Below are 130761 nucleotides of genomic sequence, written 5' to 3' on the forward strand. Positions count from 1 at the left end.
GCTCCATACCGCAAGTAAAGTAACTGTGCAAGGGGATGTTTCTGTCAGGGCTGCTGCAGGTCTCAGGGAGGGCAGGGTGGGGAGCAGGGTGACTGGGAAGGACTGGAGAGCAGTTCTGGGAAAGGTCAGATGCAGCCAGTGCAAGAGGTATCCGACCACTCCTCTGCTGAGCATGTCCTGAGGCTGAACTCCAGCTGAACAGCGCAGCACAGGTTCCAGGATTTTCTTTACTCGCAGCAACTGGACTGTGGATAATCCTCTGTTAATCCCATCCCCACTGGCCTCCTGCACACCCCTCCGTCAGCTGGGACTGCTTTCCTCGCTAGCTGGCTGTGCCCAGGCTATGTCAGCAGACACGGGGTTGCTCACTCAGCTCCTCTCCTGCACTTTGAACCCTCCAGCCCTTCCTCACTGCTAGCCCCAGCCAGTGACCTCCCATATCCACATGTCCCCAGAGTCCCATTAGTCCATGTGCTGAAGCTCTCAGTAGCTGGATGGGAGCCAGGCACAGGTCAGGAGAGGGTTTATGGGCACTGTTGCACACTGCACAACTGGGGACAGAGCCAGCAGTCCCTGTGCCCTGGGTGCTCCCTGCCATTGAGCCCAGGAGGTGGGTCAGTACTCAGGACTCTGTGTGCAGTCCTGCCGGGGCTGCTGGGACCACAGCAAAGCCCAGTTTTATGTGCACCTTTTGCTTATAAGGGGAATTGCAGGAAAAGGAGGAATTTGGCTTTGACAAGCTGCTGTTTGCTCCAGTAAGGTCTGCCTGGGTCGCTCTACCACCATAACATGCCAACACTGAATACTCTCTCTTTTCTCCTTCAGAAAAGCCTAAATGAAATATTTGGTGTTGACAAATATTCCAGAGCAAGGAAAGAAGTGCTGACCTACATGTTCTCCAGGCCCATGCAGGTGAGGACAGCATTGGACATGTCTGGCTGTAGCTGTAGCTTTCTGCTGTGGGTCTGTCTTCAATCCTCGCCCCTTCTGCATTACTGAGCTGGTTGTTCCACACAGGGAGAGTAAACTGGTCCAAAGAAGGAATCAAGAATGAGGATGATATAGGGGTGTGGAACTGGCCATAAGCACAGTCTGGTATCTGCTCTTAGAATCAGGGAAATTCTGGAAAACCTTTGGTCTCCCTCCAGCCCAAGTGGCTTTCTGTGACAGTCACTGCAATGGAGGCTTGTGCTGCTGATACCAGTTGTCATGTTTGGTGCATCTGCAGCTCAGGACACTTATTTGGGTGTTTATCACCATCAAAAAAAGTTTTTGTGAATCATCAGCTGCACTTGCAGCTGGGCATAGCACAGCCTGGTTTTAGGGAACTCTTACCCCACAGGGAGACGGGCACGTTCCGGAAATGGTCTCTCTGCTGTGGCCTGCTTATCACTGCAGGAATGAATCATCTTCCCAACATCACTCATTTGACTGTCACTCTTCTAATTAGCTTATTTGCTTCATTTACTCATTAGCAGTTGCCTGAAGTCCTGCTGTGCTTCAGGGACTTAATGCTTTCTTCCAACTGGGATTGGGGTCTGAAGCCATTTTGTAAATCAGCCCCCTCATCTATGTGCCCAGCTCAGGAGTGCTGCTTTGTAAAGAGGAGGGAGTGTCCTCTGGAACTGGCTGTGTTGTCCCAGAACCCATGGCCTGATTTGGGTTATTATGGTCCCTTCTGTTACATCTTTCTTTTCTGGTGGAAGGTGCACTGGTGATATGCATTCCTTGGAGTCCCTCTCTGGTCCTGCTGACTGGTAGAAGCCTAGGCTTTGCCAGTAGAAGCACGTGGAGCAAACCTGGCTATTGACCAGGATGGATGAGCAAGGAGAATGTAACTTTGTTCTGCAGTGGCACCAAGGAGCAGATGGGCTTTTGGGGACCCACTGACTTGCTGAGATTTTGCTTCTGTGGTCTCCTGAGACTTTGGTTGGAGAAGCGGCGGGTGTGCTCTGATATACTTCACAGTGGCTCTTGTTAAGATTTAGCCCTGTGAATACATGTTAGCTCTGTATGTGAAAGAGATATCAAGGTTTTGGGGGTGAAGTCTTCTGCAGAGTAGATACCTGACAGACAGTTTGGGAAATAAGAAAGAAGCACTTTTAAAGGAAATATTCCATGAGACTTGATTTTGGCAGGAACTAGACTCATTTTGTCATCAGAAGATCAAGGTGCCCATCAGTTCAGGTCCACTCATACGTGGCAAACCTGCTGCCAGGCACACTCCCATAACAGGCAAAACCCTGTTTACAGCTGAGCCTATTGGCCCTGCAGGGCAACCTGAGTCTGGATGGTAAGCAGCATTCCCATCTGCTGGCACTCCCCAGAAGGGTGCTACTCCTGTGTGTGATGGGGTGCTGTCATTATTGGAAGTGGTGCATGAACCAGAAGAAGCAGAAATCAGTCTCAGTCCTGGGATATGCTTATGCAATTTAGTTTGTAAATGGAGTTTCGGGCTTGCCCAAAGCCATCGGCCAGGTGAACGGATGCTGCCCTCCTGTCTTCAGGGCAGCTTTCCAATCCAACCCAGTGTGTGCTGACAGCAGTGGATTCACATGACCTCCAGTCCTTAGGGAAGGACCATGGCACTGTGGTGGTCTCTGTTCTCTGACCACAGTCGTTGTGGGGTGGACTCGCAGCTCCCCAAAATCCCGAGCGGTTCAGATTCCCACCGTTGTTCCTACTGCTAAATGCAGAGGACAGGTAGTTTAAAGCCATGTCAGTACCCCTTGGAAAGGGCAGACAGCTTCCAGGAGGAAAGAGCTTTCCCTGGGAGTAGTATTTTTTGCTGCCTGCCACGAGTATTAGAGCAGATGGAAGAATCAGCCCCATCCTGCTGGATGTCACAGTCCCTCATGGGGTAGAGGACAGATTTGAGTGTTGGCAGCTGTGGAGCACAACCACATGGGGGCCCGGGACGATGTCGAGGGCTGGGCCATCGCTCTGACAGATGGTGTGGCGAGACCGTCTGGTCAGGGCACTGAGGAGTCACCTGTATCCCTGCACATGTCTCAGCTCCCAGTGATAAAGCTGGTGTTTCAGGGACAAGGCTGCAGCTAAATCAGCCAAAGCAACTTGTCCATAGGTTTAACCCCTCGTTGTGCCAAGCTTGTGTCTTCCATCTTCACTGCATGCTGGTGGTCAAAGCATCAGCCTCTTGGAGGAGGAGGGAGATGGGAAGCAACTGGTAATGTGTGTGTCTGGGTGAGCGCCTGGATTGCCATGCCAGGAGCCTTGTAACAGATGAAGGAGCAGCGACATACCATTTTTCAGGGGCTCAGTCACTCGGGGATTCAATCTGTCCGTGAGAGCAAAGCTGCCCCTGGTTGGCTGGGGCTGATTTATTTCCAGGCTTCTGGCAGTTCTCCAGGGATTGCAGCAAACCCTGGGGATTTGAGACCGCTTGTGAGTCAAATTTGTTAATAAGAAAGCATCTGCTTTATGCCAGGCTAGTGTCACTGGGTTGTGTGGTCATGGTGGTGAGGACAGGTATCAGATATGGCTTGGACTGGGCTCCCTGCAGTGTGTCACCCTGCTACAGCGCAAAGGAGTATTTTTGCTATGATACCCAAGCTGATGCCAACGTCAGTGAGTCAAGAGCTGCCAAAAGGGTGTCCAAAATGGTGCTGGACCCTGCAGTGGCCTGGTTTGGCCAGCACATCCATCAAGATGAAGTGCCCCAGACAACAGCAAACAGCACAGGACCTTCAACTTCTTTTCTAACTTGAAACAAGGCAGAGCATAACTTGAAACACTGCTGGGCATAGGGCAGGGATGGACCCTTCCCAGGGGAAGGGAAAATCCCTACAGCAGGGATTTTATCTGGTGCTCTGCTTTCTACCTGCCTGGCATTGTAAAGACCTTCCTCCCTTCTGCCCAGAAGCTTGGCACAAGTGCCTGTAAATCCCCTGAGATTTCATGCTGTCTGTCTGCACAAGGGCACTCATCTTCTCCCGCAGCAGCTTCCAGTGCTTGGCGTCTCTCCCTGCACAACAGAGCCTCGTTCGGTGGGAGCCGAGCTAATTGAGTGGAGACCATACTTTGTGGAGTCCATCAGAAACAATTTAATTCTGGGTTGTGGAAATTGGCAGCCACCACAACTCCTATCCCAGCTCTTGGGTCTCATAATAAGGCCAGGACTGATGCTGCTTTTTTTAACCTGCTCTATTTACTTGCCCGGATCAGTGCGTTGCTGCTCAGCAGGAGCTGGCTGTGCTGCTGGGCTGGAGAGCGGAGGATACAGCTGCCCAAACTGAGGATCCCAGGACAGCTCTGTAATCAGAGCTGGCTACTCCTGTTTTTTTTAAATCACTTGCTCTTATTTTTAAATGGGTTCATTCAATCGCCACTGTGCCGTGACCCCACCACAACCCCCCTGACCTGCACAGCCTCCCTTCCCCGCCTGGGCTCGGCCCCCATTGTTTTCCCAGTCCTGAGAGCTGGTGTTTCACAGATGTAAAAATAAAAGCTGTAACATGTGATAACAGGGATGACACAGGAGAGATTCCTGCTGAAGAGACTTCTGGGCAACACGGTGCTGCTGTCGCCTTGGTGTTGGTTTAGATGGGCAGTCCATCTGCTCTGCTTCCCAGCTGTCATGGTGGGATGGAGCAGCAGGGATCACAGCAGGGCTGTCTCTTCCTTGGTGAATGGAGGAGCCACTTATCCCAGCTCACAGTGCTCTCCAGGTAGGCACTTGGAGAGCCTGCAGCCAGACCCAAAACCAAATTGCCTTGCACAGGAGCCACTCTGCAAGGCTCCTTGTTGGGAAAGCATCCGAGGTGGGCATGGAACAAGCTGGGCTCTCCCCTGGAAGATGGGAGGATGGCTAATGAGCCTCAGGGCCTGAACAGAAGCAGGAGAATGCTTAAACCCATGAGTGATGTGAAAGTTCATGCAGCCCTTGGGCCTGGCAGGGTCAGCTGGCAGCCAGCAGCTCCCTGCAGTGGCTTTGCACCTTTTGTTCTGTGCTCAGTTTCTGCAGCATCCGCCTTGTCCCTGTGCAGCCCAAACTGAGCAGCTGGTGAAGGGCCATCAGCACACAGGATGTCATTAGAAGGACCGCTGGCTGCTGGAGCTCTTGTGATGCAGACCCAGACCCCTCCAGCCTCATGTGGGGTCCTGCCACCATCCGTGCTCACACCCTTCCCTCGTTTCTCCCCCCTTTCAGATGGCTCTCTACTTCTGCACTGGTGTCGTGAAGGACGAGACCCTCTTTCGCCACTACGCCCTGAACGTGCCCTTCTACACCCACTTCACCTCCCCCATCCGCCGCTACGCCGACATCATCGTGCACCGGCTCCTCTCCGCCTCGCTCGGTGGGTGTGCTCGGCCGCTCCTGGGGGTGGCCTGGGCACCTGGGTCCAGGGTGCCATGGCATGGCTCTGTAGCAGGAGGGAGCCTGGGCATGTCATTGTCACTTGTCCCCTCTACAGGTGCCAGCTCCCCCATCAAGATGGACAAAGAGGACATCCAGAGACAGGCAGATCACTGCAATGACCGGAAGATGGCTTCCAAGAGGGTGCAGGAGCTCAGCGGTGACCTCTTCTTCTCCATCTTCGTCAGGGTAAGAGCCAAGACTGTCTTACCTCAAGGCATCTCTGGATTTCCTTCTGAAGGCTCAGCCTAGATGCCGCCAGGTGGGGGGCCGTGGCTACCCACTTGGCCTCAGGAAAGGCAAACAGTGAGGGGACACACTCAGCAACCCCCACTGCCAGATTCCAGGACCTGGAGACACTGGCTTCCCTTGGGGATGGCTGGATGAGGGCTGCTGTGTAGTGACAGCCCTGTCTCTTGACAGGAATGTGGTCCTCTGGAGTCAGAAGCCATGGTGATGGGTGTCCTGAGCAAGGCCTTTGATGTCCTTGTGCTGAAGTTTGGAATCCAGAAGCGTATCTACTGCAATGTAAGTACCTCACCAGTGTGAGACAGTGCCAGCACTACCTCACCAGAGATGGCTGCAGCAGCTGGAGGCAGTGGCTGTCCTGGTGCCCTTTTGTGCCACCCTGCAACCAGCAGAGCTGTGCCCAAGCCAGGCCAGCCAGAGGGGAGAGAGCCTTCATGGGGTTTCCACTCCACCCCTCAGCCTGGGCAGGTATGAGGGACTGGGGGTCTGGATCAGCCCAGGCTCTGAGGACCAGCTTCTCCCTGTGACATGCTGGCTAATCTAGCCTAATCTAGGGAATAAAGCCAGATTCAGGGGAACAGAGATGAGCGTGAATCTGAAGTGAGGGCAGGGAGCGAGGCTTGGTTTTCATTTCATTTAATCAGGTGGTTTATCTGGGGCTGTGACAGCAGTGCTGTGGGCCAGCACCTGTGGTTGGTGACAGCATCCTCTCTTAATAACCTGGTTATATGGCTGGCAATGACATCTTTAAACAGGACATAGAGTGTGATATATGGGCTGATGGTGTATCACAGCAGCCCCTGATTTACGTGCTAGGCTCAGGCTCACAGGCTGCATCTCAGTTGTTAAAGAGCATGCTGGGCAAAGCAGCGTCAGCCCCATCCACAGGCAAAGTGAAGGAGGAGAGCTGAGTAGAGAGATGTTCCCAATATTCTTCCTGCCTGCAGGCGCTGCCCTTGCTGGACTTCCGCTTCCAGAAGGTGGGGAAGAAGCCAGAGCTGACGCTCATGTGGGAACCAGAGGAGCTGGAGGAGGAATCTGTGCACCAGGTAAGACCCCCACAGCATGGGACAGGCTCAACACCATGAAGGTGGCAATGCCCACCTGTGATGTCTGTAAGGACAGGTCTGGGAGGCAGGACTGCCTCACAGGTTGTCAAGTCCTCCTGTCTCTCTGTGTCCCCAGTGAGCCCAACTTCAGTCTTAACCTCCTCTGACATCCAGCCCTGCTCCATCCCATCACTACCCTCACATCTGACCCCTCCACACCCTTCAGTCTCTGCCCTGCCTGCTGTGTACCCTGCCTCCCAATTCAGTTTCCTTCAGGAATTGAATTAACGTGCTGTTTACTTCCTCCTTCCAGATCATCAATTAAGATGTTAAGTAAGATCAGGCCTAAAGCAGCTCCAGTCTAGACCCTTCCCCCCATCCTGGCATTCTTTGCCCCCTCACTGACATGGCCCTTTCTTGGGGTTTCCATCTCTGTGTCAGGGTTGAGCCCCAATTAGGAGAATTTTTTTAAATCGGACTTCCTGAGATGCAGTGTCAAATGTTTTAACAGCGTTTAGAAATCTCTCTTTTGTGTCCCTGTCATCTATTAACTTGGTAACTCAATCAAAGGGAGCAATCGCATTTGTCTGGCTTGATTAAGTGGTGCTTCTTTGCCAGCTTTTGTCTGGCATCGCTCTAAAATCACAGCTGTGTTAACTGCTGTGATCCCTGCCTGCTGCCAGGGTGGGGATGGGAGGGCTGAATCCCAGCCTCTCCCTGCACCACTCTGGGGGCTCTGCACTTGAGCCCCATTGCCATCCAAGCCCAGCACAGCCCATCCTTGCCTACCTAGGGCTCCTGATACAGAGCACAGTGCTTTCCTTCCCTTCCCAGGGATGATGTTGCGGTCAGAGCTGGCCGAGCTCCCCGGCTGCTGCAGGCATTTTTGCAGGCCTCCCTCCCTTTGAAGCTGAGCTTTCCTTTCTCAGCTTGGCTCAGAGAACCTCCCTGGATGTGGCCCGAAGTGGCCTCAGTTCCTGCTTTCCTACAGGAGCAGGGATCACTTACACCCTAGCAGAGAGCTGCATGAAAAATGACGCCCCAGCATGAGCAGGGCCCATTTTGGTTAAGCAAACAGTTGGTAGAGGAAACTCCTTCACGAACCCTCCACACCTCCTAAGAAAACACAAGAACTCTCCTGTGGGAGCAGGCAGATCCCTGAGTTGATAAATCTCCAGCCTTGGGATGAGCCAGTTCCCTGGGAGCTGTGCTGAACCACGTTAGATGTCTCCCAGACATCCCACGGCACCAAACACCGCATCTCTCCACCCGGACCTGGTGCTTGGCCTCTGCTTCCTGCTCTAGCTCAGCTTGGCCAGGCAGTGGGAATGTCAGGGAAGGCCATTAATGGAAAGCTGTGCAGGGGTCTGGACTGGCTGTCCCTGCCACAGAGGGAAGTTATTGCCTCCATCTCTCTGTGATCTCAAGATGACCAGGACCTCAAGTGTGCATCACTCAGGGTCAGAGCATGAAGTGGATCTAAGACTCAGGGGAACTTGATGTGAAATTGTGCTGTTTTGCAGCAGTTCAGCAAAGGAATGAGGCAGGATCGCAAGGGAGAATCCTGATAATCCCCATTTGACTCCCCCAGATTTGGGGGGCTGCCCCTTGACCACCCCCTCCTGCACTGCAGCCAGCTGGGGCAGACAGGGGCTGGTGCTCAGTAGCCAGCAGCTCTCTGGGCAGCCAACTGCAGAAGGATTTCCCTGCAGGTTGCTCCTCGCTGGCCACTTCAGTGCATTTAAATCTCAGTGAGATTTTCCTGCTCTGAATGATTAATTGGGAGCAGCTGGCACTGGATGAGCTGGGAAGGGTTGGACAAGGTTACCCTGGTAGCTCTGTGCCTGCTCCTCCTGCGGGCCAGCCCCAAGCAGATGGCCCCAGCGAGCCCTGCTACAGCACAGGGCTTGGGGAAGCCTCCAGCAAGCAAATCCCCAGGTGCCTGGCCATGGCCCTGGGAAAGCCCTTCCTGGTGTCCCAGCCAGTCCCTGAACTCTGCCTCAAGGACAGACTGGATCAATGCCTTACACTTCTGATCCATACAATCACAGGAAGAGCTAGGTTCGGAGGAGTGAGGAGGTGGCAGCAGCAGTGCCTTTCCTGAACAGGAGGGATTGATTTTCTGGGAGTTTTGTTCCCTTGCATCTCTCTCATCCATTGTACTCCCTTCTGGGTCTCCTCTTGCTGTGGGAGCACAGGCAGGTTTTTCCTTCCTTCTGGGATGCTGATAAAATGCTCAGTGGGATGTGGAAAACACTTCTGACCGCAGCTCCCTTTGGCACTTGGCCAAGCTTCATTAAGGGATGATGTGGCTGGAGGAGGAAGGCATGAGCGGACTTGAGGGGAGGTTGGGACCCACAGCCAAGGGGATAATTGCCTATAATCCTTCCCAGACTGTGCAAAGAACACAAGTGGGGCCTGATCAGGCTGGAATAAGTGAGGATGTTTTGGGGGGCTCATTTAGGTAGGTTTGGGTTCCCTGTCTGGCTTCAGAGCCTGTGGTATTGCCCTTAAAGATGCTGTCTCCAGCCCCAGCCCCAGGAGCACCCTGGACCCCAGCAGAGCTATCTGAATCCATCCTGCTCCATTCTTTGGCTCCCCATGGGTACACTGGTGGAGGCAGCAAAAGCCAGTGTGGCTCTAAGCAAATCTTAGTGTGTTGTCAGTCACCTGAAAACTCTCTTTTCTCTGTCTTTCTCTCCCTGGCTGAAGGTGATCACCATTTTCACGCTGGTGGAGGTGGTGCTGACGGCAGACAGCGGCTCCCTCAAGTACAGTGCCCTGCTCAAGAGACCAAGCTCGGAGAAGTGAGCTCAGAGGAGGCTGCACGTGCTCCCACTCCCGACGCTCCCTCACCTCCCAGACCCTGCACCGGCACCTGCCAGAGGCAGAAGGGACCCATGAGGACTTTGGGGATTGAGTTTTAAAACCAGTGTGGTTTTATTTCTGGTTTGGATTTTAACTCCAGCTGGGAGCAGGGCTCAGAGCTTGAGCCTGTCCCAAGCAGAGCATTTCTACTCTCGGGTATTTTTAGCTTGATGCTTTCTTACTTTTTTTTAAAAAGCAGTGGTGTCCATCCCCAGCTTCAGGTGCCCATGGTGAAGGCCAAGTGGGGATGCATGTCCCCAGAAGCGGAGAGGGGCTGGCTCCACCATCCCGGGTGGGATGTGGTGGGATGCATTGGGATGCAGCTGTGTGGCCATACAGGAGGGTTTCTTGCAGGGTTGTGTGTCATGTAATAAAAGCCGGGTCAGCAGCCCTTTGTGGAGCTTGTGCAGGTTTTATTTTGTGCCCTCCATGTTCCCCCAGCCGGGGAATCCCAGCAGTAACTCATCTCTCTGGAAGCCTGGTGCCTCCCCCTGCCTCTGCTTCCCAGGCATTATGAAATCCAAGTGATCTCACTATCTCTCCCAGCCCCCAGGTATGCATGTCCAGAAGGTGTGAGAGATCAGGAAAGGGGCTCCCAGCTCCCAATCTGGAGGCTAGTCCCTCAGTCTGATCCTTCTCTAGGAGTCTCCATGTATCTACTCAGTCCCTCACACCTTGTCCTCCAGCCTAACCCTTCTTGGAGACCCTGCAGCATCATGTCCTTGCTTCTCCCTGCCAGTCCAGAGAGCATCCAGCACCTTGCAGACAGACCAACCTCTCTGCAATCTCCAGGCACCTCTGCCTGCTCTCTGTCCCCATGTCCACCCTCCACAGTGTGCAGGATGTTTTGGGAGGGCATGGGCTGCTCTGACAGCTCCCATTTTATCACAAGTAGTGGCTGGAAGACAGTCTGACAAGAAGGAATGAATCCATTCTGCCAGGCAGGGAGGGAGCCCTGCATCACTCTTCCTCATCAGTGGTGACAGCTGTGGTCCTGGCATCAACACATCTGCCCTTGGCAGGAACCAGCAGCTGGCCAAATCTGGGATGCCCAGATCAGGCCCTGGGATGGGTCAGGAGTGGGTAGAACACACTTCCCAGGAACGGGTGAGCCCTGAAAGCCATCAGGGACACCTGCAGTCCCCAGGGGTTGTGCTCCCGCAGCGTCTTTCCGGATGGCCTGATGCAATCATGGATGAATGCCAACTGGTACTGGTGACATGGGGCTGTTCCCTGCCTGCAACAGGTACCTTGTTGTGCAGGTGTGCTGGCATGGGCTGCCCCAATGCACCCAGGACCTGACAGGCAGTGTGTGGCTCTGCTGGGAGAGGGGACTGGAGGACAGACACCAAAACCAAGATGTCCATCCCCTACCCCTCAGCCCAGTGTCCCCCTTCTTGGGTTTGTCTCAGGGGGAAAACCAGGCAGATCCAGCCCAGTCCAGCTCAGCCTGTCTGCAATAACAGCCCTTTGCCCTGCACCCTCCCCTGCTGCTCCCCGGGGTCCTGCAGAAAACCATGGAGCTGGGGGCCACGAGGTGCCCAGGTCCCTAGGGATGGGCCTGGAGGTCCTGCCTCGCTGGTGGGGGCAGGGATGACCCCAGGGGGGTTGGGAGCATTGGGAGGGCCCTGGGAGGGCTGGGAGATAGTCCCGGAATGTTATCAGCCCATCGTCTCACAGGACTGGGAAGAGCCATAAAGGGCTGTCCCCTTGCCCTGGACTCAGGCAGCATTCCGGGAGGGACCTGGGGTGGGCAGCATGGAACGACCTCTTACTCCTGGAACTTACCTTCTCCTCTGCTTCCTCGCTCAACTCACCGCTGCAGCCTCTGACAGGGGACGTGTGGGACAGTGGGGTAAGAGCCCTTGGTGGGGGGTGCTGGGGCTGGTGTCACTTCCCTAGGGGTCCCCGGGGACCCTGTCAACTCCCATGGGATACCAGCAAAGGGGAACCCTCACAGCCACCTCAGGGTGGTCTGAGACTCCAACCTTCCCCCCAAAGCAGGCCCTGTCCCTGCTCCCCCCATCCCCACGGCCCTGGTCACTGACTTTGGATCAAGCGACTCCGTAGTCGCAGCCAGCCGGAGTTGCCCGGCCATTACACCCTCACCATGGGGGCTGGTGCTTGGGCACCCCATCCCCTCTGCCAAGAGACACAAGGAGCTTCCCTGCCAAACTCTGCCTCAGTTTTCCTCTCTGCAGGTGGGTTCTGAGCAATACTGGTGTGCCAAAGGCCATGTGGATCCCCAAAGGATTCCTGGTCCTCCCTGGAAGGGGACTTTGAGCAGCTAAATTCACCTCGGTTGGAGATGCCCAAGCTGGACCCCTGGGGTGTGCCCCTGAAGCCCCTCAGGGTGCCCAGTGCCCCTGCACACCCCCAGCTCTGCTCTCACCTCCAGATGCTGAGAAGTCCCCAAGCTACTGGAATAAAGGTGCCAGGAGGAGGCTGGAGTTGGCCCTGGCATTGCAGCCAGCGGCACAGCGGGCCAAAAACATCATCCTCTTCATGGGAGACGGTGAGTGCCCCAGGTCCCTGCCAGGCCCTCAACAGCTAGTGAATGTGACTGATGAGAAAATGGGACTGATGCAGATCTCAGGGCAGTGCCTGGGAAGGGCAGGACTGTCCCTGGTCCCAGCCCATGCCACCCTGTGACTTGGACATGCCCACAGGCATGGGGCTGTCCACCATGTCGGCCGCTCGGATCTACAAGGGGCAGCTGGCTGGTGGCTCAGGCGAGGAGAGCGTGTTGGCCATGGAGACCTTTCCCCACATGGCCCTGGCCAAGGTGAGCAGGGCAGTGCCAGGGGGGACATTCGTGCTGCCCCTGACCAAAACCCAATTGGACCCCTCTTGCTTCCAGACCTACACCATCGACCGTCAGGTGCCCGACAGTGCTGGCACAGGCACCGCCTACCTCTGTGGGGTGAAAGCCAATGCCAAGACTCTGGGGTTGAGTGGGGCAGCCACCTATGGAAAATGCCTCACCACCTTCGGCAATGAGGTGGACTCCATACTGCACCGGGCCAGGCTGGCGGGTATGGGGCAGCAGGCAACCCTATCAAGAGAGCCTGGCATGGCCACCCTGTGCCGTGCAAGGCTGGATGGGCTCCCCGTAAACCCTTGCCCACGCTGCAGGCAAGTCGGTGGGCATTGTGACGACCACGCGGGTGCAGCACGCGTCCCCCGGGGCAGCCTACGCCCACTCGGCCAGCCGGAGCTGGTACGCGGATGCCAACATGCCCAAGGAGGCACTGCGGGACGGCTGCAAGGACATCGCCTACCAGCTGGTGCACAACACAGACATCAATGTGAGCTGGGGAGCGGGTGCGGGAGGGAGGGGGCACCAGGAATGTTGGGAGGGTCTGCTGAGCTCCCGGGCAGGTGATCCTGGGCGGCGGAAGGATGTACATGACCCCCAAGCGCACTCCGGACCCCGAGTACCCACAGGACCCAGACCAGAATGGCACCAGGAAGGATGGCCGGGACTTGATTGCTGAATGGCTGAGTGCCAAGCAGGTAACGTGCCAGGACAGAGGGGATGTGACTCCAGGCGTGGGGCACATGCCATTGGCACTGGCTCTGTTCTTGCTGGAAGGGTGCCCGCTACGTCTGGGACAAGAAAGGCCTGGATGCGGTCGAAGATGACTCCGTGAGCCACCTTATGGGTAGGAGCATCACTGCCTGCACCACTGGCAGTGCTTCCTCCTCCACCCACTTCTCCAGAGGTGCTGACAGGGACACAAAGCAGCCCCAACATGGACCCTCCTCACCTTGTTCCCCCAGGCCTCTTTGAGCCCAAAGACATGAGGTACGAGCTGAACCGCAACACATCCACGGATCCCTCCATCGTGGAGATGACGGAAAAGGCCATCCGTATCCTGCGCAGGAACCCCAATGGCTTCTTCCTCTTTGTGGAAGATGAGTAGCTCCAGGCGGGCAGTGTGGCTGGGACTAGGGTGGGATGTGGGTCCTGGGAGGAGGTGGGCATCCAAGGGGATGAGGGTGATGACTGCGTTCCCTGTGCAGGTGGCAGGATCGACCACGGCCACCACAGCGGGCGGGCCAAGCAGGCGCTGATGGAGGCCGTCATGCTGGACCAGGCGGTGGCACGGGCGGGAGAGCTCACCTCCTCCTCGGACACCTTGACCGTGGTGACAGCGGATCACTCCCACGTCTTCACCTTTGGGGGCAACACACCACGTGGCAACTCCATCTTCGGTGGGTCTTGGGGAGGGGCAGTGAACATCCCTCTTCCCACCTCAGCCTTCTGCTCCCACCTGAGGCTGATCTGGATCAGGTGTGGAGCGAGGTGTGAGGTGACAATGTCTTTCCCTGTGTCAGGGCTGGCCCCCAAGAAAGCCAAGGACAAGCGAGCCTACACCAGCATCCTCTATGGCAATGGTCCTGGCTACAGCATCCGCGACGGGGGCCGTCCAGCTGCCAGCCTCCCCGCTGCAGGTAGGAGTCTGCTGGGAATGGGGTGGAGGCACAGGATGGCTGGGGACAGCATCCCTCTGGCACAACCGCTGGGGACACACAGGGTCCTGGTGCCACCACGAGGCTCAGGAGTCACTTGGGCAGGAATTGCTCTGACACCGGGGTAATGGGAGCTCCCCTCACCCTTGGGAACCCTCAGCCCTATTTCTCCTCTCACCACTGCAGAGGACAAGGACTACAGGCAGCAGGCAGCTGTGCCCCTGGAGACGGAGACTCACAGTGGGGAGGACGTGGTGGTGCTGGCCCAGGGCCCCATGGCCCACCTCTTCCACGGGGTGCAGGAGCAGCACTACATTGCCCATGCCATGGCCTACGCCGCATGCCTCGAGCCCTATGCCACAGAGCCTGGGTGCAGGGCAGCCCGTAGGGCCTCCCACAGCACCCAGTGCTCCTCACAGACCCTGCTCACCCTCCTGACCCTCTCTGTGGCTGCCCTCATGGTGGGGGGCTGAGAGCCCCTGGCTGAGTCCCTCTGAGGGTCTTGGCAGCCAAATCACCACTGTGGCCAGAACCAAGGGATACAATAAAACACTTGTTGTTTGTCTCGGTCCACTGTGCAAAGGTTCATAGTGGTGGTCACCTCCTGAGGTGCTGCCCTGTGCCTCAGTTTTCCCAGCTGGTCATGGCTCCTAGTTCCCCCCTGGGACCAGCACTGAAGGCACTGGGGTGAAGGAGGTAAGGAAATGATGGTGAGGGGAGGTCATGTCCTCCCCAGCTTTGCCAGGCTGGGACACAGTACACAAAGGTTTGTACATTCCTGGAAAGGGGCTGAGCAAGGAGCAGAGTTTTAGTCCACATCCATGGATTTATTACTCAAGAAAGTCTGGGCAGAGAGCAAGGTGCTCAACGCACAAGTGACCCCAGGTGCTGCTGATACTGCTGTTGTCTCAGTTCCAGTGCTCAGTGCTGCCCTTGACACCTGGGGACAGGGCATTCTGCTGTCTGACACTGCAGCTTTGTAGCTGGGGCAGCATTTCCTGACAAGAACTGCACATCCTTTTGTCCCTGCATCTGTCTGCACCCCAAGCCCATCCACGCCCCAGCAGCCACATGCTGGTGTGCCAAGGAGGTACCAGCAGCCCAACCCTGCGGCCTTTGTGCGAGCTACCCAGCAGAACAATTGGCTTTTGGACACGTGCTGAACCTCTTCACACACCCTGTAAGGGCTGGTCCCTGTCCAAAGTCCCTCCCTGGATCTGCTGGAGTTGCAGACACTGCCAGTGGCATCGGGCTGTCGGATCCCACCATGAAGGTCCTGGCAAGCCTCACCCTCTGCCTCTGGGCAAGGCTCAGCACTGCTGTCATCCCAGGTGGGGACAGGGATGGGGAAGGGTGCCCCTGGCTGCAGGTGGTGTCCGGGGAAGCAGATCATCAGCCTGGCTGGCCACTGGGAGACCTTGGGAAGGGAAGCAGGGGTGCTCTGCAAGGGTGAATAGGGTTTAACTTTGCTTTTCTGGAGTCCTTGAGCCAGTTTTTTCCTGGCTTTCTGCTTGTTTCTGGGTTGGAGGCTGGGCTGGGGGAAGCACCTGTATCCTCTATCACCACCCAATTGCCATGAATTTGACCCCATCCCACCTGTCAGATAACTCCCCATCGTGTCTGGTTTTGCTGCCCCCCTCTTTCTCTGCCTCAGAACCCCAGTTCAGGCAGTAGGTGCAAGCCTGCATGGTCTCCTCCCACCCCAAATAGCACCCTGAACCCTTTGGTCCACGTTAGAGAAGGCCCCAGCATGGGGATGCCCAGGGAATGAGTATCCCTGCTGGTGTGCCCCCGGGGAGGCAAGTGCTGGTGAGCTGGGCCTGACAGGTGTTTGCCCTGTCCTAGAGGAGGAGGAGAATCCGTCCTTCTGGAACAAGCAGGCAGCTGCGGCCATCGATGCCTCCTTGAAAATCCAGCCCAGGATAGGCCAAGCCAAAAACCTCATTCTCTTCCTGGGGGATGGTGAGTCCTGTTGGCACCCCTGGCAGGCAGGCTGGTATGGCCAGTGCTCTGCTAAGTGGGGTGTGGGGAGGGCACCTGGTCCAGAGGGTGACCAGGACCCTCTCTCCTCGCCCAGGGTTCGGGATCCCCACCATCACGGCCACTCGCATCATCAAGGGGCAGCAACAGGGGAAGCTGGGCCCTGAGACCCCTCTTGCACTGGATGCTTTCCCCTACGTGGCTCTCTCCAAGGTAAATCCCACCATGCTGGACAGGGGCCAGAGTGATCCCAGGTATGGGGCCATGGTGGTACCCGTGGGGCTCCTGGCAGCACAAGGATGCACGTGTGCAGTGTATGGGGTCCCTGCCCATCCCACACTTGTCCCTGGGTGAGCAATGAGTGCAGCCGGGAGTGCTGGGGGGGCACCCCGCTGTGTGCTTCCACCAACTGCCCCCTGCCCTGACCCCCTCTGTCCTTGGCAGACGTACAACGTGGACCGGCAGGTCCCTGACAGTGCGGGCACAGCCACAGCCTATCTCTGTGGGGTGAAGGGCAACTACCAGACAGTGGGGCTGAGCGCGGCCGCCCGCTACTCGCAGTGCAACACCACCGCGGGCAACGAGGTGATCTCGGTGCTGGAGCGAGCCCGCAAAGCTGGTAACAGGGGCTGCAGGGCTGGAGGGGCCCCACAGGGACAAGGGACATCACACTGGGGGCTTTCACCCATGAGCATCCCATAGCTGGATCATGGGAACCCTGTTACCCTTCATGGGGTCTGATGACTGGGGGGTTGGCAGGGAAGGCGGTGGGCATCGTGACGACGACGCGGGTGCAGCACGCGTCGCCCTCGGGGACCTACGCCCACGTGGTGAACCGTAACTGGTATGCAGACGCCAGCATGCCTGCAGATGCATGGCAGGAGGGATGCAAGGACATCGCCTGGCAGTTGGTCCACAACGTTGATATCAACGTGAGTGCCCACGTGTGGGACGGGGGGAGGAGGGCCAGACGCTCCCCCCCACCCCAGTACAGCCCCATTAACACTGCACCTGTCTCACCCCCTCCAGGTGATCCTGGGAGGTGGTCGGAAATATATGACCCCCGTGGAGACCCCGGACCCTGAGTATCCCAGCAACAGCCAGCAGAATGGGATACGAGAGGATGGGATAAACCTTATTGACATGTGGCTGGAGGCACGGCCGGTGGGTGACACAGCAGGGACCATCCTCTGCCCACTGCCCCTGGCACAGGGCCAGACACCCACTAACCCCCCTGTGGGATTTGCCCACAGGGTGCCCGCTATGTCTGGAACAAGACAGAGATGCTGGCTGCTGCTGCCGACCCCAGTGTGAATTATCTGATGGGTAACAAATGTACTGTGTGCCGGGACTCAACAGGCACCAGGACACATGAAGGCACTGAGGTTGTCTCCAACGTGTCCCCTCCCAGGTCTCTTTGAACCCGGGGACATGAAGTACAGTCTGGTGCGTAACACCACCCTGGACCCCTCGCTCACCGAGATGATGGAGGCAGCTATCACCATCCTGAGCAGGAACCCTGAAGGCTTCTACCTCTTTGTGGAAGATAAGTTGGGGCTGGTGCCGCTGGGGCTGGTGAGAGGGGGGTCCCGTGTCCCAGGGTGGGGGTAAGAGTTGGGGGTGCTGCCCTCAGTCCCAGCCCACCGCGAGTGCCCATCTGCAGGCGGCAGGATCGACCATGGCCACCACGAAGGGGCAGCCCAGAAGGCGCTGACGGAGGCGGTGGAGTTCGACCAGGCCATCGAGCGGGCAGGAGTCCTGACGGACGAGGCACAGACCCTCACCGTTGTCACCGCCGACCACTCGCACGTCTTCTCCTTTGGTGGCTACACCCTGCGTGGCTCCTCCATCTTTGGTGGGGCTCTGCCCTGTGCTGGGCACTGCTGGCTCTGCGGCACCCTGACTGTGGCCAGAGGGGTGATACAGGCTTTCCTTGGCTGATCCTCCTTTGCATCACCCCTCCCCAGGTCTGGCCCCCTCACTATCCACTGATGGGAAGAACTACACATCCATCCTCTATGGGAATGGGCCAGGCTATGCGGGCCCCGACCGGCCCGACGTGGATCATGACACAGCCAGTGAGAGCACAGAGACCATGGCTGGGTGATGGGGTGCGGCTGGGGGCCATCACTGGCCCCCACTCATCCCCTTCTCTACTCTCTGCAGTGCAGTTCGAGTACCTGCAGCAGGCGGCCGTGCCCCTTGACTCAGAGACCCATGGTGGTGAGGATGTGGCCATTCTGGCCAAGGGCCCCATGGCCCACCTCTTCCATGGGGTGCAGGAGCAGACCTACGTGGCCCATGTCATGGCCTACGCCGCCTGCCTCGAGCCCTACACTGACTGCCACCAGCGGGACTCTGCCCCTGGCACCCGTGCCACCACCCTGGCCCTGCTCCTGCCCATCCTCCTCCTGCCCCTCTTCTACTGATTCTGTGTCCCTAGGGCACCCAAATGGGAGCTGCCAGACCTGTGTTCTCTCCCCTCCTCATGGTGTGGCACCTGCAGCTTTCTGAAGCACCTCTGGTCCGGATGCAGCAGCCAAAGGGTCACCAAACCCTGAGCGTGGGGCAGGTCCTACACCACCCGCACAGGGAGTGTTAAATAAACACGGGGTGTGACACTGGTGAGACAAGCATGTTAGCAGTGTGGGGGTGCTGGGGTAACAGGGCTAGGGGTGCTGCCCACTGCTCCCATATACGAGCCATGGCCCCTTGCAACCGCCCGGCATATCCAGTGCTTTATTGACCAGAAACAGCAGCGAAAAATACAGCAGATGTCTGTGTTCCCAGGCAGGCTGGCATTGCCTGGCCCCCAACTCTGCCACTGTGCCTCCCCACTGGCAGGGCTGGTAAGGGGCAGGATGGGGCTGGTGTGGTGGATGCCAGGGAGGGCACCGGGGAGGGGAGACTTTTGGCATGGGGCAACCCCATCGTGACTCTGGATTGCTCTCCCTGCCTTGACGGATGCTGGGCTGGATGTGGTAGGACTCGGTGAAGGGTTTGGGGTGGGTGGACAGAAGATGGGGTACAGGGGTGCCTGGACGTGCCCTCATTCCTCCATGGAGACTGAGGGCCCCCCCAGTGCACAGGGCAGTGAGTAGGAAGGGGATGGGCAGGAGGCAGCTGCCCAACAAGTGTTTCCCCGCTGCCTCCACCCCTATGGCGGGTACTTGTCATTGGGGTGACCCCCTATGACACCTGGGGGTGCCCCTTATGCCTGAAGAGTAGGAAGGGGAGACGGGAAGGTGGGGAGTGGGTACAGAGTGGCACTCAGGCAGGGATGGGGATGGGGGCTACCAGCCTGCCAGAGGGGGATCGGCCTCACCACACTGAGCACTTGTGCACTGGGTTCATGGGAGAGTTCTTGGGGCAGTGGAAAACCCGTCCAAATTCCTCAAACTGCGAGACACTGCCCAGGACCCTGGCAGGAGAGGAGGGCACCTCAGAGCTGGGCACCTCCTGCCCCTGCTGCTGCCATGGGTCCTACTCAGGGCACCTGCTCATCCCAGCACTACCCCATCCCTCCCTCAGGGATATCCACCCAAAGACTGGTGGCACCAGCACCCCAAAGGTTGCCCACCCCATTTTGTATGGCACTGACAGCTGTGGAGAAGGCTGGCACCCACTGTGCCCCTTCCATTTCAGGAGCACCCGGTACCTGTAGTGCTCGGGGGCATGCTTGTCTGTCAGCACCTGCAGGTAGATGGACTGGGATCGCCGCTTGATGCACCAGTTCTGCAGGGGAGAAAGGTTCCAGGGGTGAGCCAGATGGGACACCCCAGGTCCTGGCACCTACTGGGGCACAGTGGCCCTTCTGGCTGCTGGGAGTTTAGGCCAGCGATGCTTCAGTTGTAATTGTTGTTGTAGAGTGTCCCAGGAGCCTGTGTATGTGGTACAGGTGGGTTGAGAGAGTGTGGAGGCGTGTTTGTTGTTATAGGGTCTCCTGGTTTGTGAGCTGCCTGGCTGTAGGGTTCTCCTAGAAGTTTGGAATCACGTGTATTTATTAGTATGGGGCTTCTGGAGATGATGGGGGACACACATGTTTGCTATTGTAGGGTCCCCAGGAGCAACGGGGCAATGTGGGGTGCTCTGTGCAGGGCTATGCCCGGTACCCTGAGACCAGGACCTGCTGATGCAGCTGAGCCTGACTCCTGGCTATTGGAACTGGGTCCCCCAGGGCTGTCTCACCATCCCTTTGGGCCACCCACACAGGGTGACCCTCCTGCCCCAGTACCTGTTACATGTGGGGAGGACAGGGTCTCACCTGGGCAAAGGCGATGAAGAAGAGCTGGTCGTGTGTGTATTTCATGTGGTGCAGGGGGTGCTCAGGCCCGTGCTCCCTCACCCACTTCTGGTAGGCCTGGAGAACAAAGGGTGGCTTCAGCATGGCCTCCTCCAAACCCACCCTGAACCCACCCCTCAGGGCCAGCAACCAGCAAGCAGGATCATGCCCACTCCCTGCTGCAGGGAGCAAGGAGGGGCTGGGGGATCTCCTGCTCACTCAGTGGGAATGGCAAAAGCAGCTGGCCCATGGCTGTGACACCCCAGGGTGGGGGGACACTTACGTAGTAGGCGAGTTTGAGCCCCCCCATGTCAGCAATGTTCTCCCCCAGTGTGTGTTTGCCGTTCACCTGCCAAGAGAAATGACAGGTGAACAGAGATGTCCCCTCAGCCAGGCATCCCCCCATCCCCATCCTGGCACATAGGCTGTTCCTCAGTTGCCCCCACTCAGCACCCTGAGGAATTTCTAAGCTGACCTGTGATGAGTCGCTGGGTCTCAGGGCTGGGCAGGGCAGAGCCAGGCTCTCCTGCAGGCACCCAGCCATGGCAACAGAGAGGCAGGGCCCCCCACGGGGCAGTGTGTGCCCTGGGGGGCATTGCCCAGCAGGTGAGGGGCATCTCACCCGCTGGTTGTAGACAGTGAAGTTGTCATAGAGGTTGACGATACACTGCGCCTTCTTCAGGAACTTGCTGTACGACCGCTCCGTCCACCAGTGCACCAGGTTCCCGTGCCGGTCGTACTGTCCCCCTGCCAAGGCAACCGCCACCTCCAGTAGTCCCGAGGGACCCAGGTGTCCTGCGTGGCTGCCCCCAGCCCACCCACCTCCCACCCTGGCATGGTACAGGGGGGACACTCACCCCAGTCATCGTAGCCATGGGTCAGCTCATGCCCAATGATGGTGCCAATCCCACCATAGTTCAGTGACCTGTTGGGTGGGGAACAGGGGTGAGAAGGTGTAGAGCAAGGTGGTGGCAGGGATGGTGGTGACCCCAGGACACTGGCACCCCATCGCCCACCATGACACTCCTGGCCACCCCCCAGCCCCACACTCACTGCGGGAACTCAGGGTCATAGAGGGTGGGCTGCAGGATGCCAGCAGGGAACACTGGGGACAGAGAGGAACATTGCACTGGGGGTTACCCTGCCCTGTACCCACCCACAGCACCAGCCAGTGCCAGTGCTCTGCCCCCACCCCAGATCCTTGCCACTCCCCCACCCCAGGGGCTGAGCAGGGGGTGGGCAGTGCTCACCCATCTGGTTCTTGTTGGGCAGGTAGTAGGCGTTCAGTGCCTGGGGAGGCAGCAGCCACCTGCAAGGAGAGACAGTGGGGCCAGGCTGCAGGGGCACCAAGGGGCATGGAAAGGCCACCCCTTTGGACAGGAAAGGCCACCCCTTTGCTGGGGAAAAAGGGGGCATTCCTGGCTTGTCCTGTGCCCTTCACCCTGTGGGGTACAACTGGGCGTGGGAACAGGGGGCATTGGTGGGGTCATGCTGTGCCCCCTCATGTTCCTCCCAGGGCAAGGGGGTACCCACGCGGATTTGTCCACCTCCTGCCGGATCTTCTTCACCGAGAGCCTGATGCCAAAGGCGATGCTGTTGAGAATGTTCTTGAAGTAGGTCTTCTCATCCACCTCAAACTGGGGGGCACAGTCATATCAGAGGGGATGCCAGGCCCAAGTCCATGGTTAGCAGGGCTGGGACACCCTCCCACCCCCAGGAGCCTTAGTGAGAGAGAGTGTGGGGTTGTGGCCGTGGGCTGGATATGGCACAAATTCATCCTCATGTCCCATGCTGTGTGCCCACAGGGACAGCTGCTTCTCCATCAGCTCTGTGGGGTCCCTGGGTCATGCTGGCAATCCCAGCCCTTGCTGAGAATGGGGCTGAGCTCAGCGGGTTGTGATGTGGGGAAGAAGACACCATCCCAGACCCCAGGGAGAGTATGGCACTGCCTGTGTGGGGCACCCTGCCAGTGGTGGGCACAATGAGCACCAGGAGGTGGCTTGTTTTAGGGTGGCATCTCCGCAGACCCTGATGTGGGGAACACCTTCCCCCTACACATGCCCCCTCCCCCTTGTGCTCCTGGGCCATTCCTTGCCTCATACTCCTTGTCGATGGCCTCTGGCTTCAGCAGGAAATCAGGGTACCCGATCATCACCATCATGTACCGGAGCTGTAGGCAAAGTGAGTGGTGGGTTCAGGCTCCCACCCCAGGCTGGTGATGGGGGCAAGGACAGTGGTTCATGCTGGTGGCCACTACCTTCGCTCTGGCTGCTCTCCGTGTCTCCTCGTCCATCCAGTCCAGCTCATCCAGGCGGTGGTCCAGGATGTATTTGATGTCCTCCACCAGCTGTTGCACCTGTAATGGATCACCACAGTGCTGGTACAGCATCCTCGCCATCCATTACCCACCACACAGCCCTCAGTGGGGTGCTGGGTGGCAGTGGCACTTTGGCAAGGTGACAGGAGGGTTGTGGTGGCTTCATGCCCATAAGGCAGCATCACCTACCTTGGCTTTGCTGGCAGAGGAGAAGTGCTCCTCAACGAAGAGGGCACCCAGGGCCATGCCGAAGTGCTTGTTGGCCTGGCTCAGGCAGATCTTACCCGGCTCAAGCTGCTTCTCATTGCCCTCCATCTCCTTGGAGAGCTCGTGGATGGCATCGCGGAAGGGGGTGGAGAGGTGCTCGCTCAGCACCACCACGATGCGCCACAGCATGTAGTTGTGAAGGATCCTGGTGACAGGGGGCAAGATCAGCCCTGGGCATGTCCTCAGGCACACAGGGAGGGCAGGAGCATGCGCCAGGATGGGGATACCCCTGCTCAGGGAAACAGGGGGGCCATGGCCTGTGGGGACACAGGAACAGTCTGGCACCATGTCCCTCCCGGATGTGTGATGAGCCTGGTAACCTCTGGTATGGGTGGCTCAGTGGGAGTCCAGACATGACCAGGATGCTGTGGGGCTCAAAAAAGTGCCTTCTCCCAGGAGATTTCTCAGGTTTCCTGTGCTCAGCCCAGCCTTCCCAGGAAGAAGGTGATGGAGGGGGGGGGACCAGCCGCAGACACTCTGTGCCAGGCTGGGAAAGGTGCCAGGGGCACAGGGGGTGCCAACCTCCCTCACCTGCTGGGTGTCACACGGATGAGGTCGGACACCTTGTGCATGTATTCGGTGGCCAGCAGTACCACCTCCTCCTCTTCCGAGAAGTTGTCATGGAAGATGCGGTCCAGCAAGCGCTTCCACTTGAGCTGCCAGGTCAGGCACTGTCAGGGGGGCACGGGGACCCCCGCTCCTTGCCACCCCTTCCCACCCACAAAAGTGCAAGGTGGATTCATCACCCTCAAGTAAACTTAACTAGGGGCAAAAGGGGGGGTGCAGCAAGGGCGTGGAGCAGGGGGACAGGGACAAATGTGGAGCACAGGGGAGATGGGGGAAAGGGGTGACAGGCTGGCACGAGGGGTACTCACCGTAGGGGTGATGCGCTGCAGCTCGCCCAGGGTCACTTTGTGGTACATGCTGCTGACATCCCTCCGCACGTCATCGTACTCAGACACTGTGATCTGCACAGAGTGGGCATGGCTGTCATCATCCCACTGCCCACCCTGAGGGTGACACAGGGATAGGGCGCTGGGATGGGGCACAGCTCTGGGGCAAGAGGGGTTACTGACCCACATCCTTCCTACTCCCTGCCCCAGGAACCCTCTGCTGCCATCCTCAAGGAACTGGGGTACCCAAGGGATGGGCACAGGGGTCCCACAAGGACCAAAGTGGGGTTTCTGAGACCTTGGTATGAAGTCCCCAAGGGCCTAGAGTGGGTTCACAAGGGTGGATGCGGGCTGGAGTGGTTGTCCCAAGGGCTGGAACGGGGAGTTCTCAAGATGTTGGGCTCGGTCCCCGCGGCTCGACCATGGGGTCCTCAAGGGGCTGAGTTCCCCAAGGGCCAGGCATGAAGGTCCCCAGGAGCTGGGAGAGGAGGTCCCCAAGGAGGAATTGTAATGGGGTCCCTTAGGACCAGACATGGAGGGCCCCAAAAATTTGTAACTGGGGTGTCCAAGGGCTGGGCAGGGGTACCCCAAAGCCCTGTGCAGGCATCCCCCTCACGTTGGCAAGGTGCTGCTCCAGCTGCAGGATCTCCTGGGCTTTCTGCTCCACATTCTCAGCCCCCAGGAGGGTGAGCAGTCGCTCCATGAACACTCGGTATGCAGCCAGGATCTGTGCAGAGGGAAGGGATGCTGAGCGCCACCCTGCACTGCTCTGCAGCACCCCAGTCCCTGGCATTGCTGCAGTGGGGTGCCTTCTATCTGACACCTCATGCTGGGTGCTGGTCCCTCTCCTGGTATCCCAGCGGCAACAGTGTGCCCCCCTCACCTTCTCGCTCTCCTCATCCTGCCCTAGGTAGAGGGTCCGTTCAGGAAGAGTCAGCCCATCCTGGTCGATCTGGGGGGGACAGACGGGGGCAGTGGGTGAGCAGAGGAAGGGGGCTGTGCTGAACCAGGCACCCCTCACCTTCCCCTGTATTACAGTGTGCTCCTGGTGCCCCTGGAGTCGCAGGGTGGCAGTGTGGTGGAACAGCCACAGGCATGTTGGTGCCTCAGTTTCCCTCCTGCTAGAGGCTGCTGGAGCTGCACTGGGCAGCATACAATGGGGTGGGAGTGCTGGGTAAGGGGAAGGCCCCTGCTCCTGGGCCTGACTGGCACCCAGGCTGCCCCATAGTCTGCCCTATGATGCCACCACAGTCCACCCCAACTCTGCCCCATGGTATCCCCACACCTGCCCATGGCCAGCCCCAATCCTGTGCTGTGTCCTGCCCCATGAGGAGCCACAGGGATGAGCTGCATGGACACCCTCACTCTCTGAACACAACCTCTGCTATCCTGTAGCCACAGGCACGGCCTCTAACACATACACACACCTGAACACACTTGCATATATGTGTACACATGCACCAGTAACTCATCCCTCACGACATATACCTATGGATACTCACACCCCTATGCATGCATCCGTCTTACTCCCCCTCCGTGCACACGCACACAGACAGGCACAGACCCACCCACACCCTCCCCTTCCCTCTGTCTCAGCCTCCCGTGTCCCACACACACGGATACCCTCAGCCTTTCTCCATCACCTCCCTCATCACCCCCTACCCTCTTTGCTTTCCCACACGGGCGCTGCCACACCTGCAGCCCTCACACACCCCTTGAGCCCCCTCGCACACCTCCTATCACGGTCACACCCATCGCACACCCACCTCCAATCACACTCACTAAACACACAGATTCGCCCCCGACACACACACCGCTCCCCCAAGCCCCGACCCCCAGCCCTGCCTGTCACACCCACCTCCCCCCACTCACTCCCACGCTGTCCCACTGCGCGCACACCGGACCCCGCTCAGCCCGCCCACCCTTTCCCTGTGACACACGCTCCCTCTAGTGTACACACGCTCGGCCCGGAGCCGCCACCGCGCCTCCCTGGCCCCGCACACTCACTCACACTCTCATTCACATTCGCCCCAGCCCCACCATCTCACAGGGAACGGGGCGGCTCGTCCCCACCGCTGTGTCCTCCCAGTGCTCCTGCCAGCACCAACACCACATCCCCGCCATGCTGTCACCACGTACACCCATGTCCCTGTTATGCCCACCCTGTCCCTGTTATGCCCACCCTGTCCCTGCCATGCCCATCTCCGTGCCCACCATGGCACCTCTGCTGCGCCACTGCTGTGCTCCCATCATGCCCACCACTGCACGCCCATGCCCACTGGGGTGCTTGAGGCTTGGCCACCCTGGCAAAGCCCACCTGTGCCCTGGTGGCACCACAGGGCAAAAAGCATGGGTTGGAAGGAGTGGGAAAAGCTGACAAAGCCATGGGCAGATGCCCTGGCACCCTGGCATAGTGCTGTGCTGCCTCTGCCTGGGGCTTGTCCCCAAGTACAGATGGCATCCAGAATGCCAAGGTGAGGGGCTTGGCTGCCAGCACTCTGGAAATCCTGGTGCCCTGCTGGGCTGTCCTCAGCACCCAGCTGAGCGGCACTGCCTCACTCTGGGCATCCCCCTGCCCGTATCCCTAACCCTGTCTGGGACATGCCACCCTCACCCCAGGGCAGCCTGACACAGGGATCCCATGGTGGGGAGACAGGAGAGTCCCCAGGGACAGAGGGAGTCCCCAGCCCAGCCGTATGCTGCAGCTAAGTCCACATGCCCAGTGCCACTGCAACAAAGACAGTGACATCAGGCAGGTGTCACCAGCACTGGTGGGTAGCTGGTGTGGGGGGCAGCCCCAGGGGCAGGGTGCCCTCACCCGGATGACGTAGCGGGAGGTGTTCCTCTCGTCCAGGCTGACAGTGAGGGAGAAGAGCACGGCAGCGCTGTAGACCCCCTGCGTCTTGTAGAGCAGCTCGTTGATGTCCCCGCGGTCCGGAGGGGCGTCCCAGCCACCGCACTCCGCGATGACCTCCAGCATGGGCCGGGGGCCAAGCCTGTCGATCTCAGCCCGGTCCAGGCACGAACGGAAAAACTCCTTGACCTTCCTCTCGGCTGAGGCAGGGGCTCGGCGCCGCACAGGGCGGCTCAGCAGCGCCCGCAGCTTCGCTTCGTTCTGCTCAGCGATGGCCCCGATGGTGCCATACACCAGCTTGTCCTCAGGGATGCCGTGCCGCCGGAGCCAGCCACCACAGGCAAAGGAGTAGAAGTCCTGGCAAGGGTCGATGGTAGCATCCATGTTGGCGCTGAGGAAGCGGGACGCCCGCAGGAAGGCCTTCTTCTCCTGGCACCCCTCCAGACAGTAGCTGTCCTCTTCAGCTGCCAGGTACTTGAGGACCAACATGCACGTCAAGATGACGCAGAGACCCGCAGCAAACACCAGCCCTGAGAGCAAACAGACCTCCCGGCGGCTCCAGCGTGGCAGCCCCCCGCGGCGCTTCTTGGCCCCTGTGCCCAGCTGGAGGGCGAAGCCATTGGGCAGGGTCCCGCTCTGGTACTTGCTCACATACTTCACCTCCTGAAACTCATCATAGTGTGCTGTCAAGGAGTAGGTCTTCTCCATGGCCAGGAATGAGGCTCCCTGCTGGCAGCACGGGTGCAGGGGGCTCAGGGCAGGAGGAGGGCAGGCTCAGACACCCCACAGTTCATGCTGGAGCTGTGCCTGGCACAGGGAGGTGGTGGAAGGTGTCCGGGTGAGTCAGGAAGCTCCTGGAAAAGGCAGAGGAGATGGTTGAGGGGGGGAGTTGGGAGGAGCAAGGGCGGGGGGGTTGCTTCTTGTCGTCATTGCTGTCTGCATCACCATCCCTGCCTGTGTGCCCCACTGATGGTGCTGGGACTGGCCCCAGTGCCAGGAGCTTGGTGACAGCTCTATCCCATGGCTGTCCCCTCTGTCAGCTCCTTTGGTGGCAGGGCAGGGTCCTGCCTCCATGATCCCAGGCAGGTTTCAGCCCCTGGCACAGCTTTATCTCACATACACCTCATGCCCACATAGCACACCAGCAAGAGCATCCACACTGGGTGGATATTCAGGGGGGTCCAGTGAACCCATCCTCAGACAGCACCTTGAGAACCCTTCCTGACCACGGGGTGCACAGGACTGCCAGTCCCTCTGGGTGGGGTACAGATGGGGTAAGCAGCCTGGGGAAGAGGGGCTTTGGGGAGATTTATGAGGGGAGGCATTGGGTTGGAGTGTCATGGGTTGGGTCAGGTTGCGTGGCCCTGTGCTGTGCTGTTGCATTGTGTTGGGTTGGGTGCTGGTGTGCCGTGTTGCATTGTGTTGTGTCAAATCGTGGTGCGGTGCGTGATGTGTGAGCAAAGTTAATTCCAGTCTGTGGAGAGCCCTGGATCCTCTGGACATCTCACAGCACCCCCACAAAAGCACCACCACCATCCACCCAACTGCTCTCCACTGGCTGGTGCCCAATGGGCAGGGGTGTCTATGAGGGGTGACTGGGGAGGAGGGGGTCTGCCCATGGGGAAAGGAGGGTGGGGACACAGATGAGTCGTGAGCGTGATTTCAAAAGGAGACCCTGCGTCTCGCTTGGTGCAGAATGGCATCCGGATTTGCAGGTGGAGGAGGACAGGTTGGGGACAAAGAGCCGCTCGGGAGGTGGTCAGTACCCCCGCGGCGGGGCCGCACCGCGCCCCCCACCCCCGTTCCCTCCGCAACTTGGGCAAAGTTGTGCCCCGGCGCCGCAGACTGGCGGTGCCCGTGCCGGAAAGCTGCCGCCGTCGGAAAGTTAGCGGGGACGGCAGCGAGCACGGCGGGCGCGGGGGCGGGGAGGGGACTGGCCGGGAAGCTCGGAGGATGCTGCTCGGGATGCTGCCCAAGATGCTCGGGGGATGCTCAGGGGTGCCCGGGGGACGCTGCCCAGGATTCACGGGGGATGCTGCCCGCGATGCTCGGAGGACGCTGCCCAGAATGCTCGGGAAGGTGCTTGCCGGGATGGTAGGGAGATGCTCGGAAGGTGCTCGCCGGGATGATGCCAGTGATGCTCGGGGGTCGAGGGCTGCTCGAGGGATGCTCGGGAAGTGCTCCCCGGGATGACGCCCGTGATATTTGGGCGATGCTCGCAGAGTGCTCGCCGGCAGGCTTGGGGTCTGCTCCCTGGGCTGCTCGCGGGGTGCTCACCGAGGTGCTCGGGGGATGCTGAGGGTATGTGCTTCGGTCTGCTGCCCGGGATGTCCGCGGGTGCTCGGGGATCGCTCGCCGTTTGCTCACCGAGACACTTGGGGGATGCTCCCGGGATGCTGGGGGGATGCTGCCCGGAATGCTCGGGGACGCTGTCCGGGATGCTCGAGGGGTTTTGGGGGTGCTCACCGGCTCTCCCGGGGGGTGTCAGGAGGCTGCCGGGGGCTGGCCGGCCCCGCGCTGCCCGTCCGGCTGCGCGCCCCGCGCTTCGCTCCGCGCCCCGCGCCGCGGCTGGCGGAGCGGCGGGGCCGGAGGGAGGCGGCGGGGCGGGGAGGGGGTGGTGTCTCCAGCCCGGCTCTCCCGCAGGCCAGGCTCCATTAACGAGATTATTATGCAAATGGAGCAGCCCTGTGCCACCCGCCAGCCTTACCTCATCCCCGCCGGCGGGGAGGCAGGGCAAGGGGGTCCCTCGGCTCCCCACCCCGCGGGGATGGCACGCCGCTGGCAGTGCCATTCCGCCTGGCATTGCCCGTCCAGGGACCCTGCTGTCACTCCCCGGGCAGCCGGGCACCCTGGAGGGGCACGCGTGGGCACGGCCGACGGCCGGTGTCAGGAGCATCCCGGCGGCTCGGCACCCCCCGCCCTACACCAAGGTGGGGCCCGTCCCATCCTGCCAGGGTGGGTGCAAGGGGACAGGACTGTGGGTGGGCAGGAGACAGAGCCTGAGAGGCTCCAGGTGAGAGGGTGGGCACGGGGGTGGCATGGGGTGGCACAGGGAGGGGGCCCTGCGTTCACACACACGCAAAGGTCCGGGAATATTAAACTGCATTGCAGATAAATCCCCAACATAAATATCGTGAGCTGCTCTGCCACGGGGGGGCCCAGCACGGAGATTTATAGCCCAGCAATTCCCACCGCCCGTGGTGGTCCCCTGCAGCGGCTGCCTACCCTGGCCCCACATGGCTGTCCTGCCTGCCATGCTCAGGGGTGCCCTGCTACCCTCCCCCCACCCCCAGCCAGCACATTCCCGGGTGCTCAGAGGGAGTTTTGAGTCTTCCTGAGTGCTGGGGTGGGACAGCACATACTGGGTGCTGTGCTACACATGGCATGGGGCCCTGGTTGCCATGGGATGGGTGGCTCAGTGATGTGGGATCCAGTGTCTAATCCCTGTGGGCACCATGGGCTGGCCCCAGATACAGCCCTCACTGCCTGGGGCAGCTGAAGCTGCACTCTCCTATGCTGGGGTGCCAGGATGCTGGACATGGCCTGGGTAAGGTGCCTTCTGCTGCAGCAGGCACACAACATCACCTGCACAGGTAGTGGCACACGTGTGCATCACATGTATACTCGCACACATTGACATGCACTTGCACAGACACACATGCTGCACCTCCACACACATACTCACACTCAGGCATTCACTGGCATCCACACATACCCTGGTACACTTACATGCACATTAGTGTGTTGCAGCACAGCTTTCCTGGGGCTCATGCCAAGGCAGAGGGCCTCCATGAATCCTACTAGAGAGACACCTCAGGCTTGGGCATCCCAACCAGCCAAGCACCACCAACCACAGTGGTGTACAAGGGCACCCAGAGTCAGGCTGCTTCACAGGTGGGCAGGGGGAGCCCAATCCTGCTGCTTCATCCTCCCCATGCCTGCACTTACCCAGTGCTGAGACACACTTGGCACCTTGGTTGGACATGATGGATGCACATGGAGGGGGCAGGGGAAGGCCTGGCATTATTAACAGCCCTGGGTAGTGCTCCAACAGGGCTGTAAAAATTAAAGGCGTGTGGATATAAAATAATGGATAAATCTGAGCCGGCCGCAGAGCGCTGCAGCATCCCTCAGGTGTTGGCATCTCAAAAAGCCAGGGCACGGCAGGTGTGTGATGGGCACCTGTGTGTAGATACAGGGCCTCAAGCAGTGCCTGCACCACTTCCATGCCCTGACTTTCCCCCAGAAAGTCCACTGAGTGCCCTGAGAGGATGCACAGGCAGTGCCAACCTGTGGAGCTGGCACTGTGAGGGAATTGGCTGCTGCTGCAGCTGGGATGGAAAAAAAAGAGTTTATACATAAGCAGATGGGACTGGAGGTGCAGGGTACTTGCTCCAGGATGCCCATAAGTGATGCCCAGCCCATGCACCCCCAACAGGCAGGATCCATGTCATGGGGCCAATACACCCAGGGATCACTAGGCAGGTGTGACCCCCGGGGTTCTGCCCACCCCACGGTCCAAGGCTCTGATCCAGAGCAGGGCCCCCGCATCACCGACCTCGCCAGCCTCACTCAGCCCTGCCCATCCCATGGGCCACCCCGCCGGCATCCTCATTTTCCCCAAGATTAGCCGCGGTGCGGGAGCCTCCGCGCATCACCAGCAGGTGACAAATAAGATTTTTCCACTCTCCCGAGCACCCGGCATGGGTCTGTCATTGAAAATGCAAAGCAGCACGGTGCCAACCTCCGCCACCCGCCCTCACCTCTGTCAGCCCCTCAGTGCCGAGCACCCAGACAGACGAACTCCCCCACTATCACTGCTAGACCCCCTGCTGTCTCTCAGCGGTCCTGGGGTGCTGGGCATGGTGCCCTCATGCCCAGTGGGGCAGGTTCCCAGGGGGTTTCTTAGAGAGATGCTAGTTTAGGAGTGTCAGCCTGGGTGGGCAGCGTGGCCTCATGGTGTCCTTGGGGTGCACCCACATGCCTAGTGCTGTGGGTAGGTCAGCAGGGCAGGGGGTGCCTGGGGGTGCCCACCAAGTAGGGTATGTGCACCCCCCCGGGCCTGCCTGCCTCCAGAGATGGTACCAGGCTCTGGGGTAGGTACATGGCAGGATCATTCCAGTGGTAAGGGGTGAGGGATTGTCCCTTATAGGAAACACCTGGCCCAAGACATGATTGTTGGGGTGAGAATCACCCCACAAACCCTACCCCAAAGGATTCCAGCCCCAGCACCCGAGTGGGGAGCACGAGAATGCTCCACCCCACAGCTGGGCACATCCACCCTGCACCCACAACCTGCACCCATGGGCCCAACTCTCCCAAACCCCTCAGTCCCCCCCAAATCCCTCCATTTCCCCCAACTCCAACCCTGACATCCCATTACCCACCATGCCCCCAGCCCAGAGCCAGGCACCCCCCAGCAGTCCCCAGCCCCACTTCCCCCGCCGCTGCTGCGTCTCCCCTCCGCTATTGTCAGAGGGTTGCCTCTGCCTCTGTCTGCAAAATTAATTCGGAGGTGGAGAGGGAGAATTATGTAAAGTGTGGTTATTCTGGAGCGGCGGGGGAAGCGCGGCTGATGGCAAAGTGCCTTTTTGTGTGTTTAATATGCATTTTTTTCCAGCGGTGCATTTTCAGGCGGGTAATTTGCTGTCTTTTCAGACCCCGATCAGTATCATTTCTCCGGCAATGACAGCTTTTATTTGCACTGAAATGAATGCTGCGAAATTTCCAAGAAATAGCCGAGGCCCTGTTGGCTGCCCACCCCCACAGAGCCGGGGCATGGGCCCCCACTGGCGCCTGCCCCCCGCAGCCCCCTGCCCATGGCCCCACTTGGCAGTGATGCCCTGGGGTCCTGGGCATACACACGTGCCAGTTTGCACACCCCATGTTCATGGGTGTGTGAGTTCCCCTGGGCCCCCCCTTCCTTGAGCCCTGTGTGCACATCAGCACATCACAGCTGGGGTGGGTATATAAACCCACACCAACATGTGTGCACATATAGACACCCCTTGTGCGTGTGCACATCCCCCAGCACAGCACACCCCTCCCATGTGCACATGCACACACACAGAGTCTCCTAGTCCATGCATATCGCTGCCTTAACACGCACACACACACGCATACATGTCATCTCTTGTGTGCTGGAGGGTCTCCCCCCCTTTGTATCCTCCCACACCTTGGCACAGCACTCCTGATCCAGAGCACCCAGCCACCAGGATTTGGAGGTCCCCCATTCATCCCCCTCTGCCCCAGCACAGCACAGCCCTTGGGGAAACCGAGGCACAGAAGGGGCAGGCACAGGTGGGTGCTCTCCCCACAGCCTATCACCTCTGGTCGCTGACAGCAATGGGTGGGAGCCTGGAGGAGATGCAGGGGGTATGTGTGGTTGTTTGTCTGCACATCTGTATGTTGGGAGGGAGGAAGAATGCTGTTTGTGTAGGTGTGTGCCGCGTGGGCGTTGCGCGCCGGAGTTGGTTTGCCGGAGCCGCGGTGCCGGCGTGAGATGCTGCCTTTGCAGCAGCCCTGGCGCTGTGTGTGCACACCTGGGTGTGTGCCTGTGTCAGCTCCCGGCCCGTGTCAGCCCCTGGCCCGTGTGACAGTGTGTCTGCAGCAGTGCCATGGGCACACACGTCCATGCGATGCGTGTGGGCATCTCCGGCAGGGACAGCATCCCTGCGTGCGCCCAAGCACACGTGGCCCAGGAGTGATGAATAGAGTTGTGAGGTGCCCATGCAATGGTGCACCCCACAACACTGTGGGAGGCTGCACAGTCCCAGCCTCGGGTCCCACACACGCCCAGCCATGGGTCCCCAGTTGTGGAAGAGCTGGTCCCTGGCACAGCCAAGGTTAACTGGGCTAGAGCCCATCGGCACAGTGCAGGGAAGCTTTAATTTAATGAAGTGTGAGGCTTTTTATGGGCTTTTAATTACGTGGTGATAATTAACATTATAGGCCGCCGGGTCCCACTGGTGCCCGGCTGCCCTGTGCCAGCTCCTGCCTGTTTGTAAATAAATCCCACAGGCCATGCGGTGGCCACCCCAGGGCACCCACCTCCCACAGCAGGGAGCAAAGCCAGCTCCAGCCCCCTGCCCACCCCCCAGGGCACAATCCACTGCAAAATGTGGGGAGTAAGAGTCCACACCATTTTTTCCAAACCAGCAGCACCCAACCACCTGGGTTTTTCCAGCCCTTTGGCTGAACAGAGCTGGCAGACAGCAGTGCCAGGCTTGGTGAGAGCAGGCACAGGCAGCAGTGTCATGCTTGTCACCCCCACTGGAGGCCAGCCTGGTTGGGAACAGTCCCCCCACCCCTGTGTGCCCGGGCTAATAGGAAGTGATCAATCAGGCAGCGCTGGGCACGCTGCCCATGCTCCAGGCACCCAAAGGATTTATGTCCAGTGCCCAGGCAATTTCCTGCCCTCCTCTAATCAATAAAGGGGAGCAGGGGGCAAGGCCAGCTCCCCCTTGCAGGTCATGATTGGTGGGGGAGATTAAAATGCCCCATGAAACAGGGTCCAGAGCAAGGCCAGGAGACCCAGGTGTGCAAGGAAGGACCCTCATCACAAAACGTTTCCCCCCTTCCTGCCAGGACCAGGAGCTCAGCACCCATGGGGGTGGGGGGACTACGGATTAAAGCATGTGGGCGCCCCCTCACCAACAGCATTGGGGGTTTTGAGCAAGATCAGTGGTGTCATACTCTGCGGCCATTAGGGCCAGCACCCCGCTGCTTCCCCCACGCACCCAGCCTCATGCAGGGAACCCAGGCCTCTGGGCTCCCCTCCCCCACCCTTTCCCATTTAATTTTTCCTAATGAAAGGCAGGAGGATGGCGGGGAGCCGGGGCACCAAGGTCGAGGCTGCCTTTAATCAATCCCCGCTGCTGGCTGGGTGCCCGGAGGAGCTGGCGGAGAAGAGGATGGGGGTTGCGGCAGGGGGGAATCACAGGGGGGGTTGCAGGGTGCAACCAAGGGCCTCCCAGCAGCCAACTGGGGCACTCAGTGCTTGGCACCCCCAGGAACCCTGCTATCCCCCACCACCAGTCCATAGAAAAGGCACTGTGAATGCACCATGCTGCCTGGCTGGACACCAGGGCTGTGTCTGGAACCTGCCAGGGCAGCTTTAATCCTCTGCTGGAGACAACCCCAAAAAGCAAACCCTCTTCCTGTACCTATCTCCCACCGTGGGGTACTGACCCCTCTTTGTCCACCAGGGTGGGGACACCAGGACTGGGACACTCAGGCTTAGGCTGCAAAAGGCACTGGGCAAAGGAGGGTGCAGGGAGCAGGGTGACCTAGAGTTGGGTGCTGGTGACGGCACTCACCCCGTGCACCAGCACGGTGGGGCCCAGCCCGCGGGTGAGCAGCTCCAGCTGGTGCAGGTAGAGTGGGTAGAGGCTGGTGTCGGCCGGCGGCCGTGGCAGGTAAAGGAAGCGCACGGCCGGCGCGGGGCTCTGCTCCAGGACCAGTTTGTTGGCTGCACACACGTACTCATCTGACACTTGGGCAGTGTTGGTCGGGAAGTTCACAACCCCTTCCTCTTCTTCCTCCTCCTCCTCTGCTGGTCCCCCTGGGGGTCCCCGGCAGGTTTGCCAGTGCAGGCGGGTGATGGCGTCCCAGGGCACCAGCTGGATCTGGGCCTGGATGCGCAAGTCCTTGAGGAGCTGGCGCAGCTTCTCCTCCTGGGCATGGGGCATAGTACCCGCCTCCACACAGAGGAAGAGGCGCAGGCGGGCGCGGCGCCAGGCCCGTGCCATGTTGAGGACACAGGCCATCTGCAGCAGGAACAGGCTGCAGGTGTCGGCGTAGCGGGCGCTGTCGGGCCGCAGCAGGTTGACTGGCCAGACATGGATGGTGGGCGGGGGGCTGGCAGCCCGCCGCAGCTCCCAGGCCTTGTCCAGACTCTCCAGCTGCCGGGCCAGCAGGACGTTGCGAAGCATCTTCAGGGCATCAGCCACAATGCCCACGTACTCCCGGGCTGAGAGCATCTTGGCAGTGGTGGGTGCCCGCAGCGGGGGGAAGCCCAAGGGAACCTCCTCGCGGGCGCTGCTGAAGGCAGGGTGCCGGGCTAGACCATCCTGTGGTGCCTCATCATCATAGAAGCCCAACACCAGGGTGTTGGGGCGCATTCCACCTGCCAGAAAGACCACGCCAACCCAGATGAGCAGAGGTGGAGGGCTCCACCAGCCAAGCTTGACTTTGGCATTGCTCACCCTGATGATTCCAGACCCCTCAGCATCACACATACAGATGCCTCCAAGACCCAGCTTGGCTTTGGCATAGCCCACCCAGGACCTCGCCAAGTTGGCTTTGGCAGTGCCCACAGTAGGTGCTTCCAAACCCCTTGGCATCTCCCATCCAGGTGTCTTCAAGCCCCTCAACACTGATGCCTCCAAGGCTCAACTTGGCTAGAGTACTGCTCACCCCAGATGCCTCCGAGAGCAAACCTGGCTCTGGCATTGTCTGTCCAGGTGCCTCCAAACCCCTTGGCACTTCTCAGCCCCCAGGGACAGTAGGGTGGACCCTCACCCATGTCCAGCCGAAGTGTCACTCACCAAGGCCAGAGGTGAAGAGGAGTTGCCGGACACCGTGCCGCACCGAGGGCGCAAGGGTGAGGCTGACGAAGGCCTTGACGTTCAGCTTGTCCACCAAGCTCAGCCACGAGTCCTGCTGGGACTGCAGTGGGTCTGAGGGCAGCATGTCTGGGTGGGGAGCAAAGCAAGCATCAGCAAGATGGGTACCCCATACTGGGGCTCACTTCGGTGTCCATCCCCGCTGCAGACCAGTGCCAACCCCTGCGCCCACCCCAGCACCCAGGAGACAGAGAGGGGGAAGTAGCTGCTTAAAGACAGAGATACAAAATTATACACAAATGTGTAAAAAAATACCCAGGCAGCCCCATCCCCCTCCCCGGTTTCAGGCCATTAGTCACCACAGCAACGGTGGGGAGCGGGGGAGCAGAGCCCGTGCATCCACTGGGGTGGGATGGGGACAGCCATGACGTGTGCCAGGGAGCAGGGGTGTGCAAACCAGCACACACCAGAGTGCAAACATGCCTGAAGCACCTGGACACAGAGCAGCAGGGCTGTGCTGAGTGCGTGCCCACGCGTGTGCTGGGTGTGCACAGGCGCTGACAGGGTGGCATGTGCCACGTGTGCACAGCGCTGACACGGGCAGGAGCCCCATGTGCACGTGCAGGGATGAACATTTGAGCGCACGCATGTACAAGCTTGCGGCATGTGTGTTGCAAGTATGTGCGCACAGGAGGCACAGGACAGACCCAAGCCACCAATGTCCGTCATACCAAGCCAAGCCCATGGTGCCACACATGTGCCCAAAATGCTGACACTCCCCTGCTGTGCCCACCCTGCCAAACCGGCAGCTGGGCAGCAGCATCAATCCAAGAACTCTGAGAGCACACTGGCACCAGAGCAAGGGACAGAGTCCACGAGCACTGGGGACAGTGCAGATCCTCACCCAAGTCCTGCAGTTCGACATGTCCCAGAATGTAGAGGCCGCTCTTCTTGAGGTCATTGACGAAGTCGATGAGGCGGGCGCTGCCTCGTGGGTTCTGCACCATCAGCAGCATCTGTGGGCGCCAGAACTTGACGTGGTCCTTCCGGACATCCAGCATCAGTAGGTACTTGCGCACCTGGAAGAGAGAGGGAGGGGAACAGGTGAGGAACACTTCTTTCAACAAACCACCCGTGGGGATGCCAGTCCTGAGGATGAAGCCCAGGATGGAGCTGAGCTGCCACAGGGACACCAACTTTCCACCCCAAAAGGGGACAACAGGAGGACAGGGCTCACCTGATGAAAGATGAGGGCCTGACTGATGTAGCCCCAGGTGCTGCTGGGTGAGAGGTAGTGGAGGGCAAGGAGGAGGAGGAGCAGGAAGCCCAGGCTTGCTGAGGCTGACACAGGGCTGATGAGGAACATCATGACGCAGCAGCCTGCAATGCCCAGCAGGCACGTGTGCCAGGTGAAGTACCGGAAAGTGGGCCTGGAGCAGGGAGGAGGGGAAACCTGCTACATTGCGGTGCCTATGCCAGCTGCAAGGAGGGCACAACAAGGGGAGTTGTGCCAAAGGGACACACCAGCCACCCTCAGTGATCCCACTGTGCCAGCCCAGGGCATGCTGGGCGCCCCATATGCCTGCAGGAGAGGTTATGGAGGGCAGACGGTACCTCCCAGGGCAGTGGGCAGCCCCTTGCTGCCAGCCCCTGGCAAACAGTGGCAATGATGGCCATGGGGCTGGTGCTGCCCTGGCACACTCAGGCAGAGTTAGGCAGCATGTGGCAGTGCTAGCAGCCACGGTGCTGGCTCAGTCTGGTGCGGGGAGGTGGAGGCGGGGAGGCGAGAGGCTGTTATTTTCTCTAATTGCTGTTTTTCCTGAAAGGTAATTAAAATCCTTTTCCGCTGTGCTTGATGGAGACCTCAGTGCAGGGACGGGGGGAGGCACCAGATGTGGGGGGAGCGAGGAGCCTGTTGCTACCCCACCCCAGCAGCTTACCCCAGGCACTGATCCTGCCCCATCCATGCCTGGTCAAGGGAGCAGCTGGGCAGGGTGGATGTAGGCCAAGCCCCATCCTGGTACAGACATCAGCTCTCCCTTGGGAATGGGGTGCTCTGGGGGACCCCGGGGCAGTGCCACCTGGCCCTGCTTGGGCACCACCTCTGTGCACCCAGGGGACTCTACCTACTGTGGAGTCACAGCATCCTTCACTGAGGGCAGTGGGCATCTCACGGGGGAGAGATCAGGCTCCCCCTGGCTACTCTGACAGGACCTCACATCCCAGATTTGGGCAGCCCTGCCAACCCAGCTCCATGCCAGGATACCCCACACCCTGTGCTCCATGCTGGGGCTGCCTGCCACACATATTCCTCCTTCCTGGAAGATCTTTTCTCCTCCCCCCACCCAGGATCCCCCTTCCTCCCTCCCCCTTCTCCCTTAGTTTAATTAGCACTAATGGAAAGTGGGCTCCATCACTGCTTGGCAAACAGCCCGGGGGATGCCGGCCGGGTACAGGCTATAAATTACCTCTGGAAAGCCTAAGGGGAGGGGGTGGGTGGTACCCAGTGGTGCTGGATTTATCTGTACCCACTCAGCAAAGCAATGCCAGGGCATGAGAACTGTGCCAAGCCAGTGCCATGCTGGGACCTGTCCCCTTCTCCCTCCCCAGGGATAGGGGTATCTCTGCCTCCCCTAATGCCCATGAAAGCAGTGCTCAGCATCTCTGCCCACCATCTCATCATAATGCCCAGGCATAGGGAGGCAGGGAAATCAAAACCAGAAGGATGCAGGGATGGGTGCCTCCAAGCATCTCAGTACAGTTTCTCTCCCCTGTGCCAGTGGGTACCTGAAGTTGGGGGCCGATGCCCATTCCAGTGCCAGGCAGGCCAGATTGACAGTGGCATAAACCAGGAGGAAGAAGGTGGTCACGACCCCTGCAATGGTGTTGAGCTTCCCAGAGAAGAGCACCAGCTGCAGAGAGCACAGGGTGAATGTACACCTGAGCCATCCCTGTTTACTTGGGGCATACCCAAGAGGTATGATGGGAAAGTGTACAGGCAGGAATCCCTGACCTTTGCACTGATTTATCCTTCATATAGGGGATATTTCCCACCTCAGGGAGGGAAGGGCACAACCGCAGCGGGACACCTGGGGCAGGGAGCCTGGGGGAGGAATCCCCAGGGGCAGGGGGATGTGCCAGGCTCCACAACACCCAGGCCAGGTGCCAACCCACCAACACCCAGTGAGGACAGGAAGGGAGTGTTGCCAACAAACTCACCTGCACCACCATCCAGGAGAGGATCACCGCCATCACTGGGTTCCCACTGGCAGATGTCTTCTTGGCCAGAGCCAGCGCCCGGCCTGCAGGCAGAGTGGGGAGCTTGGGCTGGGGCACCCCAGTGGGCATCAACAGGCTCAGCCACCAGCCATGAGTCCCATCCCCACCCTGGGTGCTGGGGTGGAGGCAAGTTGCAGGGCACACACAGGTGACCCAAATGGACAGATGCCAACCCACAAAGCATCACCCCCACACCAAAAAGGGAGTTCCCTGACACCAGGGCTGGTCCCCAGCAGGGTCAACCTGCTGGGTGGGCTTCAACAAGTGCCAGCGCACTCCAGGCACTCACCAAAGAGATCATCCCGGGCCAGGGCGTACAGGATGCGGGATGCCCCGATGAGGTTGCTCATGGCTGCAGAGAGGGTGGCAGCGTAGATGCCCACGGTGACCAGGGGAGGGAAGATACTGATGTCATGCAAGAAGCCATAGTCTTTCTGCAGGAGGACCCTGGAGAGAGACACAGACACACCGGCACTGCCTCGGCTCAGGCCAGGATGCCCTGGCACCAGGCACAGCCTGGTACCGATGGCCCTGGTCAGGGGACAGGTGGCCATACCTGTTGCAGGTGGCACACATGAGGAAAGCCAGCAAGTTGTAGACGAGGTAGGTGAAGAGCACAGCGGAGATGGTGCCCCGTGGGATGGAGTAGCTCGGGCGTTTCAGGTCCCCTATGGACAGGAGCAGGCAGCATTAGTGCTAACTCACAGGCACCCCCAATCTCCTCCAGACTCAGCTACCATTCCTGGTGCCACCTAGCCCAGCACCTCCTGTCCATACCCGACATGTTGGAGCCTGCCATGATGCCGGTGCAGCCATTGAACATCACCGCGAAGACGGAGCTGAAGCTCATCATCTGCCCAGTGGTGTAGTCCACCGCATAGTCACCTGCAGGACACACAGGAAGGGGCTGTGACAGGCTGTCCAGGGTGGCACTGCCCCACCATATGCCCTCTCCTCAATTTTCTTATACAAAAACCGCAGGAGAAACCACCCCATGGCACCTGCTACGTGCCCACAAGCTGCCCCCACCCTCCAGCAAGCCGCTGCTGATGTGGCAGTGCCAGTGCCATGGTGGGTATGGCACACAGGGTGCGGGGAGCCTCTCCTCACCCCCCAGGTTTTTTCGCAGGGTGTCGAGGGAGAAGCCAGTGAAGGAGCCATTCTCGATCTCTGAGCCATTGAGGTGGGGCAGGCGGATGGGCACCCTGATGGGCCGCGTGGCAAAGAAGCTGACAAGGACGGTGCCCAGGACAACCGCAACAATGAGGAAGATGAGGAAGGTGGCCTTGGCATAGATGGAGGCACCCACGAGGCACACGAGGAGGCAGAGTGCCAGCAGCACAGTGCCATAGAGCAGCTCGTACCAGTAGCTCTGGGGCAGGACGTGGACACCCGTGCCTGCTTTTTGCCCTAGGGAGAGACAAGTCAGGATCAGTGAGACTCAGAGGGGGCATTACCGAGAGACAAGAGCCACTGGCATTGTGCCAGGCATGATGGGCAACAACTCACTAGCCAGAGGGCTAGGTGAGCCATGCTGGCTATGCTGGGCACAGTGCTTGGCATGCATGGTAAGGGACACCTGCTGTCCCCTGCCACTATACACGGGGGTACTTACCAGGCGGGATCCCAAAGCTGTCTACCACTGCCTCCACCAGCCCCAGCACGTAGAGGGCGCTGCCACACACATTGGCCAGGAAAAACATGATCCCAATGCTGCCCCCGAACTCTGGGCCCAGGGCACGGCTGATCATATCTTGCTTGAGTCAAGGGAAGATGTCAGCAGCCCAAATGACCATCAGGTGCCCCCACCCCTCTCTCACAGGCCAACAGGGTCCCAGCCTCAGTGTGGCACCTCAAGGTCACTGGGTAGTCACCCAGCTTTGGCCCACATGCTCTGCCCCAGCAGCACCCACAGCGAAGGATACAGTAGGCTCCTCCAGCATCCAGCGCCCCGTTGGTGGCGATGGCACACACAGACAGCACCGTCATGCCGATGATGAAATAGGCCACTGCGAACATGGCCAGGGCCTGGTACAACCCAGCATGACCCACCACAAACCCTGTCGCAGACAAGGGAGAGGTCAACGTGTCCCTTAGCTGGGAATGGGCCACCTCCATGACGGAGCCCCTGGGCACAGCCAGCACACAGAGCTCACCCCACTGATGTATGCGGCTGCTCCCATCCCCACACCCACAGCTCCCCTGAGGACATGCCAGCCCTTTCCTTGCCAGGGTGGGGATGTTCCCACCTCCCACCCACAGCAGCACCCACTGGTGTCCCTACCTCAGGGCATCTCAATCCTCCTGCCATGCCAGGCCCAGGCATGCCCAAAACCCCAACAAACAGGGCATAGGCTCTGCTGCCCACCTGGGGGATGCTGGGAACCCTGTGCCTGGATGTCACCCTTGTGTCCCAGTGAAGGGAGTGAGGCACTCCCCACAGGGTTCCCGTTGCTGCCCTGCTCACCCACAGCAGAGCAGGAAGCAGAAGCAGCTCTGGGTGTCCCTGCCAGCCAGGGCACCACTCCCCCGTGGGGGTGTGTGTGTATTCTGTGTTGAGAGGGCACACAGAGCTTCACCAGCCCTGCTGATGGGAGGATCCTGGCTGGCAGTGCTGTGGGCAGGAAGAGGCCACCCGCGGAATGTGGGTGCTGCCCTATCTCAGCCACAAGCCAGGCCACAGACATGCCCGTGGGGAGGCAAGGGGGGGTGATGGGGGCACCAGCACCACAAGGGGCCCTTGGGGTGCCAGGCTGGGTTTGGGGGCACCCAAACCTCTGTGGTCCCCAGAGGGCTGGAGGGTGCTCGAGTGCCAAAAACAAGGGCAGGCAGGGGGGTTGGTGGAAATAAAGGGGTGCCCCAAAAGCAGTGCAGGGGTGAGTAGGAGGGAGTGCTCACCCTGGAGATCTGAGGACCCTCTGAGGTGTGGAGGAAACGGGGAACTGACGGGGGGAAAGTTCCTCTTCCTGGCAGCTTCCCTCCCGCTCCGCCCCATACTTCCCCTCCAACACATCTCTGGGTGGGGGGACCCTGGTGCCCGCTGTTGGGTTGGGGGATCAGAGCCTGTGTGAGGACTCTGAGCAGGGGAGTTGGAAGGGAGCAAGCAATGCCAGGGGAGAGCCGTGCCCCCAGTGTGGGGGCCCCCCAGGCAGGGGAAGGGGCTCAAGGCCCCCCTCCCAGCCCCCTGGGGCTCATGGGCCTCTGGGCATGCAGCCAACTCTCGCCTTGGGCTTTCCGTGGGCGGAAAGTGAAAGAGGAAAAGCTTTTCCCGTTCCTGGACCAGGGCGGACACTGTGTGCCTCGGGCCTCTGCCTGCCCCGGGCCATGCAGGGGCACCCCAGGGCCCCCCAAAACGCTGCCAGTTGCCCCAGTCCATGCCCAACCTGTCCTCCGAGTTCTCCCAGGGGTCACAGTAACAGATCCATAACCCAAACTGGGGGCAGACTGGGAACCAGTCTGTACCCTTTTTACACACAGAGAGGGGTAGCCGGGTGTCTGACAGGGCCCTGCTCTTGGGACATCAGGTGTGATGTGCGAGAGAACTGGGGTGGTGGAGCCTGGCACTGGGGGATGGCCGGGAAGCAGTGGGGTCCCAGCACTGTGAGACAGGTGGCACGAGGGCACTGGAATCCCATTTAGGGAAGGCACTGGAAAGACACAGGAGTTCTACCCCAGGGACACTAGGGGTGCCCACCCCAGTGGACCGGGGTCGCTTACAGGGGTCCCTAACTGGATTCCTGTCCTGCAGGTTCCTGTCCCTCGGTCCCCAGGCCCCAGGCTGGAGGGATCAAGCAGGGACACACAGCACCGGGACCCCAGCCCGGGACAGAACTGAGTGGGCACAGGGAGGGCACTGGGACCCCAGACTGGGGGCACTGGCGTAACCACTGGAGAGGAGCACTGGGACTCCAGAGACGGAGGCTCAGAAGAGGGCACTGGGAGGGCACTGGGGACCCGGACTGCGGGGCTCGGAGCTCCAGATGCGGGGGGTCCGGGCCTGAGGGTAACACACACGAGGCCCGGGCTGGGGGTACCAGGCAGGGCTGATGAGCCTCAGGGGGCCCCGGGCCGCGGCGGGGAGCGGAGGGCGCCCCGGGGGCGGCGGCACTCACCGAGGCGCAGGAAGAGGACGACGCTGAACATGGAGAGCAGCGTGGGCACCACAACGCCCAGGAACGTGGGCAGCTTGCGGGGGGCGGCGGCGGCCCGGCCGCGCTCCCGACCCCGCTCCTCCTCAGCCGAGCCGCCGCAGAGGCGGTACGTGAGCAGCGCGCTCCGCTCTGAGCTCTCCATGGCTCGGCGCGGCTCGGGCCCCGCCAGCCCCGAAAAACGCCCGGTCCCCCTCCCGGTCCCGCTCCCGGTCCCGCCCCGCCGACCCGGTCCCGACCCGCCGGACCCCGCCCTCGCCCCGCCCCCGCACATGGCCCCGCCCCCGTCCCGCAGAACAGGCCACGCCTCCAAACCCGCCCCACCATTGGCCCCGCCCCGCCGGGACAGGCCCCGCCCCCAGTCCAGCCCAACCATCGAGGCCCCGCCCCCTGCCACCTGACCGTGCCCCTTTATTGGCCCCGCCCACAGTCCCCCGCTTTCGTCATGACCCCTGTCCCAAAATACTACCCCATCCTCATCCCCTCCACCGCCCCCCCAGCCCCACCCCGACACCCCCACAGTGATCCCCTCACAGCCTCAGCGTCACCCCATACCCTGAACCCCCACAACCCTCGGCCCTCCCGGGGTCTCCGCACTCTGATACCCGGCCCTGGCATCCCCCTTGCACTCCTGAACTCGCCCCACTCCTCCCGGCATCCCAATTCCCCCCTCTGCATCGCCACACGCCCCCTGCCCCCGACCCCCCAGCGGACGAGACCCCGATACCGACCCTGGCACCCCCATCCCGCCCGCCGCGCCCCGGGCATCCCCGGGAACTCCGGTACAGCCGCCGCCGGTGGCCGCTCCCCCGCCCCGCGGCGCTGCCGGCCGGGCTCTGCTGCCCGCGCCAATTACCGGACAATCGGGGCCCCGGGGGCGCCGACCCCCCCCGCCCGCCGCCGGGGCTGGGATCTGCCCGGGCCCCGGGGTCCCACTGCCACTGCCGCCCGGGGCGGCCGAGCGCCTCGCCAATTAGGTTAATGGGGTTGGCACTGGCACCGGGGCCGGGAGCGGGGGGCACGGTGCGGCCGGGGCCGAACCCCACGCCAGCCTCAAGTACCCGCATGGGCGCCGGCCGCGGTCACCGAGCGGCTGGACCCCCACGTGTCACGGGTGGGGAGGGGGATCCGTGCGGGGACACCGGGGCGGGGCGCGGGTCCGCTGTTCCTTGTGCCGCGGCCATGTGGCCCCCCGCCCGTCTCCGCGTCCCCCGTGGGGCGGAGGCGTAGCGTGCCCCCGCGGCCGAGGTGGGAGCCCAGCGGGGCCGGGGCTTTCATCTGCGGCGGGCCTGTCGCCGTGCCAGCCGCGGGCAGCCCGCGCCTTTGATGTGCCACTGAAGCGGCATTGTCCGAGCCCTGCTGGCACCATCGCGGCCGGGGGGGCCAGGGGGAGCGCGGGCACGGAGGCGCTCCTGCCCCTAATGGGGACGGACACCCCTTGGACTCGAAATGCGGATGGGGACATGGGCACCTCCTGCACCTAATGGGGACAGAGAGCGGGACATAGGTACTCCCTAAGGAGGAAAGAGATAGGGGGACGGTCACCCCCTGTCCCGCAGTGGACATGGGGACACGGGCACCCCTTGCCGCTAACAACGACAGAAAAAAGGACATGGGCACCCTCCAAACGGATGTGGGACCCAGAAACACCAGTCCCCTTTACAGGGACAGAGGTGGGGGCATGGGCATCCCCTACATCCCAAAGAGGTGACAGAGATGCAGCCGCGCCCTGTCCCGCCGCAGGAACTGAAGCTGAGCCCGTGGGCACAGGAAGGCGGCAATGGGAGCAGGACGGTGGCATCCCAAAAGCGTGGGACCAATGACAAGCCGAGCGGCAGGCACGGAGGCATCCTCTCCAACTGGGCTGGTGAGTGTAGCCCCCCCATTCCTGGGGCCAAGGCTGCCCCCAACCCGGGCCCACTGCTTAACAAGGACAGAAAGGACAAGCAAGAAGGACAGCCGGTGCCCCGGCCCCACCTGCCCCCAGCCCCCTCCCCGGGGCACATCCTCCCTCCTGCACCCCAGGCAGGACACGAGAAACTGGGAGAGAAATCGCAGGGGGGTCCCTGGGGACAGCCTGTGCTCAGCACGGGGGTGGCGGTGCTGGGCACGGGATGGCCCGTCCAGCCAGGGCTGGGCTAGCACAGAGAGAGGAGGACCCCCCCGCGGAGTCCCCCCTCCTCCCCTTCCCCCGCCTTGTCCGCCCGACCGCTCCCGGCCCGCTGCCCGCCTTTGAAACCGCCGGCGGGGCTCCCACGCCCAGCCCGGGCCCCCCGCGCCCGCAGCCGCCGGTGCGTTCCCACCCGCCCGGGGCCCGCAGGAGGGAGGGTGGCGCGGCCGGGGCTTGGCGTGAAAATGATCAAGGGCCGCGGGCAGCGCCGGAGCGCAGCGCCCGTCTGATGCTGCCCGCCCGGAGGCCCCGTCGAACAAAGGCGGCATTGAGGCCCCGGCTGCGCCCCCCCCCGCGCCCCCCGCCCCGAGCTGGCATCTTGGCGCGACATTAATGAACTCGCCTGTTTGTGCTCCCCCGGCCCCTCTCTCCTCCCACCGCCCGGGGGGCACCGTATATATCCATCCCTCCTCTCCCGCCTCGGGCATTTCGGGGGCTCCCCCCTCCTGCCCCCCTTTGCCCGCCCGGGGATGGAGCGAGGAGGGAAGAGGACGCGGGGAGCTCTTCTCGGGGTCCGCCTGGTCCCCCCCGTGCTTCTGCTGCTCCTGCTGCTGCTGCAGCTGGTGGGAGGGGTCCCCCTGGGCCAGGGGCTGTATCCCATGCCGGCCAGCATCCTACAAGGTCAGTGGGGCACGGGAACGGGGGCATCTTTGTGGGACGGTTTGGCTGTGGACAGGGCTGCTGTAGGAGCTGGGACCCCTGGGTTCACTCTCAGGAAGGGAGGGAGCACAAGCAGAATGGCCAGGTCCCTGGTGAAGACCCCCAGATCCCAGGACACACCTGTGCTGCCTGGACTGGGTGTCAAGTGCTGCCAGTGGCACTAGGGGACACAGGGGATGCAGGGTGCCCTGTGTCCTCCCTCCTGCCCAGGTACCTTTGCCAACCCCAGGGAACATTCTGCCAGGGCATGGCCAGCAGGAAGGTGATCACAGGTAGGGACACATGGGGGGACGCACATACAGGGCACACACAGGACTGTACACACATGGGGACATGCAGACCCTGGCACACACAGGTGTGCACTCACAGTGCACACACAAGTGTGTACAGAGGTACCTGCACACTGACACATGTGGGCACACCTGCCCAGGCTCACACCCTGCTGTATGCCCACATTTGCACACACATCTGTCCATGGGGTCTCCACAGAGACCTGGGTAAACACCCAAGTGCCCATGTGCCAACCAGCAGAGAAGTGACACTAACGGTTGTCACCTTAGGCAATGTCAACAGGTGACAGGCTGTGCCCAGCCTTACACCCACCACAGAGATATCAGGGCACAGGCACCAGGCGGGCTGGGGGCACCCCGTGGCTGCGGTGGGGGGCAGTGGTGGAGGCTCTGGGAGTCTGAGCACCCTGTGTGTGTCCATCAGCACTGTCGAGCCGTGGGACGCTCGTGCTGGAGGCAGCACTAAGGAGCGCACTGCTGGCACTGGAGCGGGCGCTGTCCGAGCAGCAGCGGCAGCGAGGGGCCTGTGGACTCTGTGCCCCCTGCCTCTTCCCACCTTGCGCCAACATCACTGGCCATTGCCCACGTGAGTCATGACCCCACGGCCCCCACTGCCCCATCCCCAGGAGGCCTTACCCAAACAGAGCCCAGGATCCCCACCCAAACACAGTCCAGGGGTCCTATCCTAACACCATCCTGTGCCCAAAGGACCCTACCAAAACCTGCACCCATGCCTAGAAACCCCTGCCAAATATTTCTTTGGGTCCTTACCAAAGCACCACCTCATCCACTAGAAATCCTAACAAAATTGGACCCCAAGATCCTACTCAAACTGTACCTTCTCCCCTATTGGCTTACCCTACAGGCTTTACCAAAACTGCCCGGATTCCCAAAATATATCCCTAACTGCTAGAGACTCTACCAAAACACCACCTGAAGACCCTACCCAAGCAGTTCCCATCTTCTCTGTATCCTACCCAATCACCTGAAGCCCTATCCAAACCATTGCCTGATCCCTTGTCTCCTTTTCAGAGATCCCCTCAAAAACATATCCCAGTACACAGAAGACCCTACCAAAATGTGCTGACTACACAGCTTATCATGCCCCCTTCCCACCCGCACCAAAGCAGAACTCAGGGTGGCCTGGGCAGAGGTGGGCAGGGAGGACATGATGATGCTCACAGCCCTGCTGTTCTTGCAGCACCAGCTGTGCCCCCAAGCTGCCAGGCCCTGCTGGATGCCCAGGCACTGCCCGAGCTGCCCCAGCGCAACTGGGCACTGAGCCAGGCCTGTGCCCCCTACCAGCACCTGTGCCCACCTGAGGGGGCCCCACACACCTGTGCCCCACTCAGCGCCCGGCTCTGCCAGCACCGCCTCCAGGAGTGCCGTGAGTGGGCACCTGCATCCCCCTGGCTCCTCCCAGAGAGGGAAGACCATACGATAAAAAACGGGGCATTCCCAGGGGAGGTTTGGAGGGGATATGGGACATTGGCAGTGATGTGATACTGGGACGGAGTTGGGGAATGGAGAAAGTGGGGGTACAATAGAACGATGGGGTATCTTTGGTAGGATGGAAGGTTGGGAGGAATGTTGGGATCTGGGATAAGAGGTGGAGATTTGGGGGATGGAGGTATTGGGAAGGATGAGCACTTTTGGGAGAATGGGACATTGAGAGGTAATGGAGAATCTGGGAGGGAGAAGGGGGCAAGCAAAGGTGGCTGAGAGATTGCGGACACTGAGTCACTGGGGGTGCAAGCACTCCTGGGGTGGTACACGGGTGTTTGTTCGGGATGATGGGGGTCTGGAGGCACTGAGAGTAACTGGGGGGAATTGAGGACAGCAGGGATGCACTGGTGCCTTGACAGCCTGTCCCTGCAGAGACGGCAGCCGCGGCCCCGGGTCCTGACGCAGCAGCAGAGGTGGCAACGCCAGGTGAGCAGGGGCGGCCCCGCAGTGCCCACGCCACCCCCCCCCACCACGCCAGCGGGCGCCCCCGGCCCCCGGCTGCCTGCTGGGCCGGGGGGCAGAGGTTAGCGTCGGCAGCTGCCGGGCTGCGGGGTGCCCCCGGCCCTCCGCCCGCTCGCCTCCGTGAGCACGATGAGGCTTGACAGCGCGCCCGACGTGCCTGAGACCCCGCCACCCCCTCCACCTGCCGCGACCATCCCCGGACGCCCCGTGCCCACCTGGCAGAGGGAGTGTCCCAGCAGCAGGGCTGCAGGACCCCCTCTCACCCCGGCTTTGTTTCCCAGGGAGCTGTGGGCACCGTGGGGGTCCACAAGCCAATGCCACGGCCCCCCGCGGACGGATCATGGGCGGCAGCGTGGCCCCGCGGGGCGCCTGGCCCTGGCTGGTGTCGGTGCGGCTGCACGGGGAGCTGATGTGCGGAGGGGTGCTGGTGGGGCGCTCCTGGGTCCTCACCGCGGCACACTGCTTTGGCGGGTACGGCGTGGGGCACAGCAATGCGGAGATGATGTCCCTGCAGAGGGGGGCACGGGCTGGTACCCCAACATCCCTGTAACTAACTGCCCCCCACCCTGCCAGGAATCGTAATGAGCTGGCGTGGACGGTGGTGGTGGGCGACCACGAGCTGGGAAAGCCGGGTGTGGGCGAGAGGGCAGTGCCCATCCGACGCATCCTGCCTCATCCTAAGGTGGGTGGAGGTGGGCACCCCCCTGACCTCCCTGTGCATGCCCGAGGGCCCCCCACTGACACCCCCCCATCTCCTTCCAGTTTAACCCCAAGACGTTTCACGGAGACCTGGCGTTGCTGGAGCTGGCAGTGCCGCTGGCCCCGTCACCCACCGTCAGCCCCGTGTGCCTTCCCAGTGGCCCCACAGAGCCCAGTCCTGGCACTCCCTGCTACATCGCGGGCTGGGGCTCCCTCTATGAAGGTAAAGCCACTCTGACACCCCGTGGGGTGTCCCCCTCTGTGCCCTCTCGTGTGCCAAGTCCCAATGCACCAAGCCAGGGCACAGAGACGTCCAGGCACAGGGGACACTGCAATCGGTGCATTGCCTGGCAGAGGGACCAGTGGCTGATGTGGTGATGGAGGCACAGGTGCCCCTGCTCAGCCAGGAGACATGCCGGGGTGCCCTGGGCAAGGACCTGCTCACCAGTGCAATGTTCTGTGCTGGGTACTTGTCTGGAGGCATCGATTCCTGTCAGGTAACACCTGGGCCTAAGGGACTGCTGTTACACCACCTCAAAAATCCCTTGTGGCACACAGGGCTGCTGAGCACGTGCCACAGCTAGTCAATGTGGTTGGGGTCCCAGCCAAGACCAATGGATGAGCATCTCCCCCACAGGGCGACTCAGGGGGCCCACTGGCATGCCAAGACCCCACTTCACACCACTTTGTCCTCTACGGTATCACCTCGTGGGGTGACGGCTGTGGTGAGCGGGGCAAACCGGGAGTCTACACCCGCGTCACTGCCTTCACGGACTGGCTCAGCCTCCAGATGGACTGTGAGTGCCACTGGCTGCACGGTAGGGGGGACGGAGACACCCAGAGAGGTTTCAGCACCTCATTGCAGCCCCGGTTCTCTCACAGCTGCCCCTGGCAGCCGAGAACCGAGCTGCTTCGACCTGCTGGCACTGGCCCAGCTGCCCCCAGAGCGGCAGAACCCTGAGCGCGCCCGTCTCTGCACCTTCTATGCTGGATCCTGCCGGGCACCTCAGGGCCGGGCCACCTGTGCCCGCCTGGCTGAGGAGACCTGCCGTGCCAGGATAAGACGATGTGGTGAGCTGGGGGACTGTGGCAGGGCTAGGGTATGGGGAGGGACCCCATTTCTGGCAGCAAGAGGTTGGTGTGGTGCCAGGGCCATGTGCCCACAGGGTCCTCTCTGCCCACAGAGCTGCACTCCTATGCCCAGACCCTGGTGGATCTCCTGCGCCAGGCTGGGGACTTCATCCGAAACCAGTTTGATTTCTCCTTCCTCAGCCGCACTCTGCCCCAGCTCCTGGGCAAGATCTATGGGCATTTCTTCCCCTCCCGTGTCCGCAGGGATATCCCAGGTACTCTCCTGTGTTGGACCACCCCACATCCACTTGGGGTCCCATCAGTCTCCCCTGAGCTGATGGCTGGAGCACCAGCAGCCTGCCCTGTCACCCCCATGGGATTCCCCTTCCCTTTGTCTCTCCTGTCCCCTTCTTGTCCCCTCAGAGCTGGCTGTGGCAGGGGGCCACTCAAGGCCCACAGCAGAGGGACCCCAGAAAGTCCCCACCAGGTGAGGCATGGTCGGCATGGGACGAGGGGCTAAAAGGGTTGGGGAGGTGGTCAAGATGACAGTGGGCACTGGCACGGCTTTTGGGGACAGCCTGAACACTGGGGTCCTGTTCCTCCTGCAATGAGGGCACTCTCCCAGAGGTGCCCAGTGGGGTGCACAGGGTGGCACTGCCCTGGGGATGGGTGCTGCTGGACACCAGTCTGAGCTCACCTCATGTGCTTGCAGGTGGGGGGCCAGGCGGCTGCCACCCTTTGCAGACCTCTTTGCGGCAGTGGGACCCCAGTTGCAAGACTGGATGGAGGCACTGAGGGCCATGGAGGGGAGCAGTCCCCCAGTGCCCACAATGGACAGGGAACAGCTCCCCGGGGAGATGCAGCTCTTTCTGCAGGTATGTGGGAAGGGACAGGCTGGGGGAGCCCCTGCCCCTCTGGTGACTGTGACACCAGGGACATCTCATGGGTCTATTGTCCCCTGTGCAGCCATCTCACTTTACCACTACAAAGGGGGCATCTCATCCTCCCCAGTTGAAACCAGCGCTCCCAGTCCAGGCAGTGCAGAGCCATGGGTCTGACCCTGCAGCTCAGGATCTGACCCAACACTGCCACAAACAGTTGCATGTCCCCAGTGCCCCATCTGACACAAGCCCAGCTGTGCCCTGCACTCTGCTGCCGGGCACCTGGCTGTTCTCAGAGGTATCCTGTGGGTACCCCATCACCTTGCCTTCCCTTCAGCAGGGTGAGGATGTGGTGGAGGAGATGGTGGGACAGGGACGAGCCTTCCTCACCCAGCTGCGGGCAGAGTTGGACCTTGGCACTGCCTTGGAAACTATGGAGCCACGACAGGCACCCGGAGAGCTGGCAGGGACCCCCCTGCCAAACCGTGAGCCCTGTGAGCCTGGAGGGTCTGGGGGCAGTGGGAAGTCCACCCTCCGGCCGGCTCTGTGCCCGGACAGTGCCCACTGGCTGTGTCCCTGCGAGGAGTGTCACATCTCTCTCGGTGGCAGGGTCCGCACTGAGGGAGAAACGTGAGCTGGTGTCCACAGAGCTGCCCAGGGTGGAGGAGGAGGAGGAGGAGGAGGCAGGTGCCAGCAAAGGTAAGCTCCCACAAACCCTGCAGGATGCCACGTGCCACCATGGGGACAGTGACAACCCCAGCCTCAGCCTTGCACCCTGGTCCCAGGATTGCTAGTCCCATTTCAGTGGGACAGCCCTTGGTTATATCCCTTTCCACAGGGACTCATGCTCCCATAGTGTCCCCAGAGCAAGGGTGCTCCTCCCTAGGCTGGGCCACAGCATGGCATCCCCACAATTCACCCTGATGTCCCCCTCCATGTTTCTCCTGCCCATTCCCGGGGTTGCAGCCTGCCCCAGCCTCAACGAGTCGGCAGTGCGGGTGGGTGCGGTGCGTGACCTGTACGCCTGGGTGCTGCAGGTGCCCGAGACTGACCTGGCCATGACCTTCCAGGAGGTGAGTGCCTTGTCCAGCCACTCAGAGCCCCCCGCCCTGGCAACCGATAAATGCTGCCCCCCAGCCCATTACTGTCCTGCTCTGCCCCTGGCTCCCCCAGGGGATTCATGGTGCCGTCGTCTCCCTGCAGATCCTCGTGGACCTGGGCTCCAAAAACACCAAGGGACTGTACCGAGCGCAGGTGCGGGCCACTGTAGGGGGCCGGCCCACGGCCTTCACTGGCCTTGTGGGGCTGGAGAGCGACTCGCTGGCCCGCAGCATGCCCGGCCTCGTCGCTCTGGCGCTCGAAGCGCTGAAAACCTAATGGTGCCCCTGGAGCAGCATTCCAGCATGGGGAGAGGGCACTGGGGCAGGTGTCCCTTATGTCCTTCAAACACAGTCCCCTCCCTGCCTCAGGCTCTTCCGCCCTCATCGTGCCCCAGCTTCCCTCTTCCCATCAGCACTTCCTGGCTTTCCCCCAGGGCAATGGTGCCCCAGGCAGTACCCGGAGCACCTCAGCCAGGAATCACAGTCCTCCTCTCTCCTGGGACCACCCACCTTGGCAATCCTCACCCCATCCTCACCCCATTTTTTCCCAAAGGTACCTGAGCTGTTATTTATTTGTACAGAGAAGGTTTATTTTTCAATAAAGAAGGGCTCTATTTTCCAGTAGCCAGTGAGTGTGAAGCAAGCATGCCATGCAGTGCTGATGAGGTGGGTGAGAGTGGAGGGGCTTTCCAGTGGGGCTATGACATCTCATTGCATCTCCCCCTTCCCATGCACCCTGTACCCCGAAGCGATGCCCCCAGCCTTGACTCCTGCTGCATCCAACGTGGAACCGACTCCCCAGACCCTCACCGGGGGTTGGACACCCCTCCTGCCCATGGCAGCACCCATGGCACAGTACTGGTGCTCATCCCTGGTGACACCCCACCAGGGACCCATGTGAAACCTGCCAGTGCAGGGGCCAAGTGTGCCCTGCGCCATTGGTGGGTGGCAGGGTGGTGCCACCCCTGTGCTTGGGCATCAGTGGGTACCAACCCCTCCCACCTGTGGGGACTCTGCCACCCCGAGCAGCATCACTGGGACTGCTGAGCAGCAGGGAAGGGACCGCTCCTCCCCGTGCCCAGCAGTGCCCGTGCTGGGGTGCCCAGGCTCAGGGTGATGAGCTGTCACCCGTGGGGCTGGTGAGTCCAGCTGTGCCTGCCTGTCTCCCCTTCCCTGCACGCTGGGGTGCCGGAAGAGAGGGCTGGGAACGGGTATCCGGTGCCGGTACCCTTCCCCCTCAGCACCTGGCACCATCCATCTCCTAGTCTGTCCGGCAGCCGGACATCCGCTCGGCCAGGCCAGGCGGGGAGGCAGCCAGGGCCTGGCACGGCGCGAGGGCACTGCGGGCACCGCATGGGGAACCTGCCGCAGCAGCTGGCCCTGCTCGGGGCACTGATGCTGTCGGGTGAGCGGGGTCTGGGACATGGGGTGCCCTATTGCTGGGGGATGCCAGGCCCCCTGAATGGGGTCGGTGGGACGGTGGCAGGGTCCAAACAGGGCACAAGGGTCCCCAGAGCTGCTTTTTGGGTATTACCTGGCAGAATCCCCTCATTGTGCGTCCCTTGTGCTTCTTTCCCAAAGCTGTGTCTCAGCCCAGGCCATGTGCTATCTGTTCCCAGTGTCACTGTATCTGTATGTCCCTGTGTATGCCTGTCTGTGTGTACAGTGACACCAAATCTCTGACCACGTGTCCCTGCATACGCTGGGTCCATGTCCATGAGTGCATGTGTGCCTCTGTGTGTGCATCCATCTATGTGCACAATGCCACTGGATCTGTACCCAAGTATCTTGTGTCTGTGTGCCCCTTTGTGTGCCAGGTCTGTATTTCTGTGTCTCTGTGTCCATACCCATGTCCTTGTCCTATGCCCATGTGCGCCCAATGTGCTCTCGCAAGTCTGTCATTCCTGCATGTCCATGTCTGTGCTCCTGTGCAGCACAAACATACAATGTCCTGGGCCGTTCCTGTCTCCTACATTCTTATACCATCCTATGGGGTGGCACTGGGCCCAGTAGCCCCACTAGCCCCCTGGTTTGCCTGACTCCACACCCCCAGGTGGGCTCTGCGTGAACCAGGAGGAAAGGCTCATCCACCACCTCTTTAAGGAGAAGGGCTATGACAAAGAGGTGCGTCCTGTTGTCTCCACTGATGAGGTCGTGGACGTCTACCTGGCCCTCACCCTCTCCAACCTAATCTCACTGGTGAGCCCCAGTGGGCAGTGCCCACCGTGGGGAGCCCCACAGCCATGCCTCACCCCCAGGGCTGGCTGGATGCCACCCCTGAGGCTGCTTCTCTTTCACTCTGCTGCTGAGTGTTGGGGGTCCCGAGCTGTCGGGACACCTTGGCATCTCACTGCCCCACACTGTTGTTGCAGAAAGAAGTGGATGAGACACTCACCACCAGCATATGGCTCGAGCACGTGAGTAGGGACAGGTGTCATGGCATCAGTTGTGCCACCACGGGGTGGCCCAGCATGGTGAGGGGGTGACCTGGGGATCCTCCCCTCCAGGGCTGGACCGATTACCGCCTGCAGTGGAACAAGTCCGACTTTGGGGACATTGGGGTGCTCCGCCTGCCAGCAGACATGCTGTGGCTGCCTGAGATAGTCCTGGAGAACAAGTGAGCTGTGCTTCAGTTTCCCCTCCCAAATCCCCTAAACTGTGCCTGGTGCATGCCCAGGGCTCCCCTGGCCCCTTCCCAGCCCCACCATCACCTTGTCTCTCTGCTGGCACAGCAATGATGGGCTCTTTGAGGTCGCCTACTACTGCAATGTCCTCCTCTACGACACGGGCTATGTCTACTGGCTGCCACCTGCCATCTTCCGCAGCACCTGCCTCATCAACGTCGACTTCTTCCCCTTCGACTGGCAGAACTGCACCCTCAGATTCAGGTGCTGGGCTGCTGGGTCAGGGCAGTAGGGTGGGCATCCCATCCCCCTGTGGTGCCTGCTGCTGCTAGCACCCTCCCCTTGCTGTTGGGGCACAGCAAGGTGGGGTTCTGCAGGTGACCCGGTGGCCTGAGTCCATCATGCTGGAGGTCAGGGTGGGTGGGTGGTGTGTGCCCAGTAGCAGCTGCAACTCCTCACTGCCTGTCTCCTGTGGTCCAGGTCATTGGCATACAGTGCCCTGGAGATCAACATGCACTTGAAGACAGACACTGACCTGGACACAGGCAAGGATTACCCGGTGGAGTGGATCATCATCGACCCCGAAGGCTTCACAGGTAAGGCTTGTGCTCTCTGCTATGTCCTGTGGCAGCGGGACATCCTGTGCAGGGCTGGGTGCCAGTCTGGAGTTGGGGCACTCTGTCACGGAGACACCCATGTATCTGGGGCTTTTGCACCCTGGCACCAACCCACCAGACTTGGAGCTACCCAGACCCTGGACGGGGAGATCAGTGTTGGTGGGGCTGGTGAGAATGGTCATGGCAGGTGTCCCCCATGCCATGTGCTGTCCCATCTGCCCTGGCAGAGAATGGGGAATGGGAAATCATCCACCGCCCAGCCCGCAAGAACATCTACCCTGACATTCCCCCTGACACCAGTGAGCACCAGGACATCACCTTCTACCTCATCATCAAGCGCAAGCCGCTCTTCTATGTCATCAACATCGTCATACCCTGCATCCTCATTGCCTTCATGGTCATCCTTGTCTTCTACCTGCCTGCTGACAGTGAGTGAGCCCTGCGGTATGGGAGTCACAGCCCCGGGGCACCTCCATGTCCCACACCTGCACCATGTCCTGGGACATGGGGATACCCCAATGCTCAGCACAGGGATATCCCAGTTCTGGGATATCCCCATGTAAGACACTGTCATCCCAGCCAGACACCCTAGCAGAGGCACGCTTGGGGACAGGATACCCCATGTGGGACCCTGGTGTACCCCCATAACAGAAAACCCAATATGGGGCACTGTATGGTGGGACACTGGAAGGGCAACCGTGGCACTGGGGATACTGGGAAAGGCACATGGGGCAGGGTTTTCCCTGAGCTCACTTGCTCTCCAGGTGGTGAGAAGATGACCCTGGTGATCTCAGTGCTCCTGGCCCAGTCTGTCTTCCTCCTTCTAATTTCCCAACGCCTGCCTGCCACTTCCCACGCCGTCCCCCTCATTGGCAAGTGAGTCCTGGGCACCACTGGGTGCAGCGGGGACATTGTGGGGTCCCCATGGTGCCAGAGGGCAGCTCTGCCTGTGCCCAGCCCCTGTGGCAATGCCAGCTCCAAGTCCATGCTCCCTACCAGGTATCTGCTTTTTATCATGCTTCTGGTGACAGCTGTGGTGATCATCTGTGTCGTGGTCCTCAACTTCCACTTCCGCACGCCCAGCACCCATGTCATGTCTGACTGGGTCAAAGAGGTGAGCAGGGTGTGCGTGTACTGGTGGGTACAGGGATGACACTGTGCCCCACAGAGGACACGGGACAGCACAGCACATTGCAACAGGGTGTCCCATCTCTGCCACATGTAGTCTGTGGACAGAAAGTGGGGACAAGATGGCATCGCACTGGGGAAGCGTCCAAGGGACCTGACAACCCCTCTTGTATCCCAGGTCTTCCTGGAGAGCCTGCCCCGGCTGCTGGGCATGACACAGCAGGACGAGAGCCCGGCGGGCGCCCCATGCATCCGACGCTGCAGCTCCGCTGGCTACATTGCCAAGGCAGAGGAGTATTTCAGCGTCAAGTCCCGCAGCGAGCTCATGTTCGAGAAGCAGTCGGAGCGGCACGGGCTGGTCAGCCGCGTCACCCCTGCCCGTGAGCCACAGCCCCTCCATGGGGACATGGGGAAGGGTGGTGGAGCAGGGCTCTCCAGCAGTGGCAGCCCTTTGGAGCCCACCTCACTGCCTCCTTGCCCCCAGGTTTGGCGCCGCAGGGCACAGTCACAGGTGATGAGCAGCTCTATGAGCACATAAAACCTGTCATTGACAACGCCAATGACATTGTCAAGCACATGCGGGATGAAAACAGCTACAACGAGGTGGGGCCATGGGCACTGGCAGGGCAGAGGGGGCACCCTGTGCCCGCTGTGCCCCCCACTGCTTGGCTTCTGACTCTTTTCCCAGGAGATTGACAACTGGAATCGTGTGGCCCGGACCCTGGACCGCCTCTGCCTCTTTCTCATCACCCCCACACTGGTGGTTGGCACCCTCTGGATCTTCCTCATGGGCATCTACAACCACCCACCACCGCTGCCCTTTGCTGGAGACCCCTACAACTACCAGGAGGAGAACAAGCGCTTTGTCTAAGGGGTGTGGGGGGGTCCCATGTACTTCTCCCTCACCTGCCTTGGCTTGGGAAAATAAAGCTGGATGTTTCTTGCCATGGGGCACTGAACTGGTGGCTTCTCTCAGTGTCCCCTGCTGGGCATGATGCCCAGCCTGAGTACTGTGTGTGTGCTGGGGAGGGTGATGCCCACCAAGGGAATGGGTGCTGTTGAGTGTCCTGAGCACAGTGAATCTCAGCTGTGGCTGGAAGGGGTGATTTCCAGAGGGGTGTGGTGGTACCAGCCCTGCTACCCCTGTGGGCTGGGCACTGGGGGCAGGATGGGCAGGGGAAGGGATGTATCCCCGCCTAATATAACACTATCCCATGCGGATCCACTGCAGTGAGCGGAGATGCCAACAGTGCCCACATTTCCCCCCCGCCCCCATGATCCCCCAGCCAAACCCACAGTGTTCCCCCCATCACACCCCATCCAGCAGTGCAGAGCTGGAGGTCCAGAGGGCTGTCTCCTTCCCCAGCTCAGCAGTGGGATGCCAGGGCTCTGGTTTCAGGGGCACAGCTGACGTCCCCCCACCGGCAGTGGCCCAGGACAGCTGTCACATCTTCTCTGCTGAGCCAGGAATCTCACCACACCCCCATTCCCTGCAACGTGGCCCCCCTACAAGGGGCCTGGCAGCATTTGAACCTCCAGCGTGGGCATTACTCTCTGGGCGTGGTGGGACTTGCCTGCCCCTTCCTCACCCTATACCCTGTGGGCAGCCACTGCCCTGGTGGTGACAGGAGGTCCTGGCAGCGTGGCACCCGTTTTCCATAACCCATGGGCACCTGGGTTTCTGCTGCAAGGAGATGCATACCTCCATGGGGGACATGGGGAAACTGAGGCACGGAGCTTAATTTGCCCCCAGCCCCAATTCCAACCCCTCTGGCACAAAATCTCAGAGGAGCTTCCCAGTAAACTGGCATCACCCCACCAGCGGGGGGGAGGTGGGTGGTCACCCGTTCCTCCCCAGCCCCCGTGGCTGTTGGGAACAGCTGACGGTAGGAGGGGACAGCTGTCCCATCCCTCCGGGCGCCCGGCCCAGAACAGCGCCGGGCGGGCTGCGGAGCAGAGCCCCAGCCCCTGCGCCCCACGGCACCGCCATGCGCTGCCACGGCCTCCTCCTCTTCCTCTGCGCCCTGGCAGGTAAGGGGTGCCCGCCCCAGGGAGAGGTCTGGGGGGGGAACTGGCCATCCCCTACCTTTGCATTGGGGGGTTTGTCACCCCCGGGAGTACAGTGCTATGCACCTTCCCACCGGGGTGTCCCCGTGCTGGCAACCTGCTGTCCCCATGTCCTGCCCTTGGAGAGGTCCCTGGGGTGAGTGGGGCGGGGGATGTGGGGGGGATGCACCACCCCTGCTGCATGCAGGGCACTGACTCGACTGTCAGGCTCACAGAGCTGAGTGTGCACGCTCACAGTAACAGACCTGGGCATCCCCTCCCCATGCGCACCCCCTGCCTCCCCCTCAACACATCACGCCTCGGGGGCATTGGTGGCCCCACTGTCCCCACCCCGGGGTGTTCCCTTGGCATGTGCCCTCTCCAGGTGTGGGCTGCAGGAACCAGGAAGAGAAGCTGCTCCAAGACCTCATGAGCAACTACAACCGGCAACTGCGCCCGGCCCTGCGAGGGGACGAGATCATCGATGTCTCCCTCAAGCTCACCCTCACCAACCTCATCTCCTTGGTGAGAGAGGTCCCCTGGCACCCACAGTGGGAGAGGATTTGTCCCCACGTGTGGGGCAGCAGATGGGGCACTAAACCCACCTCCCTCCTTCATTCCCTGCCAGAATGAGCGAGAGGAGACCCTCACTACCAACGTCTGGATCGAGATGGTGAGACCCCTCACCTCCAGGCAGGATCAGCCCCTGCCATGTTTGCACCTCAGGGTGGCACCCCATGGAGGGTTGGCACTATAATCTTCACCCCCTTCTGTGGGGGCTGAGTCCATTTTGTGGGCAGCACAGGACAGACAGCTCACGATCTCCCTTGTCTTGGGGAGCACCATGACCCCTCTTCCTTTGCTCTGCTTCCTGCAGCAATGGTCCGATTATCGCCTGCAGTGGGACCCTGAGAAATACGACAACATCCAGCAGCTGCGGGTGCCCTCCACCATGGTCTGGCTGCCTGACATCGTTCTGGAGAACAAGTACGTGACAGGGCAATGGGGACATAACCCCACGCAGGGGTGGCAGCTGCCCCCCAGGCACAATCTGGGCCTGAACCCACCCTTTTCCCCCTCAGTATCGACGGGACGTTTGAAATCACTCTCTACGCCAACGTGCTGGTATCTCCTGATGGCAGCATCTACTGGCTGCCCCCTGCCATCTACCGCAGTGTCTGCGTCATCCACGTCACCTACTTCCCCTTCGACTGGCAGAACTGCACCATGGTCTTCCAGTGAGCATGGGCTCCATGGCAGGTCCTCCTGGGACACAGGGATTAACATGGGATACCCACCTTTGCCCTGGGGCATTGAGCCCAGATAAATGGCAGATAAATGCCACCTACCTGTCCCCTGCTACCTGGCAGTAGGCACCACAGACAAGTTAAGCACCCCAAAGCAGAGCTGGAGATGCAGCATGACCTGGTGCCACACTGGCACCCTTTGCCCATCCAGGCTGTTGCATGCCAGCCTCTGCCACCACTTTGTCCCTCCCCAGGTCCCAGACATACAGTGCAAATGAAATCAACCTGCTGCTGACGGTGGAGGAAGGCCAGACAGTGGAGTGGATCGTCATCGACCCTGAGGCTTTCACAGGTAACACTGCAGCCCCCCCCCCCCAGCATAAGTATGTCCCACCAGGAGGGGTATCCAACTGATCTGCTGCCATGCTGGTGGCTGCCAAAAGCAGGGCTTCAGGGACTATTAGCAGCTCCCACCATTACATGGGCACTTAAGTTATTAGTGGAAGCGGGAGTGTAGGAGAGATTTGTTTTTCTAACCCCCCCCCCCGGCTTGGGGCTCTTGCTGCCTGGCAGCCGCTCCTGGAGAGCACTGCTCCTGCAAGGTTGATTGATGCTAGGAACGTAGCTGTCATGGCCAAACAATGACGTTTTCCATCACATTTTAATTGCATATTGAAGGAACAAAATGCTTTTCGGGCAGCGAGATTTATTTTTTCATTACCGGCCTGAGTTGCGATCTTGACTGGGAAAAAATCTATCGCTCCCATGGAGAGCAGGGGAGAGCAGTGTGCTATCACCCAGTGTCACACTCAGCTTCCCTCCGTGGCACCCTGGAAATGGGGAGATGTGGGCACCCCACCCCCACACCTAAAAGCCCTGGGAGCCTCCAAGGGGCTCAAGGTGCCCCATATGTGCCCAGCTGCCCCATCCAACAGCTTTTTGGGGTATTTTGCATAGGCACCATGGCATATTGCACAGTGCTCATCTCCCTTCCAAGTGGCTCTAGCACTGCGCCCAGCCTCGCTGCCCTGTGGGGCTCATGATAATCACCAGTCCTCCCCTTCCTCCCCTACTTGGACTGAGGGGCTGGCAGCCCCAGTGCCCCCACTGGGGCAGTGGGGCTCATGTGGCACCGTGATGATGCAGAGAATGGTGAATGGGCCATAAAGCACCGCCCTGCTCGGAAGATCATAAACTCAGAGCACTTCACCCCAGATGACACCCAATACCAGCAGGTTGTTTTCTACCTCATCATCCAGCGCAAGCCGCTCTTCTATGTCATCAACATCATTGTGCCCTGTGTCCTCATCTCCGCCATGGGCGTGCTCGTCTACTTTCTGCCCGCCAAAGGTACACACTGGTGCTGTGCCCACTGTAGGCATGGGGATGTGCAAGGGGGTAGCAACACGGCAGGAAGGGCTCCTTGTCCCATCACTGTCATATCTCGCCTGCTCCTGTGATATCTGGGGGGAGACTGTGTGAATTTCCGGGTACCCCTTGATTAAGGCCTCAAGGCAGGACTTGGCCAGTTCAGCTTTGGGGTGGGGGCTTTTTGCCTAAGGAGGGCAATACCCACACCACTGCCTCATGCCAAACTCTGCTTTTCCCTCTGCTTGGCAGCGGGTGGACAGAAATGCACCGTCTCCATCAACGTTCTCCTGGCCCAGACTGTCTTTCTCTTCCTCATTGCCCAGAAGGTGCCTGAGACCTCCCAGGCTGTGCCACTCATTGGGAAGTAAGTGACACGTGGGGACAGGGGTGCCAGGCCTGTTCTCACACTGTGCGAGCAGGGTCTTCAGGTGCTGTGCAGCAGCCAGTGCCCAGGGACAGGACCCTCGCGCAGAAATAACCTTCAGCCCAGGTAGGGCTATCACTTGCTCACATCCCACTGCCAGTCCCCAACTTCCAGCCCAGAAGGACACTGAGAAGGACCTTGCACATCCGTAGCTTGTGACCCAGCAGCCCCACATGAGGCTCTGTGCCCTCTCTCCAGGTACTTGACCTTCCTCATGGTGGTGACAGTGGTGATCGTGGTGAATGCTGTCATTGTCCTCAATGTCTCCCTGAGAACACCCAACACTCACTCCATGTCCCCGAGAGTCCGCCAGGTACCTGCTGTCATCTCTCTACCCTTTACACATGGGGAATGGGATGGGTATTTGGGGATTGAGGCCAGGTCCTTCATGGAGCAGGGTGGCAGGTATGCCTTCATCTGAGTGCAAGTCCTGGCACAAAGATGTCCCCAGTGGATCACAGAGTGCCACTAAACCCCTCCAAGTCACTCCCAACACTGGGGAGCAGCAGGTGTCAACACGCCCAGCGTCCCAGTAGCACAAAGGTACTCCACAGAGATGCTCCAGGCAATGCCATGGGACCCAATGGCACCCACTGGGTGTGAGGGGGTCATATCCCCTCAAGTAACACTGTGTCCAGGTGTTCCTGCACCTTCTGCCTCGCTACCTGGGCATGCCTGTGTCAGAGGAGACACCAGGGCCACCACAAGCTGTCCGGAGATGCAGCTCCCTTGGGCTCATGGTGAAAGCTGATGAGTACATGCTCTGGAAAGCCCGGACCGAGCTGCTCTTCGAGAAGCAGAAGGAGAGGGATGGGCTGATGAAAACTGTGCTGGAGAAAATTGGTGAGTGTCTCCAGGGGGTTGGCATCTTCCCATGAAGCTGGGCAATGTGCCAGGGGGCCGAGTGCTCACTGGTGCCCGCTGTGCTGCCTCTGCTGCTCATAGGACGTGGCCTGGAGAGTGGCAGTCCCCAGGACTTCTGCCAGAGCCTGGAGGAGGCAGGTCCTGAGATCCGGGCATGCGTGGATGCCTGCAACCACATTGCCAATGCCACACGGGAGCAGAACGACTTTGGCAGCGTGAGTCAGGACTGGGGGGAGAGGGACTCACGTGGGGAGCACTGGGGACAGCCCTCACCCTTCTTGTGCCACCGGCAGGAGAGCGAGGAGTGGATCATGGTGGGACAGGTGATCGACCGTGTCTGCTTCTTTATCATGGCCTCTCTCTTCGTGTGTGGCACCGTTGGCATCTTCCTCGTGGCTCACTTCAACCAGGCACCTGCCCTGCCCTTCCCTGGAGACCCCAAGCCATACCAGCCACAGTGATGCCTGCAGGTGCCCAACAGCCCTCTTGCTGCCAGGACTGCTGGAGCCAGGGGCTGGGCACCCCTAAAGTCCCCTGGCTGGCCAAGATCCCTGTGGGCACTGTAGCTCCTGGTGCCAAGCACAGCACAGAGGGAGGGCTGGGAGTGGTGGATCTGCCACACCCCAACAGTGGCAGAGATGGGGAAAAAGGGAACACGGGGTCACCATGCTGTGCTAAATGTAGAAATAAAGCCTGTGACAGTCTTGCAAGCCTCCATGGCATCTTTGCTCCATGCCAAAACCTCTTGGGCAGGCTGGATGTGCCACCTATGTGGGCTGGCCATGCACCTCTAGGTCACACAGTCCTGTGAGACGAGATATGGGGGGCCCAGAGCAGAGACAGGCATCCAACGGGCAGGGCAGTAACACTGGCAGCAAGAGCCACATTTCTCCACTGCAAATTTACAGTTTCAAACCCACAGCAAATGGGGCCCCTGGAATCCTTTGCCATGGCAATGGGGCAGGAATGCCAGCTACAGCCCCCCATTCTGGGGCAACAGCAGACCCAGGGATGGGATTAGGGGCAGCTAACTTCTCCCTCCATTTATGCCCTGGCTGTGGCTCTTGGGACAGATGAAGTGCTGTCCTTGATCCCTAGCAAGCAGCTTGAGGTGAGAAGACCCTGGGCCACCAGGCACTAAAACCTCCTCAGGGATGTGTATCTCTTGGCATCCATCCTGTTACGAGCACCAGCACATAACTTCCTCCCCCACCAGCCTTCCCTGCCCCCTGGGATCATCATCTCTGTCAAGCACAGCCCCTTCCCCCCATCCCAGCAGTGCCGCATCTCCCCCAGACCCCTCAGTGACCTCTGGGGCCCCCTGGCTTTGTCCCTGCTGGCAGGGGAGATGAGAGAGGTCAGCTTGGGAATGGTGACAAGCAGCATCTGCTCCTCTGTGATCCAACTCATGCCACCTGTGCTTGGCTCTGGGATGTGCTGTGTCTCCATCCACCTCATGGTCCCAGTACCAGTTGTCTCTGCTGCTGCTGGGAGAAAACCAGTTGGTTACTGCCTGCCAGAGCTGAGGGCCCTGCAGGCACAGATGGAGGAGGGAGGCAAATACCTAATAGCTGAGACATCACCTCATGGACACCTGCAGACTGGTCATGGCCTAGAACTACCCTGGCTGTGCCAGTCTGCCTGTGCACTTTCCAAGGTGGCTTTTCCTGCCCTATCCCTGCAAGATGTGTAGTGTCCACAGCACCGAGACCAGATGGATCCGGTGCTCCAGGCTGGCACCTTGAAGGAGGTGGGGACGGCACTCACCAGTGTAGGCAGGAGTGCCCAGAGAACCTTGGCTGGGTCCTGCCCTCAGCCTCCCATGGGGGTGCAGCTCTGTGGCCACAACCCAGGTGAGGTGACCAGGTCCTGGGGCACTGTATTCTGAGCCACAGACCTCCTGCTCGAAAGTGATGGCACTGCACAGTACTCCTGTGGCTAAAGGGACACTCTCCTGGCCAAGTGCTCCCAGCCCAGGAGAGCCAGGAGCTGCTGTAAGCTGCCCAAACCAGAGCACCAGGCACGTCTGCAGCCCCTGGGCCCTCTGTCCCTGAGAAGGTGCAGAATTAATGAGCTCTGGTCTGTCTTTGCCTGGCAATTTCCCACTGATTCCCGTGTCCCTGTTGCCTTGCTGCCCATCTCCAGGGCCAAGTACTGTCCTCTGCTTCTCCCTGCTCCACAGAGATGCTGCTTCTTCCAGCAAGTTCAGGCTTCAGTGTGTCCATACAGCACAAGTGGAAACGGATGAGCTCTTCCAGCCTGCCAAGAGCATGTGATCAAAACCACACTCTCCACCACTACCAAGCAGTGGTTTTACCAGCCCTCAGGAGATCTCTGAGGTTTATCACCACACCAGAGATAAGAACAGAGAAACAGCCAGCATGCCCCAGGTCTCGGGCAGCAGATGTGCCTTTTCTGGTGAGGGAATACCTTGCAGGTGCAGGGCGCTGGGGTGAGTTGCAGTGAGAGACAAAAAGCCTCTCCAGCCTGTTATCAGCTTCATGTGCCCACACTCCACCAGGAAGCACTAAGACAAGGCAACAGAATCCTCCAAGCATTCCCCAACTGCTCCCCTCCAAAACTGGGGACTCCTTTTTCTCTGTGGGATGGGAAGAGCCATCAGCCCCCACTTGAGCAGTTGTAGCCAGAGACACCCAGGGCCTGTGAGCCCACCACAGCTCAGCATCCCCTTGGAAAAAAGAGCCCAAGCAGATGCTCTTCTTTGGGCTCCAGGGCCCCAAGGGGTTCAAAGCCCTTCCAGTTTCCCCAAAGGCCTCTTTGCAGGAATCTGAGGAAATTTAAAGGTGTACAAAGTCTTCGGGATAAGGAAAGCAGGGAAGGTCCTGACTCTGCAGATTTGAGGCTCCCGTGGCTAGAGGTTTCCTTCCTGAGTGAGGAGGACCTGAAATCTTTTTCTAGAGCTTGATGGAAGCTCCCTCCCCTCCCAAGCAACCCCATGCTTGTATTTTCACCACTCTTATTAGCAGAACACAGCAGACCACAAACCAAAAGTCCTGCTCAAAAACCAGTTTGGCTCCCCCCCTCCAGGCCATAGGAGGCACCAGACCTGGTGCTTGGCACTGATCGAACACTGCTTTCCTCCTGACCTCTGGAAAAGTTGTAGCCTTAAAGAGGACAAACTTCACGCCCAGCCAGCTCTCTCCCTTCAAGGCTGAGCAACAGGAACCACTGCTGAGTTCCTCCAAATCTCAACCACAGTGGCAGTGGGAGGAGAGGAACAGCCTCCCAGAGAAGGGCTCTTCCACAGCTCACTCACAAAGCGTATTTGAAGGCAAGCACAGCAGGACCGCAGCACTTTCAGATCTAATAGCAAGCCTGCACTCATCAGCACCAGCTTAGACACAGGGCATCAGAGGCGAGAAGTGGGGGAGTACATGAAATATCAGAGGTGGATGTGACACGCAGCTGGGCACAACAACGGCACTAAAGCCCCAAGTGATGCCATCTGCAAGAAGTTAAATGTGCTGTGAATAAAGGAGCCTGCAGCTAGTATTTCAGCCCTGCCTTGCAAGGCTATTTTTGCTTAGATTGCCAAAATGTAATTACAACTAAATCCCCCCTAACAAATACTGGAGAGCAGCAGGGGAGAGTTGTATTTAAAAGGAATCTTAAGTAGCAGCCATAGTAATACCTGATCGCAGCAGGGAAAACAAACTGTGCCTCAAAAAGAGCATTTGGTTGAGAGCTGGTGACAAACAAGTGGCAAGAGCAGGAACAGGACCATGGGGTCTCAAGAAACATGGAGAGGGATGCCACCACAGCTTGGGGAACACAGCCAGATGCCAAGTGCCTGACCACAGGGAGCAGTTAGTCATTGCTGTCAGAGTGCTGAATGTCTCTAGAGACAGCCTAGGACTGACACCCTCAATGCAGAAAACAAAGCCTTCAGAAGACTGAATATTTTAACCTGCTTTCTCTGCCAGTCCTGGCTGTTTTCAGTCTAGACTTCAGTGGTAAGACAAGGAATTTGCAATTGGAGTCGAGGTTGAAGGTCTCTCAGTCTCCAGGGCTGGTAATTGTCCCAGACATAGTCTGATAGTTCTGCAGTCACGACCAAACTGGCCCAAACAGCCCCTTCTCCTGGGGGACTGTGCAGAGCACGTGGGGCAGGAGATGTGCCCCAGCACTGGTTACAGACTCCCCTCCTGGGCCCAATGCAAAGGCTCTATTAAAAATGAAAGGCAATTGTGCGATTCCCCAAGGAAAAGGGGAAAAGGCTGAAGCTGTTAATGAGTACAATTAGTGTTGTAGTCAAGCAGAATCAGAGGAAATAATTAGCTCCTATTGTTTCCGTGGCATCCAAATTGCAGCCATGCTGGCTTTCCAGGCAACAACCCCTCATTCCAGCCTCACCCCAGAGGACAGGGGGTCACTCACAACCCCTGTTCTGGTCACAGCTGTCACGCAGCTATGAGCAGCAGCCTGGGCCATCCCCCTCTTCTGCTACACCCAGTGGGGACCCAGTTTCCCAAGTGCACAGAGACTTGCAAACCCCAGTGCACCCCAGAAATGGGCTTGGCCCAAATTCAGCCTCTCCCTGGATCCAGCACAGGGCAGCACTGCTGGCTCTCCACCACAACAGTCAGAGTCAAGGCAACTGACACCAAACGTCTCTTTGTCTTAGTTTAAGGGAAGCTCAGATTCCTCTTCCCAACAAATAAGGCACTGCTAACCCAGGAGGATGAAGAAGAGCCAAAGACAAAGGAAATATCTCATTTTTTTAAGCAAGATGGTACATCTCTAACCCCTCTGCTCACATATCTCCACAAATACAGCAAAGTTTGGCCACCACTTGCACTTGGGGTGCTCTGCAGCTTCATGCAGGTGGGCAGCTCAGGGGAAGATGCTTCATGGAGCTTGCAGAAGCAGGCCTGTGGATTTGCCTACAGAAATATCACTCCACCAAATTTCAGACAGAGTAAAAAAAAAAAAAAAAAAAAAGAGACTGAAAGAAACAAAGAGACCCAATAATTTATTGGCAGAACTGAAAAGGGGCATTTGAAAACCACAGGGCTGACTCTCAACTGGGATGCTCCGCCCAGCTGCAGAGAGATTTATAATACTGGTATCCCTCAGCAAAAGGCTCCGATGTTGAGGCAGAATCCCAGAGATCCTGCATGCCATGTAGAGAAAGAGAGGAAAGTGCTGCAAGATGCGGCCCCAAGGGCACGCTGCTAATTGAAAGGCTGGCCTCCCGCCCCACTGCTAAAAAAAGTTTGTGTAAGACAAAATCGGCCTCTATTGTCACCGCTGTTGGAGGGCTTGATGGATCCTTCCTCCAGGGAGGAGTGCGAGAGTGGCCCATGAGTCCCTTCAGAGGTCGAGGGCACTGGTAGAGACCCCTCAGTGCTTTCAACATGGAGAGAGGAGCTTAGTGCCAACTCTTGTTCTCACAATGTGATTTTTGTGTTTCGAAAGCTTGAATTATCCCTGGAAAACAGAGAGAAGAAAGAGGTTAAGAGATGTGCATTCCTTCAGATCACAGCACCTCCCCATTCTACCCACCAAAGCTATCAGTGTTGCCATCCCAGTATGTCACTCAAATGCTCATTAAACCTCCTATGCAGATCTGCTTCCTAACTTGAGACTTTTCACACAAGTCAACCTGTCACTCCAGAACACTTGGAACAGCGGGAGATCCTGGTTTATCCCCACTCAATGACAAGAAAGAAGTGTCATCTCATGTGAGCAAAGCATATAATAGAATCTGGCAACCTCCCTGATGGATTCTGTTGTTTAAACAACTTGCAAAGTCTCTTCCTTACCAAACATTTGATTTCAGGGATTCTGCTTGGAGCACAAATATACCGTCAGACCAACCTCTTCCTGCCTCTGTCCCTCGTATTTAATCATACTGTCAACGAATTTAGCTCCCTGGTCTCTACTACCTTAAAAGAATATCTAATCTGACAAGGGCGTTTCTCTCAATTTTAAAATGAAGAGTTTCTTCAGCAGCTTCTACTCACATGAGTACAGCCATGAGTCACAGGGGCTACTGACAATGAAAGGACTGCTGGTCTACAGCCTTCCTCTATAGACCTGCAGCACGGGGCAGCAATGGAAGATGGGGTTACACAAACCTGTGTGAATGCTCACTGCCAGCCTCGGAGCAGCAGCAACAGGCAAAGCGTATTTACACATTAACAGAGACGTGGTGTGTTGGAAACAAATGAGATTACAATTACTTTGAGAGGATAGGTTTGGCAGCTATTCCCATAAACAGGAACAGAGCAGTAAAGTGCCCAAACCAAACACCTTGGGATGCCCCAACACAAACCAGACCGAACAGGCAGAGCTGGGCTGAAGAGCAAAGGCAGCAGCTTCGGTAGCAAGGTGCTCTGCAGGACTGTGAAATCCTTTAAACCCTTGTGTGCTGCTAGGAGCTGCACGGCAGCTGTACCAGCACAGCACAGTGCAGACTGGAACACCTCCAGGAGGTGGGCTCAGGAGCTGGAAGTGCAGAAGGAAGTGAAAAACACTTTGTAGAGTTAAAAAAGTTACTTTGGTATGACATGACAGCAAAAACCATGCTGGAGGCCATCTGTAGAAGACTAGGGTTCACCTTCGCACTTGCCAGCAAAGTAGGTTGTGCTGCCATTTGGGAACATGATTCAGGATTCATTAACTGGATTCCGGTTAATTTGCAACAGTGGTTTGGCTTTCTATCCCATACTGGACTTTCACACATGCCATCTGTCACTCATGACAGCACACTTTGGTCAGTTCTTGGACATTTCCTCTTCTTTTGCCTTTACTGGGGTGTTCCAGGCCCTCTGATCATCCTTGCTCAGCACAGGCAACCCAATACAGCTGAGAGCTAAATCAACTCTGCTACTGCTCTCCTATACCCTTGGCACATTTACTGCCTTCAGAGGCTGACGTTTCATCAAGTGAGCTGGTTTCCTCTTCTGGAAGGTCACCTGAATGTCATCTAACAATAGCAACACTACTAAGGGTCTGTATAACATTTTGTAACCACTGATCCTCACAAAAAGCCAAACCTGTGAGGAGAGAGAGAGATTTTCACCCATGACTTTGGAGCAAGCTATGGGAACACTGCTTGCTCAACACTGTTGGGGGAGGTTTTGGGATCCCAAGCGGCTCCTCAGAGCTCAGCTGTGTTGGAGCAGCTGCATACCACTGCCCAGGAATGTAAATGCTTCCTTCCACCGGATTCCTCTGCTCTGGCACTCAGCAGTGCAGTGATCCCACTTGGCTACTACCAAATGCAACTCTCATGGCCAGCCTTCTTGCTGGCCCTTTTTAAGGAAAGGGCCTGCCATCAGGGAAGTGGGCACTGGAGGGGAAAAACAACCCGAGCTACAAGGCTCCCAGCTGCCCTGAGCTCACCTTGGCTATTTTCTCTGCACATCTCGGCTGCCACTACCAGCGGTAGCTGGTGGTCTTCTCATTACCCACAACCTTATTTCTACATATAATAGTTACTCTGTGTCCTTTCTAAACAAGTTTTTATTGACCACTAATTTATTCTGCTCCAACCCACTGTTAAGAGAAAAGGCAGTATGTCAAGCTCTAGGTGTCTCTCTGTGTCCATCACCTGGATGTGCTTAGGATTCATTTACCACTCCATACCTGCTTACAGTCAACCCTAGGCAACACACCCAAGCTGAAGACATACCTCTCAGCCTCCTGGGACCAGGTCTGGTGAGGCAAGTGCCTCACACAGAGGAAGGACACATCAGCAATATAGCACCCAGCAAAAGAGCACAACATAAAATGCTGGTGGTCCGGTCAAAAAAAATAAATTTAAAAAATCATTTTGATCTTTGAGAAAGAATGAATAGCAGAATGGGCCCACCATTGGGCCCATAAGGCAAGAGAACATGCCAGCCCACAGGAAGGAGGTTGGAAGCTGAGAGGTATGCTATGAAGTCACATAGGAAAAAAGATGAGGCCCTACCCTGGGTGTGACAGAGGGAGGGGGAGCGTTCGATCAGCGGCCACTGCTGTTCACCAGGCCATGAAACTCCTCCCAGGCCCTGGCAAGCCAGAGGGAAAAAAAAATGAAATAAAAAACAAAAAATAGCACTTCAGATCAAAGGCTTCTTAACTTTTAACGAGAGCAGAAACATTCAATGGCGTTTGAAAGGCACTTGTCTTCAGAGAGCAAGGCAATATTCTCTGATAGCCCTAGTGGATAGAAGCATCCTTAAAACCCAGCCAAACATCTGACAGCGCGAGGCAGCTTTAGCGTTCTGCACAGACATGAAGCGTTCCCACTGGCTGCTGGTGATAAAGCCACATTAATACCCAGAGACAGGTATGACCTTCCTAGTCACAAATGGAATATCCATTTCCTACTGCTAATAAAATAGCCAATGTTACATCTTCCTGGAGGATTATCACATTCCTTGGCTGGTTAAACTCAGCCAGTTACGGGCCTCGTGCTTTACCACATACTGCATATGCAGGTAATCCCCCCAAAAAGGGCTTCTTTTAATGCCACATGGCTTAGTTATTACGAAATTCTTCAATCAGGCAGCAGAATCCAATTGTTATTAGAAAGTCTCATTTCCTATTGTAAACCTGCATTGTTAATGACAACCCAATAAAAACATCACAGCCATTTGAAACAAAAATGTTTTCAGGTAAGTTGGAGGGACAGGCCTAACGCTGCATTCCCTGGTGGAGAACGTTACTGACAGATGAAGTTAGCAGACTGAGAAATTGCTGTCGGTTTTACGAAGGCAGCATACTGAAAGCCCTCTCAGGAAAAAGATGCTGAGGTTAATGTGAACGTGACTATTACCTTCTGGGATCAGAGACATCAAAGAACCTCATAGTTCTCCATGCCCAGCAAAACAGTACTGATGCCTACAGCACATGCCAAGCCATTTTCTGAATCCACAGATTCCAATGGAGCTGCAGGGACCTTCAAGTAAACCCAGGTCAACCATAAACTCAGATCACTCTGCAGATTTTGTTGTTGGTACTTACCAGCTACCTCACATTTTGTTTTGTGCATTGCCTCATCAGGCCACTGCAACACAAGAGGAGATTCCAGAAATGGAAACCCTGGGTTAGTCAGCATCTGTGCCAAAACCAGACCACCAGACTGGCTCTTCCATGAGCCTCAGAATCAAGCTCCAAATCAGCATTTGCAAAAGCAGCTCAGTGTCTTATGCTCTTTCCCAGCAAAATCATAGCCCAAATAAACACAGAGACATTGTGGGTACAACTGTGTCTCTCCAGAAGAAAGTTAGGGAGAAGAGAAACTCTGGATATGAAGCCCTCTTAGCTGCTGAATATGGGTTGGAAGGCTTTGCACATCTCCAGCCTTGTCAAAAGGTCTCCACCTTCATGTCTTCCCTCCAATCTCCCAGGCCTCATATTTCTGCCACATTCCCATCATCCACAATCACATCTTCTCTTTTTCCTGTCCCATAGTCCTCCCCAAACTTGTAACTTCTGTTCTCAGCAGGAGGGACACAAGGACAGATTATCTGTCAACAAAATCAATAATTTATTACCCCTTTCAAACTAAGGAGTTCCCTGTTCCAACAGCCCAATAACATCATGCACACAGTCCTTCATCTGCCAAGTCCTCACAGATGTAGAGAAAAAGCTTATCCAGCCAAGAATTCTTAAGCCAAGACCCTCATACATATTATAGTACTAATGACTCCAACTATCTGCTGACTTGACTGAAAAAATCCACCAGGATGTGTCCGCCCTGACGTACCTAAGCTATGCTAGCAGAGTGAACTGCTCTCCATCCCACACCCAACAAGGCTGCCAGTTCAGTCCGCCTGGCAGAATCTTTACGACCTGTGACATGCCAAAGGCACAGTGCCAGAGAGACTAAGAGGTTATTTTTATGTATAGACATTTTTAGTACCTTATTGCCGTACTGTCTGTGCAGCGATCAAATACTCAGTGAATTGATCCCCAACACTTAGATTATTCCCACTGAACAGATGGGAAATGGAAACATTAGCAGGCTAAATAAAGTCAGCCAGTGCTGTTCTTCCACACTCATTCCTGACCCACAACTGCTGAAACTTCCCACTGCCGAGGGTCAGGACCTAGGCAGGGTTCCCTTTATCCTCAGCAAGTAAGCTGGAGAAAAAAAAAATGCAAAAAAGAGCCACTATCTCCTCACAAAAAGAAAAAAAGAAAAAAAAAAGAGGAAGGCTCCAGCAAAAAGAGGAAGAACAGAACAGACACAGCCACTTGAACGGACTTTCCAAATCACCATTGTGCAAGCCGCACTAGCTGTTTTCTCCAACCACCTTCAGTCTGTACGTCACAGCAGTTTCCCCAGCTCAAAGAGGATTCAGAGAGTTCATAGTGCACTCATGCACCTCACAACAGGCACGAAGGTCTGATCCTTCTGGCAGCCCACATGCAACCTCCCAGCACACTGACTGCTCGTTACGCTCTGCAGGTGTCCAGGGCAGCACAGCCTCTTCCTAGGTGCTCCCCTTGGGATTTCTTCACAGCCAGACAAACACTTTGTGACTAACAGCTTTTAAAAAAAATAACCTAGGATAGTCTCCTAGCCTGATATAATTCTTTCACCTACCTGGCAGTATCTGTAGCAAAGGCAAATAGAGAAGCCATCATGACTTCCAAATGAACAAAACTGAACTGTCACTTCTTTGGTAAGAGACAGGCCACCAAGATAAGGAAGCCTTTCACAAAGTCATGCACTTCTAAATAAAGCATACTATGAGTGATGGAGAACGAATCAATGAATCCATCAATTCAAAGCCCGGGTCTATAGAAGTGCTCTTAGACTTGCAGCACCTGGAAACATTACTGGAATTGGAGAATGGAGCGATAAATGAATTAAGCCAGAACTGCAGAGACTTGGGAGAAGAGGACAGCTATCAGATCTGGAACCTCACTGCTCTCCTCTAGATTTTATTCCTGCTCTCAGACTTGAAGGAATGAGGGTGAAATGCAGCTCTCCAGACTGGCAAGACCCAAGGCAACCTGCCTTTCCCTGACAGGCATCAGACAGTGTGTAAGGGTCCCACTGGGCAACCATCTAACTTTAGACAAGGTTAACCCTGCACACATCATTTAAGACACAGTCAAAGGCACAGGTGACACAAGCAGGACAGCAATACTGAGGAGTTCTCCCAAGGTTTTGCAAATTGGCAAGCAAATGGAGACCAGTGCTATAAAACCGTAACAGTTATAGAATTAGCTGTACTCTGCTGTGACAAGGGAGACCTCACAAGAACTCTACCATCAGCTGACTGTCTCACAAACACTGATCTTCTTGCCCAACATCTGCCACTTCCACGGGTATTTCTCTTCCTTGTCACTTTTTTTGTCATTTCTCACTTTTTTTGTCCTGAGAACCTCAACCCTCTGGTCTTCTTACAGTCCACACCCTTATTCCCTTCATAGGGTATCTGCTTGTTTGGTAGCTAAAACAGTCTGAGGCCATTTCCTCCAACTGCCTGCAGTGAAATGAACCCAGTGCCAGCTCTATTAAGATCAACTATTCTTCTCATTTACTCGAGCCATCCCATTAGTTATCAGTGGTGACTTTGAAAGGAAAGGATAGTTTCATACCCTGCTCAGCTCTCACTGCAGCAGGCACTTACGAATAACTGAAGCTTTGTTTTCAGAAAAAGCAGCCTTGCTTTAGAGCTGACAGGACGATCCATAACGTCACACAGCAACCAAAACATTTCTGGACCAGCCCTCTCAGTGGCAGCCTGCTGATGGCCACCGGTCTGCTCCCTCCCGGTATAGGAAGCAATGTTGCTGAATCTGCCTGGGATTCCTGGATGGTACTGTGGGTGAGAGCTCTCACCACAGGAGATGGTCACTGACCACACAGTTATCAGTGCAGAAAAGAAAGGCTGATTACCCCAGGAAGGGCAAAGGTGTATGCAAGACAGACAAGAACTTCATGCTGCAGTGCTCAAAAGTCAAATATTACAGTGTTCACTTCCCTTCCACCCCTCTCTGAACTGCAGTTCACTGACTACAGACACCTGATTGTTTTCAGTGGCTTCAGTGAGACATTGCCAGGCTGTGCCTGGAAATATCCTGCTTTCAAAAAAGCACAGTGCCCCTCCTATGGCAGCAAAAGAGGTTGGGGTTTTTTTCTTTGATTCCAAACCACAGGAAGTACCACTGTCCATAACCCACTGTCACTTCTGGACCTTGTCACCTCCAAGGTTAACAACGCTGATGAACAGAGCCCATGAAGTGGTTCACTGCATCCGTGTGCACCTCTCTCAGTCCACCTCTGAGGGAACAAAGAGAAGTGATTTCTCTCCAGCTACTGAAACAAGGCAGCCCACAAAATGTCACATATGTACTCTTCAGGTGCTCAGCACTGTAACGTCTAAGGTACTATAAATCCCTTGGAATTAAACAGAGTCCAAGAGATTGTTCTAGCTCTCCTAGCAAGATTGGAAACTCATACAGACTAAGCTGACCCTTCCACTCGCTGGGATTTAGGCAGCTTGTCAATATCACAAGCAAGAGAAAGGACAAACACAGGAAAATTGCAATGAAAGATCTGCTTATCTAGCTAAATGCACAAGCCCCATCACTGAGAGCGGGAAGGACAATGCAGAACAGCTCCTTGGAATAGCTGTGATGCAACAGGTACTTTTCAGATGCCACTTGGCAGCACTGCTGCTTTCTGAAACAAAAGGGGCTGCAGCCTCACTGACAACTCATGAAAAATGGTGTCTAAAAATGATTTAATATGAAATGCATCATCACAAAAGGAATATATAAAACCTGAAACACAGGGCTCAGGTTCCACAGTGAGGGGCATGCTAGTAATTTCTACAGAAGTGTTCATTTACAGTGTGTCAAAAGCTAATCCAGGTCAATTCACCACCTAAAAGTCAAGGTTTTGAGAAACGCCTGCTCTTTTCTCACTAAGCGTGCTCCCTTCCCTGAAGCACAATCAATGCCAATCAAACCCTGCACATGAGCAGAGCTCTAGCGGAGAGATGCAGCCCATACAAATGAAAAATGCCACAAGCCCCCCCCCTCAAAAGGCAGCCCTGACAAAGCCTACAGCACAGCTCTTCCATTAGAGCTCTTCATGAAACACAGCCAGAGTGTGAATATAGAGTGCTGGCTAGAAAGCCCTCCCGAGTCATAAATCACATGGTACATGTGCAGCATAAGTGGAGTTTATTCATGACGGACAGTATTTCAACAAGGCTTGATAGATGGGTGAGGAAAAGGAGCCAGATTTTATGGAGGATGGAACTAGTTACACAAGAGATTCTTCATTAGTGAGAGAACCTTAATGACATGAAGAGAAGCCAAGCAGAATCAGACTGAAAGCTGGGGCTGTCCTGCTCTTCTCTGTCACAAAGCAGCCACCGTCACTTCTCTGCAGCTGCTGCCCCTTTGCTGCCTGCTGGTACCAGGCAAGGGAGGCATAAGAGGTCAGTCTGTGCATCACTACACAGAAAATCCACTGACAGCAGTTCTGCTCTGAATTTACACCAGTGCCGTTTGAAGGGGATGTTGGACAGCACTGCAATCAGACTGCTGCAGCTCAAGCAAGGCAATGGGAAAATAGGGGCTTTTTTGATGCCCTACATGGCAAAAGGTTAATTGCTTAGATCTACCTGACTAGGACACCATCAAACCAGCTTCTGTCTAACCCTCCTACCCACAGAAGAATGAGTGGGAGACGAGCCAGTTGGCCTCTGTTTAAGAACTGCTCCCAGCTGTAATCTGAACTACTAAACTTGATACCCCAAACACCTGTTATTCTCACACAAGCTTGTTTTGCACCATACATCAGCAACACAAAATGAAGCTTGGATGCTATGCAGGAAGAGAGGGCAGGAAGCACAACATGTTACACTGGTGTAGAGAAATAAGGCCACACTGCTGGATGCACCATCACTCAAGGCCTGACACCTGCCAGAGCAAGAGCAGTTACAAACATTGCTACAGCAGCCTTTTCTGTGCTACAAAGTGCTGGTGGCAATAGCGTAAAAGAGAAAGGCCACAACATTCCCATTCTACTTTTGCTACATGAACCACCACAACAACTTAGGACAGCTGGCTCCATACACAGCTTTCCCTGCAGAGACTTAGAGAAGTCAAACACCTCCTTCCTCTCACCACAAAGCCACATCACCAGTCTGCAGTCTGCTGCTGCTGAACAAGAGTAAAATACTCTGCTGAGTGTCCACGAGAGCACTTCGCTATTTCCCAACATGGACAGAGAGCCCATAGTGCCCTCTCCTGGCAGAAAGTGCATGAGAAATGTTACTGGCAAAGTCATGGAAAAAAAATCATCTCCTTCCCTCCTCTTTCCCACACACTCAGGAGGGAGGGCCACATGGAACACTAGATGCCTACAGGCTGTTCCAGCAAGATCTTTGTATAATTACTAATTTACCCACACTCAAAACTGGCCACAACCAGCAGCCAGCTGTCTGCTAAAACCAAGACTGATGTCACCAAACTGTCGGACAGCACACTGATGACAGGGTGATTACGTGGAAACAACAAGCCATCATAATGAAAGGAAGTCATGAAAACTACTTGGCACCCTGATTACAAGCTAGATTAGAAAGCTCATTGCCCTATCAGTGTCTTATTAATTTGTTTCACTTTTTCCAGGTGCACCTTTTCAAGTGTTAATTTAACCAATATGACCTAATCAGTGTATTGGTTTATAAAACTGAAGAAAAAAAAAAGAAAAAAATTACATAACTCACCTCTAACTAATACCTATATATGCAATTTTGCGTCACTTTGTGGAAAATAAAAGTCACCCTGAATGGCCTGGTATGGTAAGCTCTAACACATTTATTTAAAAATACAGCTGTCCTCTCTGTGTACCGTGATCTTCTAGTCTTGTTAAAGAGCCTCTGTCACCAGGGCCTGGAAGACTTAATATACGACGTTTATTATGATTAGAAATCATTTGTACAGCACTGTAAATTCACACAGCACTTTCCCAAGACCATTTATAAGTCTAATGGCACTATAAATCCCCGTTAGCTTCTGCACTTTATTCCCCAGAATCTCTTTTTATTCAAATGATCTCGTTGTCCCCCCCCACTGCAATCTTGTCTTTGAATACATCAGGCCACAGTCCCACCCTGGGCTGCCGATCGCCCAGGTGACAGGCTGGGTGGATTGCTGAAATACCCCTGGACTACACACTTAAAAAAATAAGCTTTTGCTGTTAGAACCAGAAGTCCCTAACAACAGCACGATAACATCACAGGTACTTGGCTTTCAAAGCGTGCTGGCAACAACTGCTGCTGTTTGCAGGGAACAGCCCTAAGGCACACGAGCACTTCTCTCAGTCCCTGCCACCCGCGCTGACTCAAGCAACACGTGCGACCTGCAGCACCCCCCCTGCCCCCACACATACTTGATGCTATCGGTGTGGGTTTTGTATTCCATGATGGTGTTGGGAGGTAGGTTGAGCACTCTTCGTAACGTGTCGCGTATCCGCGCTGTCGTGGCCTGGTCGCTGGCTGTCTTGTTCCATATGGAGATAATGTCCTCCTGCGGAACAGCACGGGAGGGGTGGGCAGGTGGATGCACTTTCTGCAGCCCCGTCAAACAGGAGCACGTGCCAGCCCTCAAAAGCACTTACCTGGAATCGGACAGAGACGACCGCCCCGCAGATTTCTTCCCCCACCATAAACTGTTCTCCCAGCATGGCCAGAATGAGATTCTCCCAGCATCGCGACGCTAAGCCCTTCCGCAGACGGATAATCCATTTACCACCGTTTTTGTTGGCATCATCCTAGCAAGAGGGGCAAGAAATTGATTTGTTTTCTTCGAGCTATTTTTCTACTACCCATAAGGCAGCAGAGCCACAAATAGGAGCAGATATTGATTGGGTGGGGCAAGGGACAGAACGGAGGTATTTTCAAGCAAAAGCATTTCACTTCTCCCCCAGACAAGCAGAGACAGAGGCAAAAGACTTACTTTGAATACGAAGTATTTGAAACAATGGCTCTCAGCATTCCAGATAAAGCTCTATTCTCTGAAGACTTGAGCTCTAGTGTTTTGATTTCACTAGCAAAGACTAACACCAGCCTACCAATCTACACACAGATCCAGAGGAAAGGACCTTAAAACTATTCCTAAAACTAAGATTGATTCCCCATTTGTCTAATTCCCTGTATATGTAGTTCTGCTTGTAAAACAGGAGAAATCCCTCATCATAGAACATGGAAGCTCAGGAAAGAGTTTTCAAAGTGATATTTAAAAGCAAGCAAAAAGTAGACAAACATTTTCCTTCCACATTTCTAGGAATGGGCTCACAAGAAGGAACCAGTTTGTTCTCTGGGAACCACTGACAGTATCACACATCATACAGCTGAATGTTTGTTGCAGGCTGTGGTGACCAAGGGAAATAACCAAAAATGAAGGGAGAGAGTAAAAGAAAAAATTTATGCTAAGCACCCAGTCTGTCACCTAAATATTGTGAATCTGTATTTTGCACCTGATAATCAGCTGGAAACTGCTACAGCCTCCCCTGCTCCCCAGAACATAGAGCTGTGTCAAACAGCTTCTCCTCTGTGCAGAACACTGTGGCATTGTCTTGTACAACACTGTAGCTTGGAAATCTTACAAGATGAGGGGGGAACAAATTCCATCCAAAGCTGAAGACAGAGAGGTAGGAACAAGTCAAAGAGGTGGCAGTTAGGAAGTGGAAGGGAAGACAGGTATAGAACAGACACAGAGAAGAACAAAGGATGACAGAGGGGGACTGCAGAAAACAGGACATCCATAGTCAAATCACCAGCAATCCCTTCTCCCAAGTTGGGACACATCTCAAAGATGCCAGGCAAAGCAGCCCAACCCTTCTTAATGAAATAAAATTAACTTTATTTTAGCTTTAAAGCTTCTCTAGGGCTCAGATAAAACCGAACATTTGTGTGCTCTCATTGGTCACTGCTGAGACAGCAAGTGCTAATGAAGCAATCCTGAGGAAACATGGAAGGGCCAGAATGATGGCAGCATTCACCTGACTCCTAGTTTTCATGTATGTGCTAAAGCCTGCTCTGAAAGGGGAAAGCATCAGCTCCAGACAAACCTCAACAACACAAGTTCTGGGAATGTGGCATACTCCCATGAGATGCAAACTACTTTCAGTTAAATGTCCTTGTTTTCCAAGTCGTGAACATCACACTTTAGCCTTTAAGCTGGGAGTTGGGTTTAACTCTTCAAGCTTTCCACAATGACTAGTGGGTATCAGAAGAGAGAGTGATGTTCCTCTAAATATCTCAAAGGTGGTTTAAGCAGGTTCAAGGCTATGAAGAGAGCAGTGATTGGGAGACAGATGCTGTATCATGTGCTTTATGGTTACTGTTAGTTTTCTTTCAGGTTAAACAAGCTTCAGTTCAGTCAAGCATTTGATTTTCCTTTACCAGAATAACAATGATCTGCAGCCCAGTAAATCACCAGAGGACATTATGCTTAGTGCTTCTGACTTTACCAGAAAAGGCACAGATGGATGCAGAAAAAGATCAGCTACATACAGACACATATGTGCCTACAAGAATGGGAATAACTAAGGACCGGTTTGGAAGAGAAAAAGCACAAACAAAGCCCTACAAACCGTGCAGCAAAGGGAAGGCCAGCAGTGAGATCCCAGGTCCTCTTCTAGAAATACAAGAAGCGAGTGGGGCCACAAGTAAAAAAAAAAAAACAAAAGAATCTCTCCACCTCCATCTTAAAATGGCTACAGGGAAATGCTTTATAGAAATTCTGGTATCATTAACTTGTGGACTCTCTGGTTGACACATTATCAGAGCAGCTGAATCACCAGGAGTCCAAGGAGGGTTAAACGTTTTATATAAATTGTATTTGCAGTAACTGGCTATAAAACACCTTGCTTAAAATAATTGCCAACAAGGGTCACATATAAATTTCTCAGGACCAAGCAGTATAATTAGGTACTTCAGAGCAACACATAAAATTCTCATATTGTGAATGCTATTGGTCACTGCTGGGAGCAGGCCAGGAACTGGAAGAATGATTTACTGGGCCAAGATTTTTTTAAATTTTTTTAACAGACTTGGATAGGAAAAGAAGCAAACTACTGAGTTTGCTCAGTAGTTTGGAACAAAAAAAAAAAAAAAGGCAAATAAAAGGCTAAGTTGTTTTTCCATTTCCAGCTCTATGTGCAACTGTAGGCTTTTAACCACATGCACCTCTGCCTTCCTTAACTGAAAAAGCAGGGTTGGTTTTTATAAGCTTTGTTGAATTCCACTTAGAAAGGTCCAACCCTTCTAGAGGAAAGGCCTGCACTGGTGTCACTGGAGGCACTAAGGGGCAAGTGTCTGTATTGGGAGGCACAGAGCTTAGCTGGGGTCCAGGCAACACTGCGGACCTACAGGCAAAGAGTTCAGCAACCTTTGTGGGGGGTGGCAACCAGCAAATCCCACACATTCCCTCTCTGGCAGCACATCCCAGGACTGCCAGGTCACATGGGACAGACCTCTCAGGACAAGTTAACAGGAAACCCTGAAGAAAGGACTGCATCCAAAAGAAGCCAGTGGAGTGCCATTTAATGACAAGAGTCCTTTTACTGTAGAAGGTTCCCTCCAAAATACTCTGGGAAAATATTCAGGCAGAAATGAGAGCTCCAACTCACCTCCCACATGGGTTTGATGCCCTCTTTGAAAAGATGGAAGTCACTATGGCCTGTCAGGTCCCCAGGACGTACCATGTGACTGTAAAACCGCCAGAACTGCTCCACCTGCAACAACAGGAACCACACAATGAGGCTGCTCAAACTGTTCACAGTCCAGATTCCTACAGAAACAGGCTTCCATTTCTCCACCAGCTGGCCAGTAACCTTCCCTTCTTCTGTTGTACTCTCCTGTCACAAGGGTGTTGATTAGGAAACACATAAGGCAGCAGTAGGATCAGAGCTTGGGTGCCTGTTTCTGACTGGCTCCATTTCCAGATCACCACTTGAAACATTCAACAAGTGCCTCTAAAGTCACACGGTGTTTGTCTGAAGAAATCCACGCTAAGATAACAGCTGCTCTGGAGAACAGTTCCAATTCCATATCTTGTAAATCCTACTGCCCAAACTTTCAACAACTGGATATGTGTCAAATGCATCAGCTACAGCCAAGCCTCCACACCCTGCATAACCACTGCTCTCTGTGACCATGGAGACTGCAGGAGCATCCAAATGAGACATTTTTTTAAATTTAATTTTACTGTATCCAGATTTTAAGACAAAATACATTCTCTGGTGGTAGTTTAAGATCTGTACACTTGGACCACTTCATTTGACCAGTTCCATTCTGGCATCCTTGGGTCAGACAATCTGACTGCAAGGAAAGGGAGTTATCTTTTATAATTCTTAAAAATAAAATTTATCCTTTGAGAATCTTTGAGTAAGAAAGGATTTTAGAGAGACAGATCTTTAGAACAAAATAAAAAATGGAAGACATTATACTAATTTCCATAGTTTAAGAGGACTCTACTCATTTAAGACAATGGTTATTAAGCAGACCAGCAGTGCAGCTGGAGGGGTCAGACACCACCCCAAGTACTTTTTCAGAGACCTTAATGACTCGGTCAGCAGTTGGAATTCTGCTCCAATCTCTGACCTCTGTCATCCCTTTTATAGCCAATAAAATTATGAACCAAGGCTGAGGAGGGGTCAGAAGCAATCTGTTTTTGCCAGACACATCCAAATGCCGTGTGGAAATTGCACTCCCAGAGTGGGGGAACATGCCCTCTAGTGGTTCACATTTCACAGCTTTTAGAGCTTTCTAAAGAAGCCATGAATAAATCTGAACGCAGACTTAGCTCAGGCAATTCCTTCTGAAGGTTGCTCTTCCTTCTCCTTAAACGGAATTTAGAACCAAACACATTACCAGCTCTGCTGGCCAGTCTCTCTCCATCCTGACAGAACTACAGCACTTCCAGCCTACAACAGCACCCACAAATTCTTTGCAGCAAAGAGCAGACAAAAGAATATGTGACATTTTTCCTCTAAGGAGCTAAAAATCAATGTTAAGTCTACACTGATTTAACAGAGTGAGAAGTTATTACTAGATCATCATGCAGTAGCCGCATTTTTCATTCACTGAACTGAAAGCACTTGCTCATGCAGGGTAATAGGAGCAGCAACTACCCACAACAACAGGCTCTTCTTCCCACTCTTATCCTCTGTGGATACAACAACACAACCCAGCTGCTCTAACGGGCATATTTTTATGCAGTCTCCAGAAGGAATAAAGGGGTATTTTTACAAATTCTCCCATTACAGAAGATATGTACTGGGGGTCAAAATCAACATTTACATGGGACCCTGAAAAAACTCGACAAATACCAGATCAAAAAAAAAAAAAAGGAAAAAAAAAAAAAAAAACCCACAAAAACAAAACAAGAAAGAAAACAGCCAACAGACTTCCTGACTTTGAGAATAGTATTTTAAGGGAGACATATTTTGCTTATATATCTTGGGCTCTTCATGACTGTTTTGCATTCCCAGTATCATACAACAAGCCAACACTGCCTTTCAAGGACACACTCAAATTTATTCCAGGAATAAACAACCACAAAGAATGTAAGAGGAAAGGGAGAGCAGTTTGCCTTTTAATGAACTTCACTGCAACACCAAACTGCACCTTGTCCATCACTTCCAGACAGACAACAGGCCTCCAGGTGTTTGCAAATACAAGAGGCCAGATGCCTGATCCAAACACAGTCTTTTTGGTGGGAATACAGGAAGCATGAGGGGGACTGTACAGTCTTTGCTTCACACATACACCCAAAAAAGCTGTTCCTTTCTTGCTGGCCTGTCCAGTCCTGCTCTAGCCAGCACATTTGACCTACATGGGAGCTCTCTTTTTTTGCAATTATTATTCCAGCTGCCACCATTACTGCAGGCACGGAGGTCTAGCACGGAGCAGAACTGCTAAAGACACATCATCTGCTGTAGGCAATTCAAGAGCTCATCTGTAAGTCTTGGCACATCACTGCCCCCTGCTCCTGACAGCGAGAGCACAGCCTGTGTGTGCACACACCCACCCCTCACACAGGGACTGAGCCAGCCACGACAACAGGGGTGTACTCACGGAGGCAAAGGTGCCGATCTGTTTGATGTTCTGCTCGTAGCTCTGGGAGCTCGTGGGCCGCCCGGGCGTTCGTCTGGAGTACCAGAAGGTGTAGTTGTACTGCAAGGGGTGCTCAGCTGGCCCGGGGACAACAGCCTGCAGGACAGAAAGAGCCTGGCTTACCCCTGACATGCTCCTCTAAAAGGGGAAGGGAAAAAATTACATCCGCAGCGTCAGAAGTCTACATGTTGCTGTTTTATAAACAAACTGATCCTCGTTCTTACAGAAAAATTCTGTCTCTCTTAATTGCCCAAAACAGCCTAACAATTAGGCTAGTTCAGAAATATTGGAAATTTGCAGTGCAGGGGTGGTTAAGGAAAGAATAACTTAACCAAGCAGAGCATCACAACAAAAGTGGCGGTTATAACTATTAGAGGCAGCACTACTGAATTTCCCTTTAGTCCTTAACTGTCTCCAAGGCAAAAAAAGACAAACCAAAAAGGGCAATGCAAGAGCTTTTCCAAAACAAGAAAAAATAAAAAAGACACTCTTCCCCTCTGGGAAGGACAAACCCTACTTACACTAATCTGTGATTCAAAAGCAATTATAAGTCTGGTGACACCAACTGCCTTAAGCAACCAACACCCCAGTGCTCTGGGAGAATTAATCTTGGAACTCGTTTTGTCAGCTTTGGCAAAACCCAGCAGTGGGCAGCGATCACTTTTCCATTTCCAAAGCACTGATTAATGATTTAAAAGACTTCTAATGATCACAAAAGAGGCTAATGAGAGCTCATTACCCAGGAGTCGAAACTTACAGAGAAAAATCCAACCAAAGCCCTTATCTTGTATCACTTGATACTGTTACAGGTTGCCTGGGCTTGAATCCCTTCTCTCCGCTTGCAAGTTTACAAGGATTGCATTACTTTAGACAGAGCAGCTTTCCTGAAAACAAGATTATACGCCCTATGCCTTCCTGACCATGCTACAATACACACACAGAGACACATCTTATGAGTTATTTCATCACTGCCGGGTAAACCAACTGCAAGCCTCTAGTGCCCTGTCAACCAGTCCTCCCCCCACACCCTCTGCCAAAATTTTTTTGGTGGAAAACAAAGGTTTATTTCTCATTCCTGTTCAAAAGCCTCGCAGAGTACTAGCTGTGTTTGTGAAGGGAGTATTCACTTCTCAGAATACAGACCTCCAAATGCTACATCAAATTGTGAAAGTCTAACATAGCCTCTGCCTTCATCACAGCAGTGACAGTGCGTTTAGAGACCACAGCCCTCCAAGACATATTTTTCTTTTCAACCCTGAACTGAGGGCTGACTCTCTAGCACTCCCACAGCAGGCTCGGGCAGTGGACTGATTGCAGATGGCAGCACCATACCTTCCTCTTGGTAGTACTCTGTGGCTTCTCCCGATCATTCTTTTCCTTCTCACTGTCTTTCTGTGTGTTATTCTCCTCATTCTGGTCATGGTCTCCACTATCATCATCTTTCAATCTGGTAAAGGAAAGGACAAAGAAAGCCAGTCTGGCACCACACAGCTGGGAAGGTTCACGCCAATCTCTGCTTCAAAGCTCCTCTGTGGCACAAGGGCCCCCAGCGTTTGGGAATCTGCACTTGACAGCCCACACAGTAAAAACTACTTCTACCTGGCATGGCCAGCGCCCATCACAGGCATCTTGGGCACACACTTTTTAGCTAAAGAGAGCAACAAAATAGCTTTTTAGAACAAACTCAAGTAATTTTTACTGATACTGACCTGCCACAGAAAACCCCAGCGACTTGTTAGGGAGGGACCACACGAAGAGCTGTCACTGTAACTCTGTAACTCTGCTGACTCTCCCACCCCGCTCCCCACGCCTCTCAGCATGGCACAGGCGAGCACACACTCGGCACCCCACGAGTCTCTCCGCCCGCCCATTCCCTGACAAGCGCCGGAAAAGACGAGCGCGAAGCGGGGCCACGAGGCAGCCCGCGGCTCCCCGGTGCGGGACGGCCACTGTCTCACGGTCTCCAGCCCTCGGGCCCGCACCCCCTCGGGGCCGGGCCGGGCCCCGGCTGCAGGGACCGGGCTGTGCGGCGCCGTGACTCATCGCGTCTGGCCCGAGGGGCGCCGGGGCAGCGGCGGGAGGCGCCGGCGGGGCACGGAGCCATGCGGACCCCGCGCCAGGAGCCGACCAGGGGACCCGGGGACGACACTCACGCGTCGAATTTGTTGTTCATCGTCGCTCGCTACCGCCGCCACCCCCGTCCGCCTCAGCGACTTCCTCCCCGCTGGGTCCGGCAGCCAAAACCTTCCGCCGCTTCCGCCAGCGCGGACACAGCCGCCCGCGTTTCCCCCCGGAGCCGTCAGTGCAGCGCACGGCGGGGCGGAGGGAGGGAACACCCTGCAGGGACCTCCCTTGAGGGTCAGGGCCGCCATCTTGGGTGTGGCGCTGGGTCGGAGCCGCCATCTTGCGTGTGGCGCGGGGAAAATAAAGCCGCCATGTTGGGTGTGGCGCGGCTGGCGCCAGGCTGCAGCCTCGTGATTTGTAAAGCGGGTTCACAAATAATTCGTACAATTAATTTGGCTTTGGTAGATACAGTTACACGTCAAAGGATTTGCACGAATTGCCTCCTGTGGTGACATGCAACCCCCATCCCGGCCGCCATCCCCATCCCCTTCATGCACAGTGAGGGGTGGCACAGAAAGTGGGAAAAACACTGTCCCTGTAAAGAGCCTGCAACGCCTGCAGTGTTAGTAAAGGATAACGGACACCTTATATAGAGGACAAGGGAGATAGTCCCTCCTCTAGCGTCTCCTTGAACTTTATGAATTCATCCCCATGTTACTCCATTAGCACAGAATCTTCTCACAGTACTTTGCGAGCATCTGACCCATAATTTCTCCTATCTGGCAGAGTTAGTAAATGGATTTCTCACTGATTCTGTTTCTCCACCAATTTTTGGTGTGGAGAGAGAGTCATACAAAATTCATCATCTGTGTAATCCAGCTGCTCATGCTAAGCAAGTAAAGCAAAGCAAAAAGCATAATAAATCACACAGTATTATAACTCTGTGTAACTCGTTCTGCTTAAAACTTATTCATTTATCCTAAACAGCTAATATCCCTCAACAGTCTATCTGTCAGAAGTATGAAAAAAGTGTGTTCAACATATGTAAGGTACTATATGTCCTCTGTTCTATAGTGTCTGAGTGTATTCACCCTTGCAAAGCACAGTAATGTGATGCTATTTTACTATTTAAAAGCCAAGGCAATGGGTGTCTCAGCAATATGCCTGAAATCACAGAAGTACAGTAGAACAGGGGGAAAAGGATCTCCTAAGTCCTAGGCCAGATATTCTTACCACTGGCACCCCCATTCCTGTTGCTTTATGGGCTCAAACTTGGGTTCATAATCTTAGAAGACATAGAAAATTATTTATAAATAGATAGTAGCAGAAATAGTTTTAAAAACTCATGAAGAATTCCCTGGTTGGTTGCAGTTACACATAAATGGGATCTTTGTGCTCTGAAAACTAACAGTTTACCAAAATATTTCAGAAAGAATGTGTTATACAAATTGCTATGGAGACCTAACATAGACGCTGTTTCCTTTCCTGTCCTCTCAGCCTCCGCTGATGTCAGTATTAGTATTATCCTTCCAGGAGCCAGCTCTTGATTAGCAAACAGTTTTGCATTCCCTGCCTTCTGAAAGGGCTTTAATCAGCTGTTGTTTTCCCACCTGACAATCTACTTTCCTACCACAATTGCATGTCCTTTCATTCAGACCCCAGCTCATTTTAGCTGCTTTTCCGCAAAATAGTGAAGTTGCAGCAGGTCTCCAAAAACACCACCTCCATTTTCTTCCTACATAGACCTTATTATGGGAATGAATAAAGATACTCATGGAAGGAGATCAGATGTTACAAAAGTTTTGGGCTGCGAAACAGTCAGTGCAGGACAGCTGTATGGAAGACTGAGGATCACTTTTACTTGCAGAAAATGGCATAAAAGCTTCTCTGTTTATGAAGTTTCCATCCTTGTCCAGGAAATGACCAGGGTTAAACTGTCAAGGACTCTCCCACTGCTCTTGATCATACTGGACAGAAAATATGTTGGGGAAAATTGAAGTGTCTTACTAAAATACAAAATGAAAATACAAAGATCTTTTTTGCAGAATCAAAAACTAATGACTTAAATTTTCAGGATGTCAATGGCTCTCTTGAAATTCTTCAGTGCAAGTGCCAATTAATTATTATGGGGTGAGAAACAGGGTCACACTGTGCTATCTCCTACAGAATAGCTTATTTAAAAATTATTAGTCGCTCTTCAAGATCTATTTTAGAGCACCAGAGGATGCAGTTATTACCGTAATCAAACTTTTAAAAAAACCCCACCACTAAATCCCACTGAACCAAAGGCTTCACACTTGTCAAGGCCCCTAACTTGGATCTTGATTTTCTCAGACATATTCTCCCAAAGCCACACAGGTCTTATCTGTTGGGAAGACCACCTACCTGAAGTTGGATATGGTATTCTGCTGATATAATAAATTGCATATATAGACAGTATTTTTCTAAAATTTCTGTGGTTTTTATACTTAGCTTGTACCAGTTTAAAAGAATTCAAAGGTCAATATACTGGTACCTTTATACACTGATCTAACTCTTGTAATCCTGTATAGAAAAGTGGTAAGAGTAACATCTGTGCAATAGAAGGAGGAAACTGAGTATAGGTTTATTCATATTGTAGGATGTAGATAACATCCAGCATCCTATTCACAGTGAGGAGTTCCTCATGAGCTGTTCAAACTCACCTTTAGGTAGTTTTGCAGCCTGGGACCAAATGTAAACATAAGATGTGATGTTTAAGTCAGTGAGAGGGATGTAATGCTTGGCTTTGCTTTGTTGAAGGGTATCCCCAAAGCTTAGTGGCATTAACAGACCTTAGTGACAGGGAAGCCTTGCAGTGTGGTGTCCTGGGTTCATATAAACCCTGTGGCACTAGTGCTGCTATAACACATAATCTCTTGTAGGATTGCATTTGCGTGTGGCAGGATCATTCAGTCCTTATATTCAATTCCACAGGATGGACCAATGACAGCATTCAACACAGACTTTCTGCAGAACAAAGGTATTCAAGAAGGCAGTTGATGTGCAGATTCTATGCAGAAACTCAAAATACACAAGACACGTTACACTGCAGGATTAGGGCAGCTGAACGACAGTGTTTTGCCTGTTACCCTGCCATGTGCAAGAACACAGCACGTGTAAGTGCAGCTACACACATTTCCCACCTTGCACTTCCAGATACACCCTCATGGAGAGCTCAGCATAAAGGGAAAGTGGCGGTGTCTGAGCCCACCACAAAGAGATGTGTGGTCTCTTGTGCTATGAAGGGAGAGGGTGGGTCATCCTTTGCTTGCAGATACAAGACAGACAGTGAGATTTAAGACTGTTTTAATAGCATAGCAAATTTCCAGCAACAGATCTGTTTTTCACCACAGACTCTGTACTGAGTTGATGAAGCTGGTGAGACAGCAGCCATGTTGCTCTGTTAAAAATATATGATCTTGCTGACTGAGGAAGACAGCACACAATAAGTTTTCTTTCAGTCTAGAGTGGAACAATATTACTCTCTTTAATTTTTAGGTTGAATTCAAGGAAAGAAATAGCTCAACAGTCTCTCAGGAGGAAAAGAAGGAGAAAGAAGTAGCAGTGCAGCTGGAAATACCTTGACTACAAGCATTTAAAATATGTTTTAGCTGTGCAAGAGAAAATTACTTGTTACGTTTAACATCTGAGTTAGGCATGCAGCAATGAAGTCTTGTGGCTCTGCAGGCACCCAGCTCTTCTGGTAGTTCCTGACCTCATCCATAGCAAGTGTTCATAGGTCCTGCAAGTGTGTCAGTGCCAGCAGCTTCCTCATTAACATAGTGCTTAAGGGCCTCAGTAGTGATGGGGAAGTGTCGTAGAGGTGCGCCTGGAAATACAAGTGCAAGGAATGCCATGATATCTTGATTTCACAGTGCATTTAAAGCCTGAATGTTCACAGCTGAACTGTACCTAACTGTTGTAATGATCCAGATGTTTTACTTGTCTGATATAGGGAATGAATGACCACTTAATTAAAAAAAAATTATCTTGTAGAGAAGTATGTGAAGGATGACCATTGTCACATACTTTCCAGATTACCTGCTCTCTACTAGTAACTTTCAGGTTTGGGGGATTTAAATGCTCTCGAGTACAGTTTTTCTTATGTTTTCCAAGTGAAGTCTTTCCTAAATAACCTGTTCCTTCCTAAATTTTAAGTCAACATTTGTCTATAGTTCTCAAAGCCACGTTCATGTTACCTTGTCCTGTTTTCTTCTGGATAGTTTTTGCAACCCAGTCTAACACAGGAAATCAGGGCTATTACAAAGCCCTTCGAGGCACAAGCTAAGAGGAAAAACCTGATTCTGGCCGCATGGCAAACTTGATGCAGAATAACATCTATGTAAAGCTCGGTCAGTCTCTCTGAAGAGAGCTATTACAGGAAATTCAAGGGTCTGTAGAGAAAGCAAGCCAGGAATGGTTGCAGAGGGATCATTATTGAGAAAGAAAGGGACAGCAGTGAGTGCTAGCTTTAGTAGAGTTCAGTGTTTATTTAAGAGCTCTTCTTCCTCTCTCTGCATTGGCAAAGAACAACCACTTCATGCCACAGCTCACTGAGGAATGCTGTCAGGCTTTGATAAAATTACAGGGAAGCCCTTGCTCACCTGAGGCCAGGAGGTGCCATGGAATTCTGCCATGGCCTGGAAGCCTCTGAGCAGCCTCTGGAGTGAAGCAATGTCCAAAAAGCACATCCACTTGATGCAAGAAGGGAGTGAAACAGAGACATCAGTGTCTACCAATAAAGCAAGCTGCATCATTAACTTCCTTTATAGGCTCTGACCTTTTGTTATGCTGGGCGCTTGATTTGCATGGGATTGCACAAATAGCCTGCAGGAATCAAGATTCAGAAGTCTAACTGGGGGATTATTCTTCAGGCACCCTTATAATGAATGGGGGAAAGATTTCATCCTACAGAAAAATGCATAAACAGCACGATTTGGCAGTCTCTCATCTGTCACTTTCTCCCATAAAGGGTTAGCACAAGAGCAATGAGTCAGGTGTGATGTTCTAGGCTCTAATGTGAAAGCATCAGCTGTGTAAACCTCCCATTGAACCTACTCCAGAAACTGAACTTCCAGCAGAAAAAGTAGAGTTGGAAATAAGGAGAATGAGTCCTTGTCATGGTCATATACATATCTATATTTCACCTCTTTCTCTGGCAAAGACCTCAGTCAACCAGCAAGCTTCATCCTGGAGCCAGGCTTCCAGGATTTTCTTCCTTAGTCCTAGGTTCCTCAATCATCAGCCTGAATTGTCTCTGTTGCTTCCAGACATGCCTGCTGGCGAAGATGATGCTGCTACAAAATGGAGGAGGACTGGGGAGAGGTATGGGACTGGTGTCTCCATAAGCAGGAGTTGTAGTGGTTCCAAGATTTACCACCATAAGTGGAATGACCCCTATTTATATGGAGAATCAGAGGGGTTTATGCTGTTTTATTCACATCTACTTGATCCTTTTTGTGAGAAATAAGCTCCTTGCCTATCTTTCTTTTTCTGCTACTTTATGTAGAACCATGCACTCAACACATGCTGGGTCCTGCTGGCTGACATTTTTACATTTTTACATTTTTTACCGCAAAGACCTCTTGAGATAGCTTGGTAGCATGCCCAGTAACTAAGAATTGCCCAGGCTATGCAAGTTTATAAATAGAAAACATTAGTTTTGTGTACTGGTGTGTATTTGTGTTTGAGAAGGACATGCAGCAGTGGCCCTACAGCATCCATCTTGCTGCCAAGAGCAGCTCCTTTTGAAAAGAGGCATTAGGAGCAGGGGAAGTCATTGTCCCAAACCCCATTCTCTGAACAGCGCGCCCTGCTGAAAACATTTCAGTACACACAACAACAGAAAGTACCATAGGGGACTCCCACAAAATCCCTAAAAAAGAATGCCAAGGGTTTCTCACAGAGTCATTCTGCATGCCAGTCAAGGCATCCTTCACTGCCTGAAATCCATCTTGCAAAACCACTGGTGTTTTTCCTAGACAGAGTATGTATGTATTTCCATACATCCTGGCCACCTGGAGAAACAGTAAGACACATGAAGACAGGAAGATATGAGACATTTACAGAGAGGACCTTCTCCATCTTGGTGGTACTCTTGGACCAGAGCTCAAAGACCATTTCTATTATGCAGGGGCTGTTTTGCAACCCTTGTCACTGGCCAAGAAAGGGGTGGGAGAAATTTCATCCTGCTGTCGGGAAATAAAAGAGGTCAGAATCATGTTTCAGTGTTAGAATCTTAAAAGGCTTTCACTGTTATTAATGCATTCCATTATTATTTATGGTGGTCGTTATTCATGTGACTGCAGCACGTACAGCCAGCAGTGCAGCAACTGTGTCATGTTACCCAGAAACACTTCAGCAGGATTTCTTCATTCACGTTGCCCACCGGAGCTGATTGATAGATACTGCAAAATCATAAATACTGCCTTTATGATCTTTCCATGTTTATTTGTTTTCCAATCATACAGCCTGTGTATCAGTACTTACACAAGGACCAGCCTTCATCGCTAAGTAGAAATTATAGTTGTAATTAACAGACACAGCCATTAGATGGTAATGTTTGCTCATCGCTGCACTGGGCTGTGCTTACGGGGTCTGTCACGATGTGGCCAAACTTTTCCAACAGCCACTGATCTGGAGTTTCTCACTGGGGATGTGTTGAGTATTCTGAGTGGTCTGGGAAGTATGCACCTTCTGCAGATCCTCCTCATTGCCACTGGAGTCTGGGCTCTCAGTAGCTCTGCAAATCAAGTCTCTGGCATCTGTTAAACTAGAGACTGGTTTTGAAGTCTTTGACCCTGGGTAATTGAGGAAGACCTAATTGCTCAGAGGGAGGGGAGACGAGGTAGTGTTACCTTGCACAAAGATTTAGGATTTTAGATAAGTACAACATTAGTTAGCATTTGACTGTATGGGATAGGAGGTAAGGATTTCTGAATATCTGTTTCAGAGATTGTAAAGTGTAAACCAGAGAGATGAATAAAGATTGTGTCTGCACCATATGTAACTATATACATATTTATGTACCTATATATATATAAAGTGTGACCTTTTTCTGAGCAGTTGCAGCACTTTGGTAATGTATGCTGGACACTTGAAAGATGAAAAGGCACATCTCTGCTCTAGGGTTTTTCAGGGAACTGGGGAAAACATGGCATTTGTAAGCCGTTAAGAGTTTGAGCACAGTTTCCACGTGTGTCCTTGCTTCTGTGGTTTGCTCTAGGGAATCCACTGGTAATATTGTATTGTTGAACTCAGATACATTGCTCAGAACACCTATAAACAGGACTGCATCTCTCTGGAGGCACATGCGTTGCTCCTTTGCAATTTTTGGAAACAAAAGATGTAGCCAGGGATTCCGGAATATGCTGACCGTACTGAAAATGCGTGCAAATATGATCAGACACCTGGTTGCTGCCACTTGCTGTGAGCAATGGCTGTTTTCCACAAGGGAAAATAATTTGAAAAATGTTTTTCACAGCAGTTGGAATCCAGCCTTTTACCTTACTAGCCCAGGTAAGGTGGAGAGGGAAGAATAATTAAGTGCTTGAATCCCTGAGCGGTTTTTCATCTAGTACCCAAAGGAACTGCAGAGCTTGGTTTTTCTTTTGTACACCCAGGAAGACAGGGTGCCTGAAAGGTGCACTTTGTCTCACACACCTGTAAGTCACAGGCTTAGTGACTCCACTTTTTATCAATATAGCTGTATTTCCTAGGACAGCCAGATATGGGGTCATGGCATGAATCCTTGAGCATTAATCCCTCCTAGCTCATCTTGGCAGATGCAGTGTGTAGACCACATTAAGGATTGTCAGTAACAATATTAATATCTTCCTTCTTTGTCTCTACACTATCCAAAAAAAAAAAAAGCCAGAAAACCAGTGTGTTGATACCCTACTGTACCAGATAGTACATACAATATCACCTGGCTGCAACTCTGTGCACTATGCAGTCAAGTGGATTAAGACTTTAATCTACCCACTTGGTTGTTTTGCAGTGATTGTTACTGACACTTACAACACACTCTCAAAACAAGCAGAACTCTGAGGAAGAGGAAATTTTGTCTCAATACAACCTTCAATATCATGACACCACAGGTGACAACACTTTTCTTTATCCTTTCCCTTTCATTCTTGTCCCCAAAAGCAAGAACTGGCCTGGAGCAATAACACCTTTAATGTGCTGAAGTCTCACCTGCTTTGCTGCTTCTGCACTGGCCAGGCCAGGCTTCTGTCCAAGGAAGCATTCCATGGCCTTGTTGTGACAAGACATAACCAGCAATATTTCCAAAATAAGGGCTACAGGATTCAGTCCTTAAGCAAATAAACTTTGTTTTCTGCTTCTCTTTGAGAAGGTTTGCTTATTCTTCCTGTTTCCTTTCCTTCTTCCTTGTAACTCGTGCTGTAACAACAAGATTCCTTAAACATTATTTTTGGCCCAGTGATTGTTTATTGTTTTGGCCAGGTGAATTTATATTATTTGCAGCTGTTGCTACAAGCCCTGTCCACTCGTTATTAGTCCTCTCTAAAGTCCATCAGGGAGACATAGGGCTTGAAGTTCTGCTTAGAAAGTTCACAGTTCAGACTGAAGCCAAGAAGGAGCAGAAAGGTGCTTTTACATTCTAGCCAAGGATGGATTAGGAGTCTACACCTCAACTACTTGGGAAACTACAAAAAGCATCAGTACCTTCAAGAGTGTTTCATGATGAATTTGGAAGTCCAGTGTCCACAGCTTGTTAAGGAGAGAGGTGTCAGTCCTGGAGCCAGCATTCTTTGGGCCTTCTGGATGTTTAGGAATATCAGAGAACAGAATATCCAGACACAGAGAAAGAGAAGAACACACATAAAAAGCTGGCTTTTAGAAAACATTGCTGTTCTCATGTTTGTCCTTACGCAGCTGTGACCTGCTAGTCCCAGAGCCTCCATCCTCCAGATCCACACTCTGAAAGGCATTAGTCATGTTGGAGCACTTGAACAGCCCAGGCAAATAAACCTTACCTAGTCCCAAGTGAATGCAGCTGAGCTGCAGTGGGGTGTGTCCCTTGCCCTGTGCACAGAGTGAGCCGGAAGAATGGGTCAGGCAAGCTGAGGTGGGTCCCTTTAGCCATCACAGTGAGAACAAGGCTGGTTCCCTGGTCTGGACATTGGCTTTGACTTTAAGGACTGTGGTACAGATCCTTCTCTGTGATTCTGGGCAAGCTGTTTCATGTAGCTTCAAATTACAGTCAGTCTGTAATCTACCTCTAAGCAAGATGTCTTGAAAACAAATAGTTCCATCCCCTCATTTTCCCTTTCACCAGGGTTGGATTCAGCAACCATAGAGCTATAAAGTGCCTGGTTCATTTGGCTGATCTAATGGAAAGCCTTTCAGTTTTAGTTGCAGCAATAGATTTCTGCTGGCTCAGCAGTCTGAACACCCTCACCTGCTGGCTGCTGCCTCACTGAGCAGAGTGAGAATGTGGCCAAGGACGAAAGGGGCAGGACCACCCTTTTTGGCAGACTCACTGATCATTTTAGCTGGCTCCTGGGGCTGCTGCTGTCACAAATACATTCCAGTTCACCACTCCATTAACAGTAGACAGAGAACTACCCTGTACAAAAATTATATTACAATCTCTGGTGATTGTTTCCTTCTAATGCACTAAAACATTCTCAGCTAATGCCCTAATAAGATTTTGCAGGTATTATATGTATGGATGGTTCAGGGATAGAGAGACATTATAATGGGAGAACTTTATGGAAGACTGAAAACAAATCTAATAAATTTGATATTCTTCAGAAATATTGTGAAAGACAATGAAGCATTACAAAATACTTCAAAATACTGCAAAATACTGCAAAAGAGCCCAGGAAACACCAGCACTGTTTTCTCCCCCAAATCAAGCTTTTCTCTGAGACAGAGAAACTTTAGCATCAGGAATTGGTAGGACTTCCAGGGTGTCTACCATTTCTTAGAACAAGCTGTACTGGAGGAGGACTGTGGTGGCCTGTAAAGAAGAAATTACTCGATCCCGTGTTGCAGCTGCGTGTCAAGATGGGAGTTTCCTTTCTCTCATTTAACGTGCAACTGATAACTCTGCTGTCTCACCCTGGGAGAGACCTGGGGAACTGGTTGTGCTCAGTAGCACAGTTGCAGAGGCCTGGTACTCTCTGCTGTCATTTTACAGTCTTATTGCGTGCCCAGCTCCCTCTGCTTTCATTCTCTCACAGAAAGGAAGAAAGAATGAATACTTCTTGCGGAGGAGCAAGGCAGCCAGATGAAGCTAACAGGCCTGGACGAGCCTGTTTCTCATATTTATCTGATTCTCAATAAATCAGATGTGTTTGTCAGCTCACAGAGAGTATGAATTTTCAGTTGGATGCAGTTTTAAAAGTGTTTACCTTTTTACTTTGTGCTGACCTTGGTGTGTTCCCTGAGAAAGCACAATCCAAGCAGTTTTGCATGTGACCTCGTTAGTCTCCCCTGTTTTCTGGAATAAGTCAAAATATGGAGCAGTGCCCAGTGCGAAGTGGTTGAAGCAGTTTCTGTTCTTGCCAAAAAGAGGTTGTGGAGAACCCAGGCCAGGCTGTCTTTGTCGTATTGCAGAGCTGGGGTTGCCTTTAATCTGCACGCAGGAGAGGGGCAAGTTTGGAGTACAGCCAACAATACAACATATGGTTATCAACTCCAGATGACTTCAGCAAACAGTAGTTAGCAGAATCTCTGATTTTCTAAACCAAATAAATGTGAAGAGCAATAGGAAATAGGGGTATCATGTCATAAGTCTCTGTCTTCTCATGTCAGAACAAAGCATCCTGTCTTCTAGGCAGTGTTAAAAAATGTTTTGAATGACAGCAAAAGATCAAGCTGGAAGTTTTTCAGTGGCAGATGTTTCTTTCAAAGATCTGCTGATCTGCTGAATTCAGAACACTCCATGGGATTTTCTTCTTTCAGTGAAAGATTTAGGACAAGTTTATAGAGTCCACTTCTCAAACACTGTCCTCCTGTGTCATCTTGCAGGGACAGAGCCCTCCAGTACCACTGAAAAATGCAGCTGTTGTGTCTTCCTTCTTTATCAAAGAATGTGCAAAACATGCAAGCACCTTATTGTGAAGATCTGGGAGCTGGTTTGGGAGCTGGGGCAAAATGTCATAAACCAACAGCAAACACGTAGCAGCTTTGCCTTTATTCTTTCTACTTAAATGCCTAGCAGTGCTCTCAACATATTGAAGTACCCAAGATACATTTTGACTGTAAGAACTGCTACTTAATTTTACCAAGAGATATGTTTTGACACCATAGTGGTGTTTCAGTTTCAGAACTCTGATTGGCAGTATCTAAAAATATATGGCTAAAGCACCACTAGGAAACATCCAAAACACCTAACCTGGATGACTACGAAAAAAAGGACCTTGCCTGTGTTTTTCTTGGACATACACATCCCCTGTGGCATGTTGATTTCTTTCCCTGGGAATCACCTTCCTGATTAGAAAAATCATTAAATACTGGGTAATCTGATTTCTTCTCTCCCAGGATGATATGGCCCCTCTCCCAGACAATATGACTTTCCCTCTAAGAGTCTTCATGGCTTTTTGCAAACTAGCAACATTTGCGTTAGGGAACATGTGATCTATGAAACACTTCTGATTGTCTGACTTGAGGTGCTGGATTGTGTCCTTGAAGCCAAAACACATATTTTGTTGAATGCCAAAGTTGTCAGTCATTTTCCACTCCTCTAGCAGTTTGAGTACCCAGGTCACTCCATGAAACACTTAAGTCAGGTCTCTCCTTATTTCTCACTCTGGAGAGAATTTCTTATTTGTAAGATCACACTGGACAGCAATAGGTCTTAAGGAATAATGAACTGGGGAAGAGTGAGACCTTCACTGAAATGTACTAGTGACTGTGGGTTATCATCAAATATGGCAAAATAAAGGTAGGTAGGCTGGCATAATTTAGGCTGGTATTTTTTTAAGGAGAGGAGCTTAAATAAGTCCCTATTTATTGTGCGAAGCACCACGGATTTCTTTGGAAGTTAAGTACTGCTAAATACCACAGCACTTTGTAACTTATTTTGAAATTGGAAATTTCCCCATTAGCCTGCCTCTGCTTGCAACAGTAAACTAAAGTTTTTCAAATTGACTTAATTGTTCCCTGAGGGTGAAAATACTATTTTCTTAACTGTCTTTTGACTGAGTCACAAGCACTCTATTTTCATTCCCTCTCACACTCAGAAGGCTCCCCTAAATCCACATTTTTTTCCGTGGACTATGGCAGTGACGTATGTTTTCACGAGAGTAAACTACAGATACAGCATTACTCCATGTATAACACACCTTGTTTACATGGCATCTTTAGATAACTTTATCATTTATCTGCCAGCTGCTTTAAAATATCCAGGTTGTATAACTTCCTGCAGATGTTGTGTTGGTTGTGATGCTATCTGAAGACAGCACAGCCTGAAGCCTATTTTCAGTGGTGGGGAGAGGAGCTGGCTCAGGAGGGCTGGTCTCCTTTTCTCAGCACAGCTCAAACACTGCTAATTAGGAAAGAAAAACTGGAGTTACTGAACCCTCCCTTGTCTCCCTGATGCTCCCCATCCATCCTCAGTGCTTATCGGGATAAAAGCTGAACTCCTTTTACTCCAACAGTAGGACAAAGGTTTTTCTCCTTCCCACCACTTTGCTATGCTCCTTGTAATTTTTCTTTTCTGGAACCTTCAGGAGGTCAGGGGCTGCTAAGTGAAATTTGTTTAATAGATGACACTTTTCCATCAGCTATTTCTCACCCACTGCACTTTTAGTCTCTCAGCTCCTACTGAGACTTCCCTTTTCCCCCAGGGGAGGAATTGTAAAAGCTATTTTGAATGGAAATTTCATTTAAGTTATTATTCCCCTCAGTATGTGGAGGGAGAAAATAATTTAAATCGTTTTGATTTGGTCTAAAAGATAGGGTTCATAGCTGCTGTGTTTTTTATATTTGATTGCTTTATTTCCTGTGGATGTCTCTGGAGCAAGGAGAAATCTACAGTGAAACCCACAGTTTTTTTATTCATTTCTATAAGATATGTTTCCATGTGCATATGAAGCCATTCATTCGTTCCAACTAATATGAGCTCTTTGGAACCATCTTAACAGATGATTCATACAGATTTATAGTGGGTCCTCAGAGCATCCTGGAGAATGACCCACGTAATTTAGGAGTATTTTTCCTGTGTTTTATTGTGCTCACATTTGTCTGGCTTTATTCCATGTATTATTTTCTACATTGTGTCTTCATTTTTATGTTCAGCCAGACCCATAAACCCCTTTTTCCTCTAAGCGTTCTGCAAGGAGTTTAGAATAATTTAAAAATGTCATATTGCAAAACATTTTCTACTCTTCAACTCTTCTTAATCACCAGTGAGTGGATGGTAAATCAAGCCAAACCTAATGCTAGATCCCTTTGTACCATCCCTTCCAACAGACCTTACCTCGTTCAGTGAGTTTCCAGCCATAGCTGTGAGTTTTTACTGAAACTAATTGAAAGGAATCTTTCCATGCACCTACTGAACGTTCAAAATAGCCAACACAAAGCTGGCCATAGCACCGAACACAGCAGAGTAGGTGTATCTAGATGCCAGAAGGATATTTGTAGCAGACTGTGCTCTGAAAGCACCCGCTGCCAGGAATACCAGCACCAACGCAGGTTTCAGGCACGTGTATGTCTTTGAAGCCCTGGCATTGTGTACTCCAAAGGAATCACAGGATGGAAGCTGCTATGTGGAGGATACCACAGAGGCAAAAGTGGACAAATATTACCAGTGCTCAGGTTCAAACTCAGTTTTACAGAAACTAGAATAAGTAAAAGATTTACAAAAAGTATAAATCAAATTAAAACTGTTCTGAGACTTGCAGTCACTTTGTAAAGCTGCCTCAAGACTAAAGTACCCTCAGACCTTATGGAGGGCCAGCAATTTGCCCTCTAAGAGCAGTGGATTGGAGACTGGAGAGAAGGTGGACAACAGATCTGCCAAGGCTGCTTCTTGGGCTTGATAAACTAACATCACTATAGCCAATGGCAACGGGGCAGAGTTTGTTGATAATGACACTGATAACTGAGTCACATGAACCTCACCTCTTACAAAGCTCACTGGTGGGACACCCGAATCCTGTGTGCTGTCTTGTCACTAATCTATAATCAGTCGGTAACTTTGTATACCATGCAGTCAAGAATGTAAGTGATGTTTTGGAAGAATTGCACTCCTAAATAAAGCTGTACTCCAGCTCCTGGTTGGTGTTTGTTGCCCTGAACAAGCTTCCTGCAACTGGCTACCTGCCTGTGCATTGATTCTCTGCTGTATCCTCTTAACGCCCACAGAATGATAAACTCATCTCTTACGATTCTTTTATAGATCATGACTTTGAACTGGTTTGAATTCACTTGAGCTAAAAAACCCCACCACAACAAGCAAAACCTGCTGGTTTTGTAAGATTGGTTCTCAGAGAAGGCACCTTTTTGGTAAAGCTGATTAGACCAGACCCCTGGTTATGAATTTCTGTTAAAATTAAGGTGTAATTCACCTCAACAAATGAGAACAATTTCTAACAGTGTAATTACAATCTGGAGAGATATCTCAAAGGGCTGGGGGACAAGGATGAAATGAAATTTACCTATGCGTGTTGGAAAAATGTTGAAGAGCTGACCTTTTCCCAGGTACAATTTTTATCTACAAATCTAAAATAACAAGGGGACTTGCTGATTCAAATTGTAGTGCCCATATCTCCCACCATTTGATTTACACACAAAGCTGCCTTAGCCATGTTTTTAGTGAAATGGCAGAGCTGTTTTCAGACCTCATGTTTGCCATTGTGTGTGCTCCAATCACTACATAGTGTGGTTTATCTCATCTCTCTGTCCTTTGCTTTATTCTGCACTGCATATGCAGCCCTAGACCTCCCTTTCTCTCTCTCTTCCACTGAATATTTGAGTTCATGGTGATTTTTGCAGGTACATTAACTGTATTTTTCACATTTTGAAACTCAACTGTCTCCAGATCTCCATAAATCTGTTCTTATTTGACACTGAGGTTTGTTGTTACTTTCAATTTAATTTGGCTGCAAACATTAATGTAGCATTTCATAATAATAAGTATGATGGAGATATTGAAGATAAAAAAGAAGCAGGCAGATAACAACATTTATGGCACAAGGATTTTATGGGGAGGGATTTCCTTGTCTTGGGTTACCCTGTTCCCAGTTCAAGGCAGCCCTGACAGCATGTAGAACTTGAATGCAGATCTCACATCTGATGACAAATGGCTCCTTAACTATGTGTTAAAGGAAGTGTGTGAAACCCTAATTCAATTAGCATATTATGTCCTTTTTTAACATGAAATTTCATTCTAGTACTAAAGAAAATCAGATTTTCTGTTCACAATGCTTTTTTCTCACCTGAAGACATTTGGCAAATGAATAAATTAAGCTTTGAAAAATTTCAGAGGCAAAACTTTTAATCAAGGACAAATGAATAACATTAATGAATTTTGGCTCATACTCCAGGATTACAATTGCTTAGATGAGCATCTTTTTCTAGTCTCCCAAGTTATGTCTTAGCAGGCACTTGGTCAGGGCACTCTCTGAAAGAAGAGCAAATTGTTCAAATGGAAAATGTAAGATAATGACAATAAATGTTCAAGATGAAGATAAATATGAAACTACTTTGATTCTGAGTGTTACAGAACTTTCACACAGCCATAGTGTGTCAGGAAAAAGTTTACCCAGTCTCTTGTTCCATTTCAGACGGTACATGATAGCAGATGTGAGAACAGGACAAACCAGAAACACTGTACTGGTATCAAACAACCCTAAAGTTATTTTCCTGCTGAAAATCTATCCAACTGCTTTTTGAACAGAAATAAATGCTTAGTACAAATCCCGTTATGAGGCACATCTTACCAAGAAGGCATGTGCAGTGCAACCCTCTCTGGCTCTTCTGACCCATCTCCCTTTTGGTTGCATTTGACAAGTGCCAGCCCTTCCACTGGAGACACAGCAAACCTCTCCTGTTCTCTCACCTCCTGTTTGCCCAAGAGTTTCTAGACTTCCTCAAAAGTACAGAAATAGTTTCCCCAAATGTGTATGCTGGTGCAGCAGATAATATTTTTTTCCCCAAATCTAGTCCCATAAATGTCAGGTTCCCCCATTACATGCTGTAGATTCACAGGGTCATACCCTGAAGCATCAACAGGGACAGTTTAGCCTGGGTCTTTGGCACAAACCTGTTTCCCAAACAACTTGTTTGAATAGAAGAGAAAAAAATCAACTCTTGCTTTTAGTCTTTGGGTGGATGCAAAATCTACAAACTTTTGCACAAGGCTCTCTTTGTCTCCAGTGTCTGCTTTTTCTTTTTGCCAGGGTAAATAGCTTCCCCAGAGTTTGACACATAGCCTGCTTATGGTTGTGGCACTAATATTGCTGCCCAGGAGAGCTCCACCATGAAACAGAAAGAAAAACACAAGAAAAAAATTAGCAGAGGATCCTGGTGTCAGACAACTTGGCAATATTTTCCTTAACTGTATCTTAGCAGAGCTGAGTGAGCACCATGTAATGTTAGGCAGCTCTCTCATATCCAGCAACATGGAATATTTTAGGTTTTCTGGATTGGCACACTCCTGCTATCCTGCAAATATGAAACAAAGCAACACTTCTGCAGATCTGTGACGTGAATTCGCTTTTCCCCGAAGGAGTCACAGTGCTTTAAAAAGTAATACACCCATTTGCACATCTTTCTCTGGAATAGACAACCTACGACCTAATTTCAAAACCTTCCAAACTGTATTATTAAGGATGACAGTTCTACCTCAACTCAGAGACCTGAGGCTGTGGCTGACACTGGTTATAAAATAAAAAAAAGATGTGGTGGGAGGGTTAATCTCTATAATTAAAGGATTTGTTACACCACTCAGCCATCAGCAGCAGGGCGTACACCTTTCAGCCTGGCAGCTCTTGGATGGTGTAAGGCAGACACGTGCCGTCGGGCTGTAACCGGTGGGCGGCCAAGTGATGACAGATGGTGGACAGGAGGGAAAGCAGCACTTGAAGGGGCCAGAATGGAATGGGAAGGGCTGTGAACAGGGAACTAGGGAAGTCAGTTGAGTAACTGACCATCCAGGCCAACCAGAAGTAACTGCTACCATCCCTGTCATCAAACCAGTGCCCTGGGATCACTTCAGCTCTTTCCCTATAACCTGCAAATTTCTCCACTGCCAGAGGTCAGTCAGTCCAGGAGCTGGAGGTCTGTAACCCTGGACAGTTACTGAGAGAAGGATCTTTGGAAGGGGAAACAGTGTTGTTTTCCGTATCAGAAACAGTCCCAAGCTTCCCAAAGGAGTGGAGGAAGAGCGAAGTTAATTTTATCAGATTTCCTGTTTGTTTGCCTTCCTCCATCATCTCTCTTCAAATCTTTACAGAAATACATGGGTGTAAATCGGTGCTGTAGGTCACTAGCCCAGAAAACTGTCTCACTGCTTGACCCATGTGGACTAATCCATATTGGAGGCTGCGCACACCAAACTGGCTCCACTGGTCGGGAACAGCAAAACTACTGTGCCAGATTGTCTGGAAACTCAGTCAGCCAAAGGTAAAGCTGGGGATCTCCTGCTCTTCAGCCAGATTTTCTAGTAGATTCTTCAAAAGCAAATGTGCTTCTTTGTACTGTAGGCGGCTGGTGGATGGGGTCCTGGAGTGGCTGAAATGGGCAGTACATTGCCAGTTCTTCCACCTTGTGCCGCTCCTGAGCCCTGCTGAGTCATGGGGAAGCCATCTCTCAACAGGACTGAGCACAGTCTCACTGGACTTACTGTTCCAGCCCTTGAGCACAACCAGCTTCACACACATCTTATGATTAAGCTTCTTCAGCGAGTGGCAAGATGACAAGTGGAGTGGGCCAAGGCAATGAGAGGCACCACCTCTAGCAGGGTTAGTGGAGAGGAGCAGGTGTGGGATGGCAGGGTGGAGGATAAGTGCAGACAAAGGTGGAAAGGAGGCTGAGCAGAAGTGTGTAGGCCCTGGAATCCTGTTCGATACGTTGTGTGGAGTAACAGGCTGGATTATTTATTACAGCTATTGCTTTTGTGAAACCTATTCCTGCCCTAATTTCCCTTCCAGCCCAGTAAGCCTGCCAATACTGGGTTGTGCTGGAGCAGACCACAGCCAGAGCTACAAGACACATCAGGATCTGGTTAGGCTCAGCCTGATTTTCAGTAGTTCTCACTTTTTTGCAGTAACATTCTCCTCCATTATTAAATTCAGGGAGTTCAGATGTAGCACAGTGATTTAATTACAAATACTTTCTATTCCAACATAAAAGCACTTTTGATCCTCAATACAAATTCAATGCTAAGTTTACTGCAGTGTTTACAGGCAGCTCTACTCAACTCCAACATTTGAATTCTTTCCAAAAGTGATTTGCATTCGAGAATTCTGCAGCACCTTGCCTTAACAAAGCTACAGTTGAATTTGGCTGTCACCTCCAGCTGTATGCTCAAACTGTCTTGGTCTTGAGCTGAATCAGTGCCAATGAACAGCTACATTAAGTGATAGATATTTTAGAATTCCTGCATCACATCATCATTTATGTCTTTTCTTATATTAGGTCACTTGCAGTGTGCCCTCCATGGTTACTGTGCTCTTCTTTCCATGGTCTGGAGCCATAAAGAACAAATACATCAGATTTTCCAAACTCCCTCCTGAAAACACACTGGTGATTGTTTTCAGCTCAGGATGGATTCCTCGACTAATACTTGTGCAGAAAAAAGGAGACAGAAGCTTGATGTCATCACATCAAGGTGAATCTTGAAATAGAGTTTATAAGGATAAAGGGTAGGTGGGAGCAGGAACCAAAACTAGGGAAGAGGATTAGAAAGAAATTGAATGGGGAGCAGGAAATGTGGTATGGGTTGTAATGAAAGAAGAAAAGGGCCCAGAGAAAATGAAGAATAACTGAGTGTTTAGATAGCCCCTAGAGGCTGCCTTCCAAAGTCTCTATATTCCTCTGCTGTGGAGTTACCAGTGAAACCCACTGGCAAAGTGACTCTCTCATCTCACATTTATACCTCTTCCAAGTAGGATTGATAATGAGCATGTTTCTACATCCTTAAAAATAAAATAAACAACAAAACAACTAATAAATCATTTGGCAATATATTATAACCATGATCAGGCTGCAAAGTCACACATTCACATTGCTAGTAAACACTAAACAAGTTTCTTTCTTCAACTTTAGGATGAGTCTTTTTACTTTGTATGTGGAAGATACTTAACATCAAATTCAGACATGAATTACCCACATTCTAATGTGTTTCCTGGAATTTGGGTGTTGGTTTGGCTTTGTTGTTTGTTTTCTTTTTTTATTTGCAACATATCAACAAATTAACGTGTCTAAGTTCAGGACACTAAAACCAAAACAGGGCTTTAAAAGGGTGTTTTTCAGAGTCAAATTACATGAGGTTATCAGACCACTCACAGGAATGGAACCTACTCAGCTCTTGCTGAGATCCTCTGTTGAATTTTACTGAGGATTGAGCATGAGGATGGTTTTGCTTGGCCAGGACAAGGGGACACTGCATGCTGGCTTCGGCTGGGAACCTTAGCATCTGGCATCACTTGCTCTCTGAGAGGAGAAATTGCTTAAGATCATTGCGAGAATATCTGTGACTTTCACAAAGACCAGACCAAAAGTACTGACAGTCTGGATCATGGCTTGCATCCACTTTCTGAATAGCTCTGGGATAGACTAATATCAATATCCTGGCTAGTAGAAGGAGGTTTATACATTGAGAGGAAATTCACAGAGGTAAAGGTGGCTGTCTCGTGCTGGTCTGTGACTGCTGCAGCCTAGCGTGGAATGGCACAAACCCTGTAGGGGTGGGGCTGCAGGGTACCCCCCAAAACGGGCTCTGTGTTGATCTCTGTCACTCCCTCAGGGAGCTGGAAGGTGAAAGCCCGCAGCAGGTTGGCAAAGAAAATAAAGAGCTCGGTCCTCGCTAGGTGCTCCCCCAAACACACACGGTGCCCTGCAGAGGGAAGAGGGGAAGGATAGTGAGTATCTAGGAATTTTTCAGCTTCATAGTCAGTTCATTCTTGTTGCAAGCAGAGGGTGTTTTTTTTGTTGTCTAAGGGAAGGATCATGAAAGCCACAGAATGAAAACTATGTGAATCCCTTCCCAAAAAGATCTGATCCAATGTCATAGCTTAGGAGACACCAGAAGAAAATTTCAATGAAAATCACTAATGTACAGATATAATATTTTTCTAGACCTGATAGAACATTATTTTCTTGTTACAGGAGATGTTGAGCTCCAGGGTCATACACAAAGAATCTGCCAGCTGCTTGCACATGCTTTCTTAGTGAGTTAACATCAGCGGATCAAAATTACTTGGCATTTGCAGTTGAACAGAGGCTTGGTCACTTCATAGGCAAAGCATGAGGTCTACTGTTCCTTTCCCAGGGTTCTTCATTGGCACCGATGGTGTGAGCAGAACAGGTGAATAATACATTCACATTTCCAGATTAGCAGACAAATAAAAGGAAATAAATACCATTTTCGTTAAGAAACCACTGCTGGATGGACATCTAAATGACTGGTCTGTTATATCAACAGAGAAACTAAAACAAAACCATCAATAGCAACCTTACTGCTATGTGTGATTGCTAACTGTGTGTGCATTGCTATCTTATTTCCTTCTTTGGCAACTGGATTTTCAGTTCTGTAAGCAAGAACTTAATCTTTTGTTTATCAGGATGCATTCTGTTTTTCTTTCATCTTGATCCTTTAAAAGGGATTGCAAGTAACTCCAGTACAAACAAGGCACATTGCTTCTCAGGAATGTAACTACGTATAAAGAATACTACAGACAAAACCTGTGTATAACTGCAGCATGCAACCAGCCCAGTTTGAGTGGGGTTCCCACCACAGAGTACTAAGGACAGTCTGGGGTCTGATGGCACAGAAGCCTCTTGCTTGGCAGAAACAAGCCAGTACTGTTCTTTAAAAGCAGTAAACAGCAGAGATAGAAGATGTTATCTGAAGAAATACCATAATCTCAACTTCTATATTCTTCATTTTATCTATTGGATCAGTTCAAACTACCAATGCGTTTACCTGCTGAGAAAGGTAAGAAAGCTTCCCGAGGGATAAAGTTTCCTTCTTTATCCAGAAAATGGCCAGGGTTGAACTGTCGAGGTGTCTCCCATTGCTCAGGGTCATACAGAACAGATCCTATATTTGGTATAACAATGGTGCCCTGCAAAGAAGAAACTGTTGATTCCATTCCAACTACTGGCCTGTCACCCATCAGTTTCTGCCTGACAGAAAAAACTGTTGCTTGTTGCCATTTGGACAAGTGCCAAGTTGAGCAGAGGTCTCTTGACCAGTGCTTTGGCAAAACAGTTTATCCTCCCAGTCCATCCCCAGCCAAGCAGAGCTGGTGTCTGCAGTTGTGATGATGGGCAGAAGCTCAAGACTTCCCTGGTAGGGGCTTTATCAGCTGCCTGAGCACCTACACATTAAGTAAAGGACTAATTTGTGTAGCCACAAATAGTAACCCTTCCCCAGGCACCACATTCCTGAGTTAAATGGAGAATAATTTATAGACTGAAAATGGGTGACAAAACTGAAATGAAAGATAAATAAATGCCTCTCTGCTGAAGAAAGAACAGAAGCTGAAAATGTGTCTCTACCTTTTTGACAGGGAATCCCAACAGTGTTGTGTTCCTCACACACACCCTGGGCATGCCCACAAAGACAATGTTGCTGAAGCGCTGAATCTCATGGACCACAGCATTTGTGTAGGGCAGTTTTCTCCGGTCCTCATAGCAAATTAACTGGGAAGGACCCAGAACAGCATCCAGCTCCTTCTGCACTTTCTCTGTAGAGAAATATTCACAACTTCAGATGAGAAAATGTATAAAATATTTTAACTGGTCTCTTAGAGCAACAGGAAAATATATTCCTTCAACATAGTACATTAGGTCTATAATCTGTGATTTAATATGTTTTAATGCCTGAGTTTAATATAGGATAATAAAAATATACAGGAAAACCCCACCAACAGTGTGGTCCAGGAACACACTGGAGGGATGTAAGGGGTCCAGTGGTTTGTGAAGAGCACTGGTGTGCGCAGCAAGGAGAGTTGGGTTCACTGCCTCACAGGAGGGGCAGTGAACATAGGCTGCTATAAATATGAGATCAGACTGTATGGCAAACAACATAAAGCTATGTTAGCATTCCTCATACCTGAATGGTGTCAGGTGCAGACGGGATTCAGAGTTTTGATCTCTGTACCTGCTGCCATCAGTCACCTGCAAACTCTCCACACAGAGCACCTCACTGACTTGTCACTACCAAGAGCTAACTTTGGTCTCACTGCAAGTGCCTTCAGCCACTTGACTTGGTCAGGTCACAGAACGGATCTCTGATTTTTTTCTCTGCTGCCGTTCTTTGTGTTTTCAGAGAGTGAGAGCCATGCTGCAGCTCATCCTATCCAGCCATCATTAACATTTGTAGTACCCACAGCATTTCACAACAAGAATCCCTCTCACCTTGGATATCTGGATTCACGACCATATAGAGCAGTCCCCAGTACAATGTTGTGCTTGAGGTCTCTGATCCACCAAGGAAAAGATCATTTATGACATGGACCAAATTGTCTTCATCATACTTGGGCTTGACCCCCTCTTTTGACTGCAGATGATGATAAAAAGTTGAAGTTAAAGCATAAAAGTTAGGTCAATTTGTATGCCCTCTGTGTGAGAGTCCTTATTTCCACAGCTGGCATGTGCACGAAGAATAGTCAAAATTACAGTTTTTGATGAGTAGTTTAGTAGTTTCCCAAATAGACATGGTAAGTCTGCCTTGCTGTCTTTCATGAGGTGGAATATTCTTTCATTTAAAAAAGGCAATTCTATGTCTGATGACTTAATCATGAAAACTTTAAAGCACAGTACAAGTTTTGCAGTTAGATTAGAGTGTGCTTCTGTACAAATGCCCTACAGTATGCCACTCTTCAGGCCTTGGTCTCCAATATGCTATCAAATGGTGCTAGAAGATACCAAAGGAAATTCCATCTGAATAAAAGAATCTCAAGAGAACACCTTGAAAGTAATTTCTTTTCTGAGTTCAGGATAAATGTGAACTGGGAGGGAGAGGTATTTTCTACTGAATAATAAAGGAGTAAAATAAAAATATTTTAGAGAAAAAAAATTAGGCAAAACATTTTAAAATAATGCAATAAATACTGCAATAAATCGCACCCCTGACACCAGAGGAAGTTGCATCTTTGCCTCTAAAACGCTTATTTTAGCAAATCTTGTCATAGTCAATTCAGATATAAAATGTAAGATGATGCATCAGCTCCTTTCAGAGCCTCTGAGCCAACACTGTGAGGACATGACAGCCTGATTAGCTGAAAGCTTATGACCAGATGTAGAAGCTACATAAACTTCATCTACCCTAGGAAAGAGATGCTTCTTTTACTTCCCAAAAGTACCCCAAAATGACAAAGTTTGAAGCAGAAACTCTGGTACTCTTAGCAGAGCCTCTCTGGCTCATGAGCCACTTCCTACTATGGAAAACAATAGCCTGGGCAGGGAAGAAGATTAATGCTTATTACGGCCCTGTTTGCGAAATTGTTTCCTAGGATATCCAATTAGAATATAGGTGCCAAGCCAACCATGCCTCAAACTGTGGGGAAATTAGAGGTAACACAGGGATAATGATTCCCTGCCAAGGGAGGAACCATACAGTTACGTGGTGCAAGGACAGCCAGTGTTAGGGCACACACTGAATCCCAAGGAAACGTTGTCCTCTGTTTCAGGGCAATTACCTGTATATGCATATTTAAATCCATTGTACACATGAGGTGCTTTGCTGTAGAAGATGAGGTGGTTTCTACCAAACTTATGTAACCTACAGGAATAAACTGTCTCATATTTACTACAGGATTGAAGTATGCACATGAATATTTATGGAAAGCAGATGACAGCTCACGAGTTCACCCCCTGACATACTGGGTCTTACACTCCATAAATGTGTGATCACACAGAACAAACACTTACTTTCTCCATCTCAGCCAGGTAAAAGTCAATGAAATCCTGTGGCTCAGCTGGTATCCCTCTCTCCACATGTCTTCTGACCTCCTTTCTTGCAAAAGAACTCAGGACATCATAGCAAGCCAATGCCTTCTTATGAGGCCCAGGGAGACGGCACATCAGCCAAGGGAGGATTTCGTACATCTGCAGGAGTGACACGCAAGAGGTAGTGTGAATTGTCTGTCACTAACAAAGCTACTTTTAGAAACACCAAAAGGCTGAATTGTCCTGTCCAAAAATGTTGATAGCGGAATAAACAAATTTGTATTGCTTTGAGCAGGTTTTTGCCATCATGTAGTAAAACTTTACTAGTGATTTGACACAATCCCAGGGGTCAAGCCAGTTCTGACAACACTCTGCTCATGCCCCTAAGATTTGCAGAAAAGCTTTACTACCACAACAGCATTTTAGTTTGCCTTATTCTGTAAAATTCAAATGTCAATGGAATTTGCCTGGCCATCCACATTCCCCATTACATGCAGCTTGACCATCTTTAAGGGTCTAAACCACAAAGTCTAATTCATGGGGAAAACTTCAAGTGTGCTTCAAGACCCTTCAAGTGCAAAGTTGTCCTATATGGTATGTTGTGGGAAGTACCTACCAAAAAATCTTTGACAGAACTTGAACTGTGAGACTGTCAGAGAATGTATGTATTGTTTTTACAATGTGTGAATTCAGAGCTATTATGAAGTAAGGGGAAAATTCATAATGAATATTTTATTATTTGTGAGGGAGGAAAAAGCAAAGAAAATTTTTAGCATACAATTTGCAGAGTAGTAAAAAGCAGAACAGTGAATTCAATGATATCAATTTTTGGAGGAGAGAAGTAAATAGAGGTGGGAGGAGCAGCACTGCAGAGTTCATATTTATTACAAACTCCAGTCTCAAATTAGATTTAAAGGTTTCTGTTAATAGTCTTAGAAATGCTGAAGGACTTAAAAACCAGGAGTCAACAGAGAGTCAACCCCTAAACTTGCAAAGAAACAAGAGAGTTCTTAAAAATGTCATCATGCCAAGGAGGCAGCAATAAGGTCCCCAGGACACCACTTCTCTCCCAACTTGCATTTGCCTGTAGCTCTGTATTTAGTGAAGAGCCATTTTTGTATCTGCTCTTTCATTTTCTACCTATTTCAGAAAAAAACAGCATATCATTTACTCACCTGATGAAGAAAGCTGCCTGCAAATTTGAATAAATTCTCTGTGGCGTGGATCATTTCATGGAAGGTTTTGTCCTCATCAGAGAAGTGATATCCAAAAACTAGAGCACAAATCACATTTGAAATAGAATGGAAAAGAGGGAAAGAAGGATCCACAGGTCTTCCTGCAAACACAGTAACAGATATTCACTCTCAGTGTTTTCTTCAAGTGTTCCTTATACAGATAGGACAAAGTGGTTTTAGAGATTACATAAAATGTTCTCTTTATACAGCTGGAGCATGAATGGGGACAGAAATTTGGCACTAATATGAAGTAATGAAAATAAAACATAGCCTTAGAGCAAAGGACACTGTTAAACTGTTTCCTCTAAATCAATCTCAAACACCTTTCTGTGAAATAATGTTGTACAACTAAAATCTGTTCCAGGATCTCATATCAAATCTGCTGTCCTCAGTTGTCTGGAGGAAGACAAGTCACCAAGTGAGAAGGAAGAAATGTCACTAGAGATAACTGCAGAAATTCAGTGACAGACGTTCAAAAATGTCAAATAATTACTTAGGAGGAAAGACTGAATGAACTTGGGAAGGTTTAAGAAGAAGAATAGTTGGACAGGAACCTGCAAAGGATACATAATGAAACTATTACAGCCTCAACTGTGAGCAGTAGATTATCATATCTCTGTCTGATAATTTTTTTAAAGTTATGAGACAGATATCCATAGAAAGTAATTTGGGTAGAAATGATCCTGGCTTGGACTCTAGGATTAACCTGATAATCCACTGAAGTTCCCTCCCATCTCCTACTTTCTTTGATTCTCTTGCCAGTAGTTACTAAGCCAGACAGACTAAAATATCAATGGCACCCAATGTCATTGAAATTACCAAGCTCTGCAATACTCTTCAGTTACCTGTTGCAGGCAGCCTGAGGATGTCTTGGCTGTGCAATTCAGTGGCATCCTGTCGTTGTACAATCATGTTATAGACAAACAGTCAGCCCATGGAGGTGGAATCTCAGAAGTTCACAACTTCACTAGGTTTATGAATAGCTATTTTAGAAAGAAATTCCCGTTTCTGATTCTATGCTCTATCTGCTCTTAGGCTTTAGTAAGTTTGGATACACCACTGTGGATCTAACCTGGACCGTAGAAGGGGTAGGTAAGTTTGCATACTGAAGATTCAGACTGAAAAGTGCTTGGTTTCTTAGCAGACAGTTACCTTTCAGGTTCATAAAAAACTCCACCAGGTGAGAGGCCTCCTCCTGTACTCGATGCTCCAGGCCTTTTTTTCCCATTCCCAAACTGCGTAGAGTCATTATTCCAAAGCGTCTCTGCTGCTTCCAGGAGCGACCAGTTGCCAATATAATACCTGAGGGTATTCCTTGGCATATTAATATTTGCCACAGACATGAATGGTTCATTTAAATATATATTATAAAATGCTTGGAATAAAGCAGGGAATATACTGTGATACAAATATCTTTAGGTGAAATTATTGGTAACCAGAAATCGTAGCCAAGCATACCCAAACTATAACTAGGCCACATCATCTTAATATTGATTGTAGTTCACAACTGAAAAGAGCAGTCTAAGGATTTTCCAACTGCTCCATTTCTTGATGTCTTGAAAAAAAAAAAGAATACCTTAAGATGCCTTTTTAGGAAATCTGCCTTAGCCATAGTCAAGTGATCGTGCTCAGGACAGGAGTAACTGGATGAATTTCCACAGAGTGGAGTACAGGGCAGGGTACGTTTATGAAGGTGTAGATCAATTAATGTGATGGTTGTAGGCTGAGGTGATGAAGGTGAAGGAAAAGTGACATTTGGGCTCTGTTTCTCCTGTGGAAGAGAGAACACTCCACTAATTGTTAAATTGCACTTGTGGTCACCTGAAGAGCAGTGAAGGTGAGGCTTTACCTACCTTTAAACAACCTGTGTCTGCTTTAGTATAGCAAATGCAGGGAAGGGAAGGGAAAAACTGCAAACTGATGGAATATACCAAGAAGAACTGAGTTTTCCTGTGTCAGAGGCACTCTCATAGTCAAAGGATATTCAAAAAATGTTTAGGAGTGTCTGCAAATACAGCAATGTGAATTCTGAAAGAGGGTTTTATAGGTCTCTTGCTCATGATGGAAAGTATTTGGCAACTATAATGTATACAGTTACCAAACAAGTGTTGCATTCACATGATGTACAGCAAAATCGTATGCAGAACAATGGATTAGTCTGTGATGAGGGCAAGATTGCTGAGTTCTGAGCTGGATCACATACATACGTCTTGAATACTGCGAAAAGGTTGCCTAGAAACAACCTGGAGTGTTTCCCAGGCTTGGGAAAACTCAGTACAAAAAGCATCACACCAAATAGTAAGTTATTCTCAAGAGGTAATGGAGGACTTGGACTGTATCTGATGGAAGATCATTCTGAACAGGAGGGCAGAATAATTTGCCAAGTCAACATTCCTGTGCACTGTTCGTGGCAGGAAAATCTCACCTTTTCCTTTGGCCATTGCCCTGAAGAAAGGTGACACCATCCGCCCAGAAACATCATCAGGGTGCGTGGTCATGCCATCCTTCACTGCTTGAAATCCATTCAGTATGATCACTGGTGTCCACCCAAACCACAAAGTATATATGTTACCATGAGTTTTTGCCAGCTGTAAGTGGAAAAGGTGCCAGGAAAGAACAGATGAAGTCCCATATATACATCTCAAACAGACACTGCACCAGGTATTCACCAATGGACAATTTTGTGCTGAAAATGTCACCCCGTGCATATAATTGTAGATAGAAGCAGAAAGAGACTGTCGTTTTGCTGAGAACAATGCTTTCGGCAGCCAATTTTATTTACTCTGGGGAAAGCTATTTTCTTTTTAAAGCATAGCCTGCAGCAACACTGCAGCAAGAGAAAGAAAACTTTGTGCTTTATGTTGCATCACATCCAACCCCAACATTTGAACCTTGTTGATCTGAACGGCCACACTCTGCATGGCTCTGGGGCTCTGTGCCTCCAGTGATCCCTTCCTTTGCAAAAGGAAACCAGCTGATTAAACCTGCACTGTCTGTGTGCTCCAGGAGAGGACATGGAGCCAGAAACTAGTCAACAGCTATGAAGTGCCAGCAGGCTGCAGCCGACTCCAGGGCTTCGTCACAGCACTGAGGAGAGCACTCACCATTGGACACAGCAGAGGTATCCAAGCAGAGACGGGTGTATGACAGAGGAAATCCAATCATTCATGGAAAAACCATTGTACAAGTATGGGATTCTGCTCCAGCACACCCACAATGATACAAAAGAGATGGTTCACAGTATCTAAGGTGCCACTAGAATTACATCCAGCTGATCACACCAGTCACTTGCTTCTCCTGATAATTCTTTAGATTCCAGCTTTTCTCTCCCTCTTAGAGCATCACTGCCTGTCTAAGTCTGCTCTGCTCTCAATGATCCGTGTGTGCTGTCCTAGGTATACACCAGAATTAGAGGTCTTCTGTAAACCATTAGAAGAATTACTGCAGCTGTCACTAGAAACAAGTGGCAAACAGATAGCTTTCAGGAGGTGTAGGAAGATGGGGAGTGAATGCCCTTCCTGTACTGTAAGCATACATACACATTCAACATATTGCCCCTTTGTGATCAAATTAGGCAATACCAGTCAGAATTTTTAAAAATATCACATGGGGACTTATCAGCAGTGCAGAAACATATTTTAGAGAATTGGTATTTTCCAATTTTAATAACAAGCCAGAAACCCTGTCCCCAAGTTTACTTGATTCTTAAGAACATTAGGATTCTCATGAAGATGACATATTCTACATAAGAAGGTGACCCAAATATAGGAATCAAGTTGATCTTTCTATGTCCATACCTTGTCTGTAACTTTCTAAGACTTAAAAGCTTCAGTTTGATTAAGAACATATCAGGCTTTTTAAATCTGTGACTAAAAATGACCAATTAATAGCATCTTAAAAGAAATACCTCCATCAGAAGATCCCGGTGAAACTGAAAGTTCAGGTGTACTAAGTTTCCAAGCAGCGGGAGAGGAGTTGGTCCAGGAGGGAATTGCTTGCAAGCCTTTCGCAGTTTGAAAAACTGAACAATTAACAAAAAAATTATCAGGACTACAAAAGCTTGAGTTATTGTCGGCATTTCTGAGCTGATTTATCAGCTTGTCTATCAAAAAGAAGGCACTGGATCTTGGAAAAGGTGATCTTCCTTGTTGTTCCACCAGTTCTGCAGACTGAGTTCTATAAAGTCTCAATTCCCTTCCCTCCCTCTGTCCCTCCCTCTTCGTCACTGCCTGCCTTTTTCCTGCACCGTATATATTTGCCACACTGAGATATATCAAACTGATCCCTAACCAAAAGCACACCTATCTGCTTATAGCAAGCCTTAGAATGGAAATGTGAATCACTTGTACCCAAAGTATTTGTCCTGAAGCTTGTACTAGGGAACTTCTGGAACCTATTGGGAGATCGGGGTTGGAGTGACACCAGGTGAAAGCCCTCATTGACCACTGGATATGAGACAAGTGAAACTCAGTTTCATCTGCTTCAGGAACTTTAAAAATATATATAGTGGTTCATCTCAGAATCACTGAATTCAGGTTATGAGTGTTACACATTGATTAGATTATATAGTTACGTAGAATACAGTTACAATAGTTCATAGTACATACTTAAAATAGGTTAGATTGGATACATAGTATATACTTACAATAGGTTAGATTTTCCAGGTGCTTTAGTCACAAACGTTATTTAAATGTGGTTGTAAATTCAGATTTGCCTACCAGCACACACAGTCCACACAGGCAAAGACAAGAGTACTTGAAGACTGAGGATGCAGTTAGAAGACAAAATTGCTACGTGTGATTTCTGAAAAATTGACCTTGATTGTTCAATCAAACTTTTTTTTCCAGTAAATGGAAAAAATGTTTCATCAAGTGAGCAGTCATGATAAGGAGATAGTACTTAAAAACTTGTATTACAATTAAATAATTTAAAAAATCAAAATGTTTAATTTTTTTATATTTAAAGATTAATTAAAAATAAAATTCCTTTTTCTTTTTTTATTTTTGGTAATATGTAACCAAATTGAAAGCTTCACGTTCCCTAGTTAGTTTTCTACCTTTTGTATCAATTTCAGAATCCAGGATATTATTACCAGTTATCAATAGGTTTACAGGACACATAAAAAAAAAATCTATCCTCTGATAATGAAGGGATTCACACTGAGTTTGAAGCACAGACAGGGGGAAAGCACTGTGTGCCAATTACCAGAGGATTTGATCTTGCATTGCAAAGAGAAAGTGTCGTCGCTAAAATTGAAGTACAAGTCTGAACAAGACATTGCTGTGCCCTCCAACGCAGACAGAAATGTTCTATTTTGCAAACCTGGGAACATGAAGAATGTCATGTGACTCACTGATAGCAATTCATCTCCTTCATTTGGCCAAACTTTGAAGCTATTGTGGGTGCATACTTGCCTGCATGATACAGTGAGGACAGCATGGGCAAGTAGTCTTTCATGACCTTATCTGTGCCTGTTGTGGGCAGCATGGTGGGATGCAGGCTGAGGTGGGCTCCATGGCTTTGCTGAAACCAGTGCAAGTCAGGTACCATTGCCCATTATGAGGCTGAAATCAGCAAAACATAAAATCAGAAAAAATTGTTTCTTCAAACCAAAATATCAAGTTTAAAATTTGGAAAGAAAGGAAGAACATTAGTTTTGTGCGGACAACTGAAGTCAGAAGAAATGCTGAATTACATAAATTTCATTAACAGACTAAATACAATCATGTTCATCTCTTCTCTGTTTGGTCCGTATTATACTGTTTAATTTTAGATGTTTCATGTTAGTATAATATTTTGACATCAGTAAATGAATTCACCTCTTTCGGATGGATCGGGCTTAACTGGAATCAAAGCATTAGTGTCAGAAGCAGAATGAAGCCAAATGAGCCAGCCAGGAATTTATCCTGCCAGATGTTACTGTTACCTTTCCTTTTGCAGTGTCTTCAGGATGCTCCAACTGTCTGAAATCCAGATGCACGAATAGTTACTTACACCAGTGTCACCTGATGTCACTGGATAAGCTATACTGAAAACAAAACCAGGCTGAGGGATCTTGTGTTGGCCTGGACCTCTTCCTGTCTGATGCCTCCTCTTCTGGACAGACTATGAGCAATATTTGCTAGGTTTGTATTTTTGGCAGAAAATTCAGTTTTCCTAAAAGATAGTAACCCAAGTAAAGAGAAGTCCAAAGAAATGGACTCAGAGGCAAACCCAGCAAGTTTTAATGAAAATTATCAGGAAGCCAAAGTTTCAATAAGATTTTTAGTGAACATAAAAGCACACTGTGAAGTAAGTCTCAGCAAGATTAGTGCAATGCTTGCAAAAGTAAAGCTGTGCAGGTAATACGACAATCAAACAAGCATAGTCCTGAAATCCTTGAGCAAGCAAATGCTTAATTTCAGCTCTGGGACATTGATACTTAAATATGAAGTATAAACTGTAATACATTTGGCAGGAGGGAATGTCAGGAATTAGTATCTCCAAAGCACAGGAACTGTTCATACATTGCACACACAGTAGCAGCCAATTGCCTTGAGTGAGGCTTCAAATAAATAATATTTAGAAATGGAAATTGCACAATATATTGCTACGCTTTCTAACTCCTCACCCACAATTACCTTCAGAAACTTGCAAAATTTGCAAGCTGGAATAAGACTAGAAACTGGGAGCATTAAGGCTGGACTTGACGTGGCACAAGGAGTGAGAAGAAAAAATGTAAGAGACCTTAATATCCAAAATAAAAATGGAAAAAGCAACATAACTGAGACTGGCATCCCTGATCCTATTTGCTGCAAGAATTTTCTTGCAGAGAGTTTGCCTAAAGAAGAGTAACTTGATGTTCTCTGCGTGAGTTACTGGGAACCACGTGATACCTCTATGTGAGGAATAGTTGGATGAATTTTTCAAGATGCAGGAAAATGTAAAGGACCTGAGATCATCTCCATAATTTCTGCATAACAACAAAATCCATCATGCACACAAAATCCCTCAAAGGGTTAAGAAAATCATCAGGAAAAGACAAGTAAAAATATGTTAGAGGATATATTCTAAAGCCTAACAGAAAAAAACAGGTTTCTGTTTTCACAGAAGAGGCTGAAATCAATATTCTGACATTAGAATTCCTCTTCGTAGGCCAGCGGCACTGTGCTATTGCTGCTAGTGAGTAAGTGAGGATGTACAGGCTGTGGGGTAAAAAAGTTCAAAGTCCATAAATACCATCTTTTCAAAAACATCTAAGAGAAGCTCCAGTAAAAATATGGCAAAAAACTGTAAAATGCAATGCTGATGTTATGAGCTGGAGCAGTCTATCATCTCAATCTCTTATCGGTAGTTTCTTCACAGCATTACTAATGACTGCCAGCGAAAAGCACAATGACAAGGCAGTGCTGGCAGAGCACTTTCAAGTTAAGCTAAATAAACAAGCTCAATAAGACACTCCCACAAAGTCTGACAGAAATTAAGCACCCAAGAATGCATGTCATAACAGTTTGTCACAAAAAATACACTGAAGTTAAAATCCAGGAGAGTTGCAATTAAAGAGTGAATGTCTGAGAAAACATGAAAGCTTGTACTGACCACAGGTAAAAATTATTTTTATTGACATAGGAATAGGGAAAAGCCAATAGAACAAGGAAAAATAGATATTTAGATACAAAAAAAATGCTTCAAAGCTTACATTAATTAGCAAAACTCACATGTTAAAAAGCTCTAGGGTGTTGCAGTACATGGGATAAAGGAAATGGTAGAGACAAAATTAAAGCAACACCACTAGCTGATTGTTCATGTTTTTTCATCCCAAGAATGCCCAAAGAAAGCATTATGTGCTGAAAGGTATTCATTAGACACTCTTAAGACATCAGAATAGAGAAAACAATCTCTATAATAAAACAAATGAAAGTTACCTGGTTGTTTTTTTTTTAATTTGAAAAAATTACAAACCTGGTTGATAAAGCAATAGCATTGAAATTACATTACTGATAATGTTTTTTTGATTACTTTAAACCCTTAATTTAAGAAAATCTAAAAATATTGTTTACAAAGCTTGCAAATTTCATGACTGAGAGAACAGTGAAACTCAGGAAGGCAGATCGTTTACAGAGGTGGCAACCACTGCATCAGCTGCAGTGCAGTGAGTTGTAAAGCCACATACAATGAAGTAGTTTGTCCCAAGGAAAGTCGGAAGACCGAGAGTTAGATACAATCTCCTGGAGCTCTGCACCAAGAAGTGCAGAAGTCTTGGCACCAAACCTGCCTCATCTACACACTGGCCAAGGCTTCATGAGGGCCGTAGTCAATCTTGTTGAGTGAAGGAGTAAAAGAGGATTTGGAGGATGTGTACCTTGGTGTGCCTGACCAAGAGATCATAAGCATGTCCAGGCACACCAGGGACAGATAAACTCTGAGACAGAACCATGCCATGGGCATCTTCCAGGTTAAAGATGTTGACCTCGAAATAGCCCCAAATACAAAGCATGGCTCTGAAGATGGTGTTACCCTTCCACTCGAGTACGAGCAGTCTGAAATTACCTGGTCAATCTGATTTTGTGTTTAGAATAGAACATAGTGAGGAGACAGTCATTCTCAACTGATAGCACCAGCTCCAGGGACTGACTCAACGTAGTTACATCTTTTCTGCACAAAAAGTGAGAAGATATTTGAGATAGATCTTGGTTTTCTTAGGATAGCTAGATCCAGCTTACCCAGCAGGGAGCATTGCAGATGAGTTTTTCACTCTTGCCATGTTCTTCACTGGGTTGGCTGCAGATTGTAAGCTTGGCCATTATGTGCCCAGAAAAACATAGACAGGAACATTGCCCTAAGACTCAAACAACAAAGCATTGAGAAACTCACAATTCCAGAAAAGTCATACACAAGAGAAAGCTCAGAGGGAATAAGCACATGGAGAATAAGCACAGTTTTAAAGGGATGCTGGTGTATGTACCAGTGGTTGCAAAATGAGAAGCAGCTTTTAAAATAGGAGAAGCCTTGGGAACAAAGAAAGGCTGAGAAGGTTGCAGTAATGTACAACAGTGAACAAACAAGGTAATAGATAAAGACTGAAAGACCAATATGACCCCCACCCTTTTTTTGTCTTCAAACAACTCATAGGATCAAAATTATCATAACCGGGAGCTTACAATATGTATTCTGTGAAACCAGTGTTTAAAAACATCAAGATACAAGCACTGACCTAGAACTCTAACATACTTTATGCAGTACTAAAAATAAGCAATATTTTCCCTTCTTTAGTTCCAACTTCAGCAAGTATCTCTCAGGGTGCTTTATCGTTATTAAATACATCTTAGGTCTGTCAAGGCAAAGATATCTATTCCTACATAAGAAGGCAAGAAATTACACAGCACTATGGGATTTTTTATAATTAAAATGTGTAACGGAGTAGACTTTCTAATCAGACAAGTATTAATACCCCTAAATTTACATGGTAGGAATTTAAATGCCAAACATGAAAGGCAGAATCAGCGCAACTCAATAATGTATTCTAATTACTGCACTCAACATGTAGCAATATATTATCCCAGATCGGTATAAATGGAGCTGTACCAGCTCCATTACCTCCCTCCACCTCACACTTCCCATTGTAATCCTTTGCAGCCAGGTATTTTCAACCCTTCAAAGTCTTTAATTAAGGTGTGGTAAAGCGTCAAGCAACAGGAGGCAGAAACCAAGGAAAGACCAAGATAGAAGCAGCCATACAGGCATAACAAAGGGTCAGGATGGCTTGTAATCCAGAGAAGGTAACATATTCTCTGACCAAAACTGAAATGGTGTCTGGAAGTTCAGTCTTCAATTACATCATCATTTCTCACAAGCTTTTTCTCAAGAAGACCTGTTTTCAATAACATTTAAGGTTTCAGAGGTTGACTTAGCAACCTAAATAAGCCTCCAAAAATACTTCAGATAAAGATTTAGGGAACATTTCTGTATTTGATTTTCCGTATCTTAAGGGGGGGGGGAGGGGAAATTTAGCAGTAGCACAGAATCTTAGTAACCCTCCATCACACACTCCTAAATCTCCAGCATTGTGGCAGGGACAGCAGCCCTTTTAAGTATTTCATTAATTGCATTAAGCTTCTAACAGAAGACATCTATTTTGTTACAAGTGGCAAAGTGACAGTTAGCCATGCATAAAGTGCAGGGGCCAGAAGTCTGACTCATGCCTTTCTTCCCTGTCCAGAGAAGTTTTTTCTTCTTGCTTCCAAGGAGAGCTGAATGATGAGGACTTGCACTGCAATAGTGCTAATACAAAGGGAACAGGGGAATTTAGAGTTACACACCGTGGGTGGCAAGAAATTCCCTTCACAATTGATCTTACAGCCAGGACTTTGCCCCAACAGGCCCTGTTAATCTGCCCTCTCTCAGCATCTGCCTCTGTGATGGTTCTTTGTTGCTTTTCTACCAGTTCCCTGAGGGAGGGACACGACTAACCAATGCCCCTCCACATTTTATCCAAATCTCCTATGGAAGAAAGCACTCGGACAATGCTGCTATGGCTTTACCATCCAGCGTCTGCCTCCAGGAAATAACTCCCAGCACCTATGGCAACTCTGCTAGTGTGACTTTCAAGAAAGATGGCAAGCACACTCAGCAGCTTTCAGTATTTGACAGTTGCTTGTGGATCAAAGGGCAAGGTGGGTGGCAGTGATTGCATATTAATTTGTATCTAGAGATCAGCAGTTGGTACGGCAATGACAATGCAGTCCTTTAGACACAAGTTGCTCAATCGATTGCACATGAAACGACTACAGTACATGGACACATCCCTGGAATTAAGCAAGAAAAAATATGAAAAAAGTGACCTAATTTTTGTATTGTTCCAATTATGATATTACTACTTGTGCAATGTCCAGAAAAGTTCTTTTTCTTCAGAAGTATTCCATTGGTGTTGAGTTAAAATGGATTGAGAAATACCACTTGAAGTCAAAACTGTTATTCCTCCTATAGACATTGTGCTGCAAGAAATTTTATTGCTTGCACTTATACTACTAAGAGAGACCTCATATAAAGCAGGAAAGACATCCTCTACCACAGAAAACAATCTGTGTCCTCCTAAACATCCATCACTTTTACATATCATCTCTGTCATCTTCTCTGCAGCCCCCAGTTACATGTGACAGCTGGAGTGAGGATTTATGGAAGAGAGTGGGGATGTCAAACATGCGTGGGACAGCACAAGGCCACAATTCTGGGCCTGGGGACGGAGGAGAAAAGAAGCACCCTCAGATGCTGCAGAACTATTGTACAATTGTCAAGACAGACACTGAAGCGCAAGTCTGATGAGGAGGAGTGTTTAGCCTGGAGAAAAGGAGGCTCAGGGAGCACCTCATTGCTCTCTCCAACTGCCTGAAAGGAAGCTGTAGCCAGGAGGGAGTTGGTCTCTTCTCCTGAGTAACAAGTGACAGGACAAGAGCAAATAGCCTCAAGTTGTACAAGGGCAGGTTTAAATTGGACATTAGGAAAAATTTCTTCACTAAAAAGGTTTCCAAGCCCTGGCACAGGTTGCCCGTGGAAGTGGTGAAGTCGCCATCTCTGGAGGTATTTAAAAAATGTGTAGATGTGGCACTTGGCACACGGTTTAGTGGTGGACTTGGCAGTGCTGGGGTAACAGCTGGATCTCTTAGAGGCCTTTTCCAACTGAAACAAATCTGTAAGTCTATAATTAGAGAAAAGTATGGAAGCAGGAAAAATAACTTCTTCCAGTCTTATTTGCTTCAGGAAAGATTTTTCTTCAGAATGTCTTCTAAATCATTCCTCCAACTGGAAAATCCACTCAGCTTGCAGAGATTCTCAGGATATGTACTTGAAAGATAGTTACCTCTCCTCAAAACCTCTGCGAAGTGTTCAAATTCACTCCTCAGATCTCATCCTTTCCCATCAGGTATTTGCTCTCACTGTCATTTTTCTTGCTTTCCACACCACTCTTTCCTGTCAGAACGGTCACATACACTAAGTAGCTCTCCACTGCCCCAAGAGACTGTTAGCGTTTACACGGCAGTGGTGGAAACAACAGGGACAAGCACATTGAAGCACAGTCGAGTTTTTCCGGGCAGTTTCAATGTTAAAGTGATCTCACCCTTTTCATATGCTGTGACTTTCTAGAAACAGGCACAGCTCACGTGGCAGCATGTTTGGGATGGGTAGCCAGGCATCTTCTCTTGTCTCAAACTTCACTCACCAGGACGTCTCCAAAGGGAAGATATCCTGCAGATTTACAACTAGTTTGAGCTGGATCAGCTCCTAGAATACACAAGTTAGAAAAAAAAATCCAGGAATAAATAGGGAGAATGAGATCTCTTCACTGACCTACGAGCCTCACATGTATAAGGAATATGTGTCCCCCTCTCTTATTAAATATTTAGAAAAACAGTAGGATAATTTCTTATGCTATTGCATTTGGTATTTCCTGTCCACTTGCATAAGATCACACTGACCACTTTGTTCCTTCAGAAACCAGGAGACAAAACAGCATGAGAGTTTTTATTTGCATACATGCATACTATGACTCCAGAAACTGTAAAATTAGTAGACACAAAGCAAGGCCAGAGAATGGTGTTTGTCCACATTTCACAGCTGGTTTTCTCTACTTGTCTGTATTTTAAAAAACAAGAGTAAATGTCTGCAGCAATGTGAAGGCCAATTTTTTTCCTTCCTGCAAGTCCTTCCTAGATTTTACCCTATTAAATACATATATCACATGTACCCTTCTTTTACTGCTCATCGTTTCACTCATTTTAATACTGTGTTCCAGGCTGCAGAGAATGTCATTAATTCTGTCACAAGCAAGTTTCTCCAGTACAGCAGACATTGTTCCTCAAATATGCCTTGTTTGCTTTATGACAAAATCTTCTTAGCAATGTGGTCACAATTGGATGATGCATTTGCAACTGCTTTTAATAAATTCGTGTTTTACTCCCAGAAATCCTTGTGGTGTTCAGTTTGTGGATGCAAAAGAGAGAACTGCATGACAAAAGGAGAACTAGAATCACAGATGGATAGTGCAAACACTGGATGTTGAAAAAATTGCCTTAGATTCAGGGAAATCTCATCTACAGTTGGAAACAATAATGAAACTGCTTTTCGTAAACAGAGTGAACTTCTAACTGTTCAAAACAATGCTCTAAAGTCTTAAAAGAATTGAAAAGCCTTTTGTCCTTTTTTCAAAAACAAGTTTTGTTTTTTTAACTCAAGCTTTCAAAAACTCGGAATTAATCACTTCAAATGGTGATTAAACAAGAGCATAGAAATGGTGGATCATAAGGCTGAAAGAGGAAGAAATGAATACTTGTGAGCTCAGCACTGTAGCAAAGTCTTATATTCCCCTTACTGTATGTCCACTATAACTGTATTAAAGCAAACAGTACTAGTTCCACATATAGGGATGTGCATATTTTAATTTCAAACTAAACAAATAATTCCATGTCAGCTTGAATTTCAAGTTAAGTGAAAAGTAGACAGCAATATACAAGAACACAGCTTGTTTTTTCCATGGCAAATTTCACTTCGGACCTTAGTGTGCACGAAGTCTTTAATTACCTGACATATTATCAACATGGCTGTGTCTGACAGCCTCTGCTCTGTGAACAAATTCAGGTCTGTTGTCTCAGCCTTCACCTCTCTGATGCTGAATTCTGATGCTGTCATGAAAAGATAGAAAATAGGAGGAAAACCTTCTGACTAGGCCAGCGGAAAACCACTTCTGAGAGCTGGCTTCTCACCCTGAATGCCTGTGCACTGCTGGGCAAGTCAGAGTCCCCACCCTGTGGGTGCAGCCCATTTCCAATTATCTCTTCACTGAATGGATGTCTGTCTTCAGACAGCAAAACTCAGGTCTGGAGAAGCATGATGTACTCACAGCGTGCAGCCAATGCAGTTGTGCTTTGAATACAAATATTTAATTTTATCTTATTTTAATATTTTGATACACAAAATGCTAACATATGCTAAACCTGCTGAAAGACTCCGGGCTGAAGTACACAAGGCTATTTGTCAAAGCTGGCATAGAGGCCACGAGGACTGTTTCCCTGTTAGGAAAATCAGGGTTCCTGGAGCTGTGAAGTTGTTCTCTTTTGCACAGCATTCAGACAATACTATGGAGCTGCCACAGGAAATTATACGGATACATTAGTCATGCAGGATTTGTTTCTGTGCAAATTTTGGTGATGGGACAAGTCTGAATATGCCCACTGGGTGATAATGATGGAGAGAAACTGAGAGCAACCTCTACCATTAGCGATGTCCATCCTGCCTGTGGGGGTCCTGTAACTAACACAGCCTGAGATCAAACAACAAGGACATTTTAGCATGCCTCATAATGCAAGTCTACAAAGAAACTAACATGACCATGAACAGACAAATAAAGAATTTCCTAAAGCCTAAAAAGGCCACTACATGCACATAATGTGCAATCAAACAGGTGTCAATGGGGAGTGACACAGGTTGCTGCAGACAGAGACACGTGAGAAAAGTTTAAGCAATAACAATAGATTACACTCCTTGTGTCCTAAACTTACATGAAAATCGTCTCCCAAACACCTGCACTGTAACGTAACCCACTAAAGGAGACAGTGCTCCACAGAACTTCTGGAAAGGGGAGGATGGAAAGGTAAGTCCTCTGTCTTTTTTCATTAAATGCTTCAGCCTGATCTGTTGAGACATTTTGTACTACTCAGATTGATGAAGTGCGGGGCTTTCTTTGATTGGAGGTCAGCACTCTTCAAGGAGAATCACTGTGGTCAGCTCTGTGTTAAGCATCCAGTCAAACACATCATAAAGATAAAAGGCAATTTTAATCCCAAATGTCTCCCTTACCGCAGGAACTTACCTGCAAATCTGGATAAAACAAACTAAGATTGATGAAAAATAACCAGAATTATTCTATTCAAGATTTCCTGTTTTGTTTTGGGTTTTGTTTTTTGGGGGGATTTTGGTGTTGTTTTGGAGTTGGCTGTTTTGAGGTTTTTTTAATTATAGGAAAGTTTTCTCTTTTATCTTGGCAGTACTTAACAGAAAGGAAAGGAGAGAGACAAATGGAATAAATGTTCTCCTTCTAAGCCTCATGGATGTGATTCCCACATTTCAAATTGTATAATTACTTTGTTTTTCCAACATCTGGTACTTGTCAAACGCCATCTCACCTAGATAAAATGGAAGTTAATGCAAGACACCCAGTCATTTCTTTGGGAGCTTCCTCAGTGCACTGCATTCCCTGATGTGGGAGAGACTGTAAGTACAGAGAAAATTAGAAACCTTTCATCTTGATCAGAGGGCAGAAGAACATGGTCACAGTGAATAACATCCATGTACCTTATAATCAAGAAACCGTGCAGACACTGTGTTTACCAAAAGGTCCAAGAAATCTACTGAGGACATTGTATTGTAGCATTTGAATTTCATCTTCAACCAGTCTCATGCTGTCGGCGAATGAAGGTGTGATGAACTCCAGAGTACCCTGGTGACAGAGGTTTGTTTCAGAGCCCTGAGTGACAGCACAGCCCTTTAAAGGCCTTTGCTGCCCTCTGCCTGGTGCCTCGGAGGGTGAGCTGCTGAAATATTAACGCGGGATAATTTTGTGCTGTAGAATTCATGCCGGATCTATGCAGAATTAGCCAGCACTCTTCCTAGCAGCTCTTGATGTTCTGCTTAAGCACAGACAGCTTCCCTCAGCTGCAGCATCAGACCCAACACACGCATCAAGACTACATCTCTAAACTGTGATCTCTTGCAGAGCTGTGCCCAGTTCTGCCAGGACTCAGGCCAATGACACAAGAGTGTCAGAGAGTGGCAAGTCTGAAAACCCGTGTACCTCTCCGTGCAGATCCCATAATGGTTGCATTTCACTAGGATGCTCGTTTATGTTTGTGAGTGATGAAGCTACTGATACCCTCAATATTAGGAGTGAGTAGTGGCTGTGATATTTGTCCTTGCCTAAAACTACCCACAAGTAGGTTAAGGGAAGCTGGCTGTCTGATAGAGAAACTAGTCATCTATAGCTTGCAGTTGTCAGTCCAAGCTGAATTTACAAGACAGAACTTATGCTCACGTGACTGCACTACTGAAATAAACATTTAAATAGTGTTCAAAAAAGTTATTTCAAAAAGAACATCATAGAAAACACTCCAATTTTTTTTCTCATTTTCTCTGTAATTCTCCTTAAAATGCAGTCCTTGTAGAATATCATCATATCACCAGCTGACCCCAGAATATATTCACATTATTAGCTCGCCTCTTGTCTCATCTGCTGTATCTCATAAACTGTTCAGAGAAAGAGCTGCAATTTTGTTATTGTTATTCCTTTAACATTAGAATCTCACACTGCAGGACAGCAAATAAATAGTTTCTGGAGTGTTAGCTAAAAATACCACCAGCTGAGACTTCTTTGCAGATATTAGGACAAGTTCATAATCTTTTCGCTAAGCAAAAGATATGCCAAAGGCATCTGAAATATTACTTCAAATTAATCCAGTTCGTTGGGATTTTTTTAGGTCAATTATCTCAATGGACAAATATAGTTTCAAATAACCTCTCTCAGAAATTCTTAATGAGAACTTTCTGGTTTCCCCACTGTATCTTTTATTCCAGAAAATCTAAAGAAAATGATTTAGCTCAGGACAGTAAACTTCAGTTTGAATTCTATGGCTTTTAGAGGCATTTTGAGTCACTGTAAAACTAAAATGTATTTTTGTACTGCGTGGGAACCATAGTGATCAAGAAAAAAAACCCAGAGAAACTTCCCAGAGAAAACCGTGACTCCATGAAGGAAGCAAGGAAGGAATAATAAGAGACACTGGAACAGGGTCACCCTCCCCTCCCCAGCTATCTGACATTAAAACTGCTAAGAAGAAGTATGCATGTTATGACAACCTTCACACTTTCACAAAGGTAATAAATCAAAATAAAACGGTCCTGCTTGTAAGTTTCAGTGAACCATGATGAGTTTAGGAATACCTGTTTCTCACCTTGCTGCAGGCATCAGTTTGGGATCTGATGGCATCAAGAAATTAGACCTTACCCAAGTCTGGTGTTTTCACTAACTATGAAGGTCCTTGATTAACTATTGAATAGATGCAGGACAAAATCCCATTCTGTGTATCTTTCCAGTTTGACATTCTTATGCATTTCCTGAGTTTTCCATGAAGTTTTACAAAGCTTCAGACACCCCACATTTCCATAGGGTTCCCGAGACAGTGTCAAAGCCACATTAAACAGCAGTAAATTATATTAACAGCCTCTCTCCTGAGAACAGACCTCTAACTATGTCCTCAAACAAAACTAAGTAACTTTGACATTATTGGGTGAGCACTTACTCTTTCTGGTTTCCTCCCAATGCTTACAATTTGATTATTTTCCAGGATATTCTGAGAAGTGCAATTAGGCTGACTGATTTATAACACCGCAGCTTCTCTTACCATCTGAAGACAAGGAAATGTTTGACCTTTTCCCCTCCTCCACAGGTTCTCATAGATAACTGCCAGTAGCTCTGAGCTTGATAGTGTTCCCCTAAGTGCCCTGGGATGAATCAGCCCAACCAATTTGAAAACATCACGTTCATCTAGCTATTTTCTAACCTATTCTTCCTAATCTAGACAGAAATCTTCCATGAACATCAGTGGTGTTGAATGTATTGCTCTTTGGATCACTGTTGCCATTTTCATTGACAACCAAAGTTGAAAAAGGCATTAAACTGCCCATCTGCCAGAGAGCCTTCCTGATTTACTGCAGTTTTAAGAAACCATCAGTTTCCTTTTTTCTCATTATACTCCTTGTAATACAGAATTTTTTTCTTTACTACTTACATTTGCTTTGTGTATAAACTTTCAGTGAAAAGGGTGTCAGATGAACATCAGAAATTCATAGGCTCTGAGCCTCTCCAAGAGCTACACAAACCCAAAATCTTCAACTTTGCCTCTCTGTATTTTCTGTATTTTCCTTTTTAGCTAGATTTTCCACTCTGTGGTCGAACAGTTGCATGGTACCACTTCAGAAAATGGAGCCTGAGGAAGACATGAGAAGTAACACAGAAGCAATAAAGAAAAGAAGAGAGAGGAATCAAGGATATTAGGGGTGGTCTCCAAGACAGTACTTAAAGATCGGCAGCCCTGGAGTGACACAGATCAGCAGCCTGATTGGAGGAGACACCACACGGCCGAGGCCGAGAGCATTATCATAGACCTCATGAGTGGCAGCTGGGCTTCTCTCAGAGCTGCTCTCAGCTTCATTGGCCTTCTGTGGCAACGTCAGCTGTGCTTTAAAAGGCTTTTAAAAGCTCAAAAAGACCAGGCTTCATTAGAAGATGAGCTAAAGTGACTAACTTTTAAAATAGGTCAGTCAAGAACAGAAATGCAAAGTCCCTGAAAAGCACAGCTCTCCCATCTTGTTACTGGGAGCTGCCCGCTGACGTCCTGCTGTCATGTCTCGTATGCCGGGCAATCATCTCCTGGACATCTGTGCACAATGGACTAAAAATCACCAACGAGCAGTTCCTGTCACAGCAGGCATTAGCACACCCACGTGTGAATAAACTGCCTGTGTATGATGTCCAGTTTCCCTCTGAAGTGTCCCACGTGTCTCCTCTCAGACACCCGGACCAGTGGGATTTATGCTCCTTGTTTTGGGTTGTGCCATTCCCATGGGTTCAGGGAACTCATCCTGCTCTGGCTGTGTATGGGCCATTCTGGGCACACTTCTGTCCAGGCCAATTTATGATCTTCCCTTTTGGAAGGATGTCTGGGGAACCATGTGGCTGTCAGGAGTTACAGCATCACACAGCAATGATGTTAGTGCTTGTAATGCTACTGATGTTTTCAGCTTCATTTTTAAGAAGCAATGACAGCTCCAACATGCCCAGATCACAGCAGTTTCTGCTTTGCCTTATCTACCCATGCACACATGCAAATCCACACAGACTTGGACATCAGTTTTTAACAGGGCATAGTTTTCTGTCAAAGAAAATGTCAGGATGTGATCTTCCATATTTCACTACTGCTATCCTGCCATTTAATTTAATAACAGCTAAATATCAAATGGTTACTATTTTGATGCTGTGTTCCATCAGCTATTGAATTAGAAATAATGGGACTGGTCTAAATTTGTGATTCATGGTGAACTGCCAAAACTAATCTCAGTCACGCAGAGGACAACATCCACTGATAACTGATTTAATAGATGATCATCTTGAGCCTGTCCTGTCCTCTCTCACAGAAATAGGAATATTAATGAAGTACAAGTTCACTCACACTTTGCAAGTCTTTTCCAGACAATATAAATATTCACCACGGGAAACAATTTTTTCCTTTTTGGCTATTATAGACTCTTCCATTGCATTTGACAGGCATTTTATGTATATGGCAAACCTTTGTGGCTTCAGGAATACTGCTGAACTGCTGAGGCATTTTAAAAGTCTCTCTGGTATTTTCCATGAATATTTTTCAACTTACCATTGACTCTAAC

At 51.6% G+C, this 130761-nt stretch overlaps 10 protein-coding genes across 16 annotated transcripts in view; 6 read left to right on the plus strand and 4 right to left on the minus strand.

Moving 5' to 3' along the window:
* DIS3L2 (DIS3 like 3'-5' exoribonuclease 2) overlaps positions 1 to 9933 on the plus strand; it is a 182863-nt gene extending 172930 nt beyond the window's left edge. For all 4 annotated transcript variants that reach the window (XM_027647397.1, XM_027647400.1, XM_027647401.1 and 1 more), the window contains 6 exons: positions 826 to 912; positions 5171 to 5318; positions 5436 to 5566; positions 5801 to 5905; positions 6574 to 6675; positions 9388 to 9933. In XM_027647397.1, coding sequence (XP_027503198.1) covers positions 826 to 912; positions 5171 to 5318; positions 5436 to 5566; positions 5801 to 5905; positions 6574 to 6675; positions 9388 to 9486 — 672 coding nt within the window. In that variant the 3' untranslated portion in view covers positions 9487 to 9933. The remainder of the gene's footprint in view (positions 1 to 825; positions 913 to 5170; positions 5319 to 5435; positions 5567 to 5800; positions 5906 to 6573; positions 6676 to 9387) is intronic.
* A 1360-nt stretch (positions 9934 to 11293) lies between these two features.
* Positions 11294 to 14493, plus strand: LOC113949157 (intestinal-type alkaline phosphatase-like). The gene is made up of 11 exons (XM_027647403.1): positions 11294 to 11398; positions 11942 to 12058; positions 12213 to 12328; positions 12404 to 12578; positions 12679 to 12851; positions 12925 to 13059; positions 13139 to 13208; positions 13327 to 13459; positions 13568 to 13761; positions 13885 to 14001; positions 14206 to 14493. The coding sequence occupies exons 1-11, from the start codon at positions 11302 to 11304 to the stop codon at positions 14490 to 14492; spliced, it is 1614 nt and encodes a 537-aa protein (XP_027503204.1). The 5' UTR covers positions 11294 to 11301; the 3' UTR covers position 14493.
* A 693-nt stretch (positions 14494 to 15186) lies between these two features.
* Positions 15187 to 18597, plus strand: LOC113949156 (intestinal-type alkaline phosphatase-like). Its single transcript, XM_027647402.1, has 11 exons — positions 15187 to 15350; positions 15865 to 15981; positions 16097 to 16212; positions 16444 to 16618; positions 16759 to 16931; positions 17029 to 17163; positions 17253 to 17325; positions 17411 to 17545; positions 17663 to 17854; positions 17967 to 18077; positions 18166 to 18597. Exons 1-11 carry the CDS (start codon positions 15287 to 15289, stop codon positions 18426 to 18428), a joined length of 1554 nt encoding a protein of 517 aa, XP_027503203.1. The 5' UTR covers positions 15187 to 15286; the 3' UTR covers positions 18429 to 18597.
* Positions 18598 to 18751: 154 nt separating this feature from the next.
* On the minus strand, positions 18752 to 29006 carry ECEL1 (endothelin converting enzyme like 1). The gene is made up of 18 exons (XM_027647333.1): positions 28890 to 29006; positions 26577 to 27466; positions 24642 to 24710; positions 24375 to 24485; positions 23741 to 23833; positions 23397 to 23521; positions 22788 to 23010; positions 22539 to 22637; positions 22377 to 22451; positions 21815 to 21918; positions 21532 to 21590; positions 21335 to 21386; positions 21139 to 21206; positions 20904 to 21028; positions 20565 to 20630; positions 20264 to 20359; positions 19658 to 19734; positions 18752 to 19420 (listed from the first exon to the last, which is right to left on the minus strand). Exons 2-18 carry the CDS (start codon positions 27318 to 27320, stop codon positions 19321 to 19323), a joined length of 2286 nt encoding a protein of 761 aa, XP_027503134.1. The 5' UTR covers positions 27321 to 27466; positions 28890 to 29006; the 3' UTR covers positions 18752 to 19320.
* Positions 29007 to 32268: 3262 nt separating this feature from the next.
* SLC12A9 (solute carrier family 12 member 9) lies at positions 32269 to 43798 on the minus strand. Of its 2 annotated transcripts, XR_003528396.1 has the most exons (14): positions 43570 to 43798; positions 41383 to 41517; positions 41073 to 41210; positions 40568 to 40867; positions 40235 to 40342; positions 40014 to 40125; positions 39747 to 39904; positions 39398 to 39480; positions 38966 to 39090; positions 37416 to 37608; positions 37083 to 37257; positions 36161 to 36307; positions 32478 to 35739; positions 32269 to 32408 (listed from the first exon to the last, which is right to left on the minus strand). XR_003528396.1 is itself a non-coding variant. In XM_027647590.1 (13 exons), the coding sequence occupies exons 1-13, from the start codon at positions 43748 to 43750 to the stop codon at positions 34901 to 34903; spliced, it is 2694 nt and encodes an 897-aa protein (XP_027503391.1). In that variant the 5' UTR covers positions 43751 to 43798; the 3' UTR covers positions 32269 to 34900. The 2 variants fall into 2 exon arrangements, 1 of the variants encoding a protein (XP_027503391.1); XM_027647590.1 differs by having other exon boundaries at positions 32269 to 35739.
* Positions 43799 to 46245: 2447 nt separating this feature from the next.
* On the plus strand, positions 46246 to 52721 carry PRSS56 (serine protease 56). Its single transcript, XM_027647657.1, has 17 exons — positions 46246 to 46396; positions 47150 to 47311; positions 47927 to 48112; positions 48604 to 48657; positions 48975 to 49164; positions 49267 to 49375; positions 49456 to 49615; positions 49747 to 49889; positions 50030 to 50189; positions 50275 to 50463; positions 50577 to 50738; positions 50887 to 50950; positions 51176 to 51338; positions 51685 to 51838; positions 51954 to 52042; positions 52301 to 52417; positions 52548 to 52721. Exons 1-17 carry the CDS (start codon positions 46246 to 46248, stop codon positions 52719 to 52721), a joined length of 2427 nt encoding a protein of 808 aa, XP_027503458.1.
* A 1076-nt stretch (positions 52722 to 53797) lies between these two features.
* CHRND (cholinergic receptor nicotinic delta subunit) lies at positions 53798 to 57766 on the plus strand. The gene is made up of 12 exons (XM_027647339.1): positions 53798 to 53849; positions 54498 to 54643; positions 54817 to 54861; positions 54952 to 55061; positions 55177 to 55332; positions 55549 to 55664; positions 55913 to 56113; positions 56450 to 56561; positions 56685 to 56799; positions 56992 to 57193; positions 57298 to 57416; positions 57502 to 57766. Exons 1-12 carry the CDS (start codon positions 53798 to 53800, stop codon positions 57682 to 57684), a joined length of 1557 nt encoding a protein of 518 aa, XP_027503140.1. The 3' UTR covers positions 57685 to 57766.
* Positions 57767 to 58773: 1007 nt separating this feature from the next.
* CHRNG (cholinergic receptor nicotinic gamma subunit) lies at positions 58774 to 63430 on the plus strand. Its single transcript, XM_027647338.1, has 12 exons — positions 58774 to 58844; positions 59245 to 59384; positions 59488 to 59532; positions 59737 to 59846; positions 59942 to 60097; positions 60361 to 60458; positions 61253 to 61456; positions 61727 to 61841; positions 62100 to 62214; positions 62540 to 62744; positions 62847 to 62980; positions 63059 to 63430. Exons 1-12 carry the CDS (start codon positions 58802 to 58804, stop codon positions 63224 to 63226), a joined length of 1533 nt encoding a protein of 510 aa, XP_027503139.1. The 5' UTR covers positions 58774 to 58801; the 3' UTR covers positions 63227 to 63430.
* A 4307-nt stretch (positions 63431 to 67737) lies between these two features.
* Positions 67738 to 86125, minus strand: EIF4E2 (eukaryotic translation initiation factor 4E family member 2). 2 transcript variants are annotated; one of them, XM_027647336.1, is made up of 8 exons: positions 86032 to 86125; positions 85211 to 85325; positions 83840 to 83974; positions 81391 to 81495; positions 78376 to 78528; positions 78148 to 78284; positions 70708 to 70786; positions 67738 to 68216 (listed from the first exon to the last, which is right to left on the minus strand). In XM_027647336.1, exons 1-7 carry the CDS (start codon positions 86049 to 86051, stop codon positions 70741 to 70743), a joined length of 711 nt encoding a protein of 236 aa, XP_027503137.1. In that variant the 5' UTR covers positions 86052 to 86125; the 3' UTR covers positions 67738 to 68216; positions 70708 to 70740. The 2 variants fall into 2 exon arrangements, with proteins under 2 accessions (XP_027503137.1, XP_027503138.1); XM_027647337.1 differs by lacking the exon at positions 70708 to 70786.
* An 18691-nt stretch (positions 86126 to 104816) lies between these two features.
* LOC113949060 (cytochrome P450 2J6-like) lies at positions 104817 to 115372 on the minus strand. Of its 2 annotated transcripts, XM_027647199.1 has the most exons (9): positions 115202 to 115372; positions 113720 to 113882; positions 112447 to 112596; positions 111235 to 111395; positions 110042 to 110218; positions 108527 to 108668; positions 107666 to 107853; positions 107088 to 107229; positions 104817 to 105998 (listed from the first exon to the last, which is right to left on the minus strand). In XM_027647199.1, exons 1-9 carry the CDS (start codon positions 115370 to 115372, stop codon positions 105820 to 105822), a joined length of 1473 nt encoding a protein of 490 aa, XP_027503000.1. In that variant the 3' UTR covers positions 104817 to 105819. The 2 variants fall into 2 exon arrangements, with proteins under 2 accessions (XP_027503000.1, XP_027502999.1); XM_027647198.1 differs by lacking the exons at positions 113720 to 113882; positions 115202 to 115372 and adding an exon at positions 112871 to 112982.
* Between the last annotated feature and the right edge of the window lie 15389 nt (positions 115373 to 130761).

Source organism: Corapipo altera, unplaced genomic scaffold (genome assembly GCF_003945725.1).
Source record: "Corapipo altera isolate COAL_440 unplaced genomic scaffold, ASM394572v1 113, whole genome shotgun sequence".
Taxonomy (NCBI): domain Eukaryota; kingdom Metazoa; phylum Chordata; class Aves; order Passeriformes; family Pipridae; genus Corapipo; species Corapipo altera.

Coding starts and splice junctions, on each gene's coding strand:
- LOC113949157 (XM_027647403.1), top strand. CDS start 11,302: ATGGAACGACCTCTTACTCCTGGAACTTACCTTCTCCTCTGCTTCCTC. Junction 12,852..12,924: donor TGCACAACACAGACATCAAT/GTGAGCTGGGGA, acceptor GCTCCCGGGCAG/GTGATCCTGGGCGGCGGAAG. Junction 13,060..13,138: donor AATGGCTGAGTGCCAAGCAG/GTAACGTGCCAG, acceptor TCTTGCTGGAAG/GGTGCCCGCTACGTCTGGGA.
- LOC113949156 (XM_027647402.1), top strand. CDS start 15,287: ATGAAGGTCCTGGCAAGCCTCACCCTCTGCCTCTGGGCAAGGCTCAGC. Junction 15,982..16,096: donor CATTCTCTTCCTGGGGGATG/GTGAGTCCTGTT, acceptor CTCCTCGCCCAG/GGTTCGGGATCCCCACCATC. Junction 18,078..18,165: donor CGTGGATCATGACACAGCCA/GTGAGAGCACAG, acceptor TACTCTCTGCAG/TGCAGTTCGAGTACCTGCAG.
- ECEL1 (XM_027647333.1), bottom strand. CDS start 27,320: ATGGAGAAGACCTACTCCTTGACAGCACACTATGATGAGTTTCAGGAG. Junction 22,452..22,538: donor GGAGAGCAGCCAGAGCGAAG/GTAGTGGCCACC, acceptor CTTTGCCTACAG/CTCCGGTACATGATGGTGAT. Junction 19,735..20,263: donor TCTTCATCGCCTTTGCCCAG/GTGAGACCCTGT, acceptor TCTCCCCTGCAG/AACTGGTGCATCAAGCGGCG.
- SLC12A9 (XM_027647590.1), bottom strand. CDS start 43,750: ATGGAGAGCTCAGAGCGGAGCGCGCTGCTCACGTACCGCCTCTGCGGC. Junction 39,091..39,397: donor TCTCCTGGATGGTGGTGCAG/GTGAGTTTGTTG, acceptor TGCTCTCTGCAG/CTGGTGCTCTTCTCTGGGAA. Junction 37,258..37,415: donor AGGCCCTCATCTTTCATCAG/GTGAGCCCTGTC, acceptor TCTCTCTTCCAG/GTGCGCAAGTACCTACTGAT.
- PRSS56 (XM_027647657.1), top strand. CDS start 46,246: ATGGAGCGAGGAGGGAAGAGGACGCGGGGAGCTCTTCTCGGGGTCCGC. Junction 52,043..52,300: donor AGGAGGCAGGTGCCAGCAAA/GGTAAGCTCCCA, acceptor CTGCCCATTCCC/GGGGTTGCAGCCTGCCCCAG. Junction 52,418..52,547: donor TGGCCATGACCTTCCAGGAG/GTGAGTGCCTTG, acceptor GTCTCCCTGCAG/ATCCTCGTGGACCTGGGCTC.
- CHRND (XM_027647339.1), top strand. CDS start 53,798: ATGGGGAACCTGCCGCAGCAGCTGGCCCTGCTCGGGGCACTGATGCTG. Junction 53,850..54,497: donor CGGGGCACTGATGCTGTCGG/GTGAGCGGGGTC, acceptor CCACACCCCCAG/GTGGGCTCTGCGTGAACCAG. Junction 55,333..55,548: donor AACTGCACCCTCAGATTCAG/GTGCTGGGCTGC, acceptor CCTGTGGTCCAG/GTCATTGGCATACAGTGCCC.
- CHRNG (XM_027647338.1), top strand. CDS start 58,802: ATGCGCTGCCACGGCCTCCTCCTCTTCCTCTGCGCCCTGGCAG. Junction 61,842..62,099: donor GCTGTGCCACTCATTGGGAA/GTAAGTGACACG, acceptor CCCTCTCTCCAG/GTACTTGACCTTCCTCATGG. Junction 62,981..63,058: donor AGCAGAACGACTTTGGCAGC/GTGAGTCAGGAC, acceptor TGCCACCGGCAG/GAGAGCGAGGAGTGGATCAT.
- EIF4E2 (XM_027647336.1), bottom strand. CDS start 86,051: ATGAACAACAAATTCGACGC. Junction 85,326..86,031: donor ATGAACAACAAATTCGACGC/GTGAGTGTCGTC, acceptor TTCCTTTACCAG/ATTGAAAGATGATGATAGTG. Junction 78,529..81,390: donor GCATCAAACCCATGTGGGAG/GTGAGTTGGAGC, acceptor CCCTCTTGCTAG/GATGATGCCAACAAAAACGG.
- LOC113949060 (XM_027647199.1), bottom strand. CDS start 115,372: ATGCCGACAATAACTCAAGCTTTTGTAGTCCTGATAATTTTTTTGTTA. Junction 112,597..113,719: donor GGCAATGGCCAAAGGAAAAG/GTGAGATTTTCC, acceptor GAATACCCTCAG/GTATTATATTGGCAACTGGT. Junction 108,669..110,041: donor ACCTGGCTGAGATGGAGAAA/GTAAGTGTTTGT, acceptor CATCATCTGCAG/TCAAAAGAGGGGGTCAAGCC.